The sequence below is a fragment of the Lepus europaeus genome, chromosome 18 (genome assembly GCF_033115175.1).
Source record: "Lepus europaeus isolate LE1 chromosome 18, mLepTim1.pri, whole genome shotgun sequence".
NCBI lineage: Eukaryota > Metazoa > Chordata > Mammalia > Lagomorpha > Leporidae > Lepus > Lepus europaeus.
In genome coordinates, this window is record NC_084844.1 from 56,143,110 (window position 1) to 56,265,005 (window position 121,896).

At 45.2% G+C, this 121,896-nt stretch overlaps 1 protein-coding gene across 4 annotated transcripts; it reads left to right on the forward strand.

The window, feature by feature from the left end:
- The first annotated feature begins 10,907 nt into the window (after window positions 1-10,907).
- Window positions 10,908-119,529, forward strand: MYOCD (myocardin). 4 transcript variants are annotated; one of them, XM_062216698.1, is made up of 15 exons: window positions 11,245-11,260; window positions 50,821-50,886; window positions 58,949-58,992; window positions 63,965-64,020; window positions 65,406-65,481; window positions 68,892-69,053; window positions 82,907-83,082; window positions 87,855-87,980; window positions 92,973-93,223; window positions 94,547-94,700; window positions 103,491-104,423; window positions 106,602-106,745; window positions 107,728-107,856; window positions 112,219-112,276; window positions 115,494-119,529. In XM_062216698.1, exons 5-15 carry the CDS (start codon window positions 65,466-65,468, stop codon window positions 116,063-116,065), a joined length of 2,721 nt encoding a protein of 906 aa, XP_062072682.1. In that variant the 5' UTR covers window positions 11,245-11,260; window positions 50,821-50,886; window positions 58,949-58,992; window positions 63,965-64,020; window positions 65,406-65,465; the 3' UTR covers window positions 116,066-119,529. The 4 variants fall into 4 exon arrangements, with proteins under 4 accessions (XP_062072681.1, XP_062072684.1, XP_062072683.1 ...); XM_062216697.1 differs by lacking the exon at window positions 58,949-58,992 and having other exon boundaries at window positions 10,908-11,260; XM_062216700.1 differs by lacking the exons at window positions 58,949-58,992; window positions 63,965-64,020 and adding an exon at window positions 65,982-66,060 and having other exon boundaries at window positions 11,240-11,260.
- The last annotated feature ends 2,367 nt before the right edge of the window (window positions 119,530-121,896 follow it).

Sequence of the window (121,896 nt, forward strand, 5' to 3'; positions counted from 1 at the left end):
TCTTATACATGTGTTTGTACATACAAGGGTACTTCAAAAAGTTCATGGGAAATCCAGATTAAAAGATAGGTCTGTTCTGGTGAAAAAATTTGAAGGGCTGGCATTGTGGAGTAGCAGGTTAAACTGCCACCTGCGACTCCAGCACCCTATATGGATGCCAATCTGAGACCCAGCTGCTCTACTTCTGATCCACCTCCCTGCTAATGTGCTTGGGGAAGCAGCAGAAGATGGCCCAAGTACTTGGGCCTCTGCCATTCACATGAGAGACCTAGATGAAGCTCCAGTCTCCTGGCTTTCACCTGGTCCAAGCCTGACCATGGCCATTTGGGAACTGAACCAGCAGGTGGAAGATTCTCTCTCTCTCTCTCTCTCTCTCTCTCTCTGGAAATTGCCTTTCAAATAAAATAAACACATCTTTTTTAAAAAAAATTGTGAAATACATGCATAGTGTTTTCATAATATGTTCTTTATTTTCCATGGATTTTTGAAGACCCTCCATATAAATATGTAAACACAAAATTGTATATTGTGACACAATTCATAGAATTTTTTAATGAAAGAGTTTTCTACCAGCATTTAGCACTGGCCCTGTCTAGCAGGTGCAGTGGTGTATGTATTCTCAAAATTACTGATTAGCAAATGCAAATTCATCAGAAGAAATAAAAAGAGGACAGAAAACCTTTAGAAATTATTACTTCTACTTTTACAAAGTTCTATCCAAGCAGTTATTAGTCTGTAGCTTTATTTTCTTTCAAATAGAGTAAAAACAAAACTTCAACTTCCAAAATCTAAATGCCTCAAACTGTGTATCATTGTTTCCATATTCCATTATTGTAATCAACTTGAGCATGGGTCATTTTGTATTTATAGTTTCAGTGGAGTCTTTTTTTTTTTTTTTTTTTTTTTGGACAGGCAGAGTTAGACAGTGAGAGAGAGAGACAGAGAGAAAGGTCTTCCTTCCATTGGTTCACCCCCCAAATGGCCGCTACCGCCAGCACTGTGCCGATCTAAAGCCAGGAGCCAGGTGCTTCTCCTGGTTTCCCATATAGGTGCAGGGCCCAAGAACCTGGGCCATCCTCCACTGTACTCCTGGGCCACAGCAGAGAGCTGGCCTGGAAGAGAGGCAACTGGGACAGAATCCTGCATCCCAACCAGGACTAGAACCCGGGGTGCCGGCGCCGCAGGCGTAGGATTAACCTAGTGGCTGCGGCGCCAGCCCAGTGGAGTCTTCAGATAGGCTCAGATGCCAGCCCGGTGAAGCCTACTCCTCAGAGCCCCTGACTGCTGCAACCCTGGCAACAGCCCCGCCCCCACAAAGTAGCACCACACAAGAACAGCCCTGTCAGCTGCAAATGAAAGCCCTTAAAGGACGTTGGATTTTCCACGAGTTTACACTGGCTCTGTTTTATCACAGTAAAAGAGCTACTTCCCAAAGGATCACCATTCACAGTCTCTGGATATATTTGCAGAGTGCCGGAAAATGTAAGAAGTGCTTATCTGCAGGCCAGCATTGCCTGTGAAAGCCCTGATGAATGCATTGTCACAGTTGTCACCATCGGCACCAGCATGGTCTTCTTTATGCCTCTCCTCTGTTGGGAGTTTACCCTGTGCCAGGCTCCCTCTGCAACCCATAGCTTACATATTTTTCAGATACCGTGTCACGGCTGAAGAAGCCAAGACACAAAGAAAGCCCAGAGAGATTAACCCACCCAGGGTCACACAGGCAAGACAAGGTAGAGCTAAGGAATTGCACTCAGGTTTCCAGCTTTGGAACCCACATCCTTTTGACAGAAAAATCCTTGGTGCTAGTATCAGCCATGCACACAAGATGAGGAATGGCACCCCCAATGGCATGATGTTTCAACAGCCTTTCTCCCAAAACCCACCCATCTGCAGCCGTGTACATTTCATTGGCTCATCTGGGGCCTCGCCTTTGGTCATTTTAAACAAATTTTCTGTCAAACACACTGGAAGACATCCTTGACGCGTGTCTTGAAAGCCTTACACCCACGGTGACCGTTCTTTAGTTTTAAATGATCGTGTAACAAAATCCCAGGTTTTTGTTTTTTTAATGGAATGGGTCAGTACCAAGGTCAGTTCATATGAAAGAATTTGGAGGAAAAGAAAGAAAAGGGGAATTGGCAACATACTGTAAGAAAAGACTGTGTGAGCCAGGAAGCAACTTAGAGATGTTTAAATTTTCCCTGACATGAATACTGACCACCCAGGGGAATTAAAATAAAAACACCTGTCCTAGGGAGGCAGGCAGCAATTCCTGAGGGCACCACACACCAGAAACCTGGGCAGTATTTCAGTCACCTGGCAAAGAACAGTCACACAAGATGCCTTGAGAAGGAAGCCCCAGTCTTATCTCTGCTCTGTCTAGAGGGGACACTGGGATGAGTCAGCAGTCCTCTCTCCTACGTCAAGGTCTCGGATCAGACAGAGCGCATCTTAAATCCCTCCCTGGTATGCCGTGAGGATCCCAGAGGAAGCTATGCACAGAAGTGCTTTACGATGTAAACATGCACCTGACCCTGGGGAAAAGAGACTAGTGCGATTGTAGAACAGGAAGCTCCTAAGGGAGAGATCAGGACCACTGCTTGAGCACCGTGTGGGTTCAAGTCCGAAGGATGCCCGAGTCTGTTTCTGAACAGCCAGGCTGTAGGTTAAGTCACAGCCAACAAAAGGAAGCTTGCTGCCGAAACACTCAGTGGCTGTTTTCCTGAACTGAACGATTTCTCTTTTTTTTTTTTTTTTTTTTTTTTTGATGCCTTCTTGCGCTGGGTCCCCAAGACCAGTTCCTGAGGGTATGGATGGGGAACGAGCCTCCCACCACAAACTCTCTCCTCTATTATCATAGCTGGTTTTAATAGCACTTGGAATTTGTCCTTTTCAGACATTCTCACTTGGAATGCACTCACTTTCTTTAGTAGTCAGATGTCAGTTTTTAGCACATCTAACTCCCCAAAGAAGTTATGTACTCAGAGAGAGAGACAAATGTCCTCCCCAGACAGGGTCTCCTGGAGCTGCAATCTTTGCTCCCCGACTGCCAGCCCTGGCTGCGTGCAGGGCGAAGTGTAGGAGAGGCTGGGTACGCTGGTGAGGGATTGCTGTCCACTCACTTAGTCCTGCTTCCCGGCTCACAACCCTCCCCGCTCCCGCTACACACTGGGGCCGTGCCTCGTCATTCCTTAGCCATAATAGGCATCTGGGTTAATGAGCCGAGGCACGTTTGATTTGTAAGGTCACCTGAAGCAGGTCAAGGATTTATGGGCCTCCATTCTGTTTTCTGGGGAGCGGGGGAGATGGCAGGGACGGGTTTGGAAACAGAATGTGACTAGTTACAAAAAAAAAAAAAAAAAGTGGGGGGGGAGGTTGTTCAGAAGGGAAAGCAAACTGCTAGCTCACACTTTATGAACCAGAAGTGGATTCGTCATCTCTGGGAAGTGGATAATGTTGTTATCAGGCCCTGAATGGAGTCATTCAGAACAAAGCAGTCCCCCTAAACCCAGCATCACGCAACCCCGACTCCTGCGGGGAACAACTCCTGTTGTTGTTTTTTATTTTTCACGTTAACCAATTAATCTTTATTTAAAAACTTTATTTCTTTGAAAGACATATGAAAATACACAGAAACAGAGATTTCCTACCTGCTGGTTCACTCCCCCAAATGCCTGCAATAGCCAGGGCTGGGCCAGTCACGACCAGGAGCTGACAGTTCCATCCAGGTCTCCCACGTGGATGGCAGGGACCCTAGTACTGGAGCCATCACCTGTTGCCTCTCAGGGTACACATTATTGGGAAGCTGGAATTGAAAGCAGAGCTCAGACTCACTCCTGCACTTCAGGGCAGGAAACAGGTGTCCCAAGCCACCTCTTTGTGCCAAATGCTTGCCCCAGTTTTTATTTTTAACTGACAGGTAAAAATTGTATATGTTCATGGAGTACCATGTGAAGATGGATTAGATCCGGGGGATACTTAAAGGAAGATCACCCAAAAGACACTTGAAATAAATGAAGAACAAGTCAACAAGGGCTGTGGGTAAGGAAGAAGCATGTGGTTGTGGGTCCTCTCACAAGCCAGGAATTGGAGACACATTTCCTATTCTTTGGAACAAACAAGAAAGTGTTGGGAAAGAGGTGGGCTTGCAGGGAAACTTGGTAAAAGGAAGTGGTAAGTTTGGCTTTGTACCTGTTGTGTTCGAAGAGCTCTTGGGAAAGTCAAGCAAAGTAGGTATTTGGATACATAAGTTTAGGGCACAAGAGAAAAATTTCCAGCATACAAAAGATCATCAAACAGGCAATCTGTGTCACACAAAAAAACTTATGCACAGATTTCAACATTTTGGGTACCAAAATAAACTTTTCTTGTTAAAAGCTTTTTTATTTACTTCTTTACTTATTCATTTGAGAGATAGAAAGATAGACTGAGACAGAGCTCCCATTCACTGGTTTGCTCCCCAAATACCTACAACAGTTAGGGTTGGGCCAAATCCAAAGCTGGCAGCCAGAAACTGAATCCAAGTCTCCCACATGAGTGGCAGGAACTCTATTTGGGTCTCCCCCATGGATGGCAGAACCACAGCCATTTAGGTAATCACCTGATATCTCCCAGCATCCACATTGGCCAACCCAGGTACTCCAGTGTAGGGTGGGGGCAACTCACTCAACAACTCAACCACCGGGCCAAACACTCACCCCAACTTATCTTTTAATTTCATTTTCCATGAACTTCTTGAAGTACCCTCCTACAGCAATGGAAGGAGCTTTGAAAGGAAGAAAAAAAGTCAACCATGTCCAATCCCCAAGAGATCCTAGAAGACAAAGAATGTTACGTGTCTGCTGGACACCGCGGTGATCTCTAGTCATCCTGGCACCTTCCAAGAACATGAAGAAGCAAGCACAGTTGAAGAGTGTGCACCATGCACATCGTCCCTTACCCAGTACTGAGTGGCGAGTATGAGTCTCTGCAGCATACATCTCCGTCTTCCTCCCTCTCTACGGCCAGCAAGTCCCAGCAGTGAGACCCTGCTCTCAAGTGCAGAGATGCTGCTCAGGCTGGCCTGCATTGCATTCGGGCAATGGACACTGTCATTGCCTGAATCCAGTGCAAGCTAACTTGAGCAATGTCGTTATGCCGTATAACCCAAAGGCAAGCATGGAGCTGGAACAGAGAGAGTGGTTGGTTCACATGCTGATACAATGCTCCTTGCTGGTTTCTGGTCTATACTCCTCGCCATCCCTCTCCAGTAACAGAAGCAAGGACACAGAAAAACAAAGAGGCCATATACAGGGGCCTGGCTTTTCTGCACAGTGGCCTGACCCTCTAGTATACACAGCCCGCCCCAAGGGCTGTAAATCTGAGTTAGAAAATTGTGTTCCCTTTTCCTGGGCAGGAGCTAGGTGGGGAGAAGTGCCCAAAGAGAGAAAAGGTGAAAAGCATTGCCAGCAGACAGGAAGAAGATATTTTCAGCTGAAAACTACTTTCTTTACATTTGTTTAAATTTAAGTCTTTGTTTAAATTAAGCAAAAGTGTTTTTATATTCACTTTCATGAAAGAAAGCAGGCTATATTAATAGCGTGGTTGACATGAGTTCCAGCTGACATTTTATGACATTAACTAGAACTGGACAATAAAGGCACTGGATTTCTGTGCTGGGAGCTTGTGGGTGACCCACCATTAGATTCTTGACCCGTAGGGGTCTCAGACTTTATCTGTCTCATCTTTATATCCTTTACAATGCTAGAACACAGTCTGTGCTTAATAAATATTTCTGGAATTGAAATAAATTAATAGGCTGAAGCTGCATTCCTTAAATAGGTAATTCTTCAAATAGGTTACTTGGTGATATGTAGTTCGTCTTCCCCACCAGATTCTTGATAGAACTTCTTGACAGATCAGAGGATAAATTTCATAGCAGAGGACACGATATTGGGCCAGTTGAGGTCTCACTCAGCTTGCAGACATGTACTGTTGGCCCCATGGGTGGATGGACCATGCAGTTAACCAAGCTTAATTTCCAGGCTCCTCTCCTACTCTGGCTTGCATAAACTCTGTGCGTGCAGGGAGAGGCTGGGGGTATTTGAGAGTTCCCAGTGTTAAGCGGAAGCCAGGATGTAACCAGGAAACATTTCTATGTTACCATTTCCGGTCAATTGAAGACTGCACCTTGGGATAAAGGAACTGACTCCCTCATGCTGCTGCTGGTTATGATTTCATTTCTCAATCTATTTCAGTGTCACTCTTGCACTAGACGTATTTATAATTTTGCATTTATTTGTTAAAGCACCTGGATAAGGTTCAGATCTTACAATAGGGATATGCCCCTAATTTGACTGTGTTTTAAAGCATTTACTTTCTTTTACTAACAGATGTTCATAATTTTGAAAACCAGTATGTTTGGGGCTATAATTGTGGTGCAGTGAGCTAAGCCGCTGCTTGCAATGACAGCACACCATATCAGATTGTTAATCCACTTCCTGATAATGCACCTGGGAAAGCAGCAGAAGATAACCAAAGTACTTGGGCCCCTGCCACCCATATGAAAGACCAGGATGGAGTTCTGGCTCCTGACTTCAGCCTGGCCCAAACCTGGCCGTTGTAGCCATTTGGGAGTGAGCCAACAAATAGAAGACCTCTCTCTTTCTCTCTCCCTCTGTGTGTGTGTGTATCTCCCTCTCTCTGTTGTTCTGCCTTTCAAATAAATGAATAAATGCATAAATCATAGAAAAACAGTACTTAACATTACAACCTGAATTTCCAATTTCTTTGAGCTACTGAAGGAAGATATGGCAGTAAGGATCTGTGTTCCCTCCCACATGGTTACCATGAGCCATAGTCATGAATGGGTCATGGCTGCCCCACTTGGACAAGGCACCTGCTGTCCAGTTTGTTGCATGTAACCACCTCCCTCCTCCATTTCCCTTATCAACTCATTTGAGTTTGCAAACTTGTCTGTGCACTGCATGAATACAGGGCACTTGCGAAAGTGACTTACATAGATCCCTAAAGGCTTTTTCAACAAACAGGTGAAAAGAGGAACAAATACTACCTGAACTGCTTATGCATCAGATGCACAAAAGCCAAAAGAGAAAGTAGATGGAAAGGATTGCAGTCTCTCTCTTTCTTTCTCTCTCTCTCTCTCTCTCTCTCTCTCTCTCTCTCTCTCACACACACACACACACACACACGCACACACACACAGGCTCTCCCAGCCTGCAGAGGAAAACACCTGACTCATCCATTGTTGACCAGACATGACCAAACTGCCTGTGGCTGTAATTTGTGACACAAGATAGAAAGGTAAAGCAAGGAAAGTCCTGACACAGTGAAGATACAGGATTGCTTTGCATGATCGTGACTGGCTGCAGGTGGTTGGGAAAGGGGAATTAAAGAAGAAGCAGCTGAAGAGCATACCAGGACCAGTTGTTTTGGACAGTCCACATGTATTACTTCATTTAAATATCACAGCTCTTGGGAGAGCAAGTATTTCTAGCTCCACACTACAGGTAAGCTATTGCGAATCTCAGAGGATTTCAGTAACTCACCCCTATGTCTCTCCTGTCCATAACATCAAAGGCTCATTCTAGAACCTGGGAGGGAAGGTCATGGAGTAGCAAGGCTGGGGGGAAGTGTTGCCAAGATCATCAATATTTAGGACACAAGCAGTGGCATCTTGAATGCATTAGACTGCTTCTCCCCTATTGTAGCAGCTTGGAGCATCCTCTCAAAATTCTACCAGAAAGGAAAAACAAAAAACTCAACTCACAGAGGATGACTTGACCAGAGAGGGCAGAAAATGGTCTTCTATATGAGCATAGTGCAGCCATAGATAGTCCAAGCCATCAGGGGTATAAATCCCAGGGCAGATGCCAACAGCTCCACACTGGGATGGGAAACTTGAGGAGAGATATGGTTACCAGGATTTCCTGAACTGACAAAAAAAAGGAACTACGCTCCCCCTCTAAACACACACACGCACACACACGAGCTCTCCCAGCCTGCAGAAAGAAAACAGCTTATTCCTGTCCGATTCAGCCAGGTCATGCAAACCCTTCCATTTGGCTTCAGCTGATTTCATCACCGTGTTCAGTGAACAAGTTCACCCTCCGCCAAGTTACTGTGGCTCCCTTCTCAGCCCCAAAGCCCTCTGGAGAAAAATCTGTGTAGCTCTTTCTTCTCTCTTCGAAATGTCGCTCAAAATTGTTTCCTCAGAGATTTTGTGCCATACTCCTTATCCCACCGATGTCTTTCTGGCTAGTCCTGGGGGCACTCCCATTCTCACGTGCCCCTCCGTTCTGCCAGGAGGCTGGGGCTGGACTGAGGACAAGCATGATAGATGGGTATCTCTGTGTGGCAGGTGCCTCTCACCTCCACCACATTCATGTCCCAGCACCAGCCCTCTGAATAGGTGACATCACATGACAAAGGGGAAGGAAGGTAGCAGGTGAAATTAAGGTCAGTCACCTACGGATCTAACAATAGACTCTATCCTTGCCTTAAGGCTAATGTGAACGATGAATGTGGAAGGTGAGACAGGATAAGAACGTAAGGGTCCACTTCTGCCTGGAAAGCTGGAGGAAGAAGCCCCCAGGCAAAGAACAGGGCTGCCTCTAGAAGCTGGAAAAACAGCTCATCCACTGGAGCCTCCAGAATGGAGCACAGCCTTGCACACAGCTTGATTCTAACCCAAGAAGACCCATTCTGGACTTCTGCCTTCCAGAACCATGAGAAAATAAATGTGTGTTGTGTTGTTGTTCTTAAATCACTCCCTGTGTGAAACAGGAAAGGTACACACGGGGAATGGGAGTGTGACAGAATTGCTGAGTTGCTTGTCCACACCTGCAAGCAGGTCCCCACTGCCAGGACATCATCCCCAAGATGAACAGGAATAGGATCTCTGCATCTTTTCTTGGACACATCAGCTACTATATCGTCTGCCCCTGAAGACCTTATTTACACAAACGGCCTGGTGAGATGCACAGATAGAACTCTGTGTCTTAGAATACACACTGGGACTTGGGTGTTAGTGCTTGTCCTAAGGGGCTGTTGCTCAGGTCCACCTGTCACTGACTGATACTTCAAGAGTTCAGAGCTCTAGATCATAGGCATGGATAATAGGAGAATTGAATAGATGGCATCTGGGGCCCACATTCATAGAAAGTGACAAATAACGGGGTCAGCACTGTGGCGTAGTGGACTAAGCCTCTGCCTGCAGTGCCGGCATCCCATTTGAGCACTGGTTCTAGCTCCTCTTCCCATCCAGCTCTTTGCTTAAGGCCTGGGAAAGCAGTCCTTGGACCCCTGCACCCACGCGGGAGACCTGGAAGAACTCCCTGGCTCCTGGCTTCGGATCAGCTCAGCTCTGGCTGTTGCAGCCATTTGGGGAGTGAACCAGCAGATTGGGAGATATCTCTGTCTCTCCTTCTGTCTGTAACTCTACTTCTCAAATATCTTCAAAAAAATGAAAGTGGCAAATAAATCCAAATTATGTGTGTAGATGGTTTAATGCTTATTTCCTGTGCCACCAACTATTAAGCTAGCTTCTTGGGGCTTGCGTTGTGGTGCAAGGGGCTAATCTACCACCTGTGACACCGACATCCCATGTTGGAGCCTGGGATTCAAGTCCCAGCTGCTCTGCTTCTGATCCAGCTCCCTACTAATGCTCCTGGGAAAGCAGTAGAAGATGACCCAAGTCCTTGGACCCCTGCCAATCATGTGGCAGACCAAGATGGAGTTCCAGCCTTCTGCCTTCCAGCCATTGGGGCCATTTGGGGAATGCAATTGTGGATGGAAGATCTCTTTCTCTCCGTGTGTCTCTCCCTCTCTCTCTGCACTCTGCCTTTCAAATAAATTCTCTCTCTCTCTCTCTCTCTCTCTCTCTCTCTCTCTCTCTCTCCATTAGCTGTGCAGTAGCTGTGCACTGACTTCAAGTGCACAGAATGGATTTTCCCCTAAGGAGGGATTCGCGTGCAGGAAAAGATTTTCCAAGCTAAGCTCAACCAGGACTCTGCACAGGACCCCCATTTGGATCCCCCTTCTCCTGTAGCCCCCATTTACAGCCCAGTAGAGCATCCAGCTCCTGTGTCTTCCTGGCCCCTTTCCCCAGGGGACGGCGGGAGTGCCGTGTTCCGGCTGGTTTTCTAGACGCAGTGACAGATTTGTCAAATAAATAAATAAAAACCAAAAAAACCTTCATTTCTTCATTTTCTCCATGAAAATATATCCACGTCTGTTAACGAAACTACTAACCAGGCGTCTTCAAAATGTTTGTGGAACGTGCGAATTATGCAAAACTGTGCCTGGAGTTGGAAACTTTCGGGCACCAGAATCAATTGAACTTTCCGATCGCCTCTTCTACGAACTTGGCGAGGCGCCCTCGGATAACCCGGTCTGTCTGCGCGCCGGACCCGGCTACGCGCCGAGGAGAGCGAACGCTCGGGGATTCTGCTCCGCAGGGGCGCAGCTGGCATGGGAAGCGCCTCTCACCGAGCGTGCGCGTCCGTCGCCAGCCTCTGCAGCCGGCGCCCGCGTCCCTGCTCCCGGGCTGCGGAAACTTTGGCGGGGAAGCCCCGGCTGGAGCTCCCCCGCGCCGCTGCAGCGCCGCGCAGCGCCCGAGAGCCCCACCGCGTCGCCGCCGGGCTCTCCTTCCTCCAGCGCCGGCTCCCGCCCGGCCGTCCGGTCCCCCGGGGGCCGTGCCGGCGCCCTGCGCGCCCCAGCCCGCTGCAAAGAGTTAAAAGAGCCCCGGCCCGGCCCGGACTCTCCCGGCGGCCGTGGGTCCCGGGCCCCCGGCTCGCCGCTCCTGATTGGCCGAACGCCTGTCAGTAGTAAAGAGTATCAGATAGCAAACTTGGGACCTTCTTAAAGGCGTGGCGGCGATCCTCGGCGGTCGCGGGCAGCCTATGACATCAGCCAGGAACGCCTGCGATGCCGCCGCTCCTGGCCAACCTCCGAGGAGGAGGAGGAGGAGGAGGAGGGTCCTGCCGGCTAAGAGATAATTAGCCCCGCTCAGCGAGTGGGGGGAGGCGCCAGTTTTCTGGGGGACACTGGCTGCCACTGTGCGCGCAGCTGCCCAGGGGAGCGCACGGACGCTTGCATGAGTGCTGGCGGGTTCGCAGCGGTCAGCTGGGCTCCCGGGAGCCTGTTCCAGGTGGAAAGGAGGGGACGTCGGGCGCAGGGACCAGCGGCTCGCTGCGGCTCAACATGACACTCCTGGGCTCGGAGCATTCCTTGCTGATCAGAAGCAAGTTCCGATCAGGTAGGGCGAAGGTATTGGCGCTCCTAGTTCAGCTCCCTCCTGCGCGAGTCTCTGCTCCGCATCTTCTTTCCAGCAAGCCCTGCCCGCGGCTACTTCCACTTTGTTCCCCAAAAGCACGTTGTTGTTTTTGGTTTTTTTTTTTTTTTTTTTTTTTTTGAGAAGTGAAGAACTTTACTTAGCTTGGGGGGGGGGGTGTCTCTGATGCCTTCTATTTTAAATGCTTCGAGTTTTGAGCGTGGCTTTCGTTGGTGACTCGGCCAATCCTGATTTAGTTTATTTTATATTTTCTCTCTATCTGTGAATAGATTCTGGAGGGGGTACCCTCTAAGAGAAGCATCTTTGGGTATGGAACAAATAAGGGGTTACCAGCTTGGGAGGCGTACGGTATCAGTGGTTGTGGCTGAGAAGATGAACCTGATGTTGCGTAGTAGGTACAAGGGTCGCTGAAAATGTAGCTAATCCAAACAAATCTATTTCCCAAAAAAAGTCACTTGGGGGAAGTAAAAATAGCAAATTTGGAGCACACCAAGTATTCAAAATGACATCACTTGTAGGAAAGAAGAAAAAAAAAAAAAGCCCAGTGCCACAAATATTTTTTCCCAAACCATCTGATATTTATAAATGGAGAAATTTTCCCCCAAAGTTCTGTGTTAGTGGCACACAGAGAGACGTCTCAGAGGACACCGAGTGGAGGTGAGTGGGATGGACTCACGGGAGCTGGGATGGATTTTGTGCAGGTGCCCGTGGCAGGGGCCTGGAGACACCTGACTTCTGACATTGCTTTTCAGTGGCTGTGTGTGTCATCTTTATTTTACAACACAGGGGTATCAATCCGCTCTGTCATGGCCGAACTCGTACTTTGACGGCCAATCAAGGGCGGCCAATCAAGGGCTGTTAGGCCGGGATGCGCATGTTCAACACAGCAGGTGTTTGAGGCCCCCATCTTCTGCCAGGCTGAGCTTCTTTCGTGCTTCTACCTGGGGCCACTGGACTGTGGCTGGGGGACGAGTTGGTTCAAAAAGCGTCTGTGGGGAGGCAAAAGTTTATCCTTCGCTGCTTGTGGGTTTAGATGTCTCAGGGATCGACGGGAGATTTCTTAGGCTCTGCACTATTGAGGCAAGTTGAAAACGTTTAGAGTGTATGGAGCCACGAGCGAGCTCTCGTGTCCTCGAAGCCCCCCAGGGGGTGAGGCTAGCAGCAAGCGGACACTGACCATGGATGAAGTCCTTTTCCACAACCAGGAGAGGCGGTTGGTCTGTGACTCAGCCGGAGACCTCGCCACTGCTTGGGAACGCGGTCAAAACCGCAAGGCAATGCTGCCACCTTTCTGAAGGAGAGAGGATGGAGCATTGTTTTGCGTGAAAGCTGCATTCATTTCAGATGCTCCCTTGCCTGGTTCATACAGGGAGGTGGGGAGAGGCTGGCTTGGCTCTAAAAGGATTTGGTGATGCACTTGATGGGAGGCCTGCAAAACAAGACTTGTCAAAGGAACCCTTCCTTCAGCTGAAGGGCAATGGAGGAGGAGCAGGCAGAGCATTTCTTCAAAGCCTCCCATTCCCATCTTAGCCGTTTTGTGGAGTCCCAGGGTCTCCCAGGAAGACCCCACAGGCCCAGCTCCTGTTGCTTTTGGAGAATCTCAGAGTCTCCATTTTTATTTTCTTCCTAAGCTGGTCCAGGTGTTGGTTGTAAGGAAACGTAGCTCTGGGCAAACCTGCTGTCAATGCAGAAGCAGGTGTGCTTAATCTTCAGGGCTTGATAAGCAAGGGAGCTGGAGATTGTTACTGGGCCAAGTGGTTTGGGCTTCTCAGCTCCAGGGTTGGTAGCCACCTGAAGACCGAGGAGGAAAAACAAGTCGCGTGTGGAACTTAGAAAGTTCATGATGTTGAGGATGGCGACTGTGCTGTCTGTGGGTAGAGCCCGTGAGAGTTGCAGGGGCACTGAAGTCTGACAGTGAGGCTCCCTCTAAGAGAATTCCGTGCATTTTTATGTACCTAGCCATGGGTTTGGAGCGCCTCTTCTTCATTTTGATTTCTCTAACTCCCTCTTGCCTCTCTCCTGTTTTCTTCCTCTCCCGTGAGCCACTCAAACTGTAAGCTCCCATAATGGTTTCTAGCTCATCGTATTTGCTTCCATCGTAGATCCCAGAATTACGTAGTTATTAAAAAAAAAAAAAACTATTTCCAAAAATAAATGTAACTCAAGTCTTCTCTGATTCCAGCCCCCGGGCGTTTGTGATAGCGCTTGTTTATAAGCAAGCAGATAACTGCTTTAACTCTGAAATTGACATGGGTTTCTGTAAGCTATCCTGAGCTTGTGATTAGGGGCAGAATCACGCTTATGGGCCAGTGGACTCTGAAAGCTTACACGTATGAACGTGTTTAGTGATGTGTTTGAGAATCAGAGCGTCACGGTTGAGCGAGTGGCAATGTATGTGTTGCAGGGAGGGGTTGGTCTCCGGCCAGACCAGTTGGGATGTTAGCAGTCACCTGTCAGCTGGCTGACCTTGACTCTTAGGTAAATTACGTGATTCTCTGATTCGACTCATCTTCTCTGATTCATGAGGATGATTATGGGGTTGCTGGGGGAATTAAATGCGATAATGCAAGGAGATCCCGCTTGGAACGATGTCTGGCCTTAGTAAGCCCTCATAACATAGTGTTGTATTATTAATTTTCATGGCAGTGGGGTCCTGGATTGGTTAGTTTCTCTCTTTGTGCCTTGGTTTCTTCTGTAAATGTCACAATTGCGCTAAGTGATTTCTCAGACCTCGTTGGTAATATTTTACGGTTCTCAGAGATTGGGAACAAGCAAAATTGTGCTGCATCGTGGTTGGGCATAAGTGGTAGGCCATTTACATAAATGCAATAATCATGTTATTTTTCTGCTGGCCACAGTTTGATAGCTTTTAGCTGTCTGTTATTTAGTCAATATCTGTCAACAATTTTTCTCTAGTAATCCTTCCATCCTATAGCATAAGGGCATAGGTGTTTGTACAGGCACACACAGGAGCAAAAGGAGAGAGAGCTTAATTAATGGATTTTGCTTCTAATGTTGCGTTTCCTTTCCTTCTTTCTCTGACCCTCCCTTTCAACTCAAACAGTCCTAACAAAGACAAATGCTAGTAATTGCCAGGACCCCACCCAGGTGTAGGATTGTGAATTTTAACAAATAAAACCGAAGGATGCCCAGTTCAATTTAAATGTGATGTATAACAATTCACTGGGGGGGAGGGGGTTGGGGGAGGGAGGTTGTTATATAGCTGTATTTGGGACACGCTTTTATCAGCAACCCAGATTTCATTGGGCACTCTCTATTTTACTTGGCAACCCTACCTACGATCTGAGCAGTCTCTGCTCAACATTTGCTGCCCTGTCCAAAAAGCCCAACAAGCTTTTGAGATTCTGGATCCCCAAAGACTCCTCAAAATGCAAAACTCTGGGACCAGCATTGTGGCACAGAGGGTTAAGCCAATGCCTGCGCCCCATATGAGCACCAGTGAGTCCCTGCTGCCCCACTTCCGCTCCAGCTTCCTGCTAATGCACCTGGGAAAGCAGCCAATGATGGCTCAAGAACTTTGGCCCCTGCCACCCATGTGGGAGACCCAGATGGAGTTCCTGGCTCCTGGTTTTAGCCTGGTCCAGTCCCAGCTAATGCAGACATTTGGGCAGTGAACCAGTAGACATAAGATCTCTCTCTCTCTCTTTTTCTCTCTGACTCCCTCCCTCCTCTCTCTAATCTCTTTTCAAATAAATAAATACATCTTTTCTTTAAAATGCAAAGCCCTCATTGAGCATGAAAGCAGAAGACTCAGAATGAGGAGGAGCTACCTTGAGAATGAACCCTGGGTCTCCTGGAGTAGAGCGAGCACGTGGGTTGAGCAAGAACACAGGCCTTTGTGTCTGGCTTTCTGGTGAGGAGGAAGACAAGCCCACCAGATGGGCTGGCCCTGAGACAGCAGGAGCTCCTTAAGCAGGTGCTGCAGCTACAAGTCCAGGCTCATGCCCAGCAGGTGCTGAAGAAGCAGAGGCGGAACTCAGCCGAGTGTCCGGTAGAACACGCCAGCACTGCATGCTTCCATCCCTGGCAGCACCCGGCCAGGATCAGGCCTCCAGAGTCTGCAATCGATTGCTTGTCCTTCCACGAAGAACAGGGCCCATCCCTGTAGGCCCTGAAGTCACCCTCACCTGCCCTGACTCTATTTTCCATCCACCTGCTTGCCTAATAGGACGACTGGTTCCTACTTTAAGCTAGATTTTTCATCTCAGGGCCAAAATTTTGTCTCTGAGGTTGGATGAAGAGGCTAATACCCAAGATTTTTATCATGACCGGCTCTGTTGAAGAATTTCCACTAGGAGCTCCAGTAAAGTCCAGGCCCTGGTCTCACCTTCACCAATGACTATTTCATAGCTTAGGACAAAGAATTTAACCTAGCAGAGTGCTTTTTCCATAAGACAGAAAATATGTTTGTATGTTTCTAATGACTCCTTGAGATCTCATTTTGTCATCTGCAAAAAAAAAAAAGAGGATTTTGACTGGTTAATCACTGAAGTTGCTTCCAGTCATAAGATTCTGTATTTTTCCAAGTGAATGGCCCTAAACTATTTTTGTGAAGTTTTAAATACTATAAGCTTGATTAAAAAAGCATTACCATATGGGAATACAATTAACTATAACTTAAAAGATCACTTGTTTTAATACCTACATGGAACTTTTTTTAATATTGGATGAATTTCTTTTCCTTCCTCCTTTCTTTCTCTAAGATTTATTCACTTATTTGAAAGTCAGAGAGACAGAGAGGTCTTCCATCCACTGGTTCACTCCCCAAATGCCTGGAATGGCCAGGGCTGGGTCAGGTCCAAGCCATGAACCTAGAACTCCATTCAAGTCTCCAACAAGGGTTACAGGGGCCCAAGCACTTAGATCATCTTCCGTTGCTTTCCCAAGCACATTCATAGGGAGCTAGATTGGAAGTGAAGCAGCCGAGACTCCCACTGGCGCTCACATGGGGTGCCAGCCTGGCAGGCAGGGGCTTAATCTGCTCTACCACAGCGCCTGCCCCTCTTTTTTCTTTTCTCTTCTTTTTTCTGTATTTCCTCATTTATTTCTCTCTTTATTCCCTTATTTTCAAAATTTTATTTGAAAAGCAGAAAAACAGAAAAAGAGAGAGAGATTGCATCTGCTGTTTCACACCCCTAAATGCCTGCAACAGCCAGGGTTTGGCCAGGTTGAAACCAGGAGCTTGGAACTCTGACCAGGTCTCCCCTGTGGGTGGCAGGGACCTAAACCCTTGGGTCATCAAATATCAGCAGGAAGCTGGATCAGAAGTAGAGGGGCTGGGACTTGAACCAGGCACTCTGATAAGGAATGGCTTCTTACCTGCTGTGCCAAAAGTCCCCCTCCCCAAATGGAAATTTAACATCTTTTTTAAAAGTCAAAGGGACTTTTCAGGGTCTGGGTTAGGTCACCTGCTTGAGCCTATTGCTCCAGCTCCCACTTCCCCTACCCTATTTTTGTCCATAGCTCTAATCTCTATTGAGCAGACTAAATATTTTACTTGATGACTTATTATTTGTTCATGAGGGTGGAAATTTTTACCTGCTGGTTTATTTTTCCACTGCTTTCAGTCTCTATCACCTACATCACTGCTTGCCATAGAGCAGGCATAGGGATAGGGACCAGCACTGTGGTGCAGCGGGTTAAGCCATGGCCTGCAGTGCTGGCAATACAAATGGGTACTGGTTTGAGTCCCGGCTGCTCCACTTCCACTCCAGGTCCCTGCTGATGCTCCTGGGAAAGCAGTAGAAGATGGCCCAAGTGCTTGGGCCCCTGAACCCACATGGCAGACCCAGATGAAGTCCTAGTTTCTGGTTTCTGGCTTCGGCCTACCCTAGCTCTGGCTGTTGTGGCCATTTAGAGAGTGAACCAGCAGATAGAAGATATCCTTCTCTCTCTCTCTCTCTCTCTCTCTCTTTCTCTTTCTCTCTCTCTCTCTAACTTTGCCTTTCAAATAAATAAAGCTTAAATATATATATATATATATATATATATATATGGCATAAATATGCCCTCTTCACCCAAAGATAATTCCAAAAAAAAAAGTGAATAATATGTGTTTATGTTTAGGCATATGGATATGTCTGTGTTAAATCTAGAACAAAAAGGGGATGAGTGAGTATAATGGCTCAACAGGCTAATCCTCCGCCTTGCGGCGCCGGCACACGGGGTTCTAGTCCCGGTCGGGGCACCGATCCTGTCCCGGTTGCCCCTCTTCCAGGCCAGCTCTCTGCTGTGGCCAGGGAGTGCAGTGGAGGATGGCCCAAGTGCTTGGGCCCTGCACCCCATGGGAGACCAGGAGAAGCACCTGGCTCCTGCCATCGGATCAGCGCGGTGCGCCGGCCGCAGCGCGCTACCGCGGCGGCCATTGGAGGGTGAACCAACGGCAAAAGGAAGACCTTTCTCTCTCTCTCTCACTGTCCACTCTGCCTGTCAAAAAAAAAAAAAAATGCAAAATTCAGAGCATGGAGACTTTTTAAAATTTATTTATTTATTTTGAAAGAGTTACAGAGATAGAGAGGGAGAGACACACAGATCTTTCATCTGCTTATTCACTCCCCACATGGCCACAACAGCCAGTGCTAGGGCAGGTTGAAGCCAGGAGCAACAAATAGTTCTCCCATGTGGGTGGCAGGGGTCCAAGCACGTTGGCTATCTTCCCCCTGCTTTTCCCAGGCCATTAACAAGGAGCCGGATCGGAAATGGAGCAATCAGGACACAAACTGGCACCCATGTGGGATGCTGGTGTCAGACTAAGTCTTTACCCACTATGCCACAATGCTGGCCCCAGGATGGTGAACTTTAACCTCTCTGTGTAAGCAGCATTTATATCCCCAATGGGGGTGAATCATAGAAATACAAAATTCAGAGCAGTAGCAGAGTGGGGGAGGTTAGATGAGGAGATAAGACATAGTCCAAGGGCAAGGAGCAGGTTACCAGTGTTGTTTGTAGGTTAGGCAGTAGTTGCATGCATGTTTGTTACTAAGCAAGATAGTCAAATGAGGCTTATTTGTGGACCAGTGAAAATAGTATGACAGTGTGTCAATGGACCAAGCATTATATTTGAATTCAATTCCATGTGCTTGAGCTCCTTTAAAAAGTAGCATTAAGTTCATTAAAACCAGGAAGGGTGACAATCATTTTTGTCTGCTGGAGTGTATGACAGAAACAGTAAGATTTTTGTCAAAGTGGATTGAACCAGATTAATGGGCTCTCATCAGAGATGAACAGAAGTGGGCGACCAGTAGCAAATAAGCTCAACCCCAGGGTTATACTTTATATGCTTCAAAAAAGTCAAGGGATGTTGGAGCATAATGTCTTTTTTTTAAGATTTTATTTATTTGAAAGAATTACAGAAAGAGAGAGAGAGAGAGGGAGAGAGAGAGGTGTCTTCCACCCGCAGGTTCACTCGCCAGATGGCCGCAATGGCCAGAGCTGCGCCGATCCAAAGCCAGGAGCCAGGAGCTACTTCCAGGTCTCCCACATGGGTGCAGGGACCCAAGAACTTGGGCTACCTTATGCTGCTTTCCCAAGCCACAGCAGAAAGCTGGATCGGAAGAAGAGCAGCCAGGACTACAGCCAGCGCCCATTTGGGATGTCGGCGCTTTAGGCCAGGGCTTTAACCCACTGCACCACAGCGCTGGCCCCGCATAATGTCTTTCATCTCCTTTTTTCCGTCTAATTAGCCAGACGTTGCCAGTCAACTAATGGATGATGAACAGGGATTTTGCACCTCTGTCCAGATCAGGAAGGAGGAGCTGGCAGGTGTATTATTCCTCAGGCCTCTGCCTTCCCAGTCTCAGGGGCAGAGCCACAACGAGAGCCTGTTCCATCCACTCTGACTTCACAACCTTGGGAAAATCGACTCAACTCACTAAGCCTCCATTTCCATATTAGCGAAATGGTTTATGACCTTCGGAGCCTCATGACTCAATGAAGGAAAGATCTCTGTAGAATTATTAAGGGTTTTACTTACAGAAAGAAGGAGTTACTCACCATGTGGGAGCGGATTACTTCACCTGGTGGCATGTGCATTGCACAAGAGAGAAGCACCAAGTAGTTAGAAGCTTCAGATGGTCATAAGTAGGATTAGCAACAATAACAACAGCCATTAGCCAAAGAGTAGGTTTTTTGGTTGTTTTTTTTTCTTTTTTTTTTTTTTTAGTAGGAGGTAAAATAGCAAGGTTTATTAGGGAAGGGACATCTGTAAGGACGGATGGGCACCTCTCCAGACAGAGCCTGAGAGACTGGGGAGGAGGAAGGAGTGAGGTTATATGTTGAGTGGAGAGATTATACCTGACCAAAGAGTAGTTTTTCAGCCTTACTATATTTTTTTTGACAGGCAGAATTAGAGAGAGACAGAGAGAAAGGTCTTCCTTTTCCGTTGGTTCACCCCCCAAATGGCTGCTACGGCCAATGTGCTGCACTGATCTGAAGCCAGGAGCCAGGTGCTTCCTCCTGGTCTCCCATGCAGGTGCAGGGCCCAAGCACTTGGGCCATCCTCCACTGCCTTCCCGGGCCACAACAGAGAGCTGGACTGGAAGAGGGGCAACCAGGACAGAATCCGGCGCCCCAACCAGGACTAGAACCCCGGGGTGCCAGCGCTGCAGGCGGAGGATTAGCCTAGTGAGCCACTGCACCGGCCTACAGCCTTACTATTTTAACACTCTGGTTTTCAATTTTATTTAGCAGATAATGCCCATTTTTTTCCAGAATAAATAATAAGTCAAGCTTTGCTTAATGACATTTGGATCACTCCTGTTAAAGAAAATATAGGGGCCGGCGCCGCGGCTCAATAGGCTAATCCTCTGCCTTGCAGCGCCGGCACACCGGTTCTAGTCCTGGTCTGGGCACTGGATTCTGTCCTGGTTGCCCCTCTTCCAGTCCAGCTCTCTGCTGTGGCCCGGAAGTGCAGTGGAGGATGGCCCAAGTGCTTGGGCCCTGCACCCCATGGGAGACCAGGAGAAGCATCTGGCTCCTGGCTTTGGATCAGCGCGGTGCGCCAGCTGTAGCAGCCACTTGGGGGGTGAACCAACTGCAAAGGAAGACCTTTCTCTCTGTCCTCTCTCTCATTGTCCACTCTGCCTGTCAAAGATAATTTAAAAAAAAGAAAAAGAAAAGAAAATATAGGGAAATCTCAAATGTTTGTTCAAGTAAAATGTATTACTTATTCCCAGATATTTAGAATAATGGAGACTAATTCCTGACATTTTCCGGATGCTGTCCAGTGTCCTGTGGAACCAATGCAGGGAGAGTCATGGCTTTCTTTCGTCCCCTTGGGGAGGGAAGTTGAGCTCTCATTTTCCTGCTGGGAAACCTCCCTGTTCAGGGCAGCCACCGATGGATGTTTGCTGTAGTCAGCCACCTTGGGTCACTAGAAACAAGGTAGAATTCAAAGTGAATTCGGGGCCTACGATTGTACTTGTTAGGTTTTCTCATGGATAGGAATTTAGCTCTCACTTGGTACATGTAGATACCCAAACCCTCAAATGCTTGCTTTGTCTTGACCAACACCTCCTGTCTGGTATCCCAGTTAGAACTGCCACATAAGTAACTTTTCCACCTCTAAATCTGCATCTACTTTGTCGGGACCTTTCTCATCTAGTCAGGTAGTCCCAAGGAATCTCCCCATTTCACAGATGAGGCGAAATGACGGGAAAGTGCCCTATTATAGGGCGTTCTGCTTTTTTCTATTTCCGGAAACACTCACCCTGTTAGGAACCCTGCAGACCTTACCCTGCTCATGACTGGTCAGGCTGGTTTTTCAGTCCGAGGGAAAGTCCCACATGGAACTTTCTGCTGCTCAAACTCCACACAGGGCCACAAGGCTCCAACAATAAGGTTAGCTTCAGGATAAGCTGTTCAACATTGATTGAACAGCGACCTCCTCAGTAATTTACATTTCTTTGTTACTGGTGTTCCTTCCTGTCCTTGTCCAGATCACACAGATTTTGACAGAGCTATAATCAGAGTGTATGGCTAAGTTGACACTCAGCCTTTTGATCAGTCAGGATGCTATCAGAAGTATATCCAAGCTGCTGCATAGCAGCATAATTCTTGTTTTAAAGGCTGGCATGGACCACGCTGTGGTGCAGTGAATGAATCTGCTGCTTCTATGCCACATCCCATGGTGGAGTACTGGGTTGAGTCCCAGCTGCCGAGCTTCCAATCCAGCTCCCTGCCAATGCACCTGGGAAAGCAGCAGATGATGACCTGAGTACTTGGGCCCCTGCCACCCACATGGGAGACCCAGGTGGAGTTCCAGGGTCTTGGTTTCCACCTGGCCCATCCCCAGCCCTTGCAGCCATTTGGGGGAGTGAAACAGCAGATAGATCTCTCTCTTTTACTCTGCCTTTTTAAATAGATAAATCTTAGAAACAAAAGACTATCATAGCCCATAAGGTGATTATATAGTAATTTATTAAACTTTTCCCATTTATATAGGAAAATTAGGCCAGTTAAAATTTTTATATAATAAATTACACTACTATGCATAACATGACTATGAAATTCTTTATTACTTTATAAGGTACTCATTATACATAGTAGCTATCTAAGCATGAGAACAATGGATTTGAATCTTTCTGATACACAATGGTAGCTAGGCTTACCCCTAGGCCTACTTCTTTTTTTTAACCCTAGGCCTGCTTGTATAAGTATGGTAACTGCTGGTCTCCAGAAGATAACTAACTCAGAGCAATTTTGGTTACTTACCCAATGGTGACTTGTATTCAAGGAATAGAGAATGAAAAGAAGAATGAACAACAATTACTTAAGATCTTTCTATTTGTGGACCACCTGTTACCAAATATGACTGGTCTATCACAAAGAAGAGATAAGGATAGGCATTACTGAACCTATTATCTGTTGGCAAAAATAAACTTACCTCTCAGTTCTACTTTTTCATAGGCTTCCTGAGGGATGCTTAAATACCCAATCACATTCAAGAAAATGCAAGTTGAAAGGCCAAGCTATCATTTTTTTCAAACTTCAGATTAGCAAAAATTGTATCGATAACTTCAAGTATGGAATAAGTGTGGAGACAGTGGCACACACACCCTTTTGGTTACCAACCACATCTGCAGAGTGTAAAAGAACACACTTTTACCTTCTTGATGACTGTTTAAATTTTTATTTATTTATTTTCCATTTATTTGAAATGCAAAGAAACAGATAAGGAAAGATCTTTGATTTCCTGGTCACTCCCCAGGTGCCTGCATCAGCCAGATTGAAGCCTGGAGCTCAACACTCAATCCAGGTCACCACATGGGTGGCAAAAACTTAACGAATGATCACTTCTGCTTCCTCCCAGGCTGTGCATTTGCAAGAAGTTGGACCCAAAGTGGAGGAGCCGGCACTCAAACCAGACATTCCAATATAGGATGCAGGCTTCCAAGAAGTGTCTGAACTGCTGAACCAAATGCTCACCCCTCAACTGACTATTTTATTTATTTATTTATTTATTTATTTATTTATTTTGACAGGCAGAGTTAGAGAGAGAGAGAGAGAAAGGTCTTCCTTCCGCTGGTTCACTCCCCAAATGGCCGCTATGGCCAGCGCGCTGTGCCAATCTGAAGCCGGGTGCTTCCTCCTAGTCTTCCATGCGGGTGCAGGACCCAAGGACTTGGGTCATCCTCCACTGCACTCCCGGGCCACAGCAGAGAGCTGGCCTGGAAGAGGGGCAACCGGGACAGAATCCGGCGCCCCAACCAGGACTAGAACCCGGGGTGCCGGCGCTGCAGGCAGAGGATTAGCCTAGTGAGCCTCGGCGCCGGCCTCAACTGACTATTAAATGAGCCTTATCATCAATTAAGTTACTTCAAGGTATCTAATCAGAAGAGATACTTGAGTATATCATTGTTGATAAGGCCAATCCTAAAAGGAGACAGACAACATAAACATACTTCCACAGGGGCATGGGTTAACTGCCTTGTGACACTACACATACTATGTATGTATGTAGTATTGTATACTTCAATATATCATAAAATACAATGCAAAGCAAAAAAAGGAATGAGAAAATGCTACATGAACTGACATGGAACAATCTCTAAGACACACAAGTAATTTTTTAAGAAGCAGATTATAAAGCAACACACAGGCCACATATTTTCATTCATGTTTTTAAAATTATGTATAGATATATAGAGACAAGGCTTCAAGGTTCGGTCAGCCTTCAGTATACCCAGTGATATGGTGAGGGCAGTGCCTCATATTTGCTTTGGTATTTGAACCTTTTACAACAAGAATATATTGGTATCTATGTCGTTCTTGAACAGAATTAAAAATTAAGGAAAACTGACAACCTCCTTATAGTGGTAGGAAATCATGCATTCTGTAAATCTTCAATCAAAAGGACAAAAATTCAAGTGAGAATTTAGAGAACATGAATAGTTAAGTGAATTTGATTATATATTTTAATCTTCTTACCTGACATAGATTAGATGACAGTTCTAAATTTAGCACCCTTCTCTCTCTCTCTCTCTCTCTCTCTCATACACACACACACACACAGAGAGAGAGAGAAATGCAAATAAATTCTAAATATCAGGTTCACTTTTTAAAAAAAATATTTACTTATTTGAAAAACAGGTGAGAGAGACAGAGAGAGAGAGAATCTCCCATCCACTGATTTATTCCCCAAATGGCTGCGACAGCCAGGGCTGTACCAGGCCGAAGCCAGGAGCCTGGAACTCCATCTGGATTTCCTACATAGGTGGCAGGGGCCCAACACTTGGGCCATCTCATACTGCTTTCCCAGGAGCATTAGCAGGGAGCTGGATTGGGAGCAGAGCCACTGGGACTTGAACCAGCGTCCATATGGGATGCTGACATCACAGGCAGCAGCTTAGCTCACTGTGTCACAGCACTGGCCCCTCAGGCTCATTTCTTGGCCATGAGGCTATGTAGAAAGAGGAAACTCCTTTAAACACTGAAATAGTTAAAATCCAACAAACTAGGAATCAAAACAGAAAAAACACAAGACCACTAAAAAAAATGCTAAAGCATTTGCATGGAAAAAACACAGAAGGTTTTATTCCCAAACGACATAGCTCTGGGTGGTGATATTATGTGTGACTTTTCATTTTTCTTGTGAATTATTTATTCAGTGTGTCCTGTGTCTTCTATAATAAACAGGAATAACTTTGGCAATAAATTAAGAGAGTGCAAATGGGATTTACTAGTTTAAGTCATGGAGCAAGAGTGAGGGTGTAAATACCCCCTATCAGAGGAGCAGTTAGGTCAGGGGTCCCTTGAGTACCAGGGGGAGGCAGGGTTCCATTGTTCTCCATCCCAGTGCAAGCTCACAATCCAACAGCACCCGGAACCACTCGCGCCTTGCCTGGGAGATGGAAGCCGACGTCCTCCGACAGTCATTTCCAGTAGTCAGTGTCCCCCTTGCCATGGTTTTATTCTCGGCAGTGAACAAAACACAGTCAACCGTGGTCCAAAAACAATATATGGAAAATTCCAAAAATAAACACGTCGTACGTTTGAAATAGCTTTTATTACAGCATGTTGTTAAAATTATCCTCTCTTATTAGTTATTGGTCATCTCTTTCTGTGCTTCAAATGTTTCGGTTAAACTTTATCATGGGAGGGGTATGTGTGTGTGTATTAGAAAAACATAGCGGTTGTCAGGTTTGGTGGGCTCTGGGGCTCAGGCACCCACGGGGATCCTCGTAGCCCTCTTGGCTAAGAGGGCTGCTGTAGGCTGCAAGATTTGCACTTGTGTGTTGTGGCACAGGCCCTGGCATCTGTGTGACCTGGGTTGAAATCCTGGCTCCACCCTTAGCTGGTGATGTGGACCTCAGCGTGTGCTTTAAGCTCTGGAAATTCTGCTTCTCTATTTGTAACTGTGGGAGCAAAAATGCCTCCCTCATTGGGAATTTTTGGGAGGCTTCCGTGGGGATGTGTCTTAGGGGGATATGCTTCTGTGGCTATTTTATCCGCATCACGTTTGTTTGTGTTATGTCAAAGTCCAAAGCCCTAGACTATGCTGTGTTCATTTACAGTGTTTTAAAATAATTTGCATGTTATAAAGAATCATACCAATTAGCAATGAACAACAACCAGCTTCTTGTGACTATTTCTTAAGATTGGCTGCTCAGCGATTTTCATTTCTTTTTTTCCTCATTTCTTCTTTAGAGTAATGCAGATAACTGTGGTCATTATGGAATTGATGCCGTATTTTGGAAAGTGTTTCACAGGTGTCATGGCTCGCTCTCTTCTGTTCAAAACACTGTTTGAAGAAGGCGTTATTATCGGTCTCATTCTCCAGAGAGGGGTGGCTTTTACTCCAGAGCGCCAAAGAGAATGCTGGCCTCAGAATTAGCAAAGGCGCATGGCAGTGTGTTAGGCGCTGCTTAGAGTCAAAGCCTTTTCTCTTATCATTGCAAATACTGTTCCTTCTAAAAATAAAAGCAAAGGGAAAGCTCTCTCCCCAGAGAACAAAGTTTTGTGCTAAAATGTAACACTTTGTATTTCTATGGTGCACTAAACTCCTCTGTCCTCAAATCACATTCATGGATAGATATTTTTTTTAATCTCCTTATCAACTCGGTGAGGGTATAAAATTGGTTGCATGGTACAGATCAGGAGGGTGAGGTTCAGAGACTTTAAGACATTGCCCCCAAGGTCTCCCAGTAGATGAAGAGCTAGGAGTCAGGGCTTCGTGGTCCCTGCAGAGAAATGTGCCACAGTACAGCGGGCAGCTGCCTGGCATTTAACACCATTTCTCTCCCAATAAAACGGTCCCTCTGCCTAATGTTTGCTTCTCACATGGTAGCCGTCTGCACTGGCTTCAAGACTGGAAAGAACTGGGTTAGGAGAGGTGGCAATTGGGCAAGTCTAACTCAGTGCAGCTGAGAGCAGAGTCCTGGGGCCAAGACAGCAAGGGAGCCCTATGCTTAGTGAAAACACCAGCCTTCGCAGGGGGTGCTGTTCTTAACACAGGGACCAGAAACCTGACAACACACAGCGTCCTAGAGACAGAAAATGTTCTCCTGAGGAGTGCTTGGTGGCCTGAGAACCCAGTGGCTAATTGCAGGGACAAGGTTATTTTCTGTATAAAAATAGCATCCTATATGATAACTAGAATATGAGAAACATTCTGTAATTTTACATTTTAATTTTTTTGTTGTTGGTCAAACTGGTTAGTGGTGGACAAAGAAACCTTTTTTATTTCATTAATTAATTTTCTCTGTTCTATAATTAACTTAGTTCTTTTCCTATAATTTTCATTTTTTTCCTCCTTGATCCTTAATTTGAGTTTAGCCTGAATTTATTTTGTAACTTCTTTTTGTTTGTTTGTTTGTTTGTGTGTTTTTAAAGACTTACTTATTTACTTGAAAGAGTTACACCAAGAAAGAAGGAGAGGCAGAGAGAGAGAGAGAGAGAGAGAGAGAGAGGTCTTCCATCTGATGGTTCACTCCCCAGATGGCCGCAGCTGCTGGAGCTGTGCCAATCTGAAGCCAGGAGCCTCTTCGGGGTCTCCCACATGGGTGCAGGGACCCAAGAACTTGGGCCATATTCTACTGCTTTCCCAGGCCATAGCAGAGAGCTGGATCAGAAGTGGAGCAGCCGAGACTCGAACCAGCACCTATATGGGATGCCGGCACTGCAGGCAGTGGCTTTACCTGCTATGCCACAGTGCCGGCCCCTACACTTTAATTTTTATAAAACATATCTATGAGAACACCTCAAAAAGTTCTTGAAAAAATTCAAAAATGTTTTTTCTGGTGCAGAAAATTTTTGAAATCCATGCACATGAGGGGTCTTCAGTAAGTTCATAGAAAATGTGCAGTTATGAAAAAAAGTGTGAGTGAATTTCAACTTTACCCCAAAATAAGCTTATCTTCAGTCTATTTTCTATAAGTTTTTGGAAGTACCCTCACATGTGCATGTATATCTGTGTATATATAAATAGGCATATTATACACATAAATACATAGTAGGGATTAAAGATTAAGGATTAAAAATTAAAAATTTCTGCTTCAAGATCTGTGGAGTGTTGTATATACCACAGAAAATTGGGGGTGGGGACTGAAATCTCCAATAGAAGGAAAATGTTTAAACTCATTGAAAATAGAGTATAATATGTACATTAAATTTGATGTTTTCAAAGAATAATCACATGCAAGACTATCTGTATTATGTAGTAAGTTTTCAAAATTACATGTATAATGTATTCCCAATTCTTGAGAAACTGTAGGGTAGATTCCCCTTTATATATATATATATATATATATATATATATATATATATATGCCTGTGAATCAGAAGAAAGCAAGCAAAGTATTAATATTAGACAAAATGTTGTGAATCACTACAGAGGAGAATCACTCCTAATTTTGATTTCTAACCTGAGACTTTCTATAATGAACATGCATTTGTTGTATAATCACAAAAGGCAAGATAGGTGCTAAATGCCAGTGTACTGTCATATACCAACTTAACATAGGGTCTCAAAAGAACTATAAAGACCACTGGAATGAGGAATTTCATCTTGACAGGGGGAGACTGTCACTCAGCCATTCAGTGAGTACCTAGGTTAGCATCATTAATATTGATGTTGTGATTTATCACTGTTAAAGGTAGACAAAACATCTTCCTTAAAGAGGTGGGAGACAGAGGTACACAAAAGGTTAATGACCTGCCCAAATTCATACACACACAGAACATGGGGGGAACTGCTCTTGAACTCAGACCTCCCTGCACCTGATCTTATGCCTTCTGTCAAAGAAAGCCTGCACACAAGAAGGCATGAGACAGAGTCCCTTCCTCTTGAGACCTTCCCCAGCGTTCACTTTCAAGGAAAGCAGACCCGATGGTCCAGTGCTTTCCCCTGCAGGCCCCTCCCACCCAGCGGTCCTACCCCAGCATCCCCTGGCGTGTGCACGCTGTCTGCTTAATTCACTCGTGGCTCCCGGCCATGGAACACATAAACAAATGGGGAAAGCCTTGGAGAGGAATCTTGGTGCCCAAATGGAACAATTTGTCTTCTGAAATTATTGTTTGAAATTGTTTATGTCAGTTGCTGAGTTTCTGTTATGTACTTTAGGGACCTGTTTGTGATGGAAGAAAATACTCCTTGCTCCTGGACTCCTGGGTGGACAGTCCTGGTGACAGGGGGGACCTGTTTGCTTGCATGTCCTCCCCAACATGGACAGGGATTTGATGAGGTTCATTGCGGCCCCAAGACTTACCCCGAGCTCACTCTGTTGGATGTGTAGCGTGTGCTCAGTAATTAATCCTTGGAACAGTCTCAGAAGGGGGTCTGTGGTTTACCCCTCAATTCGTAGATGAAGAAATGGAAGCACCCAACATTTAAGGAACCATCTCAAGAACCCACAAGCAGTAAATGGAAAAGCTGGGACTCGAACCCATGCATCTCTGGCTACAGAGCCCATGTTTGTGGCTGCTACACCATACTTCTTCCCGCAGGCATCACTGGGGCTGAACCGCCTTGAACCATAGGGCTTTCCCATCCCATCCCCCCAGGGTGCATGCACATGTTGGATGCCGCCCCCTTGAGTGACATCGTAAGTCCCAAGGCATTTCCACTTGAGGCTCTCCTTTCTCCTCCCTCTCATGCCTGGAGATATTTTAACATGAAAGCCTTCAGCTCACAAACCTAGCAGCTTTGTGAGTGAGAGAGAATTCCTTTTGAGGCATGAATTAGTCTTCTTCAAATGTTTTGACAAACTGAGAGTGTGGTGCTTAGGGAAAGAATAGCTTCGCAGTGTTTGTGTGAACAGACATGGCTCTAAAACAACCCCGCGGGCCAGTGCGTGAGGCCAGATCATTGAAATAATCGCATGACAATTCGAGTCCCTTTAGCTTGCCGTATTCTCTTCATTTTTGACTCTGATATGCCCTGGATTCATGTTCCCCAATCCTCTTAAGGGAAGCAGAGTCAAGACATCTCTTGGGGTGAAGACAGAACAGGGTGTGTTGGTCTCAGCTTCTTCCCGTGAGAATGCTTGTCTGCGAGAGCTACTACAGCCAGACCCATACCCCCGACTTGCCTTGGCCCTTCCGACCACCAAGGCTGTGTCAGTGACCTGGCCATCTTCTTCACCTCCAACTCTCTACAACTTCCGGCAGTAAAGGAGTGGCCAGTCAGGCCGAGGTCACCCTTGCTCAGTGCGACCCTTTGGTCGTACACTATCACACAGGGCGATGTTTGGCCAGGGCGCAGTTATTATTGGTACCTGGAATCAGAAGGCAAGCAGCAAAGTGTGCTCAGGCATTAGTGCCTCACATAAAAATAATCCCTGGCTCTCAGCCTTGTTTGGGAACCACAGCCAGGGTTGGCACAGGAGCAGCACACATAACCTGTTTTGTCATTTCACGTCCTCCCAGCTTTATGTTAGCCACCCCGGCTTCTCTTTACGAGGTGGTTCAATGCCTCCATGCCCCATGTCAGACCCACAAGTGACCCAGGACGCTAGTGTGGACTGGTGACTTTGTCCAGCATCCAGATAATGCCACACATAGGCAAGATTTGATGGGCCATCCATACGATGAGGAGAGGAGAGTTCCATTTGTGACATGTGTCCCACAGTACCGGCTTACAGTTCTGGGTAGCCTTAAAACCTCCAATGAGGGGATCTCATCCACCCAGCAACAAGTAACTCTGCTGAGACTGGGCCAGACAGTGTCATCGAAGGCGATTTTGCCAAGATCAAGGATGGTATATGAAGATGCATCCAGCTCAACCCATGATAGGACTTGGGCTGCATGTCACATGGGAAACCCTGGGTTCTAATGCTAGTTCTTGCTCCTGATTGCAGTTCCCTACTAATGCAGTCCCCAGGAAGCAGTAGTGATGGCTCAGGTAAAAGGGTTCCTGCCTCCCAGATGAGAGACCTGGATTGAGTTCTTGGTCCTGGCTTCAGCCTCCTGCTAAAGTTGTTGTGGGCATTTGAGGAGTGAACCAGCAGATGGGAGCTAGCATGCTCTCTTTCTCTTTGTCTATGCCTCACAAATACATAAATAAATTTAAATTTTGAATGAGTATTATTGTCATTTCCAAGGGTTAGGACCCCTGTCACCCATGTGGGAGACCTGAATGAACTTCTGGCTCCTGGCTTCAGCCTGGCCCAGCGCTGGCCACTGTGGCCGTCTGGGGAGTGAGCCATCAGATGGAAGATTGATATTCCTCTCTCTCTCCCTCCTTCCCTCTCTTTTCTCTTTAACTTTGACTTTCAAATAAATAAATACATTTTTTAGAAAGAAAATGTCCTTTATTGTCTTACCCATTAGATTCTCACTTGAAAATTTTAAGGTCTGGTTATTCTGCCCTTGGTAGCCTGCTATGGGTATGTGTTCTTTAATGAGGTGTGTCCTAGTGTTTTGCCTATCTAATTTAGGTGTGTGTACATGTGTCTTCTCTTCCACTGGAGTATCTATGCCTTAAATTATTTTGCTTCATCCTCAGTGCCTAGGGGAGCCTCAAGCAAGTAGAAAGGAGTTGTAAATACTTTTTTTTAAAAAAAAAAAAAGATTTACTTATTTATTTGAAAGGCAGAGTGACACACACACACACAGACAGAGAGAGAGAAAGAGAGAGAGAGAGAGAGAGGAAAGGAGGGAAAGATCTTTGATCCACTGGTTCACTTCCCAAATGGCAGCAACAGCCAGGGTGGCCAAGCCAAAGCCCAGAGCCAGGAACTCCTTCAGGTCTCCCACATGGGTGACAGGAGCTCAAGCATTTGGGCCATCTTCCACTTCCTTCCCAAGGACATTATCTGGAAGCTGGATCAGAAACAGAGCGGCCAGGGCTTGAACTGGCACTCTGATATGGGACGTGGTCATACAAGCAGCAGTTCAACCTGCTGAGCCACGGTGCCAGCCTTGTTAAATACATTGTGAAAGGCTGAACTGGTAAATGGGTGAAGGCCATTTGATCCACAAATCGAACCGACGATCCTATAAATTTTTCTGTCATTCATAAAAGTAGGAGCATTCTAGTTCCCATGTTCCTCTCCAAGGAGTCTTTGGGAGCTTGCATTTCATACTGCACTTCTTAGTGAGGTGTTGCTTTACAATCCCATAGCCCCCTTTACTGCACTCAGAACATAACACTAAGGACTGTTACAAGAAGAGTTACCATCTCATGGGAGAAAATACTGGAGATGAAGATCGATCTCAAAGCCCTGAATTAGGGGACTCATAAGGCAAGATCCTGGTCAAAAATGAAGCCGAGTGTTGTGAAATGTTAGCCTTCCAAGGAGCCCTGGTGATTGGCAGGCCCTCTCTCTTGCTTTATGGAGGAGGAAACTGAAGCTGGAGAGACAAAGTGTCTTGACCAAGGTCGCATCGCTATCGAGTGGGTGGAATCTGCATGATTTACCAGACACACCCCACTGATAACATTGGGGCGCACAGAACTTTCAGAGGAAGTCTAATCTCAGATGACAGATGTTTTGCCCATGTGCATCACAGAAACTGAAGGTACATGCAGATGACTATTTTGTTTTATTTTGTGTTATTTTAAGACAGAGTGACAGAGAGAGAGGGAAAGATGGAGACAGATCTTCCATCCTCTGGTTCATTCCCTAAATGGTTGCAATGGCCAGGGCAAAGCCATGCCAAACCCAAGAGTCAGGAACTTCATCCTCATCTCCCACATGGGTGTCAGGGCCCCAGGCACTTGGGCCATCTCCCACTACCTTCCCTGATGCAATAGCAAGAAGCTGCATCAGAAGTGGAGAAGCCAGGACGTTGAATGGGGATGCCAGTGTCACTCGCAGCAGCTTAACACACTGTACCACAACAGTGGCCCCTGCTTACCTTTGAAAGGAAATGTAAAATTCATTTTGATTTTCTACAAAATCTTGGAATTTGGCATCTTGGCACTCAACATGCAAATTATAAAAAAAGGCTTGCTATTAGAGGGCTTCTGGCATGTGCAGAACTTGTAGATATACGGTGCAATGAGAGTGCATGTGGCTGAGGGAATGATGACTTTGTGGTTGCCAAGGCTGCTGGTTGTCAGGCTGGCTAACGAGACCCTAACGAGTCCATTGAGGAAGGTGCTGCAGAAGTGGAGTTCCCCCCACCATTGGCTGATGTGAATGGGAAGCTGCCCTCTGCTGCTATTGCTATTCCTGAATCGAGGAGTCTTTGCTTCTTACAATTAAGGCTCAAAAGATTGAATGGGTTGGAGGGAAAGGGTCCTGCTGGAGCAATGGCACCATCATCTACCTCACTCTTCACTTCTGGATCAATTCGCTCATCTATTCCTGAGCGATATCTCTAGAGGCGTGAAGTTTTTAGAACCAAACAACACAAATCACATACTTGTTGGAAGGGACTTGGCTCATCCAATGCAATGGTTTCTACTTTTCTCCATAGAGTCAGGAATATCTTGAGAAGTTCTGCTTGTATTGTTCACCTCTGTGCTGTCTTTCCCTTCCCTATAAGGTTTAGCTAAAAAAAATGAATATTCAGTCCTTTAAAAACAAATATGGAAGTACACAGCTTCAACCTAGCCCTTCTCTTCATGCCTAATAGACAGGAGCCCAGAGAGGTGTGTTTTTGTATTATTATTTTGGAGTCTTGTTGGAAGAACGCATGTGGCTTTACTCAGTGGAATGCAGGGAGTTGCTTTCACCTTCCCACATACTCAAGGAGGAATGACTCCTAGAGAGACTAGAATCCGTGGGACATGTAGAAGAAATTGAAAAAGATGGCTTTGTGGATGATGGATCTATGCTTGGTGCAGTGAGTACATATCATTTTTCCTTATCAGTCACTTTTTTGGTAAGTTTACATTTTATCTTTCCAAAAATGATTGTTAAATATACAATAACTGCAACTTGTTTTGTGACTTCGGTAAGGTTTAAGTACAAATTTGTAAGTCAGAAAAACAAATCTTGTCAGACCGTGCATTCTGGTGATCCTTTGGAAAATATGACTATTGTCAGAGGCTGTAGAGATTGTGACAAGTAGACTTGTGTAGGCCTGGCGAGGCCAAGGGGAATTTACTTATCATAAGTGGAGGAGTTAGGTGGGAAGAAAATTGTTGCATTGGGAAACATTAGAAAGAAAATCAACCAGGTATGAGAAATATGATGGTGTTAAGAGAACAATCTAAGGATGAGCATTAGGTACAGTGATTAAGATATTGCTTAGGGGCCGGCACCGTGGCTCTCTAGGCTAATCTTCCGCCTGCGGTGCCAGCACCCTGGGTTCTAGTCCTGGTTGGGGCGCTGGGTTCTAGTCCTGGTTGGGGTGCCAGATTATGTCCCGGTTGCTCCTCTTCCAGTCCAGCTCTCTGTTGTGACCCGGGAAGGCAGTGGAGGATGGCCCAGGTCCTTGGACCCTGCACCTGCATGGGAGATCAGGAGGAAGCACCTGGCTCCTGGCTTCAGATCAGTGCAGTGCGCCAGCCGCAGCGGCCATTTTGGGGGTAAATCAATGGAAGGAAGACCTTTCTGTCTCTCTCTCTCTCATTGTCTAACTCTGCCTGTCAAAAAAAAAAAAAAAAAAGGATATTGCTTGGGATGGCATATTGATATGCTTGGGTTTGAACACAGCCGCCACTCCCTATCAGCTTCCTGCTAATTCAGACCATGGGAGGCATCAAGTGATGGCTCAAGTAATTAGTTCCCTGCCACCCACATGGGAAACCCAGATTGAGTTCCTGGCTCCTAGCTCCTAGCTCCAGTTTCACCCAACCCCAGTTACTGTGGGCATTGAGGGGGTGAACCAGTAGATGGCAGATCTCTATCCCTGTCTCTCTGCCTTTTAAATAAAATACAAATAAATTTAAAGCATTTTAAAAGAAAACAAAGTATCCATGGCAACATGGGAGGAGAAATGGGTAAAGAGCATATTCTTAGCAATGGCGATTTATCTAGGTGGGTGAAGTAGAAAATACAGATATTGCAATAACTTCTTGGTGATTCTGTGAATGATATAACTTCAGGGGCCCATCTAGTATACCTGATGGAAACATGAAGAAGAACCACCGATTGCTCAAGGGTTGGGAGATGCTAAGATACCTGGTATTGTTGTCGGGGACAATAATATTGCTGAAAGAACTAGGTGCTCTCCTACACCCAATGGAGGAGAAGGCAAGTGTTTCTGCCTTGACTGACAACAGGGGAGACTTCTAGATCTCACAAGTCTCAACTTTGTCAGTTCAGCCCAAACTGAAGTATGGGTGGGTAACAATGCTGCTTATTCAAGCAAACTTACATGAATAACTAATGATAAATAGCCTGGCTTGCTACCTCCAGATTATCTGAACAGTTGAGTTAATAGCCACGCTCATGCTGAAATTTCTACAGCAACTCTTGCATGGGAAAGTAGGCTGCATTTCCTTTTTTGTTTCCTTCTTTATCTTTTAAGAATCAGAAGCACTTCTCTGATGGGCCCAGGGGGACAGTTCATGATGTGGGCAAAGTGAAGTGCTGCAAGGGACAGCGCTGTGGCATTGTAGGCTAAGCCTCTGCCTGCAGCATTGGCATACCATGCAGGCCCTGGTCCTTTATGTTCCTGCTGCTCCTCTCCTATCCAGCTCCTGCTTATGGCTTGGGAGGGCAGTGGAGGATGACCCAAGTGCCTGGGCCCCTGCACCCGTCTGGGAGACCCAGAGGAGGCTCCTGGCTCCTGGCTTCAGATTGCCTCAGCTCTGGCTATTGTGGCCATTTGGGGAGTGAACCTGTGGTTGGAAAACCTTTCTCTCTGTCTCTCCCTCTGTCTGTAACTCTACTTTTCAAATAAATAAAATCTTTTTTTTTAAGTGATGCTGTGCAAGTCCAGAGTTCTACCAGACACCAGCTCTTTTTCCTCCCCTCCTGGGGCAGGACCTGGTGTGCCCCTGCTTTCACATATCCTTATTTTCTATTAAATGCACATGAGCTAATAGCTATCACTGGAATAATCACACATGTGCGCACACACACACAATTCAGAAGTAAATATCAGTTTCCTTATTCCCATTCTTTTAACCTCCCACCTTTCAATATCCTTGCCTTGCCTCTGTCTACTCTTTTCCCCAAGCTCCTCAGAACACTAAGAACTGATTCACACTCAAACATAATCAGATCAAAGTTTCCCTACCTATTGCACATAAATATTTGGCTGAATACATAGCACTACTGTCATTGTCGGATACATTGCCTTTTTTTTTTTTTTTTCTGCTCTGAGTATAAGCTAGTCATCATGACTTCTTGGAACTGTCTGGAAATTATCATGAAATCTTGGTCTGGGAAATCTAAACTAGGATTATGTGACTGGAGAATTCAGGCTATCCCAAACTAGATTCCCACATTAACCCAAGTATACATTTAAGGCAAGTATATAAAGCCAACCTTCCACCAAACAAAACAAAATATTGAGATCAGAATATAAAGAGCAAAGATAGAGTCAAAGTTATATAAGTATATGCTATAAGTATACAGGCTATGCAAAATATTTGGAGACCCAGACACTGAGGGATCTTCAAAAAGTTCATGGAAAATATATATTTAAGGCCGGCGCCATGGCTCAATAGGTTAATCCTCTGCCTGCGGCACCGGCACATCGGGTTCTGGTTCTGGTCCTGGTCGGGGTGCCAGATTCTGTCCCGGTTGCTCCTCTTCCAGTTCAGCTCTCTGCTGTGGCCTGGGAGTGCAGTGGAGGATGGCCCAAGTCCTTGGGCCCTGCACTTGCATGGGAGACCAGGAGAGGCACCTGGCTCCTGGCTTTGGATTGGCGTGGTGTGCCGGCCACAGCAGCCATTGAGGGGTGAACCAATGGAAAAGGAGGACCTTTCTCTCTGTCTCTCTCTCTCTCACTGTCCACTCTGCCTGTCAAAAATATTTTTTTTAAAAAAACTATGCGTAGATTTCAAAAATTTTTGCAACAAAACACACTTCTCTTTTCATTCAATTTTTTCATGGAATTTTTGAAGTACCTTTGCATGGCAAACATGATATCGTTAAAATCCATTTGATATAGAAATGAATTATATTAAGGCAGTTAGACTACCATTTTTTAAAATAATTGGAGCCTTTCCTAACACTACATGCTAAAATTGATTCTAAATGCATTGCAAAGGCAAATGTAAAAACCAAACATGTAAAAATATAAGAACATTTAAGTGATTTATAATTTGGAGATAGGCAGAATTTCTTCAAGTCTGCACCAAAGATAGAAATCATAAGAAAAAATTTCTGAAGAATTGCGTATAAGAATGTTAAATGCCAAGAATGATCACAAGCCAAGTTAAGAGGTAAACTAAAAACCCAGAAAAATTTTCTACATAAAAATGTTTAATGTGCTTCAAATATAAATAGATTTCCCCAATCTGTAAGAAAGTAATTCCCAATGGAAAAATGCCCAAGAATGTTATCAGGCAATTTGCCAAAAAAAAAAAAAAAAATACTAATGACCATCAAATCTTTGACTCATTAGAAAGTACTCTAAGATATAACAATTATTAATTATCAAATCAGCATAGATGGGGACAGCCCTGTGGTGTAGTAGGCTAAGCCTCTACCTGCAAATACCAGCATCCCATATGGGCGCTGGTTTGTGCCCCAGGTGCTCCTCTTCTGATCCAGCTCTTTGTTTATGGCCTGGGAAAGCAGTGGACGAAGGCACAAGTCCTTGAGCCCCTGCACCCATGTGGGAGACCCAGAAGACGCTCCTGGATCCTGGCTTTAGATAGGTTCAGCTCCAGCTATTGCAGCCATTTGGGGAGTGAACCAGCAGATGAAAGACCTTTCTGTCTGCCTCTCCCTCTAACTCCACCTCTCACATAAATAAATAAAATCTAAAAGAAAATCAGCATAGGCTTTTTTTTTTCTTTACCAGCATCAAGAATTTAAAATAATTTTAGAATTCTTCATTGTTAATTATAGTATAGTGAAATGTGGACACTTATAGTCCTAGTACAAAATAATATACATTTATGGCAGGAAAAGAATCTGCAACAAAAATAGTTTAGTTAAATAGGTCTTGGAACATAACAAAATAATATATAGTCAATAAGATGAGAGCCTACATACACACACCACACAAAGCATAACAATATATGCAAGTGAAAAGCAAAGTAAAAAACAGTTTTAAAGCATGGTCTCATCTATATGCTTATTTTCTTATTTTTTTTTTTTCTCAAATCTACCTTTTCCTACAAATTTCCTGAAAGTTTGTTCAATTGTTTTCCCATCCAAGCCCAAACCTCCTAGACTAGAATCTCCAGGAAGGAGCCCAGGGAAATGTGTGTGTTTTTCAATCAAGGCACCAGGTGATTCTTCTGTCAGGTAAATGGGGGATGTTCTGATCTGATCTAATCTCCTCCTTCAATTTGTATTGAAGCTGAGATCCAGCCAAGCACTGGAACAGCAGCATGGAGTGCAAGACACCTGTGTTGCACTCCAAATGAGCAGTCCCTCTGAGAACAACACGCTTATGTAGAGATTCCTTTTCTCCGTGAATTTCACTTATCTAATTGAGAGGCGGAGAGGCAGGGAGCTCCCACGCACTCATTCACTCCTCAAATGTCTTCTACTGCCAGGGACGAGAGCCAGGAGCCAGGAATGCAATCCAGGTCTCACATGCGGGTGGCAGGAACCCAACTGCTTGGGCCATCACCATTGCCTCCCAGGGTGCACATTAGCAGGAAACCAGATTCCGGAGCCAGAGCCAGGTGTTGAACCCAGCCACTCGGATGTGGGATGTGGACATCTTAACCACTCTGTTAAAGACCCACTTCCAGACCGATACTCTTTAATGAAACTCCCAACAACCTGCTATTCTGTTGCCAGGTAACAGAACCTGTCAACTCCATTGTTCTGCATTCAGTAATGATCTGCACTCGTTGATAGTGGAAAGTTTTCCATTTCCACCGTTCCCTAGCAATGTGACATTTTCAAACAGTAGCACAAACCTCTTTAAATAGAAAAGATCCAATTTCCACTCTATCGTGACTCAGTAACAGCCACAGGATTCTTCTCAAACTTTCCTAAAAATGTCATCTTTGGGCTGGACTCAGAGGCACATTTCAGCCAAGGAGGCACATTTTCCACTGTGTCAGGAATGAGCGAGCATGGGGCTGGAACAGAAAGTGTTTTGCAATCCTCAGAAAAGCAACACTTCTCACCAAAACCATGGCAACAGCTCAGTGTGATGCCGTCACAGCCTGGGATCACTTGGGAACCTCCTTCTAATCTGAGACTGGGCTGGGACTATCACCTGTGTCTGCGAGAACTGCCATCCAGCTGCCTGTTGGCTCCAGAAAGAGAATGGTACCCTACATGACTGTTGCCATGGAGACACTGTGGAAGAGGATTCAGAGCTGAGAGTTCTTGGTATTGAACTAGTTCAGGGCAGGTAGCATGCGATGTGCTTCATGTTCTAGTGGCTCTTGATTCTTCCTTTGAAAAGAACCCCCCACCCCCGTGGAGGAAACACATTAAAACGCAAGGTCTAAATGGTGGCAGTTACTTTTTTCTCTCCCAAATAGTTCCTTTGGGAACTGGCACCCATGAAGCAGAACTGAAGAACCCAAAATCATGGGTTGGAAATTTGCTTCACTCCCTTCATAGCTCCCATGGCCTTGGTTTAGCCTTCTCTGCCCTCTGAGCATGAGCAGCTAAAATGTGGGGACAACAGCATATATTAGTGGGAGATTTCAGTGAAATGGTTTACATAGAAGCTCCCATGCCTGAGACTGGCAATTCTCAATTCTTAGTAACAATTAGTTCTTCCTGAAACCTCCTTATCCGGAATTAACAGTGCCAGAGAGATGGGGAAGAGAAATGAAAGAACAAGAAGAGACAAGAACTGATCTGTGATGAGTTAATGACTCAAAACTGACCATTCACCCCCATTTTCTGTCCTTCCCACCTCATTCCCTGTGCCTTCTGTCCCTTGTGCTACAAATGGTGTTCTCTCCCCTCCAGGGACCAGATGCTCCGAGCACGGCCAAGGTTTAAGCCAACAATGACTTTCTAGAAGACACACAACAGTGTTCTCTTTGCTTCTTTAGATTCTGTAAGGAGAAACAAACCAGTGGGTCTTCTCCTAAAGAAGCCAGCATCCACACAAAACATACAGGGACTTGAGATTAGAAGGTGGTTCACTCATGAATCACCAATAATCTTTCAGTGTTGCAGGACTGATTATCAACGGTGCCACTCCCTGCAAATGAGAAGCCTAGGATTCAGAGACACAGTGACTTACCTAGGGCAGCACAGCTTGGCAGAGTCAAAGTTGAATCCCTGTTTTCCTTCCCCAGTGCCCTTGCTCTATCCTGTGGCCTCCTTTTGGCAACAAAAAAAGGGCTTGTGGCAGAAGTGATTGTCTATGTGATGAGAGAAATGTCACAATGTCCATCAACCCCGATGATCTCCTTCCCCTTCAAACTAAAACTCTAAGGCGCCCTGTACAGTTGCACCTGCTCCCTCCTCTCCTGGTGGCTCTGCTTCCTCTCCTGAGCACAGGCAGGTAACATCTCACTGGATGCATCCCCAGTGGAGGGCAGAGATAATTCTCTGTCCATTCTTGAGTTGAGTACCCAGTAGCAGCCCCCAGCTACATGCAGGGAATCTAGTCCTTGTCCTCCATTCAATTTGACCCATAAATCTATAAACATTCTTCCACTTCTCTGGCCACATAGGATTTCTACCTATTATTCTATGATCATGGAATATCAGAGGAACTTATTCTCCCTTGGAGGGGAAGCAGATGCTTAGAGCAGTGGTAGAACTTGCCACACGGTTCTCAAAGTTCACTTTGGGAAAATGGAATTGTCAAGAAACATGTATTTGTTTACAAAAAGGTAATATAGGGTTCACCCTACCAGACATGAAAATATGTATCACTGTTCTAGAATAGCTTAAATAGGGTAGTGCCAGGACAAGAATAGCCACGGAGATGAGGAAATCAGAATGGAGAGCCCTAGTCCAGTGAGTAAAGAAACCACTTGGGAACAAACGTTCAACTTGCAACTCTTATGGCAATGGTCAAAAGAATGAAAAAAAGGAAAAAAATGTATTTGGTTCTGGAGACTAAGAAAGAACAACACCCAAATGTCAGAATGGTAAGAGATTTCTGCTGTTGATAACACATGTTGGGATGACATGGAAAAGACACCAAGATCTCACTTCCCTTCTTGTCCCAGAGATGCCAAAGGATGGGAAGAGAGAACTCCAAGAATGCCTGCAATTTGTCGGTTGTTAGAACTGGCAGTGGAAAGAAAGTGTGGACCAACACATAGCCCTCTTTCTCCTCTGAGTATTTTTAGCGACTATAGATCCGTGGAGGTTGGCCAGGAGCTCTGGGGATGCAAGTGGTCACGGCAAGCTGAGAGTGGGGAGATGATATTACTCAGCAAAGCATCAAAAGGCGTCTGAGGCAATGACTGAGGACAGCTATGCCAGAGGTGATGGCAGCTTTACAAAGCACAAGGGTAGATTTCTGCTCCAAGCTCTGCTGTAGGCTGTGGGCTAGAGCAGTGGAGAGGGAGGTAGTCACTCAAGCATGAATCCTTGGGTTGGAGCTTTGCCAAACCTGGAAAGGAAGCCACCTAGAGACAAATTCCACTGCCACGATTATCCTGGACCTGGCTCTCTGGCACTCCCATGAGGCTTGGAGCACTGAGCCAGGGGCCAGGAACCAGCTTCAGAGGTTACAGCTGCCTCCCTATGATGAGAGCAGCAAGGCCAAGAGAAATGGAGAGCCCAAGCGTGCCTTGGTGGTGGAGAGAGGATCAGATCTGCCCTTTAGGAGAGCTACTGGTCATGTCCCCCAAGCCTTCAACTTGGGCATTTCCCATGCCCTAGTCATTCTGCTTCTAGGAGTTATCTTAAAGCAATACCAAAGATGTGGCCAAAACTTAACTGCAAAGAATGCTCTCTGATGTTTTTCATGCTGAGAAACTTGGAAACAAACTGAACACCCAAGAATGGCTATTTAGTTCAATGGCTTATGGAATAACCAAAATAAATAAGCAAATGATAAAAATCCCAGGTATCTTTGGGGAGGTTTTAAATGAAAGGAGAATGTATCTATCCGTGCTGGTGGAGGACATGATACCACATGCACACCTGAGACTTCATGCATCCTACAGAAGTAGAGTTCTCCCTAGTTCAGTTACTGTCCAAATCCATTTGGGCTGCTGTGACAAAAAAGAACCTGAATGACTTACAAGCCATAGGGATGTGTTCCTTGTGGTACTGAAGGCAGCAAGTCCAAGATCAAGGCACAGGCAGGCAGTGTCTGGGGAAGGCTTCCTTCTGAGTTCATAGCTCGCGCCTTCTCCCTGTCCCCTTGTGATCTCTTCCTACTCATGAGGGCTCCCCCTTCAGGACCTAATTAATCCCAAATGCCCCACCACAGGGTTAAGTTTTCAACACTTGAACTTGGGAGAGGACAGGTACATTTGTGCCCCAGGAAGTGAGTACTTTTATTCGTGGATGCCTTTCCACATTTCTGTATCCCTTTGCACTAAGAGGACGTGTCAGCCCAACCTTCTAGCTTTCTGACCCGTGTTGAGCTATATCCAGCCATCTACTTGAGTTTGTTTATTTTGATGGACTAAATTTTACTTTGAGCTTTAGTTTATTATTTTTTGGATTTTTTTATTTTTAAAAAATTGTGATACTTACATGCAACATGAAACTTAACTAGTTTTTAAATATTTATTTGAAGGCAGACTTACAGAGAGGCAGAAGTGGGGTTGGGGGAGTCTTCCATCTGCTGGTTCACTCTCCAGATGGCCACAACATTTGGAAGCCAGGAGCTAGGAGCTTCTTCCAGGTCTCCCATGTGGATGCGGGGGCCCGAACACTTGAACCATCTTCCACTGCTTTCCCAGGCCATAGCAGAGAGCTGGATTGGAAGTGGAGCAGCCAGGACTCGAACCGGTGCCCATGTGGAATGCCAGCCAACACTGCAGGCGGCAACCTTACCTGCTTCGCCACAGTGCAGGCCCCAGTGTTGTACTTTTATAACTGGCTTATTTCATTTTCTTCCTGAAACTCAAAGGCCACCTGTGTTGCATCTGGCATCAGAATTCATGTCCTAGGTGAGGCTGAATAATGTGCTGTTGCATGTGTATATTACATTCCGATTATCCACTCATCCATGGGTGGACACTTGATATTGCTTCGCCTTCTGACTATTGTGAATAACGCTGCTGTGGGCAGGGGGGTACAAGTATCTCTTCGAGTCCATGCCTTCAGTTCTTTAGAATATATACCTAGAAGTGAAAGCGTTGGGTTATTTGGTAATTCCAGGTCATAGTTAATGCCTTGAGCAGCCACCATACTGTTTTTCACATAAGTGCATCATTTTCTACTCCTACTAACAGTGCATAAGGGCTCCAATTTTCCCAACATGTGTATTCCGTTTTATTGACAGTAGCTTCCCTACTGGGTGCAAGGTGGTTAGTTTATTATTTTTTTCTCTCATGAAAAATGCCCTTGCCTGTCTCTGAGAAGATCCTCTCATAGAGAACCCAGAGAAAAGCCCATGCAGTTCTCCTGATTCTGTGTCCTTTTCTTTGGGTAGATCAGAGTCTCTCGTGATGCTGATGTTTCTCCTTGGTGATTCTTTTTTTTTTTTTTTTTTTTTTTTTTTTTTACAGGCAGAGTAGATAGTGAGAGAGAGGGAGAGAGAGACAGAGAGAAAGGTCTTCCTTTTTGCCATTGGTTCACCCTCCAATGGCCGCTGTGGCCGGTGCATCTCGCTGATCCGAAGCCAGGAGCCAGGTGCCTCTCCTACTCTCCCATGCGGGTGCAGGGCCCATCCTCCACTGCCTTCCCTGGGCCATAGCAGAGAGCTGGCCTGGAAGAGGGGCAACCTGGACAGAATCCGGTGCCCCAACCAGGACTAGAACCCGGTGTGCTGGCGCCGCAAGGCGGAGGATTAGCCTGTTAAGCCATGGCGCCGGCCCCTTGGCGATTTTTTATTGTACCATCGCATTGTGCCCTGTGGATGGTCCTCTGTTAGCCACTCTGACACACAGGTCATCACAGCATGCAGAGAGAAGACACTGGTGTTTTCATGATTTCAGGGATTGTGAAGGAGACACAGGATGAGCCAGAGGCTAGATCTAGATGATGAAAGATTCCTTTTTTTTTTTTTTCATTTTTAAAGAAAAGTTTAATTTTATCTTTGGAGAGCAGAAAGGCAGAGACAGAGATAGATAGAACAGAGAGAGAACATACTCCCATTCGCTGGTTATGACCTTGAATGCTTGCAACAGCCAAGGTTGGGCCAGGACCAAAGGTAGGAGCTGGAAACTCAAGCCAAGACTGACACAGGTGGCAGGAACCCAATTACTTTGTTTTTTTAAAGATTTTTTTATTTATTTGAAAGTCAGAGAGGGGGGGGGAGGAGGGTGGGAGGGGTCTCCCATCCACTGGTTCACTCCCCAACTGGCTGCAATGGCCGGAGCTGCGCTGATCTGAAGCCAGGAGCCAGGAGCTTCTTCCGGGTCTTCCATGCGGGTGCAGAGGCCCACGGACTTGGGCCATCCTCCACTGCCTTCCCAGGCCATAGCAGAGAGCTGGATTAGAAGAGGAGCAGCTGGGACTAGAACCGGTGCCCATATGGGATGCGGGCGCTTCAGGCCAGGGCTTTAACCCGCTGCACCACAGCACCGGCCCCTGGTTTTAAACCTTTCTCATTTTCTAATATAAGCACTTATAATGTAATGACTGCTGGCCGGCGCTGTGGCTTAACAGGCTAATCCTCCACCTTGCGGCGCCGGCACACCAGGTTCTAGTCCCGGTTGGGGCGCCGGATTCTATTCCAGTTGCCCCTCTTCCAGGCCAGCTCTCTGCTATGGCCCGGGAAGGCAGTGGAGGATGGCCCAAGTCCTTGGGCCCTGTACCCGCATGGGAGACCAGGAGAAGCACCTGACTCCTGGCTTCGGATCAGCGAGATGCGCTGGCCACAGTAGCCATTGGAGGGTGAACCAACGGCAAAAAGGAAGACCTTTCTCTCTGTCTCTCTCTCTCTCTCTCTCTCTTACTATCCACTGTCCCTGTCAAAAAATAAATAAATAAATAATGTAATGACTGCTATAGCAATGCCTATAATTTACAGTATGGAATATGGAAAATTATGGTGTGGAATAATTGTAATATGGTATAAATTGTAATATGTTATATATCATTAAACTTAAATGACTAAGTGATTTCTTAGTTTCTTAAATAATTCTTTGAAATGCATTGTCAGATATTTTCCTCAGTACTATATTGGTTTTGATTTCTGGCTAACTCCAGTATGACAGAGGATCTACTTAAATGAGTTCACTCCTGCTGAATTCATTGAAACTTGCTTTATGGCTTAGTACATCCTGGTGAATGGATCCTGTGCACTTGAAAAGAATGTTTATTCTGTGCTTGTTGATTGTATTGTTTTACAAATTTCAGTTAAAGCAGGTGTTTGATATTGTTGTTTGAATCCTGTATGCTAGTAGTGATTTTTTAAATCTAATTCTATCAAAAATTGAGAAGAGTCTTGGAATTCCCTAGCGTGATTTCAAAATCGTCTCTTTGTTCCTCCAATTCTGTCCATTTTTGCTTTATGTACTTGAATGCTCTGTTACCAGGTGCATAGCCATATGAAAACCGCTGGAGAGCTACTGATGAATTCTCCCCTAAAAATAAATAAAAATGTATTTATTTTTATTTTTGAGGCAGAGACAGGCAGAGTGAACTCTGAGCCTCTGGATCACTCTCCAACTGCCCACAACAGAAAGACTGTGTTGGGCCACAACCAGGAGCCAGGAATGCAATCCAGGTCTCCATGAGTGGCAGGAACCCCATGGTCTGGGCTGTCCCTGCTGTCTCTCAGGGTCTGCACTGGTGGGAAAATAGAGTCACGATGGAAGCCAGATGCTGATCTCGGGTACTTGATGTGTGCAACAGTCATCGTAACCCACATCTGCCATGTTGACTGCTTGACCCCAGAGTGCCCCTTCTTTTCCTCTTACTCTCACCAGACACCTGTTGTTTGTGTTGATACAGTTAGTTATTCCAATTTTCTTACGCTTACTGTTTTCCATCTATTTATCTTTTTAAGATTTTATTTATTTATTTGAGAGGTAGAGTTACAGAGAGGCAGAAGCAGAGTGAGAGTGAGAGTGAGAGAGAGAGAGAGAGAGAGAGAGAGAGGTCTTCCATCTGCTGGTTCACTCCCCAAATGGCCACAATGGCCGGAGCTGGGCCGATCCAAAGAAGCCAGGAGCCAGAAGCTTCTTCTGGGTCTCCCACGCAGGTGCAGGGGCCCAACAACTTGGGCCATCTTCCACTGCTTTCCCAGGCCATAGCAGAGAGCTGGATCAGAAGTAGAGCAGCCAGGACTAGAACCGGTGGGCATATGGAATGCCAGCACTGAAGATGGAGGCTTTACCCACTATGCCACAGCCTGGGCCCTCCATCTATTTATTTTTAACCAATCCATCTTTATATATGAAGTGTATTTGTCTCTTACAGTCAACTTTTGATCGAATATCATTTTTTAAAATCTTATAATCTGTCTCATGTCAGCATTTTGACCATTAAAATTTGGTGTAATTGAGGATGCACTTGGGTTTAGAGAGACCATTTTATTGTTTTCTGTTTGCCCCTCTACTTCCTGTTCCTATGTTCTACCTTTCTTGCCTTCATATGGACTATTTGAATATTCCTTAGAATTTTGTTTTAATGTATTGCTTTTTCAAAAATTCTATAGGTTTGTGTTCTTATTTATTAGTTGCTCTAGGGGTTACAGGATAATCATTAATCTTGCTCAGCCCATTTATACCTAATATTGTAGCACTACATGTAGCATGCAGGAACTTGCCAGTCATAAGGGGACTATTTTGTGCTTGCTGTCATGTGTGTTACACCCATGTCCCTTAAGAACGTCACAAGACAATGAAAGAATTTTTTCTAAAATGTCACATGTATTTTTTAATCTGTAAAATGCGGGACTCTTGTCATGGTGCAGCGTGTTAAACCACTGCCTGCCACACTAACCTCCCATATGGGCTCCAGTTTGTGTCCCAGCCGCTTCCACTTCTGACCCAGCTCCCTGCAAACGCTTCTGGGTGTTGAAAAAGACGATGGCTCAAGTGCCTGGACCCCTGCCACCCATAAAGGAGACCCAGATGGAGCTCCAGACTCCTGGCTTAGGTCTGGCCTAAGGCCTGGTTGTTGCAGGCATTTGGGGAATGAACTAGTAGATGGAGGATCTCTCTCTCTCTCTCTCTCTCTCTCTCTCTCTCTCTTTCTCTATCTCTTATTCACTGTCTCCCACTGTCCTTCTCTCTCCTCTTTTCATTCTCCCCCCTTCTCTCTCTCTCTCTTTGCCTTTAAAATAAATAAGAATAAACATTTTAAAATGTTCCTGGAAAATGCATATTAAGAAAAAATGTATGGATTTCAAATTTATGCACTAAAATAAACTTCTCTTTAAACTGCATTTCCCACAAACTTTTGGAAGTACCCTCATATTCACAGAAAATCACACTTAGATACATAATAAGCCATTGACTGAAAACCAAAAACATAATCATGAAAATCAGTGGGGGAAAAAAACAGCACATTGTTTAAAGGGATACACTGATTTTAATAACCACAGATTTCTAATGAGAATCGGAAAGGGTAACTGAGACTGGTGTTGGGGTGCAGTGGATTTAAGCTGCCCACATCCCATACTGCAGTGCTAGCTCAAGTCCCAGCCACTCTGCTTCTGACCCGGATTCCTGCTGATGCCCCCTGAGAGGTAGGCTTGAGCCCCCGTCACCCATATGGGAGACCCGGATGACGGAGCTCCTGGCTTCCGGCTTCCGAATGGTCTAGCCCTGGCTGGGAGTAAACCAGCAAATAGCGTATCTCTGTCTCTCCTCTCTCTGTCATTCACCTCCCAAGTAAATGAAAAATCAATAAAGGTTTTAAACCTACCTTAATAACTACTTGCTCAATAATTACCAACCTGGTAATTCCAATTCTGATCTTCTGGTTAGCATCTGCTGATTCTCTTTGCATTCACAGTGGGTTGCAGTTCCCCACTTTATGTAAAGAGTGATTTCAGATTATATCCTGCACGTTGTAAGTGTCATGTTACACAGCCTCTGAACTGTCATAATCCCCTGGAGAATGTTGCTTTGTTGGGTTTTTTGTTTGTTTTAGCATACAATTAATACAGGTAGATTTAAGCTTTAAGTTCTCTTTGGCCTTAACGTGTATGTAGGTTCAAATATGAGTTTAATTTTTTTTCCCGTGAAACTGATTTCCTTTGAAACCTCCAGAAACATGCCAGAAAAATCTCAAGACAGGGTTTGGGGAGGGGAGAGGTAGGAAGAAGACAATAGAAAATAAAAAAATAAAAATGAAATGCATCAACATTTAAAGAAATGCTGTCTTCAGCCATCAGATAGAACAACCTCAAATTGAATAGATTTATTTTGCAAAAATTCTTTGCCATGTTCCATGGAAAGCCTGTTCCATGGAAAAATCTCAAAGGGATGAACCTGACACTTGTGGGGTTCATACACAGGATTGGGGGCTCCTCTCTCTCTGGCTCCCCCTGCTGGCCAATTTTCCTGCCACTTGCTGTCAAGCCATAGTTATCTGGTCACCTTTCCCTGCCCCTTGGGCTAGAAAAACAAGCAGTTCTTTGGTTATTTTTTTTAATCTGTATTTTAAATTTTTGTTTAAAATTTGTATTTATTTGAAATGCAAAGACACAGGAAGAGAGAAGTCTTCCATCCACTGGTTCACTTCCCAAATGGCCACCATAGTCAGGGGTGAGCCAGGCTGAAGCCAAGAGCCAGGAACTCTAAACAGGTCTCCTACGTCAGTGGCAGGGACCCAAGCACTTGGGCCATCTTCTACTGCTTTCCCAGGTGCAGTAGCAGAGAGCTGGATCAGTTGTTTAATCCACTCACCATAGCTCCAACCCCTGATTTTGGGGTTTGGTTTTGGGCTTCTCTTGAGTTTTAGTTGCCTGTGACTGCTATTTCATCACTATAGGCCATCCTCAGGCATCCTCAGGGGTCCCCCCAGCCCTCATGGGAAATTCTCCTTCATGCAAGTCATTTCTCCATGTTTTGGCTTTCCTCCGGCACCTGTCTGATTTTCTTTATGAATCCTCAGGTCATTCTTTTTCATAGTGCGTTGGGAGCTTATAGCTTTGATTAGTGGGAGGGTTGTTGTGGAAGGGGCCTCAATAACGAAACTCTCCTATCATTGTCATCTGTGCACTACACAAGCAATTCAGTCCTCTTTGTGGTCTAGTCTTATTAACAGGAGGTGCAATGAGGCTTCTTTAGTGAAACCAGTCAAGCAACCAAAATTAATTTGTAGTGATTCGAGCAGTATTCATCTCTTCCAAAGAAGGCAGATGAGACCCACTCATATCGTAGGATTGCTCTGGAGCCTCGCCCTGAAAGACTAAACAAACTTGAAATTCAGCCCGCGCAGCCTTTTCACATTTGCTCCTATTCTCCTCATTCGAATGCTGTCTTCATAAAAGCAGTACTTGCTCTCCCCTTTCACTTGGGCTCCTTAAATTAACCCTTCTCTTTGCAAACTACAGTTCTTTGCATCCTTATCCTTATGCTGCCAACTTAAACCTGGGGACCAAGATGGCAAACTCCAGATATCCCTAGGGAGATGGGATATTCAGAGGGAGAGGTATACCGTCCAAAATAAAATGTGCTGGGGGTTGGAGGGTGGGCAGTTCTGTGGTGTAGTGGGTTAAACTGTGGCCTACAATACTGGCATCCCATATGGGCACTGGTTCAAATCCCAGCTGCTCCACTTCCTACCTAGTTCCCTGCTAGTGAGGCTGGGAAAGCAGCAGAGGATGGACCAAGTGCTTGGGTCCTTGCACCCCTATGGGAGACCCAGAAGAAGTTCCTGGCTTTTGGCTTCAATCTGGCCCAAGCCTGGTTGTTGCAGCCATCTGGAGAGTGAACCAGCAGATGGAAGATTGTTCTCTTTCTCTGTCTCTCTCCTTCTCTATCTCTGTAACTCTGCCTTTTAAATAAAATAAACAAATTTGAAAAAAATGTATGGGGGGGGGGGAGCGGCCAGCACTGTGGCTCAGTGAGTTAACCCTCCACCTGCAGTGCCGGCATCCCATATGGGTGCTGGTTCTAGTCCCTGCTGCCCCTCTTCCAGTCCAGCTCTCTGCTGTGGCCTGGGGAGAGGGCAGTGAGGGATGATCCAGGCACTTGGGGCCCTGTACCCGCATGGGAGACCAGGAGGAAGCTTCTGGTTCCTGGCTTCAGATCAGCCCAGCTCCAACCGTTGTGGCCATTTGGGGAGTGGGCCTGAGGATGGAAGACGTTTCTCACTATCTCTCCCGCTCACTGTCTGTGACTCTGCCTCTCAAATAAATAGATAAAAATTTTTAAATATATATGTATTGGGGGGAGAGGTGAGAATCAGGAGAGAACTGCAAATACTACATTCACAATATATATTACAATGATTATGCCTATAAGATATAAATCTGTTATGAATGTATAGCATATATGGCATGTGTATACACATATCTACACCTAGAATATAGATTATAGTTTATACAGTTTTATCATATTTTTTTTTTGACAGGCAGAGTGGACAGTGAGAGAGAGAGACAGAAAGAAAGGTCTTCCTTTTGCCGTTGGTTCACCCTCCAATGGCCGCTGTGCCTGGCGTGCTGCGACTGGCGCACCGCGCTGATCTGATGGCAGGAGCCAGGTGCTTCTCCTGGTCTCCCATGGGGTGCAGGGCCCAAGCACTTGGGCCATCCTCCACTGCACTCCCGGGCCATAGCAGAGAGCTGGCCTGGAAGAGGAGCAACCGGGACAGAATCGGTGCCCCGACCAGGACTAGAACCCGGTGTGCCGGCGCCGCAAGGCGGAGGATTAGCCTATTGAGCCGCAGCGCCGGCCAGTTTTATCATATTTTAAGTTTTCTATATAAAGCATAAATTCAATAGCTTTTTTTAAATTCTCCAAAGAATTCCAGATTCTCATCACACTAGCATTTACTGATGACATAAAATGTGTCGACCACTATGCTAAGCAAGGTGCACGCATTTGCTTTATCATATGTTGTTGTAAAACCACGATGTGGACACTGTTCCCATGTACAACTTCCCCAGGGTCCCATGTCTCATAAGGAGGTAGGGGTTGGATTTGAACCCAGGTGGGGCACCAAAGCCCATGTTGCTTTCTCTCTGTCTCCCGTGATAAAGTCAGAGGCTGCCACCCAAGCAGAATTTGATGATAGCCATCTCGCAAACGGTAGAGCAGGGAGAGCTGCATTCACAGACGGCATTCACTGCACAGAGTAGGCAAGGGTTGGAATCCCAGCGTGTTACCAAATTGCGACAAACCCTGCAACCTCTCAACTCTTCTCTCTCTCTCTTCTGTTATCCTCCTCTATGTCTACAACAGAAATAAAAAGGCACTTCATGGTAGTGTCCAGAGCTAGGCTAGCAATAAGATGATGAAAACATGTGATGGAAGTTGCACTTAGTCCAACTTACAAACGAATGCTTCCTTTTCTAAGTTTTACAGTTACGACTTCAACAGAGAAGGACCCAGGAACAACTGGCTAACCAAGGCATAATACCACGTGAGTACCTGCATCTCTTATGCACTCGTCAAGGACCATGGGGCTGTGGGGAGCATGAGGGAGCTGGACAGTGCCTCAGAGGCTGTTTAGTGTAAGCCTCATAGAATTGGTGTCAGCAGAAATTCCAAACCCGGGTTGCTTTGCCCCAGTCTCTACTCACCTACCAGGTACTTTCCTTTAATAGCGTTAACTATGCCTAAAATTCCAATGTGATTCATTTGTTCTTGGGGTAAATACAATTCACTATAGGTATCCCTAACCCTCTGCCTACTTTTAATGTTGGATACAATTGCTATTTGTTGCAGAAGCATCTATCGGGTAATCTTTTTCTCACTTCCTTGGTTATGGTTCTATTTGGTGTATTTGAGCCCACAATTAATTGAATATTGTCAGCTGTTCCCTTTCTGGAAAATTGGTTAGCAATATCATTTTAGCACAAATGGTGTAATACTGAATTATTGGTGACAATCTGAGGCAAAGAAGAAGGGTTAGCCCATCTTTTAAAATAGATGTATTTGAAATTTCCTTCCAAGTCAGCAATTCAAGCTCATTCTTGGTTATCTATGGAAATAAGGGGGCAAAGGGTGCCTTGAATGAATGAAATCACAGGTGTAAAATATTCTGGGTCATACCTTCTAGTCTCTTTCTCGATAAAGTTTTGAAATCAGGAGCCACAATAACTCTTGCAGAAGTTCGGGTCTCTGCATAAAAGCATCACACCTATGACTTCATATTTGGTAAGAAACAAGTGCAAGTTTGACCTTGACCGTGTCCTGCGGGCAGAGATACTGGAGCCCCATGGCCCAAGCTCAAAAAAAAAAAAATGTTAGGTGCAGAGCCAGGGCAGAAGGAAGAATTTTTGTAAATCAAAAGTCACCCTTTGTTCTCAGCTAAGCCCTATCAACAGTAAACAGTAGGTGATCTGACAGTGGAAGGACTTGCTAATTTAGAGATTTGCCAAACACTGAAGAAAGCTGATGCTGCATCCTCAAGGGTGTTAAATCAACATTTACAGCTAAGGGGAGGAACCAAAAGAAGTCTCTGGGGAGCCTGTCCTCTTAGCCTTCCTGCCCAGGTGCTAAAGACAGAAACCCAGGGTCCGCAGAGATCGGATCAAAAAAACACGAATCCACTCAAAGCTGCTCATCTGTCCCCTTGCGAAGATTTCTTTGCCCTAAATTCAGCAAGAAACGTGGAGCAGGTACACTCAGGACTTTTTAGTCTACCCAAGGTGTTTCACAACTGATTTAAAATTCAACCCAAGTGGTTAGATGCCCTTAGCCTGGGTCTGACAGAAGGCATTTGGATAGAAATCAACATTTTTTTTAGGTGTAAGAGTTTAATTTGAGGATCATTAAAACACTCACTAAAGGTAACAGTGTACCCTATGATAAATGTTACAAAAAGCTTCTCGCATAAGTTGTATAAATCAAACATGCATTTGGGTAGTAAGAGTCCAGTGGAGATATCAAATCTTGTTTGTTGGGGTTTCCAGAATCAAATAGCATAAATATTAATAAAATATTACAAAATCAGCATTTTGCATCTGAAGTTGATGGCATCATTAAGATAATTTCCCAGAGAAAAACGTCCTACAGAGAATAAATTTCACAAAATGGTGAAGGTTTTCCCTCGTCGGCAGCTGTCTCTTCTCCACCTGACTTTGCAAGGACAGAGATTCTACCGGGGCAACATGTGCACGGCACAGAGGGCACACACCACAGGCCCTGCCTGGACAGACCTTTTCTTTGCTTAGCTCTTCCTGGAAAGCAAGACCCACAGTGCATCTCCTCACCTGCTGGGAGTTGGCCTCTTCAACCCAAGCAGAGACAAAAATACGAAACTCACAATCCCTGTGTGGTGCAGAGCAGTGTGTTCCTTCAGGCTGCTAAGGGCACCTGTGGAAATGCAATGGGGACAAGCAAAGAGGAGCTGAGAGTCTCAGGATCATCTCCAGTTGGTCTAATTCGACAAATTTTATCCCAAACAAGAATTCTGTACGGGCACTGTGCCGGATACTAGAGGGACAACAATAATGAACAAGATGGCCCTTCTGAGAGACAGTTCAAGGTTTTAAGTGAGAAAGTATTTTGCCCAGGTGTTAGGATTCCAGTTAGAATGCCCATGTCCCAGGGGTTATTGTTGTGGCATAGTGGGTAAAGCCTCCGCCTGCAATGCCAGCATCCCATATGGGTAGCTTTTCAGGTCTTAGCTATCAGCTCCATGCTAATGTACCTGGGAAAGCAGCAGAGGATGGCCCAAGTGCTTGGGCCCCTGCACCCACATGGGAGACCCAGATGAAGTTGCTGGCTCTTGGTTTCAGCCTTGTCCATCCCCAGCCATTGCTGCCATCTGGGGAGTAAATCAACAGATGGGCAATTCTCTCTCTCCCCCTGTCTCCCTCTCTCCCTCTCCCTCCCTCTCTCCCTCTCTCTCCCTCTCCCTTCCTCTCTCCCTCTCCCTCCCTCTCTCCCTCTCCCTCTCTCTTTAATTCTGCCTTTCAAATAAATAAAATAAATCTTAAAAAAAAGGATACCCACATCCCATATTAGAATACCTGGGGTTCAATGCCTGACTTTGGCTCCTGACTCTAGCATTCTGCAAATGTAGTCCTTGGGTGGCAGCAGGTGGGCTCCAGCGACTGGGTTCCTGCTGCTGTTGGAGACCTGGTCTGAGTTCCTGGCTCTCACCTTCAGCCTCAGGCAGAGGCTACCGTGGGTATTGGGGGTAGTAAACCAGTGGATGGGAACGCTCTCTATATATCTGTCAAATAAAGGTAATAAGAAACATAAGTATGTGTAATTGAATATTTAACTCATGACATTCCACAAGAAGACTTTTTGTTTCCTCATTATATTATTTGGAATTTTTGAAACAAAGAAGAGGAAAGGAGGAAGGAAGGGGAGAGAAAGGAAGAAAGAAAATCTAATAGTCTTCAGAGATTATCTAGTTCTGTGATCTTCCTGCTTTTGTACTTGTTAAAGAAGTTTTATAAATGCAGAGTCTTCGAAAAGTTCATAGGAAATTTATGAAAAAAAAACATGCATGGTTGGCACTGTGGCTCACTTGGTTAATCTTCCGCCTGCGGCGCTGGCATCCCATATGGACACCGGGTTCTAGTCCCAGTTGCTCCTCTTCCAGTCCAGCTCTCTGCTGTGGCCCGGGAGGGCAGTGGAGGATGGCCCCAGTGCTTGGGCCCTGCACCCACGTGGGAGACCAGAAAGAAATACCTGGTTCCTGGCTTTGGAGCTACACCGGTAGCTCCAACCGTAGCGGCATTTGGGGGGTGAACCAATGGAAGGAAGACGTTTCTCTCTGTCTCTCTCTCTCACTGTCTAATTCTATCTATCTGTCAAATTAAAAAAAAAATGCATGGGCTTCAAAATTTTTTACATCGAAATAAACTTATCTTTTAATTCTATTTTTCACAAACTTGTTGAAATCCCTCTGTATCATTGTCTGAAATGACAATGATGGCCTCTGCCCTGGCTTCTCCCCCTCATTGTTTCCAGAAGATTCTCCCCTCATCGTTCCATGAGAATCTCCTCTGACAGGTTGGTTCTCTTCAGAACAGAGTCCAAAGACCTGTGACCTCATTCAATGCCCATTTGTCCTTGACATACACAAAGCTGCGGTTGAATAGATGGAAGAGAGTTTTCAGAGGTCCCAAAGCCAAGTCTGATGTTGTTTCATTTTCTACAGATTCAACTTATGAGAACTTAAATGCATGCAAGAGAAAAGTATTGATAAAATCTCAAATAATTGCCATCCTCCCCAGATTCTAAAGCTTATCATAAATTGCTTAAATCCAAAGCTGATAGCCATGTGACTTGTCAGTTGAGTTCAGGTTATTATCATGCTAGAAGTACTGTTATTAACCAGTCAACAAAAATACCTGCTGCTCTTTAGGAGAACCCATCTTGATTTTTACAATAGATTAAATCTCTAGAACTTGTCCCTTGCCCCCCCCAAAAAAAAAAAAATGCAGCTCCCTCCTTTGGTGGCAGAGCTGAGGGCAGAGTCTGTGTCTCTTGACCTCTAACTTCTCAAATGTTCAAAAGCAATCACTTGGCCTTTCAAAGCACTTACGTAGGTTTCCATCAGAAAGCATCTGGTAGCCCAGAAATTCAGCTGGAATTGGAAAAAAGTAAAAATGAATGTGTGAAAATGCCAAGGATAAACTAACAAGTCTGTGTCACACAATGACCAATATTGAGTGGAAAACTCCCTAGATTTAGCCATATTGCAGAGCTCACTTCAATTGCACTCCAAATTGATGATTAAATTCTAAGATTTCTCCTCTGCTGACTCTAAGGAACTGAAAATAAGTGTAAGGGATTGACATTGTGGCGTAGTGGGTTAAGGAGCTATCTGTGATGTAAGCATCCCATATGGGCACTGGATTGAGAGCCAGCTTCTCTACTTCCAATCCAGCTCCTTGCTAATGTGCCTGGTAAATCAACAGAAGCTGGCCCAAGTGCTTGGGCCCCTGCACCCACATGGGAGACCCAGAAGAAGCTCCTGACTCCTGGCTTCAGCCTTGCCCAGCCCTGGCTGTTGCAACTATTTGGGGAGTGAACCAGCAGATAATAGATCTCTCTCTCTCTCTCTCTCTCTCTCTCTTTCTCTTTCTCTTTCCTTCTCTCTCTCTCTCTCTCTCTCTCTCTCTGTGTGTGTATGTAACTCTACCTTTCCAATAAATTTTAAGAAAAGAAAAGGAACAGAAAACAATTCTCAGTTGACTAGTGAAACTAGTCCAAATAGATTGAGTTTTCTTCCATCCCTCTTTCTGGACATGCATCCTACAGCTTTTGAACTCACTGAATAACCAACAGTCCACAGCAACAAATTAAAAAAAAAATTGTTAAATTTGGTGTAAGAGGCAGAGAAACAGAGTTCCTAACCAACCACTTGTTTACTCCTCAAATGCCTACAATGATTGGGGCTGGACCAGGGCCAAAGTCAAGAGCCAGGAATACAGTGTAGGTATCCCACATGGCTAACCGGAACCCAGCTACCTGAACCATCACTACTGCTCCCAGAATCTGCTTTGGCAAGAAGGTAGAGTCAGGCATAGGAATAAGGAATTGAACCCAGAAACTCAGATGCAGGTATCTTAACTGCTGAGCTAACTACCCAGCCCAAATTATTTTTTTAATTCTTTATGTATTTAAAGAGAGAGAGATTCCATCCACTGGTTTACTTTATTTTTTTTTCAGTCTTTTTTTAAAAGATTTATTATTTATTTATTTGAAAGTAAGAGTTACACAGAGAGAGGAGAGGCAGAGAGAGAGAGAAAGGTCTTCCATCCGCTGGTTCACTCCCCAGCTGGCCACAACAGCCAGAGCTGCACCAATCTGAAGCCGGGAGCCAGGAGCTTCCTCCAGGTCTCCCATGTGGATGCAGGGGTTCGAGGACTTGGGCCATCTTCTACTGCTTTCCCAGGCCATAGCATAGCAGAGAGCTGGATCGGAAGTAGAGCAGCCAGGATATGAACCAGCGCCCATATGGGATGCCGGCAACGCAGGCTGCAGTTTAACCCACTACGCCACAGTGCCGGCCCCTGGGTTTACTTTCAAAACGCCCACAGCAGCCAGAGCTGGACTAGGCTGAAGCTGGGAACCAAGAATTCAATCCCCACATGAGGGGCTGGTACTGTGGTACAGTAGGCTAAGCCTTCCACCTGTGAGGCCAGTATCCCATATGGGTACCTATTCAAGTCCCGGCTGCTCCACTTCCAATCCAGCTCTCTGCTTTGGGCTGGGAAAGCAGTAGAAGATGGCCCAAGTCCTTGGGCCCCTGCACCCACATGGGAGACCTGGAAGAAGCTCCTGGCTCCTGACTTTGGATCAGTCCAGCTCTGGCTGTTTTGGCCATTTAGGGCATGAACCAGTAGATGGAAGATCTTTCTCTCTGTCTTTCCCTCTCTCTGTATGTAACTCTACTTTTCAAATAAATAAATAAAATCTTAAAAAAAAGATCTCCACGTAGGTAAAAGGGACCCAACTAGTTAAGCCATCACTGCTGCTCCCCGTGGTGTGCGTTATCAGGAAACTGGAATCAGAAGCAGAACTGGGATTTGAACTCAGGCACTTTGATATGAGATGCAGGAATCCCAAGTGGCATTTTAGCCACTGTACCAAACTCCTGCCCCCAAATCCTTTTTCATTATGGCTTCTCATAAACATTTACTTTGTTCTTAATTGTGTGTATCATGAGTTTATGAATTGAATGAATTGAAAGATGTCATATCTTGATTTTCATTCAAGAAGGGTAGCCAGGGTTCTCAGATCAGTATAGAATCCCCAGAACAACTCTAAATGTCGAGGGAAAGGGTTCTTGGGCCAAGAATGTGGACCCCAAGCCTTATCTCAAATCGCTTTTACATTTTACATTGTGAAATTCCCACTTTGAAAACGCCTGTGAAATAGCGTCTCAACGTAAATGTAGAAATATCGAAGTCTTCCTGTTGGAACTTTTCTCCAAAACTCTACCTCTGAATCTCAAAGTGGAGGTTTCAAATTGCTTACTTTGACATCAAATCTAGTGTTCAAAAGAGAATGGCTTCCTTATCCCTTCCTTTTGAGCCCAAGGGTACATGAAGACATACAGGATCTTCACATTCTCTTGGCCTTAGGGCAGCTCCAACCTTTGCCCCTTATAGGCCTGCAGTGTTGGGGTCTAGCTGTCATTTCTAGTGCACTTTTCACCTGCAGAGTTCTTTTTCCCTGGCATCACTCTCCTAGGTAGACTCTTTTTATTTTTTTAAGCTATACTATGAAGTGATGAAATTTGGGTCCTAGTCTTTTTTTTCCAAAGATTTATTTATTTATTTGAAAGAGTTACACAGAGAGAGAAGGAGATGCAGAGAGAGAAAGGTCTTCCATCCTCTGGATCACTCCCCAGTTGGCTGCAATGGCCAGAGCTGTGCTGATCTGAAGCCAGGAGCCAGGAGCTTCTTCTTGGTCTCCCTCACAGGTGCAGGGGCCCTTGGGCTTGGACCATCTTCTGCTTTCCCAGGCCACATCAGAGAGCTGAATCAGAAGTGGAGCAGCTGAGACTCAAACCAGTGCCCATATGAGATGCCGGCACTGCAGACGGCAGCTTTACCCCCTAGGCCACAGTGCTGGCCCCCTAGGTAGACTCTAAATGACATCATGTGATTCCAACCACTTCTGAGGCCTTAGTGTTAGATGAGTAACTATGTGAATTGGACTCACTCAAATGATCATAGAGCGATTGAGTAAGTATGTATTGACTAGTCTGAGGAAGACTCTGGGGACTACACACAGCAATCAGACGTGACTTCTGTTTCAAAATGCTTACAGTCTAGAAGGGGCCCATGTCAGTCCCATTTGTTACCTGGAAGATTCTGGACATTAAGCCAGTATGAGAGAGTAAGTATTAGAAACCATGAAGGAGACCGGCGCCGCGGCTCACTAAGCTAATCCTCCACCTGCAGCGCCAGCACCCCGGGTTCTAGTTCCAGTTGGGGTGCCGGATTCTGTCCCGGTTGCTCCTCTTCCAGTCCAGCTCTCTGCTGTGGCCCGGGAAGGCAGTGGAGGATGGCCCAGGTGCTTGGGCCCTGCACCTGCATGGGAGACTAGGAGAAGCACCTGGCTCCTGGCTTTGGATCAGTGTAGTTCCTGCTATAGTGGCCACTTGGGGGGTGAACCAACAGAAGGAAGACCTTTCTCTCTGTCTCTCTCTCTCTCTCACTATCTAACTCTGCCTGTCAAAAAAAACAGAAACCATGAAGGAAAGACATGACTTTTTCTCTCCTTCTGCTACTAACAGTCTATTGTGATTGAACACACGGGAGATAGGAGGAAATGTGAGCTCATTCTCCTGGAATACAGAAGACGTGATTGGAAAACTAAAATGGATTTCAGAGGACCTGGGGCCCAGAGAGGCTGCCGTTTGTCCTGAGAATCTAGAGAAAGCCACTGCTGTCCCAGAAGGAAATGTCTGGGTAGCTTGGTCCCAAGATCTGATCAATGTCGATGAGTTTCAAGATGCAATGAGTTGTCTATGAATGGTGCTGCCTTTATTTTTTTTGCAGACTAATCCAAGCTACAGCAGCCACATACTTACTGCAAAGCCTGGGTAAATCCCTGAATTGTGTGATGCTTCTGAATAGCACGAAGAATGGCCGGGCCATTTCCTGCACCCACACTCCACGCAGCCTCTCGATAGTTTTGAGAAGTTGACTGGACAAAGTCTCTCTTCCTTTCCTCAGTGCATCCATTTGACTTGGCTTTTCCCTACCACACTCTGTTGGCTGTTTGAGCAGAACACAGCACAAGAGGATTAATCTATCTGCCTCTGCCCTTCTTTCTAACATCTCAAATTCAGAGAGAGAAAAAGGAACCCTGGATTTTCATGCCAAGCCCATTTGCGTCAACAGTCCTAACTTTCTTCTTTTCTCTCACCTCTTTCGTTTTTCCAGTGCCCTGTTCCTTATCAAGTAGAAAACGAGCAATTACAAACATGCTTTTAATTTATCTTCCAAGCTAAAATTTATCTTCCCAGCTTCCAAGAAATTTCTAAGTATTCATATAGGTTGCAACAAATGCTCAACTGCTCAAGCCAAGTCTTACCTATCACAAGGTTGCTTGGGAATAGCACTGTTTTCTTGCTCCTAATACTGTTGTTTGGGTATTGAATAAGCAATTTATGAACAACCTAAAGAAAGACCATAACTTGCAAAGCACTATCCCTTGTAACTAGCATGTATCTCATTTGTTCCAAAGAAAAGTGCTCATTGTCCAATTTGTCTTTAAAAGACAAGCATCACTAAGCCCACTTTGTTAAGTGGAAAACAGCACAGGAAGACTACCAGACTATTCAAGATTACACCCCACCCCCCCCCAAAAAAATGACAAAGCAAGAACAGAACTCAATGGGCAATTCCTCAATTTTTGATCATCCAAGTCTTCTTGAATTATACCCATGTACCACAGATCTTACATTTGAAATTTTTTGTCTTTCCCCTTCAGTATTAATTATTAATCCAGGCATTAAGTATTCATCCAGATACCTGTTTTAATTTAATCAATGGCATGCAGGTTTACCAGTCAGTACTTTCTCTTGAGACAACCATTATTAAACCATATTGCTGTGAATCCAAGCAGGAGGAATGGAAAAATAAGTTTCATTAGCCTAAGCAACCTTTCTCTGTGCCAATATAGCCTTCATCTTCAGTTTGTTGAAATACTGAAAATCAGTCCTGGAATTCCAGGGCTCCCTTCTTGAACTCCCAGATTCCCAAGGACCCCAGGTCAGGACTCAGTGGCCTTATTAACTCCACAGCAGTGGTTCTCAAACGTACAGAGCAAAACCACCTGGAAGGCTTTTTATGACACACATCCCCAAGTCCTACCCTCAGAGTTCCTGATTCTGTAGGTCAGGGTAGGACCCAGGAATTGGAGTTTCCAACACATATCCAGTCATCATGATGGTCGCTGGTCCAGGGCCCACACTTTGAGAACCACTGCATGATTGCTGCTCCAAGTCTCTTGCTCTTCGGCTCTACCTCTTGATCCTCATCCTTGGTACCAGCGGGACTGGATGCTCGGCAGCCTGGTAGTGAAGAGTCCTCTTACTAGAAGCCAGGTCCTGTTCTGCTGCCAGGGCTGCTGCCCTACTCCAGACACTTCCCTGTGCTGAAGGCTCAGGCCCCTGAGCTCCCAACGCCTGGGCTTCCACCCTCCCCCACCCCTTTCCTCCTTTGTCTGGGATCTCCTTGGAGGCATGAGGTTAGAGTGGAGAGAAGGGAGCTGCAGGAGGCCTGTTCTTATCTCCGGATCTTTCTCTGAGCTCTAAGTAAGCAAATGTTTATATACACAGCTGACCCAAATTAGCCAGAGCTGTGGGGACAGAAATAGGAATAGCCCACAACTAAACTCTGAGGCGAGAACGTTGAATTCCCCTGTGAGGAGCCATTAATCTTCTTCCAAGGGGAACGAGTTCGATGTGTGGCTGACTGAATTTATGACCGTATTTTAATTTGAAATCGCACGGACTTATTTTTTTAATTTAAAAGTCCAAATTCCTTTTCCATCTTAAATGTCAATGTCCTTTAAATACAAAAGTTTGCCATTTGATACTCCCAAGGCTGCCAGCAAAAGTGATCCTCTGTGTATTTTCCAAAAAAAGTCGACTAGGGGAAGGGGGCACCGTGGCTTTTGTGGGCCCTCAAGGGAAGTGGCTAAAACCCACATTCTCCAGAGTCACGGAAAACACGAACCTCAGACCTCAGCCCAGGGCCGTGGCAGGGTAGTTTTCCACGGTGTGACCTCAAACCAGTACCCCGAATAACACTCTGTGAGCCCCGAGGAGAAGAGCATGTGGTATTCGCAGTGTGTGGACCTCCTTGGCATTCCTCTTGAATCCTTCTTAAAGAGACGTAACTCCTCCCACTCCTGGAGTAGAAGGTTCCAGAAGACCTCTGTGCTCCTGGCATTTGAGAACTGGACTGTGAGAATCATTTCACAGGGGAGTAGTTAACACTAAGAAGTGATGAACTGTAGCTCTATAAAGCTAAGAAACAGGGAAGGCAACGTGTCTTAGAATAATTAATAAGCTCCACTAATAGGAATTGAAGAGCCTTGGGGACAAGAAAATCAGACAAATTCCTTGTAAGCCCCAAGTCTTATTAAAACCAATTGTGTTTGCAATGGAAGAGCTTGATCAAATTTATCCACACCATTCCCATGGGGGAGCCCCTTGAGGAAAAGGGTGCATTATTCTTGTTAACCACTTAGGAAAGCCACACAAAGACTATTTCTTATTGGGATTATGGGAGTAATTAAGCCATGCCTAGATATAAAACTAATTAAGAGACAAGTAGACCATAGAGACAAGTAGACCATAGGTGAGAGCCCAAGACCTATTGGTGCAGATTGTCCAGGCTCAGAAGGGCATAGAGGACTTTGGATAATCAGATTTCCCCAGAGGAAATAGGGTAGCTTTTCAGAACACCCTCAACATAAATTGCCACCATGCTCAAATGCAAGAAAATGCAAAACTTTTCTTTGGTGGCAGATCCCAAATCAAAAACAATGCCTGGGCCCCACAGGAAAGCTCCCATTTATTTCTCAGTGAGTGCGGAGAAATGGTGGGAGTGAGGGAAGGGCCATCTACAGGGACAGATTGGGCAGACAAGCTCATTTTTAAGAATAAAACACAGGCCGGTGCTGTGGCTCACTTGGCTAATCCTCTGCCTGTGGCGCCGGCACCCCAGGTTCTAGTCCCGGTTGGGGTGCCAGCTCTGTCCCAATTGCTCCTCTTCCAGGCCAGCTCTCTGCTGTGGCCAGGGAGTGCAGTGGAGGATGGCCCAAGTGCTTGGGCCCTGCACCTGCATGGGAGACCAGGAAGAAGCACCTGGCTCCTGGCTTCATATCGGCGCAGCACGCCAGCCATAGCAGCCATTTGTGGGGTGAACCAACAGAAGGACGACCTTTCTCTCTGTGTGTCTCTCTCTCTCTCACTGTCTAACTCTGCCTGTCAAAAATAAATAAATAAATAAAACACAGAAGCCAAAGAGAAACTGGTGCTAGATCAGTGGTAAGTGGGGCACTCAAGCCTCATATTCTTTTTTTGAGTTTTATCCCCCCCCCCCATAAGAAGAGAAACCTTCACCTCTGGTCACAGTAAGAAGGGTACCTACCAACTATATTTGGCACAAGGCAATCAGCTGGTATTATTTCGCATGTTCCTTTGGTCAACACTGTTAATGCTGGGGTGAGGCAGAGGAATTTATAGCGATCACTGCCTTATGAGCATCCCAAGTAGCCACCAGAATACAAGATAATATGTTTGGCCACCATTATGGTTGCCACCAAGACCACAGCTGTGTCCTGCTGAAAACTATGCTCAGATTTAGCACATCTTTAAGGACTGAATAAGGAACCCACCCCTACCTCCCACCCTATACTCAAATGGTTCCAAACGATCTGGCCAGAAATCTAATTTTTATGCCAGCCCAGATACGGAAGAACACTTCCTCACCTGCAGTTTAACATCTGTTAAAGTAACCTTAGAACTATAGATCGTGTGATCCATCAACTTGTCCAAACGTACAAGGCAGGGTTAGGGGGAAATATCAGTGTAATTCTGTAACCTCTGACCAACCTCAACACTTGCCATGAAAAGCAGCTGTGGCTACTGCTAGAGATTGTTCCAGGGGAACAGGAAAACCTAGAAACTTGGGAATTTTTCTGAGTGGTGTCCTACTCCTTTGCTTAGTCAAGAGAGTTCACTAAATGGAAAGATGCCCGGAGTAAAGCAAGGGTATGGTGGGAAGAGGGAGACTGGCAGGTGGTGCAGGTGGTTTATGGCTATTCACCTGTGCCTGTGTCTACTGATTGTTAAATTCTGAACCTACTGCTCTGAAAGAAATTACAGTGGTTAGAAGACCTAGGCTCCTAGCCCTAACTGTGTGACCCTAGGTAGGTCAGTCCGTTTCTGTGGACCTCAATTTCTCCATTCTGTTCAGAGCTGGATTTGAACTTCTCTATCTCCAAGATCCCTCCCAGCCCCCTCAAAGTCTGATTCTCTGCTTCTCACTCAATGCCCTTAAGTTGCATGCTCATAACCCAGTAGACTTGTACTTTATGCCAAATACAGTCCCTTCCTGCAGTATGCCCGCCACCCACCCCAGACCACAACTATCCATGCAGCCTTTTGCACTCCAGAGCAAAGAAAGTGGAAGAGAGTGTTAGTTAGCCTGACTACCCCTCTCTCTCAAACAAAAGGGTCACTTCCATCATCAGTCTTCCACCAGCCTCTCTATTTTCTCAAGCACTTGGAAGGCCCTAACTCCACCACTTCTCTTGTTTCAAGCTCCACCTCTACTGCTCGTCCTGGCTTAGACTTGATGTCCACCTTCCTCTGTCTCATCTGGCTTCAGGGCAGCTGGCACCCTCAAGGCCTTTCCTCTTTCATTGCTTATAGCCTAATAAAAGGCAATCACTTCCATACTATGCATAGCTCTGCAAGCCCACCGACAAACCCTGCAAGACTGACCCGCACCCTTCACACAGCCTCTGCTCATGTCTTTGTCTTTCTGTTTCAGCATTGAAAAGTCCAACTGAATTCCATGAGCAAAGAAAAAATTTGGATAGTGACAAGGTAATTTTTGCAGACTACCTTTCCTGAACTTGGACTGTAGGCTATAGGACCTCTGAATGCTAAACTTTGCAGTAACATTTCTGCATCAAACTCTACCCATTGACGGATTCCTGCCCTCACACCATTTGGAATTTTATTCCTATTAACTGAAAACTGTAGAAATAGGACCAACCATATTAGCTTTGAAACTCTTATTGTTTAACTTAAAAAAAAAAAAGTCACAGCAAGGAGGCACTAAAGGTCAAAAAGACTTTAATAAGGGAAATAGATTTGGTTTGCAAACTATCCCTCCCCTTATTGCAATGTTCTCTCTAAGCAACAGTTAGATTTTCTTAAATCCGATTGAATGATAAGGCAGGATCTATATAGAGTTTATTTGCAGCTTCATACAGGCCAAAAGAATGCTTATTTACCTTTCTGTTTTCTGTGTTTGTTTTTAGCATTTGAGGGCAGATATTGGGTTATATCCTCTGCCTTCATAGCAAATCTCTGCCACCTGAATTTATCAATAACATAAATACTGTTTAACAAGCTCCAGCACTTTGAGGGAGGAGGGGAGGCCCAAGGTTGGGGATAGGCCTGCTGGATTTCTTTGCCTGAGAATTCCAGCCTTGCAACTTGTCTACAAGTCGACAGGAAGAGCAGAGCTCTGCAACTCTTCAAAACTGCTCACGGGTAGCTATTTTCCTACCTCCTAAAGAACAGCAGAGAACAGCAGAGCATCTTCTATCAGAACTGGAGTGATTCCTCAGGCCTCACTTGGGGTAGAACCCAGAACTGGAAATCAGGGGCCTGGGGTTCCATGTTGGCCCCAGCTTACTCTTGACATCCCTCCAAGCAGCTCCACCATCAAGAAGAGGCAGAGACTCGGGAAATGACCTATCCCCAAATGTCCCTCCAGCTCTGAGTAGGTCTGAGTCTAAAGGCTTTCCATTCTCACAAGTCCTAAGAGAGATGTCAGGCAAATAACAGGAGAAGGACATACAGTGTCATGCCCTTTCAGATGGAGTCAGGCAATGTTTTATCTGTGACCTGAGTTAATCTCGTGGCTATTATAAGAGGCAGTAGACTAAGATTGGTTCTAATACAAGCAGCCCAAGTATCACAGCGGTCACAGTGATATTTTATTAATCTGTACATGCCTGACCCTTGAAGGACTTTTCAATTTGTAGCCCTGGTGTGGACCTAAACCCATTCCTCTTCGCCTTATCCTCTCATCATAAAATTACAACAGAGGCCTGTGTAAGAGTTCCTTGTGGAAGACCAAGGAGATGTGCAGGTTCCTTCCATTGTAGATAGAGCACTTTTCTCCTTGAGAAGAACTGAGATTTTTTTTTTTTTCCTTGAAGTTAAAACTGGGTGACCCCCATGCTTGTGTTCTACAGACTGAAGATTCCCTGAAGCGCAAGGCCAGAAACAGGTCCGACCGTGCCGACTCGGTTAATATGCACATTCTCCAAGGTAAGCCTGCACAGAGTGATGAACTAGGAGATGCCCGTCAGACCGTGGGCCCCTTGTCCCCAAGGTTTTTGTGGCTGTGCAGTTACTAAGCCCTCTTAAAAGGTGTCCCCTGCCCTTCCAAAGGGGATCATTTCGGTCAGTCTTCTATGTACTCTAAGCCAAGTAGAAAAATCAGAGTTACAAGCCGTCTCATGGTTAAGGAGGTCTCAGGCTTGGGTTCCAGTCTCAGCTGTGCCACTCCCTGTCTCAGGCAGATCACATAGGAAGTGCCCACGTATGGTGCCAATTATGAGGGTCTTTCAAAAAGTTCATGGAAAATTGGGATTAAAAGAAATGTATTTGGGTGCAAAATAAATTTCGAAACCCAAGCAATAATGTTTTCATAATAGTTTTTTATGAGCTTTTTGAAGACCCATCATAAGCATGGGTTTGAAGTTCTTTTTTTCCAAAATAAACCTATCTTTTAATTCCATCTCCACAAACTTCTTAACTTTTTGCAGTGCCCTCGTATTGTTAATCTGGATCATCACTCACTTTGGAATGTGATTGGGACTCCTTACCTGGTTCCATACCCTCTAGGTAACTGCTTGATTCTGCTTTGCTGCTGACGCCTGGCATGCAGGGATTGCCAAGATGAGAAAACCAGTGCCGGTCCAAGCAGGCTCAGTTGCAGTGCCTTAGGCTACCGCCTCTATGATGGGGAGTGCATGACAGGACAAATACGTAATTGGCCTCCATATCTGGACCCTTGGATGAGGGAGTAGAGGTTTCTGGTCTTTCTTCAGGAGCTGCTGTTCCTGGGATGGGAATCCCACAGAACACTGGTGTCTGCCTCCTTTGACAGTTGAGCTATGGAGTATTTACTTGTTGAACAAACACTGTGTTGGATGCATGCTAGGGGCTGGCTGCTCTGTGAGAGCCTCTGAGTGCAATGATGAGGATGACAGAGGTTCCTGCCCTCCATGGATAACAGAGTAGGCAGACATGAGAATCAGCGTTTATAATCCAGCATGACAAGAGAGGGAATGTATGTTGCTGTGGATGCATGGGAGAGGAACTGAGAGGCATTTTAATCAGAAAGCATGGGGAGGAGTGAGAAAAAGAACTGCAATATGGGCCAGGTAGAGAAAGTCGGAAGGGCACGGCAGGTTGAAGAAACAGCATGTACGAGACGCAGGCACTATTTGTCTAAGACTTGGACTTCCTTGCAAGACTGCACTAGCTTTAAGTAGTATGAATGATCCTGGAATATCATGAAAACTGTGAATTTTGGCTCTGTGATCAGCATCAGTTCTAATTTCATCCTGGCTTCCCGCTATCTTCCCGCTCTAGGTGCAGAACTATTTCCAATGTAAGGAAAAGAGAAAAAGAAGACAATGTAGAATTCAAGGGAAGGGGTTACATGGAATGTGAGACTTTGACCTGGATGAGGCATCCCAGGGATGCCATGTGCCTTAGGCAAAGAGGAGAGAGGATCTTAGGGGACAGTGACAAAATGCTTACCTCCTCTGCGGTGGTGTCTAAGAACTTAGAAACAGCTACTGTGTCAGCACAAACTCACAGCTGCACAAATAATCCAAGAAATGCCATTTCAAATGAGACACAGACTTGTCGGTGATCAAGTAGCAAATAAAAGCAAAAATATGCACAAGGGTAGGAATAGAACACACATTCTTATACACTGCCGGTGGGAGTGCAACCAGGTCAACATTTCTGGAGGGTAATTTTAACAATGTGCATAAAATCCTTCAAAGCGTACCCACCTTTTAGCCCTGTAATATAATTTCTAGTATTTTACCCAAGAAAATAATAAGGCACACAAAGATTTATGAACAACGATTTTTTTAAAGGCAGAGAAATAGACATATCTCTCACCCACTGCTTTACACCCTAAATTTCCCCAGCAGTCCCCAAATTTCCCCAATAGAGTCTCATGGAATCCTCTTCTTATCCCCAACAGAAATTGGGAACTAGCTCCCTAGTGCACCAAAGATCTGCTAGACACAAAGTGGCCTCTGCCATCCAGGAGTTCATTGATCAAAGGGCCAGAGCTTTTAATTGCCAGAGGCAGTCAAAGCAAAGGTGATGTGTAAGAACAGGGAGAGTTAAGAGGGCCTCGGGCTGGGACCTAAAAGGCAAGGAGAATGAAGGTGGAAGGGGAGTAGACAGGAAGCTTTTCAGGGTAGGGAAAGGAACTTGGTAAGGCATGGGGGATAGAGGAGAAATGACCAGGATCATTGGAGTGGTGGGTTTGGGATGCAGAGTCACCGTCATAAAGGGAAGTGAATTTCGTTTGTAAACTTGTAGTGAGTGGAGCAAAGTGCAGCAGGATGCAAGAGGAAAGGATGATCAGTCCTCTGTGGCAGGTGGCATGGATCAGCAAGATCTCTGAAGCAGGGTTTAACCGGGAGCCCTTGGAATGACCTCCGGGGTGGTTTGGAGAGGATTTAAACCCAGGCTTCTTTGATCTAAACAAATGTTCCCTCCTTCCTGTGTGAAGGGCTTTACACCTGCAGCTTCTAGATAAGTTCAATGTGCTGCAACCAATGAGATAGCCCTAGAGCTTCCCTGTGTGGACAGTTCGGGATCAGCCACCAGGTGCAAGGTCTGGATGGTGAGGATAAAAATGACAGAATAGTGGCATTGGCACACTTTACCACATTCTAAATTTGTCGGAGAGTCTGTGGACTCTCCTAGAATGTTCACTTATGGTTCTCCACTGGGAAAATGGGTTGCACAGATTCTCCTTTGAGCTCTGCTTCCAATCAAGTCAAGACCCAACTTAGAGGGGAAGTTGGTGTCATATGGGAACAGAGTTAGGGCTCTGAAGGTGTGACCTTTCTCACCTCCTAAATGAGGAGAAATGCCTGTTGGGTGTATTGATTTGTAAAAATCTCTCAGTCTAACTAGATAACTGTTTTGAAGAGATTTTTTTTTTCTCTTTTGCAACTGACCTGGATGTTTGGCACAGTGGGTGTCACAGCATTGAAAATCTAAAGCCTTTAACAAGTCATGCTCCCCCTCTAATTATGACAATAGATCACACTGACTGCAGGCTTAGCTTGTGCCAGTCACTATGCAAATCCTGTAGCTTAGGGTCAGGCAAGCAACGTGGGCCCCCGTGGACGGCTTGCTTACAAAATTGCCAAATTGCACATTTTTTCACAAATCCTCGCAAAGCAAGTTTCTCTAGCTTTCCTCTGTGCCTCTCTATTTGCCTTTATTTGGAAGTGTCTGGTCTTTTGTGCTAATCCCTGCAAAGTGATGATGATTGCATTGAAAAATTATTAGGATGGTAGAGCACGACGTGACACAATGTTTTGTAATCACAAGCCAAAAACAAAAAAACAAAAAAAAAAAAAGAAGGCATCAAATTCGAGAACTGATCCTTTTCATTTCAACCCCCTTAGCCTCTGCTGCAGAGAGGTCCCTCCCATCTGCTCAGATGAAGCTGAAAAGAGCTCGACTTGCGGATGATCTCAATGAGAAGATTGCTCTCCGGCCAGGGCCCCTGGAGCTGGTGGAGAAGAACATTCTTCCTGTGGATTCTGCAGTGAAAGAAGCCATAAAAGGTAGTGAGAGCAAATGACGCGCCTCTCCCTGGTACTCATGGGATCAGAGGGCTGCCAGAGTACTGACATTCTAGGGGTCTTGGGGGTGAGAGACTGTCACTAGACAAGAGCCATGCCAGTATGTTACATGTAACCAGAGACCCTCAGGGTGAGGAAGGAACTCCTATTCACTCAACTATGGAGTCAAGGTCAACATAGGTCAAGTTTGCTCTACTCAGCCAGGCTGGGAACCTAACCAGGCTTAATCCTCAAATCATCTCTCCTATAAGATCTCATTTCTTAGGAGTCATGGTCATGACCTCCTTTAGCTTCCTCTTTTAAACAGGGGTGGGCTGGTACAGTGGAAAGACAATTGACTTTCAACCCGAAGACCTGGGCTTCATGCCCAGCTTGGCTGCTTTGTGCTGGGCCTTGCCCAAATAACTTTTTTATTCACTGAGGTGAAGGTGACAATGCCTGCTTTGCCCAGCTCTTGGGAGTGAAATTCATGTCATATGATGCATGGAAAACTCTGACAACTCCCACTGCTCTTTGACATTGAAGTACAGACAGTCAAGGAGGAGTTACCAACATTGATTCTGCCACCCACCATTAAAATAATTTCATAGACTTTTTCAAATGACTTGAATTCATCTCTAGAAGGGTTGAGGTGGCATCTGGGAAAACCATGATAGAAGATGAAAGGGGAAGCTTACTGCTTCCATATGCAAACTGTTTTTCTTCCAACCTGGCCCGCAAATAGTGCTGAGAACCATTGATGAGAAGCGGCACTTTCAAAACGTTATGGAGCATGAAGTTAAAGATAAGTTCATTTGTGTCCATGAGATTTTTAAAATCCATGCTCGACTCCTCTTTGGAGGGGTCTCCCAAGAGTTCATAGAAATGTGTATTATAAAAAAAATTATTCACGAATCTCAATAAAATCTTTTGTCCCAAAATAAACTTACCTTTTAATTCTATTGTTTCACAAACCTTTTAAAATCCTCTCATATATTTCCATGTTAGGGCATTTAATTCCCCTCACCTAGTACCCATCCTGGCTCAGGAATTCCACCTGCTGTGTAGCATGCTTGCTACCCTTCATGACCATGGGCTGATTGCAAGCCGGAGCATCCCCAGAAGGGGTTGGACAACCTAGCACAGGCCCAGGAAAAAGATCCAAGTTCAAAATCCCAAGTACAGTTTCTACTGAGTATATACCATTTTTGCACCCTTGTAAAGTAGGGGAAAAAATAAGTTGAACCATGATAAACTGTAAACCATCTTTATATACTTCACAAGTAAAGTTAACATTACATTTTCACATTTTCCCATGTGCTGGAAACAAATGTGATCACATTGGTCCATTACTTGAAAACACTGCTTATTGAAATCATAGGAACCCAGTGACATTCTTAGGTGGTAGATCTTTTCCACTATTTTTGTCATAGTTATTTATGCGCTTAAATTTTCCCCTGAAGTTAATTTATATAATCTACCTCTTTCTAAGAATTCTCATTATACTCCTGAATTTCAAAGGTATTAGCCTTAAGTAGTATATAGTATCAGCTCATGGTTGTTCTAAATTTCTCTGAACCTAGAATTATACCCCATTTGTAATTCCAAAGCCATTTATACAAGGGTACTTCAAAAAGTTCATGGAAAATGTGTTATGGAAAAACTGTGCACAGACTTCAAATTTTTACATCAAAATATACTTAGTTTTTTTTCTTTTTTAAGGTTTTATTTATTTATTTGAGAGGTAGAATTACAGAGAGAGAGAGAGACAAAGAGAAAGGTCTTCCATCTGCTGGTTCCCTCCCCAAGGGCAGCAATGGCTGGGATAGGGCTAGACCAAAGCCAGGAGTCAGGAACTTCCTCCAGGTCTCCCACATTGGTACAGGTGTCCAAACATTGGGCCATCCTTTACTGCTTTCCCAGGCCACAGCAGAGAGCTGGATCGGAAGTGGAGCAACTGGGACTCGAACCGGTGTCCTTATGGGATTCTGGTCCCGCAGGTGGAAGTTTAGCCTACTACACCACAGTGCCGTCCCAATAAACTTAGCTTTTAATCCTATTTTCCACAAGCATTTTAATTGTCTTGAAATCTGAGTTGTAGAGAAAGACCACAAGAGAGACAGAAAGAGAGCTTTCATATACTGATTCATTCCTCATATACCACCAACAGCCAGGGGGTCATGTCTAGGAGGCGGGAACTCACTCTAGGTCTCTCATATGAGTGGCAGGGACCCATCGACTTGATCGCAGTCAATCCCAGTGATGTGGGAAACAGGCACTTTAACCCATCTCCTAAATGCTAGGCCAAAGACCTGCCCCTACTTTCCACTAATTCAAGAAGCATTCTTGAATTTTGTATATTTTTTCTCTTCCTTCTTTTTCACTATACTAACCAAAAATCTTTCTTTACAATAGGTTAGTAGGGGGAGGAAGCAATACACGATTCTATTTATGAATTGTATTGGTTTTCTATCTTTTCTCAAATTCAGCATTGCTCTCAGTCAGGTTTTTGTGCAGGAAAGTCTATACGAGGAGAGCTGAGATTCGGGAGAATTCATCTGGCTGCAGGTGCAGAGGGAGAGAATGGAGGCAGAGAGAATGGTTGAGAAATAAGCCCCCATGCAGGTGAGGAGGCAGACATGTGTCAGCAGCAGCACATCAGTTGAAAAGGAGAGAAAGCAGTAAATACAAAGGGATTAAGAAGTAATGATAATCCACAGGATGCGAGGCTGCCTGAAGATAATAAAACAGGAGCTGCAGTCTGTTGGCCAGGTTTTCAAACCTAAACTTCGGTCTCTGTGGCATAGCAATGTTACTTAACCTCATTGTACCCCCAACTCCCTCATCTGTAAATCCTATAATGACTGTCTTGTGGAGCTTTTTTTTTTTTTTTTTTCAGGGTAGAGCACTTAAATAATTTATGTAAAGATTTAGCTAGGCACTGAAGACGCACCCGCAATTTAGTCTCTGTTTCTGAACTCAAGGAATTTGCACTTGGGCCAGAAAAGGGCGTGGAAGGAGAGAATTATCACTTCTTGTGTTAATTTCTGTGAAGGAAATAGTCAAAAGTCACAGTGGGTGTACATCTGTGTGTACCTACTCAAGACATCCCAGAAAGACTGAACTCTGATTTGGGCCCTCATGGGAGAGGGGTAGAGGAGGGTGATATGGATGGAGATGTATGTACTGGTTGGATTATAAAGTTAAGTTGTATATGGAAAAGAGTAGACAGTTCAAACTTCAGAGAGGCTGTTACCACTCAAGGGAATAAATAGAAGCGCTTTTCTCATTCTCCAACAAGGGGAAACATGCTTTAAAATGAGAGCAAAAATGAGAGTCATGGAGAAGAATTGGGAGCCATGATTATTGGAGGTGAGGGGAACGGATTTTGTATGTAGGAAAGTGATGTGTGAGGTGGACTCAAGAAAGTCCAAATAGTCAGAGACCTCCATTGGGAAGTTGTTCCTTTTGTTTGATGAGAGCCTGCTCCAGAGTACTTGGTTGCAAATACAGAAAAAAAAAGAGGATCTGAGAGGTAGTTGAGTTTGTATGATTGGATGACAGACCAATGGAATACACCAGCATATCGAAGTAGCCCCCAAAGTTTCTCTCTTGAATAATGGAGTAAATAGTGCTGCATTTATCTTTCTTTTTAAAAGATGTATTTATTCACTTGAAAGTCAGAGTTACACAGAGAAAGAAGGAGAGGCAGAGAGAGAGAGAGAGAGAGAGAGAGAGAGAGAGAGAGAGGTCTTCCATCTGCTGGTTCACTCCCCGCAATGGCCAGAACTGTAACGATCCAAAACCAGGAGCTGGGAGCTTCTTCTGGGTCTTTCACGTGGGTGCAGGGGCCCAAGCACTTGGGCCTTCTTCTACTGCTTTCCCAGGCCACAGCAAAGAGCTGAATCGGAAGGGGAGCAGCCAGGGCTCGAACCAGTGCCCATATAGGATGCCAAAACTGCAGGCTGCGGTCTTACCTGCTACACAACAGCACTGGCCTCAAGTGCTGCATTTATCAAGAGATCGTGGTGGCAAAGGAGATTTGGGGAAAGATGATGAATTCTTGTTTTTTGTTTTTGTTTTGTTTTTTAAAGATTTGTTGATTTATTTGAAAGGCAGAGTTACAGAGAGAGAGAGAGAGACAGAGACAGAGACAGAGATCTTTCATCTGCTGGTTCACTTCCCAAATGCACACAGTGGCCCGGACTAGGCCAATCCTAATCTAAGCCAGGAGCCAGGAGCTTCTTCCAGTTCTCTCATGTAGGTGCAGGGGCCCAAACACTTGGGCCATCCTTCGCTGTTTTCCCAGGCCATGAGTAGGGAGCTGGATCAGAAGTGGAGTGGCCAGGACACAAACCAGCACCCATATGGGATGCTGGTGCCACATACGGTGGCTTTACCTGCTCCGTCACAGCGCCTGCCCCAAATGCATGTTTTGTTTTGTTTTGTTTTGTTTTGTTTTGTTTTGTTTTTTACAGATAGAGCTAGACAGTGAGAGAGAGAGACAGAGAGAAAGGTCTTCCTTCCATTGGTTCACCTCCCAAACGGCCACTATGGCTGGAGCTACGCCAATCCGAAGCCAGGAGCCAGGTGCTTCCTCCTGCTCTCCCATGCGGGTGCAGGGCCCAAGCACTTGGGCCATCCTCCACTGCCTTCCCGGGCCATAGCAGAGAGCTGGACTGGAAGAGGAGCAACCAGGACTAGAACCCGGTGCCCATATGGGATGCTGGCACCACAGGCAGAGGATTAGCCAAGTAAGCTACAGCACCGGCCCCTCATGTTTTGAACTATGGAATTTGAGGGACCTATTAAAAATGCAAGGGTGAAGTCTAAATAGGCAGGGAGTTCTATGGAGCTAAAGTTCAGAAAAGAAGATTGGTCTGGAGCTACAGACTTGGAAACCCCCTGTATATGTGGCAAAGTATGCTGATGGACTAGATACAGTTTCCCTTTCATTCATTTGTTCATCTAATATCTGTTGACTGCCTCTAGATGACAGATAGTCTGAACTCCTAGGATATATTAATGATCCACACAAACAAAGATTTCTCCTCTAGCAAAACTGACATTATAGTAGGAGAGACAAAACACAATAAGCAAGTAAATTATACATCATAATAAGAGTTAATAACTATTTTGAAAATTACAGTAGTATAGGATGCAAAGAATCACGAACACCCAGTACAGAGGTTGGAGAGCACAGGAAGGAATAAAAAGAGAAATAGTGTTAACACGAAGCTCTCGCACAATAGAATTTAATTTAGAGAAAGGGAATCTGTGGAGAATAAACAGAAGGATTGCTTAGAGCAAGAGCTGGAGGACCTAAGTTTACCTACTCCAAGAAAAATGCAGAGGAACATTCCACTTGTGGAGAATTGAGCACCTGTTACTCCATCCATGCATCCTTCTTGAGCTGTGAGCTTTCAAATGTGCACAGGAGTTTTTAATGGGCAAGGTGACTGTACCATATGAAATGTCACAAAGACAGAAGGTATTGCTTACAGAGCAGCATGGCCCCTCCAGGAGAGGAGCTGACCCAACCCATTCTTCTGCCTGGCACTTCTTGTGATCATATCTCCTCCCTTGGAGAGGCTGTGGCTGTACTGTGTATCATTCCCCCAGCCTCTGTGTATTTTTCCCTCCTCCATCCACGTGCCTGTCCAGATGTGTTTACATTTCCCAGCTGTCCCTGCAGCTGTGTCTCTGTGTCTCTGCCAAGCTCTGAGAGGGCCACTCGGTCATTGTCTCCCGCTCTCCAAAATCCAGTAAAGTCTAACTCTTAAGACAGGATCATCTAGAACCACTCCCAGGAGCGGCCGTTTAGTCTGACAGTGAAGACATCAGTGTCTGGCCTCAGAGTGCCTGGGTTCAATTCCTGGCTCTATCTCCTGATTCCAGCTTACTGCCAGTGTAGACTCTGGGAGGCAGTGCTGATGGCTCATGTGTTGGGTTCCTGCCACCCATGCAAGAGAACCGGATTGCGTTCCTGGCTGATGGCTTTGCCTCGACCCAGCCCTGCTGTCATTTGGAGAGCGAACCTGCAGATGGGAACTCCTCTCTCCCTCTGTCTCTCTCTGCCTCTCTCTCCATCTATCTCTACCAAATAAAAATAAAAACATAAATAAAACAGAACTGCTCCCAACTCAGGGGAGGACATTACTGATGGAGAGTGTCTTCCACAATAGGATTTTTCTCCTTCCCAGACATCATTCCCTCACAGTCAGCTGAATGACCAAACTCAGTCTTTTCTCTCCAAATTTTTCCACACCAAACTGTCCACTCTTTGCCTTCCTGTAGCTTAGATTCCAAAGGTCTTTTTGTACCCCCTCAAAATAAGCTTTTCTTTGAATCCTGTATTCCGCGGGCTTTTTGAAGTGCCCTCGTGTTTTCCGAGCCAGTGGAGTTGGATAGATCCCAGCCGGTCTCCTCACATGAGACTGACATCCTGTGGAGCTCTGCTGATCACTACAGATCCACACAGGCATGCACCTGACTGCCTCTCTCCCCGTCACGGAAAACCATTCACGAGGCTGGCATTGCTGAATACAGCACACATGGAGTTCTAGGGAGAGATGATTAATGAGAGCAGGAATGATGTTGATGTCCTGGAGCTTTGCATGCTTTTGTGCAGCTTAGGAGTGGTCGTTATTGTAACACACCCTTCAACTCTCTGACCCTTTGGGGCCTTACTCCCAGCTTGTTGATTCTCTTGCTGGGTCCTAGGAGGATTTTCTTCCCTTGACAGGAATATCCCTTAGCTTCCAAGGAAGCTGTATATTGTCCAGATGCCTGACCTCCGGCTTGAGGAAAACAGAACCCAGGCTGGATTTCCCAACTCTTCAAACAGTTGAAGGAGCCTGGGTTTTCAACTCCAACAGACAAGCGACTTCTCCAAAAGGGTTCTCACCTTGTCTTTGGACTGGGCCAGATTTCTTACCTGAGTCAACACATCAGCTGCTTTTTCAACCAGTTAATCTATGATACAGAACACAGAGTTCTAGTGCCAAAGAAAAATGGGTTCTTCTTTGCCCCCATGACCCTTTAATATAGAAAGGAACATTTCTGACGCGCCAGAGCTGGTCTAGAGATCATCCATCTCCAGGTGGTACTTACATTTCTAGAAGATTCTACCCTAATCTTCACTCACCGATGTGCTCTAGGCTTCAACTCCTGACCTCCTACTCACTAAGATCCTACTGATTCTTCCAAGACTCTCAAAGTCTTAACACTCTCTCATCCTTCATTTTCAGGGCAGATGGACAATAACCATGGCCATGTGCCAGATGGTGGGATTGTTTGCTTTGGCATGAAAGAGAAAAAGTTTGCTTTGGCATAACTTTCTCATGGACAAACTCTATCACCCTAGGATGAGAAATAACTTTCCAAAGTACAAATGATCCTTGGGGGAAAGAAACACACTAAGGCATATGTGACAAATGCTTTTCTGAGGAAAAGTTCTGGGAAAGGAGCCTGGTGGGGGGAGAGAATCGAGGAGCTGGTGGCTTTGGAGGGGTGAGAGTGCCCTGGCAGCCTTCGGAGCTTCCCTCCTATTGAAGTTGCCCCAGGCGTGAGAGGTGGGTGGGGCCTGCCCAAGTGGGAGCTGGAGTTGGGGAGGGGTCCTGGAAACCTGAGGGGCAGCTTGAGGCACAAGGGAGGAGCTGAGTGGGTTCCTCTAAGGCCCTCCCACTTGGGGGGACTCATTGTCGTTAGAGAAGTCACCCCAAGAGCTGAATGGGGACAAAACATTTGTGTTAAAACGGACTTAAAAGATAAGCTTATTTTGGTGCCAAAAAAAAAAAAATCTGAAATCCACACGTACAAGGAGCCTTCAGAAAGCTTATGGACCTGCATACTATAGAAAAACTACGTGTGGATTTCAACATCTTTTAGCTTGTAATTCCACTTTCCACGAACTTTTTTGGAGCCCCCTGGTGGTTACATGGGTCGATGGCAAAATGCAAAGCAAATTCGAGAGTGTCAGGGAGCTGTGGAAAAGCCATCTTTCTTTAGGCAAACACCCACTTGCACCCATTTCCATAATACAGGCATCTGATCCCCTGCAAAAGCACCGAGTTCTGTGGTTAGACAGTCCAGTCACTCTGTAGGGTGTAGACTGTGACGTGCTAAGTCGATTCAAAGCTCTCTGGGCAGGGGCCACATTTAAAGTCTTCGACTTCAACACCTATGACTTTCTCCCTTAGGAAATGGACTTGACTTCATGCTCTTGCAAGAGGGATGCTGGGAAAGGATCTGTCCAGGAACTAAAATAGCTCTCACGCAGTGCACTGAGCAAACTCACCAGTAGATAAGCAAGGAGGTGCATTTTCACATTCCACCCTTTGCAGCCCTTGCTGTGGGTCCTAGCAGAAAGGTAACTGGGACTCCAATTATCTCACTTTAATCTAGGAATTTTAAATGTTTGTGCAGAGGAAAGTACAACTGACTCATTCATCTAATCACTTCCAAGAGAGAGAGGGAAAGCTGAGAGTCGCCAGCCCAGGATCTCGCAGGGGCCAGTGCCCAGAGCCAGTCCTGTGGGCATAGCTGGAGAATGATGTCAGGGCTTCCCAAAGCAGGTCCTTGTCATCACACTGCCTGACGTGCCTGCAGGGACAATAGCCAGTGCACTACACTCCAACAACTCCCAGCCAGCCTCGCGCCCGCCGTGGAAGATTGCAGCAGGGGCTCAGGGTCACCACGCAAAGCCTGGAGACTTGGTTTTTCCAGAGGCACACAGATAAGGTGACCTTTGTCCCCATGTGCAGGAGGCTGGATTGAACCAGGAAAGAGCGAGAGTCACTTTCCTCCTTTGCTGGGGCAGCTCTGTCATTACTTTCCCCAGAATGAACCTCTCAGCACAACCCAGTTTTTCTGGCTCTGGAGTTGGGCTGACCTTTGCTAAGCTGACCACAGGATAAACTGCCTCCCGGGTGGTCTTTTTCATTTTGATAATGCTAAGCTTGGGACAAACAGATGCTCCTAATAAAAACAATAACAACAATAATAGCAGCTAGAAATTACTGGATACTTACACATCTGGGACTGGCTCAATGCTTCATGCATGTGACATGATCCTTGGAACCCTAAGAGGCAGCTATCATCATCATTGTTATCCAATTTTATAGATGGGGAAATGGAGGTTAATAACTTACCAACAGTCACCCTACCGCAGGAGCAGTAGAACCAAGAAAGAGACCCAAGTGTATCCGCTCGCAGAACCCATGAAACTCCACATCCATCACGTCAAAAAGAAGTCACTGCTATTTGCTCCTCGGAGTCCCTCTGCCCTTGCAGTTCTTGTTTGCAACAGGGACTGAGCCATGTAGCTATGTAGCTGTGTGTGGGCTCTCTGCCTTTGCCATTGTCTCTTTTCTGGCAGTGACTTATTCAAACCAGCCCTGAGAGAGTAGTGATTGGCAGGTGCCTCTGATGGGGACTCCTGACCAGGACTGCCCATAAGTGGTCCTCAACTCATCTGTCTGTGGCTGCCTTCTGATCTGGCTCAGGGGGCTTTGGGGATTGATGCTTACCCTGTTTGTTTGTTCAGATGTTAACAATAACCCTATCTCTGGCTGCCTGTACTCACAGCTTCCTCCTCTCACTTCCACAAGGAAGCCCCTTTCCATGGTTGATGTTCCTTGATGGCCTTCTAGAGGTTGCATCTCTCCAGGGCTTGCTCCTACCATGACATAGTCCACTGGCTGAGACAATGTCTTGTTCACCCTCCTTCTTCTATCTCTGAGAATTGCCACATTGAAATTTCTTTCCCACTCTCACCATCCTTGCCAAATGCCCCCTTCCCTTTCTGTTGTCCCATCCTCAGCTGACCCTCATTCAACCACCATCCAATCCCTCCACCTCCACGAGCCTTCATGGACAATTCCTCATCGCAGTCTTCTCCATCTGACCATCAGCCGCACTCACCAGCACTTGACAGCCCTTGGCAGATTCTCTGATTGTGTCCCATGGAGATCCACAGATAGCCTGTTTCTCATGGCCTTCTGTCTCTCCTCTTTGCTCTATCTTATCTGGTTCTACTTCAGTGTGTCTTTACTCTGCTTCAAGTGAAGGTTGCAAATAAATGAAATAATTGAGGAATTCTCCCACCAGCTCTGGGGGAAATGGGACTGGGTACAATCATCCCTAGGTATCCTCTGGGGATTGCTTCCAGAGCTCCTGTAGGTGCCAAAACCCACTGATGTTCAATCTCTTCTATAAAATGGTATACTATTTGAATGTAATCTACTATATCTAGCCTTCCATAGACTTTCAATCATATCTGGATTACTTATTATATCTAATACACTGTGAACGCTGTGGAAGTAGTTGTCACACTGTATTGTGTAGAGAATGGTGACAAGAAACCGAAGTCTGTACCTGTCCAGGGTCATTTGCTGTCTCTCCGCTTGAAACAATACAAATGGGATTGTTGGAAAATAAGAGGAGAGAGTTCTCTCTCTCTCTCTCTCTCTCTCTCTCTCCTCCCTTCTTAGAGACATGGGCCACTTTGCAGTTTGGTTAACTGGCCTTAACTTGGCCCCATTTGGGATGTGGCGATGGGTGGATGTCTTTGTCACCTGAACTTATCAGACCACACAGAGAAGATCCTTAGCCATGCAGACTGAAGGAAGTGGGGAGGGGAGCCCTGATAATGAAGCTGTCAGATGGAGCTTGAGTAGGGCTAGGGAGCCTGGCTGTCGCTAGGAGCTGACAAGATCACATATAGGATTCTCTGAGAAAGTCAATGAGATTGGCTTTGATTGCCTGGTAGAGACCAAAGAAATGCTGTGATTTCTGGGGTGGGGGATGCTTAACATTCACCCACCCACTCACTCCCCTGCCTAGCTGGTCTTCAATATTACGTGCATTCCTTTGAATGGGGCAAAATCTTCAGTTTCACAAATAAAGTAACACATGGAAGGCAAACATAATTTCTTTTTTTAAAAAAAAATCATTTTATTTTATTTTATTTTAAACGGAGAGTTACAGAGAGAGGGGGGGAAAGATAGAGAGATCTTCCATCCACTGGTTCACTCCCTAAATGACTTTAACAGCTGGGGCTTCTCGAGGTTGAAGTCAAGAGATAGGAAGCTTCTTCCAGGTCTCCCATGTGGGTGCAAGGGGCCAAGCAATTAGGCCATGTTCCATTGCTTTCCCAGGTGCCTTAGCAGGGAGCTGGATTGGAAATGGAGCAACCATGACTCGAACCAGTGCCGATATGGGATGCAGGTGTTGCAGGCAACAGCTTTATCTGCTATGCCACAACACTGGCCCCCAAATATAATTTCTAAAGGAAAGAAACCTATGGATTGAATTGACAATGAGGTTATATTCATGGAGTCAACTGGAAGGACATTCCCTGGAAGATCTCAGGCAAGAGATCACCCTGAGAAAGCAAATATGTTTTCTGAATTCGTTTGCGGGGCCAGGGCTGTGGTATAGTGGGTAAAGCCACCACCTGCAGTGCTGGCATCCCATATGTGCACCCATTCTGTTCCTGGCTGCTTCACTTCTGATCCAGCTCTCTGCTATGGTCTTGGATAGCAGTAGAAGATGCTCCTGGCTCCTGACTTCGGATTGGTGCAACTCCAGTCATTGTGGCCAATTGGGGAGTGAACCAGCGAATAGAAGACCTCTCTCTCTCTGTGCCTTTCCTTCTCTCTCTGTATAACTCTGACTTTCAAGTAAATTAATAAATCCTTAATAAATAAATAAATTCATTTGCATGATGTGAAAATGACACATGGGGGTACTTGCAGAGAAAAAAGGAAGAGAATATGCTAATAGACTCTTAAAATAGAGAGAGTAGCACTTGGGATCAGAGGTAAGGAGAAGTAGACCCTGATATCAAAGAAAAAGTTGGCAAAAACCCATTGAAACCATCCCATTAGAAAAAAAAAAAAGTTTACTATGACACAACTATGAGAAACTGTTAACAGGTTTTAGGTAAATAGCTATTTTATATTACTCTCTATACTCTTCTATTATTTTGATTTTTTATAGTTAAAACTGTGCAAGGAGAAATTTAAAACAAAGTTCCCATCCATAGAATGGGATACGTGCAGCTGTTAAAAAAATGATCTCTAACCTGTCACCTGGAAAGATCTCCAGTAAACACTGCGGAGTGAAGAGAAACAGAAAGCAAGTTTCAGAACAGTGCATGTCTCATTATATGCAGAGAGTTACATCTGGAAGAGACCACAAAGCATTAGGAGGAGGTGGATGTTGTATGTTAAGTGTTTTCGTTGGTATGATTATTTATGAGGAGCCTTTAGTGCATTTATAATCATAGCAAAGCAGCGATGACTTTGACCAATGACCTGTGGAGCAGAAGTGCTGATTTCCAAGCCGGTCCAGGTTAGTGGGCCGCCCCTTGGGCCAGCAACTGGAGTTTCCACTTACTCTGTCCTTGCCTGGCCCCTTTCCTGATTTGACACTTGGATGTCTGCGTGAGGGGTCTGTGACAGATGCCAGCAGGCATGGTGATGACAAGCCCAAAGCTGCGTTTGTTCCATTACTTCCAGCTCCTCGTGGCCCTCCCATTCTCCACACCGAGCGCTCCTTTCTCTTATCTCCACGAAGCAAGAGTTAACAGTGCTTGTCAGTGTGATTGCAGAATACCGGACTGGAAAACTTCCTGATAATACCTACATTCCTTTCAAAGAGCAGTGCTTGAAATTGGGTCAGGAGCGCTCTGTGGCTTAGAACATTGTGTACTGTGCAGCTGGATAATAAACCAGAAGAAATTTGGCAATAAAAAAAAATGTAAGGGACATACAAGGATGTCGTGATAGTCCTATCTGGTCTGACAATCCTTGTCCCCAAGCTAATTTAAATCTGCACCCTTACAAATACCATACTGTCCACATGTGTGAGCCATTGAGGATTTCCAAGACAGACACAAAGATAGGAGGACTCAGAAGAAAATCCAAACAATAAAACAATAAGGATCAAGTTAAAGTTTCCAAGACGCATTTATGGCTTTCATAAACAGTTATGCATTAGTTGAATTGCTCAGTGGGACACTGGGGTGACATTAGCTAATTTAAACTGAGAAGCTGTCCTAACTTATCCTTATGAGCGAAGTTTGCTAAACAGTTTGTGATGTGTGCTCTGCTTTCTGTTTGGAGATGCTGCAAATGGCGTGTTGTCATCTCGGCTCTCTCTAGCTGTTAGAACTAAGAGAGATGGGGCGTTCTCCTTTGATCTCATTGTCCCTCCTCATCCTTTTTTTTTTTTTTTTTTTTTTGACAAGCAGAGTGGACAGTGAGAGAGACAGAAAGGTCTTCCTTTTGCCGTTGGTTTACCCTCCAGTGGCTGCCGCGGCCGGCACGCTGATCCAAAGCCAGGAGCCAGGTGCTTCTCCTGGTCTCCCATGCGGGTGCAGGGCCCAATCACTTGGGCCATCCTCCACTGCACTCCTGGGCCATGGCAGAGAGCTGGCCTGGAAGAGGGGCAACCGGGACAGAATCCGGCGTCCTGACCGGGACTAGAACCCAGGGTGCCGGTGCCGCAGGTGGAGGATTAGCCTATTGAGCCGCGGTGCCGGCCTTCAACCCTTTTTCTTTCCCCACCTCCCCGTTCCATTTCCCAGAAGTATGGGTTCCTGTAAGAAATGCATAAAACTGATAGCAAAGTTTAACAAATAATGATGGGCCTACAGCCCGCTTCTGTAAGCACACATTCCCATTTGGGAAACCCAATGATTTAAAATGGATCTTCCCTCTTACCTGAACTCAGAGAAAATCGGGGCAGAGAGAGGTGTGCTTCTCACAGCAATAGTGCACCAAAGCATCCTAAGAGCCCTTGGGTGCTCCACAGCCGCTGACCCGAATGTCGGGGTTTCCCTCCCGCAGGTAACCAGGTGAGCTTCTCCACATCAGCAGATGCGTTTGCCTTTGAAGAGGACAGCAGCAGTGATGGGCTTTCTCCGGATCAGACTCGAAGTGAAGATGCCCAGGGCTCAGCAGGGTCCCCACCTGACACTAAGACCTCAGAGACCCCTTTGGCCGGCCCTCCGGGGGCGATCCAGGTAAGCCAACTGCACCTGCAGGTGTCCTGTCTTCAGTCTTGAAATCAACATGGCACGGCCAGTTTCCTGGGAGACCCCTGAAGTGTCCCTGATGGTAGGGGCTTCACTGTGGGACCCTCTGTCACCCTGTTCAGCTGAGGACCCAAAGCGAGTGACCAAGGCCTCCAGAAAACACAGTCAGAGAATCCCCAGGACTGTACCTTGGGATTTTCTTTAGAGCATCTATTATGCAGACTAAACAACTTCGCTCTCCACGTTCACGGGCAAGGTCACTGAGGCTCAATGAGATTCAATGACTCACCAACAATCTCCCAGCTAGAAAGTCCCGGAGCAGGACTGATTTCAAAGTCCACACAATGAGGAGTCCCTGTGGAGACTCAGGTGGAATGTAGCACTTGCAGGTTTCTACCTGCTGAGCCACACAACAAAGCCAAATTGCAGCCCCAGCTCAACCATGGCACTCACCTGGGTCAAGATCAAGCTACAGACCCACAAGAATGAGATTATGTGTGTGTGTATGTATTGAAAACATACTTAAAACACATTTGCAAAGAATAGTGAGAGGCCACACTTGAGACACTAATTAGGTCACCCTCGTTTGAGTCCCAGCTCTGGCTCCTGGCTTCAGCATCCAGCCCTGGGAGGCAGCAGATTCAACTTCTTGAGTCTCTACTACCCATGTGGGAGACCTGGTTTGAGTTCCTGGCCCTTGGCTTTGTCCTGGCCCAGCCCTGTCCATCACAGGCATTTGAGAAGCTAACCAGTGGATGGAAGATTCTCTCTCTCTCTCTTTCTCTCTCTCTCTCTCTCTCATCAGTACATAAAAAGAATAATGATTATTATTAACAGTAGCTACTTCTAGGATGCACACTCTGGGCCAGGGGTAGTCCTGGGCACTTGACAACCTTGACATTTGAGGTCAACGTCCACTCCAGGTGGAATCGATGTCGATTCCAGCAGAGGCTGAGTAAAAGAGTGACCTCAGGGATCACCGTCCATGTAAGCAACCCTGGAGAGTCCACCTTTAAAAGCCCCATGCAGGCTTGATGGGGATTACCTTTGGCCTCATGTGATGGTGATCATGTAGGCCCCAGGAGGATGTGTGCATGGTGGTCCACACAGGAGGGAGAAGGAGCTGTCCTAGTGTGGGAGTGAGATGCACCTGGCTCTGCTGTGGACCATCTCTGGAAAAACCAGCCAATCTTACCCTTCCTGTTAGAAGGAGTCTCTGGGGCCAGAACAGTGGTGCAGCAGGTTAAAGCCCCAGCCTGCAGCATGGGCATCTCATATGAGTGCCGGTTCTAGTCCCATCCACTCCACCTCCAATCCAGCTCCCTGCTGTGGTCTGGGAAAGCAGGAGAAGATGGCCCAAGTGCTTGGGCCCCTGCACCCACATGGGAGACCCAGAAGAAGCTCCTGGCTTCTGATCGGCCCAGCTCTGGCCGTTGCGGCCATCTGGGGAATGAACCAGCAGAAAGAAGGAAGATCTTTCTGTCTGTGACTCTCTCAAATAAGTAAATAAAATCGCTCAAAAAAAAAAAAAAAAAAAAAGAATCTCCTCCTCTCAGACCTTCAGGGACTATGCACCAGACTGAAATTAGACACAGAGGTTGAGCATCTTTCCTTCAAAATGCGTGGGACTGGACGTGTGTCCCAATTTCACACTTTGGAAGATTTTGCGTGTGAATACACACAATGAGACATCTTGGGGAGGAGACCCAAACCTGCGCACAAAATTCATCCATGTTTCATCCACACCTTACACACATGGCCTGGAGGTAATACTTATTGGACAGTATCTTTTAACAACTTTGTGCAAAGTTTCATGGTGTGAAATTTTCCACTCTTGCCATCCCATTGGCACTCAGGAAGTTTCTGATTTTGGATTCTGGAGTTTTGCATACAGATGCCCAATCTGCATTTAAAAACTGCATCGCACATACAACAGGGACAGGTCGCCTACATTATCATCCAGGGCCCTGTTTCCCAAGACCGTGGTAATGACCGGTCCTTGTCACTTCGTCTTTACTCCATCAGAGCAAACCTAAAGCTACCAAGGAAAACATGTGGAAGGAGAGGGAAGAGGGAGGAGGGGAAAAAAAAGAGCAAAAAAATACACCCATTTATTGGGCAAGAGTTCATAATCAAAGCATTCTTCCTACCCTGCACGCCCGCTGCTCGCCTTGACTGCCAAGCTGCCCTGATAACATCAAACGGTATCTCAGACCATTTGTACGGATTATTCTGACAGTAAATTCCTCAGCTGCTGATTTAAGAATGGCTGGAGAAGAAGACAAGTTCTTTTCTGTTAACCCCAGGAGAGGGGACGGAGGGAAGCAGCACTGAGCAGTGCGGGGCGCCACGCAGACATTGTTTATGTCGTTTTCTCTCCACAGTGATGTTGGGCAGAGGAGGGTGCTGAGTCTCTGAGAGTCCCACGGGTCTTCAGCTCAGGGAAGAACTGAGCAGAGCCGTCAGTTCTGATCCCCTAGTGACCGATCTTAAGCAGCCCTATCTTTTTTTTTTTTTTTTTGAAAGACAAAGAGACAGAGATCTTCCATCCACTGGTTTCACTCCCCAAATGCCCATAACAGCAGCAGTTAAGCCTCCACCTTTTTGACTTTGTGTCAAAAGTCCCAGCATAAAGGCCGGCGCCGCGGCTCAACAGGCTAATCCTCCGCTTTGCAGCGCCGGCACACCAGGTTCTAGTCCCGGTCAGGGCGCCGGATTCTGTCCCGGTTGCCCCTCTTCCAGGCCAGCTCTCTGCTATGGCCCGGGAAGGCAGTGGAGGATGGCCCAAGTGCTTGGGCCCTGCACCAGCATGGGAGACCAGGAGAAGCTCCTGGCTCCTGCCATCGGATCAGCGCGGTGTGCTGGCCACAGCGCGCCGGCCACAGCGGCCATTGGAGGGTGAACCAACAGCAAAGGAAGACCTTTCTCTCTGTCTCTCTCTCTCACTGTCCACTCTGCCTGTCAAAAAAAAAAAAAAAAATTCCCAGCATAAGATAATAGGAGAGGGGACTGCCCGTTTGTGGAGCAGTGGGTTAAGCCACCACCTGCGACACCAGCAGCCTGTATGAGCACGGTGTCAATCCTGGCTGCTCTGCTTCCAGCAGTATCCTGGGAAGGCAGCTTAAAATGGCCCCTGCAAAACATTGGGGCCCCTGCACCCATGTAGCGGACCAGGATGGAATTTCTGGCTCCTGCCTGAGGCCTGGCCCAGCCCAGACTGTAGCAGCAATTTGGAGAGTGAAAAGCAGTAGAGAGAAGATCTCTTTCTGCCTCTCCTTCTGTCTCTGTCACTCTGCCTTTCAAATAAATAAAAATGAAATCTTTTTTTAAATTTTTTAAAGATTTTATTTATTTATTTAGAGATAGAGTTACAGACAGTGAGAAGGAGAGACAGAGAAAGGTCTCCCATCCATTGGTTCACTCCCCAAATGGCAGCAACGGCCAGAGCTGGGCCAATCCCAAGCCAGGAGCCAAGTGCTTCTTCCCAATCCCCCATGTGGTTGCAGGGATCCAAGGACTTGGGCCATCTTGTACTGCTTTCCCAGGCCATAGCAGAGAACTGGATTGGAAGAGGGGCAGCCAGGACTAGAACCGGCACCCATATGGGATGCCGGCGATGCAGGCGGAGGATTAACCTACTGCGCCACAGTGCCAGCCCCATAAAAATTAAATCTTTAAAAATGAAGAATGTAGGAGAGGAAGAGAACATAATTATCCCTTTTGTTGAGTCCTGTGCTGACAGAAACATGCCTCTCATAAAAATTTGTCATGACTGCACGCACACACACACGCCACATGTGTATACACACACATACACACACATATGCACAGAGACATGCATACATCTATATATACACATACTTATATATCCTGCACACATACACATGCATGTACACACTTAGACATATTCACACACACATATATATACACACATGTACTTACTCATCCATATATACACAATACACATACATATTTAGACATACATATATTCACACATAACCTTCATGAGTGTGCACACATACACATACAGTTTCCCTCCATCTGCTGGCATCTTTTTCTTCTGCCTTGTTGTCCTACTGTCCACCAAATTCCGACATTCACTCTTCCTTTCTTGTTCAATCCCATTATCAAGCGTAGCAGGTGTACCTTGCCACAGATGGGGAGCCCTCACATGGGCTGATCAGATGCCCCAGTTGGATTAGAACCTGTCAGTTTCACACCTACATTCTGGAATCATTATTAAGAAGATCTCCTTTCTCTCTCAGAAGTATCCCTAATTGGATGCCCAATTATATATGAACATATAACCCCTACTTCTCGGGGGAGGGTAAAATTTGATATTTGCTTGGATACGGAGCAGCAGAGTGTAGGGGGCTCTGCTTTGACATTAATAAGTCACTCAACTATTATTTAAATGTTTGTTTACGTATTTTATTTATTTGAAAGGCAGAGTCAGAGATCTTCCATCTGCTGGTTCACTCCCCAAAATGGCTGCAACAGCCAGGGCTAAGCCAGGCAGAAGCCAGAGGGAGCCAGGAATTCCTTCGGGGTCTCCCATATGTGTGGTACTGTCCAAGACTTGAGCCATCATCTGCTACCTCCAGGATGCATTTGCAGGAAGCTGGATTGGAAGTGGAGTGGAGTAGCCAGGACTCTTATAGGGGACGCAGGCATCCCAAGCAATGGCTTAACCCACTGCACCGCAATGCCTGCCACACTTTCATTCTTATATCCTAATAATGTGAAAATTTGGATTTCAGGATCTTGCTTCTGGCTCAGACAATGACAAGAATGACTCCACCTCGCAGCCCAGCAACCACTCAGACCCGGGGAAGCAGGGCCTTGGCTCCCTCAGCGCTCCCATCCCTGTACACACTGCTGTAAAGGTATGGACCGTGCCCGGGCACAGCTCAGAACCAGCTCACAGCAGAGGGCTCTGAGTTAGGTCTGGTGACATGGGGAGAGACACCTGGATACACACATGGCTTCACTCCCTGGGAAAAGTTGCAAAACAGGGGTGGGGAATCACCATGGGTGTACATCTTCTCTAAGTGGGAAAGTCTGAAGGTTTGGATGTCTTTGGGATCGTGATTCAGCCTGCATGTTCTTGACTTAACAAATTCCAAGAGTGCACCCTCAAGGCAGACACAGCTGACTGAAAGGCACACAGGACTTGTAAGTGGTATAAGATAGGTATGGGGCAATTGGACTGTATGCCAGGGAAGCTCACTGAAGACCTTGCATAATGTAAAATCCAAGTTAAATCTACAGGAAGGAGGTTCATTCATAGTAGACAGACAACTGTAATGATTGCAGTATAATTTTATGTAATTTTATCAGTTCAGGGTACTTTCTTCTCACTTAGCTCCTTGGTAGGCATTTGGTCTTCTTCATAACAATTTTTTTAAAGATTTATTTATTTACTTGAAAGGCAGAGTTACAGAAAGGCAGAGGCAGAGAGAGAGGTCTTTCATCTGCTAGTTCACTCCCCAGATGGCCGCAACAGCCAGAGCTGTGCTGATCCTAAGCCAGGAGCCAGGAGCTTCTTCTGGGTCTCCAACACAGGTGCAGGTGCCCAAGGTCTAGGACTTGAGCCATCTTCTACTGCCTTCCCAGGCCATGGTAGAGAGCTGGATCAGAAATGGAGCAGCTGGGACTTGAACCGGCGCTCACATGGGATGCCAGCACTACAGGCAGCAACACTTTGCCACAGCGCCAACCCCCTTCATAACAATTTAATCCTCCCTAACTTGTAATTGGTTTGGGAGCATGTTTTCTCAGCTCTAGTTCAACCACCTAATGGACACCGGGATGACTCTTAAGGGATTGAAAAATAAATATATAAAAGGAGTGCAAGTCAAATTAAGAATCAATGATAAAATAGCAGCCGCATGTCTAAATGAATGCTAAACATTTCAGTTTCCTAGTAAAGCTCCCTACCCCTCCGCCCCCCACCCCCACAAACCACAATAGCTTAAACCCAGATAGTACACTCAACTCAACAGCTTTGAGATCAGATGACTACTGATGAATGTTGGGTGTGGCCAGGGAAGGAGACAGGGATGACTTTCCATTGCTTCCAGTGTTAGATAGATATAAAGAGACATCTTATTAATATTCCCATCACACAGTATTTAAATTTTTGCAGAACTCAAATTGGCCAAATCATCAACCTTACTGTACTAAGGAAGTGTGACAGGATCCCCGAGAAACAACAGATCGTGTTCAGTGAAGAGTGAGACTGATTGTGAGGCTGATTCCAGTACCTGCATGTAGAAGAGTCATCATGCCTTCTGACAGATTGGCCAGTGCCTGTGCATCTCAGTTGTTAAATATCCATCGCCTCTCAGTTAAGAGCCTGATAGAGGACTCCTCAAAGAAGGAGGCCACAGAGCTAGGGGAGAGCAACTTGCCTGGCTTTGTAAGATTCTCCTGAGACCAGTGAGAGAATGCATAAGCACACCCTGTGAGACAGCGAACATGCCTTGTCCGCATGGGAGACCAGGAGAAGCACCTGGCTCCTGGCTTTGGATCAGCGCGATGCGCCGGCCGCAGCGGCCATTGGAGGGTGAACCAACGGCAAAAAGGAAGACCTTTCTCTCTGTCTCTCTCTCTCTCTCTCACTATCCACTCTGCCTGTCAAAGAAAGAAAGAAAGAAAGAAAGAAAGAAAGAAAGAAAGAAAGAAAGAAGAAAAGAAAGGCACTGTGCCATCTCTGATAGGGTGTCTGTAAGGGCAGAATAAGACATGATCCTGCCCTCAAGGAGGCTATAGTCCAGTTGGTTTATCAGGCTCAAATGTTGTCTTCTGCAGGTCAGAACAATCTGCCCCCAAAGGGTTTGCTTATCCCCCAAAATACACACATGTTGCCTGGCACACAAAAAGATTCTCAGGGTCGTCAGTTATCATTGGGGAAATGCAAACCAAAACCACAGGGCAACGCCCTTTCACATCCAGTAGGGTGACTTCCATCACAAATAGGGAAAACAGCAAGCATTGCTGAGAGTGTGGGGAAACTGGAAGCTTCTTACCCTGCTGATGGCAATGTAGCATCGTGGGAAACAGTTTGGCAGTTCCTCAATAATCTCCATAGAAAATTACCACGTGACCCAGTGGTTCTACTCCCAGTGTACAAATGAGGGGACTTCAAAAATGTGTGGGGAAATGGAATTCAAAGAGAAGCTTGTTTGGGTGCAAGAACTTTTGAAACCCATGCATGGTTTTTCATAATATGCATTTTTACATGAACTTTCGGAAGACCCCTTGTATATATGAATTTCAAAATTGGGGACACCCAAATAATCTGACTTCGTTTCCATGGTTTCAGTGGTCTTTGTCTCATCGTATCTAGAGAAAATGGTCTGATTCCAGTACCATCTGGAACCTCGTGGTACCTGTGCAAAGGTAACACAGAAAGAAAAACCCCTCAAACCTCTCCACTCTGACTGAGCTGGGAGACCCAAGACGGCATCTCCCATCCTCTCAGACAAGGCAAACCCTGGGACGAGGTGCAAACAGCAGCAGAGCCCAGCAAGGCAGGAGCTGAGCCCTGCAGAAGCTCTGCATGTAGAAGAGGCTGATGCGTTAACCAACAGGTCAATGAGCGGGGAGAAATAGAGCATTGAGCTCACAGAAATACTTGTGCTCATTATTCATAGTCTCCAGGAACAAGTCTCGTTGAAAACAAAAGAGCATTCGACAGTGGGATGCGCTGAGTCAGAGAAAGGCAGGCTGTAGACTCCTTTGGATAAGGTTGTACTCAGATGCATATTTTGTGGGGAGAATGGATAAACGGCCAAGTCAGGAGATGCCTGCCAGCTATTCAGGAGCCCCCTCTCCTGGACACTGCTGGTAACACAGTTTCCCTCCAATTTTCCCGCTGTGTCCTCAAGAATAACCCGGTCATGATATCCATATTCCAACTTTCAGCCTTCTAAAATCAAGGTGTAAAAATGCATTTTTAAAACTGATACCAATATAGACATATTTTTCCTAAAATTTAAAGGCCTTTTTATTTCAGAAGCAGATTGTAGACATAATTACACATGTTACTGAGCATACATGATATTAAGGTTATCTTTTATAGTCTTTATATTAATCACCGAGATGGAAAGTAGAGAATATTTCCCCCAGCTTGAAGGTGATGTAACTAGATATAGCATGTCTAAGTGACTACACCATGTTCAAAAATTTGTCTTAACTTCTGAGTACATACCTCTACATCTCTTCAATGTGTCCAAATCGTGCTCTCCAGTTTCTTTAAATAAGTCAAGTGTCATTACTTCAGAGGATGCCACTTTCTAATCTTTTTTTAAATATTTATTTATTTATTTATTTGAAAGTCAGTTACACCAAGAGAGGAGAGGCAGAGAGAGAGAGAGAGAGAAAGAGAGAGAGAGAGGTCTTCCATCCGCTGGTTCACTCCCCAGATGGCCGCAACGGCCGGAACTGCGCCGATCCAAAGCCAGGAGCCAGGAGCTTCCTCCAAGTCTCCCATGTGGGTGCAGGGGCCCGAGGACTTGGGCCATCTTCTACTGCTTTCCCAGGCCACAGCAGAGAGCTGGGTTGGAAGTGGAGCAGCAGGGACTAGAACCAGCGGCGCCCGTATGGGATGCCGGCACTTCAGGGCAGGGCATTAACCCACTGTGCCACAGCACCGGCCCCCACTTTCTAATCTTAAAATAGCAACTGGCAGAGGGAGGGAGGTACCTGGACAGGTAGTGAGGAATTCACCTTACTTTTGGCCAAAAGTAACAAAGGCACATATTCTAAGTGTTTTTTTTTTAATAGTTATTTATTTTATTTGAGAGGCAGAGAGACAGAAAGACATCTGCTATTTCACTCCACAAATGCTCACATGGCTGAGTGTGGCCTGGGGTTAAAGCCGAGAATCAAAAACTCAACCCAGATCACCCATATGGGTATCAGGAACCCAATGACTTGAGCCATCACCATTGCTTCTCACGGTCTGTATTAGCAGGAAACTGAAGTCCAGAGCCAGACCCAGGGATCAAATCCAGGTGTTCTGATATGGGACTGGGGTATCTTTCTAAAAATTATTTGTTTATTTATTTATTTACTTGAAAGGCAGAGTGATGGGGCAGGGAGTAGAGAGAGGAAAAGACAGACAGAGAAAGAGATCTTCTATACACTGGCTCACCCCCTAAATGGCTGCAATGGCCCAGGCTTAACAAGGCCAAAGCCAGGAGCCTGCACTTCATCCAAGTCTCCCACATGGATGCAGAGGCCCAAGCATTGGGCCATCTTTCACTGCTTTCCCCAGTGCATTAGCAGGATGCTGGATTGAAAGTGGTATCTCTGGGACTTGAAACGGTGCTGCTCAGTAGCGGATGCTGCCAATGTAAGTGGCAGCTTAACCACCCCCTGTGCCGTAATGCCAGCCCTAACAGGGACATCTTAACTGCTGGACCATACACCTGCTTCCCATGTTCTGGATTTTCAAAGACAATGATAAGGTGATGTCTTTAATAAGTCAAGGTATAAAGTGCTTAAGTAAAGATAACAGCATGAATCTATATGAAAGACCTTTTTTAGGAATAATTTTAAAGACCGGAATGCACCCTTTGTTTGGGCAATCAGTTGGTTTTAAGTTAAAACACTACGTTCACTGGAATTCAGACTTACTCGTAGAACTACTTCCAAGAATCAAGATCCTCCACTAAGGAGCATCCTTCCAGGGTCATGTGCTTGCAGTGTATTGGTTCACGAGATGCGTTCTTGACCTTAGAACTCTTTGCGCATTGTACCTTTGCTATATTGTATTTGTGGGATTCCAGAATGTCCATCTTCACCATTTGATGCCAAGCCATCATCATCCACCACCTAACGCACGTGCTGTTTCCCCATCCTCTTTGCAGTCCAAGTCCTTGGGAGATAGTAAGAACCGCCACAAAAAGCCTAAGGACCCCAAGCCAAAGGTGAAGAAGCTCAAATACCACCAGTACATCCCCCCAGACCAGAAGGCGGAGAAGTCCCCTCCCCCCATGGACTCGGCCTACGCGAGGCTGCTCCAGCAACAGCAGCTGTTCCTACAGTTGCAGATCCTCAGCCAGCAGCAGCAGCAGCAACACCGATTCAGCTACCCTGGACTGCACCAAGGCCAGCTCAAGTAAGTGGGTGAGCCTGGGAGGGTGACTGTGGGCAGAGGTTGGCATGACTTCTCTCTGTCTAAGGCACACAGACCCAGCCCCTAGGAACCCAGCAAATCCTGTATTGCTGAGTTTGAGATCTGAGTCCATTTAGAGATCACGCATATGCCTCTTTAGGACCATAAGGCTGGGAGGAAGGAAGTCAATCCATGCCTTGTGGGGAAAAGGAGAGTATTAGCACTTCCAAAAGGAACTGTGAAACACCTAGGGAGGAATTAGTTCTCACATTCTGTAGCACAAGTAAGATAACTACAACCATTTCTGATATATCAAAGCTAGAGGAGGCTAGAGGTTTTCAACATGTAAGAGGAGTCTTCAGAATTCAGAGAATGCATATTATGAAAAAGATTGTGTATGGAATTCAAATTTTTGCCCCAAAAGAAACTCATCTCTTGAATTCCACTTTCCCATGTACCTGATGAAGTGCCCTCATAGAGATAAGTGTTTAGGTAGATGAAAATATTAGCAATCCTGAGTAGTAGATCACCACACATTGTATACGTGTGTGAAATTAGCATTCGGTACCCTGCAAATATTATGTGTCAACTAAAAGTAAAAATAGGGAAATATTGGAATTGTGAGCAATTCCAGGACACTTCTGCTTTGGGAAGTCACAGAGTTAAACAGCCGAATGACAGCCTCCAAAATTGACCACTGAGCCAGGGTTGTATGACCACAGTGCTGGGTCACCTTCTCAGTGGTCAACAACCTGACCTGTGAAGTTGGGATGTGGGTTTCTTTGCCTGTCTCTTGCTCATCCTAAGGCTACGCTGGCAATCAGGTTGAGCGCTGAAGGCAATTGAGCTCCAGCCCCTATAGGACAAAGTCATGCTCCAATATTCCCAGGATAGAACATGCTCCAGCTCCACACCCCCACCCCTAGGACAAAAGCACGCTCAAGTGTCCTCAGGTCAGGGTGTGCCCTCAGCTCCCCCCTCTAGGAAAATGGCACACTCAAGTGCCCCTAGCCCAGGACAAGGGTATGATCCAGTTCCCCCCCTCTCCCACCTCCACCCCCAGACAATGTTTTGGCTCAGTCATAGGGGATGAGCACTCTCCCATATGCCAAAGTCTCCACCACTCCCTGTTGGTTCCCCACGAAGAAGCTCCAGGTTCACCTGCCGTTCACCACGTAGCCTGTCCCGTTGTGTTTCCTTCCCCGACCTCTTCTGCTGACTTACTACAGGCCTGATCCTTATAGGCAGTTACTCTGTGCTCTGATATAAATGCAGGTTACCCCATACATATTTGATTGTATCTTAAGCGCTTCTTTGTTTTTTTAGAGAACCAAGCGAACAGATGGTCAGAAATCCAAGCTCTTCTTCAACACCAATGAGCAATACCCCTCTGTCCCCTGTCAAGAACAGCTTTTCTGGACAAACTGGTGTCTCTTCTCTCAAACCAGGCCCACTGCCACCTAACCTGGATGACCTGAAGGTAGAGGATATGACATGATTTTTCTCTTGTGTACAAATTGAGCAGTATATCGTTAACAGCATCTTTGCCATCTGAGTGCAAGAATGAGAAGGGGGAGAAGGGGAGGATTCCAAAGGGTGACAGAATTTACGCAACCGTGGTTGAAGACCCCACAGAGCAAACAAACCCCATCAGCCTCATGCACAGCTTTCCCAGGCTGTGGAAGCTTGGGCTGCTTTGGATACTTTTCCACGTCTCTGATTCCTTGTTTCCATAAATGAAGTATTGTGACAGTGGAATAGAATAGCAGGCAGGATAATGACACACTTTACCCCTGAGAGTAGGTGTGAGATTGATGGAAGCCTCCAGAACATTTTAACCCTTCCAGAATGTTTTAAACCTTAGCTCAGCATAAAGTGTAGGCATGAGATTGATATTAGCTTCTAGAATGTTCTAAACCATAGTGATCACCTCCATGATGAACTTTATCAATCTCTGGCAGAATGAGAAAGGTAGGAATGACAGAAGGGGATTTCCCTATGTTGAAGCACATTCCACATTTCTTTTTTTTTTTTTAAGATTGTATTTATTTATTTGAGAGCTAGAGTTACAGACAATGAGAGGAAGAGAGAGAGAGAAAGGTCTTCCATCCATTGGTTCACTCCCCAAATGGCCGCAACGGCCAGAGCTGCGCCGATCCAAAGCCAGGAGCCAGGTGCTTCTTCCTGGTCTCCCACTTGGGTGCAGGGGCCCAAGGACTTGGGCCTTCTTCTACTGCTTTCCCAGGCCATAGCAGAGAGCTGGATCAGAAGAGGAGCAACCAGGACTAGAACCGGTGCCCATATGGGATGCCAACACTGCAGGCGGAGGATTAACCAAGTGAGCCACAGCGCCGGCCCCTCCACATTTCTGAGTACATATTCATTCAGAGTATATATGCCCTTCTAATATTTTGAATTTTGAAATATCCTTACCATGAGAAGATGATGATGGTAGTAGATGAAAATTGAGTTTTTTTCATAAGCTTTTTTTTTTTTTTTGACAGATAGAGTTAGACAGTGAAAGAGACAGAGAGAAAGGTCTTCCTTCCGTTGGTTCACCCCCCTCAAATGGCCGCTATGGCCAGTGCTGCACTAATCCAAAGCCAGGAGCCAGGGGCTTCTTCCTGGTCTCCCATGTAGGTGCAGGGCTCAAGCACTTAGGCCATCTTCCACTGCCTTCCCCGGCCACAGCAGAGTGCTGGACTGGAAGAGGAGCAATCGGGACTAGAACCCAGCGCCCATATGGGATGGCAGCACCGCAGTCAGAGGATTAACCAAGTGAGCCACGGCGCCGGCCCCCAGAAGCTTTTATTCATTCCTTTTTTATTAAATAAGGGTATTATTTAATAAGGATCTTAGTACTTATTGAACGAGATAAAATGTTGATAACCCAATGTTATTCATACATTATACAATGTATTGTTTTTTACTGTGGAATTCCCAGATTAGGAAGCTTCTGCCATGAAGCATCTCCTTGTTAAATAAGTGTGTGCTGGTAGCTCACTCCACATCACAGACCACAGGGATCTCAGCTCACTGAAATGATGTTGAACTTTACGTTGAACCTGGTGTGCTTCAAAGAAGTCCTCAGAATTGGCACGTTTGTGCATCCTGTATCACCACAAAACCATAAAGAAGAGTACCAGGCCCTTCAGCTTTCTCTAACATGTGAATACAATTCCTCACCCCATTTTTAGCAATTCCGCTTGTTTACCTGGTTTCTGCCCTACCCATTCTTTGCCCCAAAAGATCTTATCATTTTCCCCCAAATAAACCAAATTCCTATAACCAATCTGATGGCCCTCCCTCAGTCCTCGCTCTCACCTCATTCTCATTCATCATTGGTGGGAGAAGGTAGGACTGGGGCTATTTGAAGGGCTCTTTATCACTGCCAGCTGTCAACACCAGTAAATAAAATGTTTTCTGGGTCCTGATACCAAAGGTTCCTCTAGTCTTTCCACTTGGATTAAAAAAGGCTTAGATTTCATTGAGCTTGTTTCAATTTGGCATCCATACACCTAGAAGAAGATGCCAAGCTCAGGATAATGCTCTCCAGAGCTGTGGGTCACCCACCCTCCACTCCCCAAATCATAAATCCATGGAGATAAAAGGAGGCAACCTCACCTTGAAAACATTATGCTAAGTGAGACAAGCCAGACACGAAGGGACATATATTGTATGAGTCAACGTATTGGAGGCACCTGGACGATGGCAGATTCATAGAAACAAAAAGTAGACTGGTGGCCACCAGTGGATGGTGAAGAGGGAGACACTGGGGAGCTACTATCCAATGCATACAGGATTTCAGTGTGGGAAGATGGAAAAGTTCTAGAGACAGGTAGAGGTGATGACTGTAGTATACTGTCAATGTTCTTACCATACACTTACAAATAGTTAAATGGTAAATTTCATGTTTACTTTACCTCAATAAAAAAATTTAAGGTAGACTCTCTTGGTGGTGGGGGAGGGGAGAGAACCCTGGGTCAAGATGCTTGGTCCTCAGAGTGAACATAGTCCAGATATGCTGGTGCCATTGTTCAGAATGCCCAAAGGTGATTCCCCCCATATGAGCAGAGTCATTGACTGGGGGCAATTATAATAACTAGTATCATATAAGAGAATAGTGGTGATGGTGATGGTGATGGTAGCTATGAGTTTTTGAATATAAACTATCAGTCAGCAACTCTATAAGATTTGATTTCATTTTTATCCTGTAAGATTTCACTTTGAAAAGTGATAATAAAAATCAGAATCTTAAAGAGGCTAACAATAGACAAGTTGACCGACTTACAAGTGACCATCTTAGAAAAATTGGGCTTGAACTTAAATGACTGATCTCAAGGGAGTTCCATCATCATCAGAGAGGAGATTGAAAAGGGAAGGATGAAATTAATGACTCACTGTTTGTATGGAGAAGTTGTCAGCTGAGTCCTGGGGTGGTTACAACAATGGCAGAAACAGGGAGCCCAGAATAGGAAACTGAGTTGAAGAGTTTATGGCAAGTTCATTCACTTTGAGAAAGTCCAATGTCAGATAACAGCAGGACAATCAAGAGAAACATCTAGTCAGTTTGTATCAGTAAGAACTATGCCCACTTGTGGCATGTGGCAGACTTTTGGCACAGTGGTTAAGACACCACTTCGGGTTCCTGCATCCCATATTGCAGTGCCTGGGTTCGAGTCCTCGCTTCTCTCCTAATTTCAGTTTCTTGTTAATGTACACCCAGAGAGGCAATAGACTCCAGAAACTTGAGTCCCTGTCACCAACATCAAAGACCTAGATTGAGTTCCCAGCTCCTGGCTTCAAGTTTCAAGTCTCAGCTATTGCAGGATTTGGGGAGTGAACCAGCAGATGGGAAACCTCTCTCTCTCTCTCTCTCTCATTAATTAATTAATTAATTAAAAGTGATATGCCAACCTAGGTCAGCCTAGCTGTATTGTCAAGGATTGAAATAGCAATTTTAGAATTATGTGCAACATGGGGAGAGTTGGCATAAGAGTGAATGACATGGAGGGAGAACAAAATGGAAAGAGTAGAAGGGGAGGAAGGAAAGGAAAAAGAATGCCCATGAGGCAACCACACTGGGGGAAGGAAGAAATGAAAGGATCTCCCCAAAGGTGATCAGGGAGGTAAAACAATGAAGGTGATGTTTTCAGGAGATGTTTATGTTTTGCTACATGACAGAAAAATGAAAAGAGCACTGAGAAAATAATTTTATTTCTCATTAAAAAGTTACTGATAGCTTTATCACACTTGGGGGTATTACAGAGTATTCATGGAAATGGATTTAAAAGCTAAAATTTTGGTGAAAAAAAATTTCAAAATCTATATATACCATTTTCATAATATGCATTTTCATGGACTATTTGAAGACTCCTCATATGCATGGATTGCAAATTTTATGCTCCAAAATAAGCTTATCTTTTGATTCATTTTCCATGAACCTTTTGAAGTACTCTCATATATGGATTTTTTTGCACCCTTTTTCTAAAAAATTATAAAGTGAAAGAGAGCTTTCAAGGGCAGCAGGGTCTGTGATGTGTGAAAACTGGGAGAATATTTGATGGTTACTAGGAAATAATTGTTCCTTTTTAAGATGTGATAATGATGTTGCATCTGTGTTTTTTTTTTTTAATGAGTATAGAGCTAGGTACCAAAATATTTGCAGATGAAATTACATGATTTTCTTTCCAAATAACTGAGGGAAAGGAGTAGAAGAAGTGAGTAGAGTTATAATAGAATGAACATTGGGAATATATTGATAACAGTGGAAGTGGGTTGATGAGTATGTAGATTTTGTTATATTTTTCTGTCTACTTCATCATATGCATTTAGTACTTTCTATAATAAATGGCCTAAAATGAACAATGATGAAAACACTAATGAATGTAGAAAAGAGGTGTACACAAACCTTTGTCCCAAACTAGCCCATATAGCTTAATATTCTGAAATTTAAGGTAAAATGAACTCAACACATATCCATTTTATTTTAGAATATGAACTACATTATTTAATAACATAGTTTAAATTATTCAGTACCAGAATAGACTCTAAAAATAAACGTAGAACTCATTAATTTTAAGTAATTCAAAATTAAAACAGTAATGAGCTCCCATCTTGTACTTTTCAAACCAGTAAATCTTTTAAAAAAAAAAAAAGGTAAAATAATAGCAAAAAGATTGTGGGGGAAATAGCATATTTATTGCAAATGTAAGTCGATGAGATCTCATTTTTGATGTATTTTAGCAGATTCTAAGCTAACATACATTCACTGTTGAAACATGACAGTTTCAGGTATAGAAAAATAGTATTTTAAAAGATAACTAAGACTCACAAAAACCATGACAGATTATATTTCCTCCTGACCTTAAAATGCCCTTGAACATATTTTATTTTAAAATAATTATGTGTAAATACTCACATATTTCTGGCATGCTTCTTTCTTGAACATAGCATGAATATTTTTCATAACTTTTCATATCCAATAAAGTTTTTATTTTTAATAGCAGCATATCATTCCACCATCTAGTTAACATTCCACTGTTGGACTTAAACTAGCTGCCAAAATTTTGTTATTCAAACTATGGTCTCTCTGACCTTGGCACAGCTGTTGGCTAATTTTTCTGACTATTTCCCCAGGCTAAATACATAGAAGTGAAATTCCTGAACTAGAATATACTAATATTTTTTAAAGCTCTTGATATACATGTATTGCCAAATCTGTGTTCTGAATAATTGTGCAGAGGGAATGTGTTATAGAGACACTTCTCAAACAGTGATGTATGCTGTGAAAATACAGATTCTGAGTTAGTCTGTCTGGGGAGGGCCTGAGACTCTACATTTCTACGAGGCTCCCATATATTGTATCAGCAGTATGGAGTAGCAAGGTAAAAGAAAGGCTTTAAAAATCTTTTTTATGCAGTTTTTTTTGCTGCTGCTTCACTGACAAAGTGTTATCATTGATTTCTTTGTCAATCTGATAAATACAGACATGCGTATATTCATTTTATTTGCATTTCTTGGATTGCTAATGGTGGTACACATACATTCTTGGCCATTTTTATTTTTTAAAAAAAAGGAGTTTATTTCTTTTGTATTGTTGAGTAGTTTTCTATTTTATAGACATTCTTCTATTAAAAAGAAAAGATTTATGAAGTTATTTGAAAGGCAGAGGTACAGAGAGAAAGAAGAGTGTGTGTATTCATTCCACTGGTTCACTCTCCAAATGGCTGCAATAGAGGGGCTGGTCCAGGCTGAAGCTACCAGGAGCCAGGAACTCCATTCAAGTATCCAATGGGAGTGGCAGGGGCCCAAGCAGTTGGGACCTCTTGCTCTAGTTTCCCAGGCACATTAACAGGGAGCTGGATTGGAAGCTAAACAACCAGGACTTGAACCAGAACTCTAACGTGGGGTATTAGTATTGCAAGCAGCTGCCTAACCAATTAGGCCAAGCCAGTCCCACACTAAACTTTTTAAGACTGTTATTGGTGCTATAATTTTTTTCCAAGATCACTACTTCTGTTTGCATTTTGTTTATTGTTTTCTTACTTAGAGATGTTTTCAATTTTTGCTTTCCGTATGTTTACAATTCCTTCCTTTGCTTTTATGTTTAGAGTATTAAAAGACTGTTTCCCTGTGCATTTTTTATAAAAGTTTTGAAAGTGGGATACTTAATATACTTCCTGATTTAATTACAAAAGTGATCTGTTAATGTGAGAATATGAGCAAGAACCATTGTTAGCATTTTACCATAAATTTATCTAGATATATTCATTTGTAAACATTTCAATCTACATGCTTATGTACACATTATTTATATAATTCTTAGAAAAATAAAATGGCCGGCACCGTGGCTTAACATTATTTATATAATTCTTAGAAAAATAAAATGGCTGGCACTGTGGCTTAACAGGCTAATCCTCCGCCTTGCGGCGCCGGCACCCTGGGTTCTAGTCCCGGTTGGGGCGCCGGATTCTATCCCGGTTGCCCCTCTTCCAGGCCAGCTCTGTGCTATGGCCCGGGAAGGCAGTGGAGGATGGCCTAAGTCCTTGGGCCCTGCACCCACATGGGAGACCAGGAGAAGCACCTGGCTCCTGCCATCGGATCAGCGCGATGCGCCGGCCACAGCGGCCATTGGAGGGTGAACCAACGGCAAAAAGGAAGACCTTTCTCTCTGTCTCTCTCTCACTATCCACTCTGCCTATCAAAAAAAAAAAAATTTAAAAAAAAAGAAAAATAGAATGATTTCCAACTTTTTCACTTCGTAATATTCCATAAACAATTGTTCATTATTCAATGCCTATAGTATTCATGACACCAGCTTTAAGGGGCAACAGTATTCCATCATCTGCATGCACTCTCATTTCTTTGACAAGTTCTCATATTCGTGAATATTCATAGTTTCCAATTTATGAACACGATTTAAAATACAGGGATAAAATAATCACACATGAATCAACATAATAATAATAAATCCTTACACTGCACAACCTTTTCTAGGCACAATTAAAAATGCTTTGCAAATTTTAGCCTTCATAAAAATATATAGGCAGGGGGTCAGAAAGTGGCATCCTATTTTGAAGCCCCGGTTCAAGTCCTGGCTGCTCTGCTTCTGACCCAGCTCCTTGCTAACATGCCTGGGAGAGCAGCAAAGGATGGCTCAAGTACTTGGACCCCTGCAATCCATGTGGGACACCCAGATGGAATTCCTGGCTCCTGGTTTCAGCCTGGTCCAGCCCTGTCCATTGTGGCTATTGGAGGAGTGAACCAATGGGTGGAAGATATCTCTCTCTCCAACTCTTTTGTTACTCTGCCTTTTGAAGAAAATAAATAAATGTCTTTAAAAAAAAAAAAGTATAAGGCAGGTATTGCTATTTCCAGCTCAGAAGGGAAACTGAGACACACGATGATCTCCAACCTAATAACAGGCAGGACCAGAATTTGAATTAATGGCATTATCACCACAATGCCCTCTCAATATATGATGATCATTCATCCACTCATTAAAATTAGGACATCAATGTTCATGTGACGCCATGGTTTTCAGTCTGGTCTGGGGACCAGAAGTGCACTCTGTCTGACTCCACTCAGACTTACTGCACCAGGAGCTCATTGGTGGGGCCCAGCAGACTGTGTTGTCACATGCCCTCCTGTTGTTCTGGGAGACAACTGAGATTTGAAGAAGCCAATTGGTTGAAACAGCCTTCATCTAAGAAGCCAGAGAACCTGCAGACGCAGGATGTCTTGGGATGATTGTTTGAGAGCCCAGAGATATAACAGTCTTCTGTTATATGGGATGGGATGGGAACCATGGTGTGGGTTGGAGGGCAGTAGATTCAGGCATTTCTGTAGTTCATTTGAGCTCTGCATGTCTATAAGGTCATGAAAACATGGTACAGTCGTCCCGAAACGTGACGGTTCAGTTTAAGATATTTCCACTTCCCAATCGGGTACGAGCCATAGCGATGCGGTAGAATCCTTACTAGGAATTTTGATGATTCCTGACCTAGTGATATCTCCAATCCTGTCTGGAAGATGCTGGGCAGCCTCCTTGCAGCCCAGCAGTCATGAAGAGAAGCCTCCCATGCTGCACAGGGGGCTGCATCCCTGAGCCAGGATGTGCGGGAAGTCGGGTGGATTCAATGCATTTTAGACTTATGATCAATGGTTTCATCAGGATTTTTTTTATTTTTATTTTTGACAGGCAGAGTGGACAGTGAGAGAGAGACAGAGACAAAGGTCTTCCTTTTGCCGTTGGTTCACCCTCCAATGGCCGCCGCGGTAGGCGCACTGCGGCCGGCGCACCGCGCTGATCCGATGGCAGGAGCCAGGTGCTTCTCCTGGTCTCCCATGGGGTGCAGGGCCCAAGCACTTGGGCCATCCTCCACTGCACTCCCTGACCACAGCAGAGAGCTGGCCTGGAAGAGGGGCAACCGGGACAGGATCGGTGCCCCGACCGGGACTAGAACCCGGTGTGCCGGCGCCGCAAGGCGGAGGATTAGCCTAGTGAGCTGCGGCGATGGCCTTCATCAGGATTTAACCCCATTGTAAGTCAAGGAGCATCTGTACCTGATAAAGGCAAAAGTGTTAAAATTGTGCAAAACTGATTTGTATCAGGGATAGGAGAGGAAATTGAAAGGATGCATAAAAATAGAGACGCAGATATTGTTAACATTCTACCTGTGATGCTTTAAAGCTCATGTTTGAATCAATTCATTATTTTAAAATGCTGTCATTGGGTAGCACACTAACCCCGCCCTGGTTTCCTTAGGTCTCTGAATTAAGACAACAGCTTCGAATACGGGGCTTGCCCGTGTCAGGCACCAAAACAGCCCTCATGGACAGGCTTCGCCCCTTCCAGGACTGCTCTGGCAACCCTGTGCCCAACTTCGGGGACATAACGACTGTCACTTTCCCTGTCACACCCAACACGTTGCCCAATTACCAATCCTCCCCTTCCACCAGTGCCTTGTCCAATGGCTTCTACCACTTCGGCAGCACCAGCTCCAGCCCCCCCATCTCGCCTGCCTCCTCCGACCTGTCGGTGGCGGGGTCCCTACCCGACGCCTTTAACGACGCCTCCCCCTCCTTCCTGCACCCGTCCCCAGTCCATGTCTGCACGGAGGAAAGTCTTATGAGCAGCCTCAATGGGGGCTCTGGACCTCCGGAGCTGGACGGGCTGGATTCTGAGAAGGACAAGATGCTGGTGGAGAAGCAGAAGGTGATCAACGAGCTCACCTGGAAACTGCAGCAGGAGCAAAGGCAGGTGGAGGAGCTGCGGATGCAACTGCAGAAGCAGAAGAGGAACAACTGTTCTGAGAAGAAGCCGCTGCCTTTCTTGGCTGCCCCCATCAAGCAGGAAGATGCCGTCTCCAGCTGCCCTTTTGCATCCCAACCAGTATCTGTGAAAAGACAAAACAACGGATCAGAGAGTCAACCGCCACCTTGCGAGACTGCCCAGCTCCTGCCCCTTGGAAATGCCCATTGTGTGGAGTCCTCAGGTCAAACCAATGTACTTTCTTCCACGTTTCTCAGCCCCCAGTGCTCCCCTCAGCATTCGCCACTGGGAGTGGTGAAGAGCCCCCAGCACATCAGCCTGCCCCCGTCCCCCAACAACCATTACTTCCTCCCCTCATCTTCCGGGGCTCAGGGAGAAGGACACAGGGTCTCCTCGCCCATCAGCAGCCAGGTGTGTTCTGCCCAGGTAAGAATGGCTTGCACCAGGCCCATTGCTCTCTTCGTTCAGGGAATGTGAAATGGATTCCCTTGGAGATTTCAATGCTAAGGGTTTACCAAAAGCCCAGCAGGAAATCCAAACACTCCAAGTCATCACAGCCGACCAAACTCACCTGTCCTCCAAGACAGGGCTTGGCAGGCTTGTTCTGTGAAGGTCCAGATAGTAAATACTTTGGATGTTGTGGGTTATACCATCTGTGTCACAACTACTCCACTTTGCTCTTGCATCATGATAGCAGCCATGGACATCTTGTAAATGATACACGTGGCTGTGTTCCAATAAATCTTTATTTTCAGAACCAGGCAATGAGCAGGAATTGACTTGTGGGCTATAATTTACTGACCTAACTCTCAGAACTCTTGGTATCAAACCTTACCATGGGCCAAACCAATTCATCATGATGGCCAAGGGAAAAGTACCAAACCATACTCTTCCCCATGTAATAGTCTACATAGTGTATTAGCTGAGCACCTACTATGTGCTGGGTCCTGTCTCTAGAGATTAGGTTTGAACTAGCTAAACAAATTGTAAGCAAAAATAAAATGCAAATCATACATTGTGTTAAGCAGAGAGGTGTATATGAGGGGTTTGGAAGTGCAACTTTAAATAGAGGAGCCAGGGACATTTTAGCGAAATGTTGCAAGAGATAAAAGAGAAAACTTCATGAATATTGGGATGAAGGCATTGAAGGCAAAGAAGGAACATCAAGTGTGAGGGCCCCGAAGTTAGAGTGTTTGGAAAGTTGGAATCAGAAACATGGCCAGTACGGCTGGGACAGAATGAGAGGAGTTGTAGAGATGGCTTAGAAGAATTACTAATTCAAAGACCAGACAAGGGGCTCAGCAAAGACTCCTTGTGTTCATGAAGGTGGAAAATTATGAGGAAAGTCTGTCAGAAGTCAATTTGAGAAAGAAAATTAATCAAGGGGTCTTCTAAAAGTTTATGGAAAATGTGTATTATGGACAAACTATGCATGGGTTTCAAAATATTTGCATTAAGAGAAATGTATCTTTTAATTCCATTTTCCACAATCTTTTTGAACTATGCTTATGTTATCAAAACCTTCTGAAAGCTACATTACCCAGAAAAAAAATTCCTGCCAAATTTCAGTAGCAATGAGATATAAGTATCTCATTAACGTCACAATGATCCTGTGTGCTCCAATCTGTTGTTCTTTATTTGTCATTGAGGAAAAGGAGGCTCATAGAGGTTAGACCACTTGCCCAGGACCACAGGAACCCAGGATCTGTTGAGTCTAAAGAACTTGCCCTGTTCACATTGGATATCTCTACCCTGGCAGTATGCACTCTGCTCAAGGTAAAGAAAATGAATGTTAGCAAACCTAGCAGAATAACACATTAAATCAGTGATGCCCAGTCCTCTGAGGGTACTCTGGGAAGAGTTGAGACTTAAAGGGGCTATCATCATTGTTAACAAACATGTGTTCAGTGCATAGTATCCTAGGCACCAAAGACAAAAACAAAAACAAAAGGGCTTGAGACAAAGTTCTGGGCCATAACTTTCCATTCTGATGATATTGGTGCTATCAAAAAGACCAGCATGTCTATAGTGATTTATGATTTACAAAGATTCTCTGAAGACATTAACAATTCGATGATGGCAAGATGCAGATCAAGATAGGATAACACAACTGCTCTGTACTTAGGACATCAATGCTGCACAAAGTAGGTGGTGGTGAGTCAGGGCACAGATTGATCATAAAGGGCTAGAAAACTCCAGGGGGGAGTTTGTGAAGGAGACGGACTGTCCAGGAAGCGCAGCATTAAAAAGGAAAGAGAAGGCAGGAAAGGACATTCCATGTGGACAGATTTAGGGGATAGAATGCTGAGGGATGCTCATGGTGGGAAGAGTGGAATTTAGGTTTGCAGAAGTGATGGCGCCAGCACCCAGGTTACAAATGAAGACTGCATGCTGTGGATACCCCAGAGCCCTTGGAAGTTGGTGAGTAGTAGGTGATTTGTCCAAACTCAGGTTTAGGCAAGTTCATCTGGTAATGGACTTCAGGAAGGTTTGCAAAGGTAAAGCACCAGGCACACAGGCCAGAACCAGCTTTTTCCACAGAGACCACACACAAGGAAGGGTTCTGCTGCTGGCCATTTAATTTGTCACTTCTGCCTTTCACAGAACCCGGGAGCACACGATGGCCACCCTCCAAGCTTCTCTCCTCAATCTTCCAGCCTTCACCCCCCTTTCCCTGGAGCCCAGGCAGACAGCAGTCACGGTGCTGGGGGCAATGCTTGTCCCAAAAGCCCAGGTGTTCCGCAAAAGGTGGGTACCAGGAATAAGGGTTAAATCTGGGCTCCACTTACCCTCCAAAGGGGATGATGAGACTCAGAGACAGCAGTAAATTTCAGAAAGAATCAAGTCCACTCAAGCTACATTGAAACAGATGTATCCCTAGGGAGTTATCTTCTGGGGTCAACTCAGAAATCATGATTAAAATGGCTATGGTTTGTTTGCAAACCACCGTGGACAACCAGGCAAGTTTTGTGTTGAAGTTTGGAATAGGGGCACAGGGGAAAATAGTTTTGGAGAAAAAAAGAAGCATGGAGTTCCAGGAAAAGGACTGGAGAGGTGCATAAAGATAGGGTCATAGTGCAGTATCTTTGAGAAAAAAGAAGAGATGACATAAATTGATCGGTAGAAGGAGTCATGGGTGTGAAGGGTCCAGAGATCCCTCCTCTTTGGGGAATTCCAAGGAGCAGTGGAGATGTGGCAGGAAAGAGACAGATATAAGCTAGCATAGCAGGAAAGTGCCACTTGCCACAAGTCACAGAAGGGACAGAGACCTGGACATGGGTAGGGCGCACTCCACACAACACAGTGACAGCAGGCAAAGCTGGTTCACAAAGAGATCCCAGTGATGCCTCCACTCACAGATACAGCCACTTCAGACCAAAATGTCCAGAGGATAAATGACTCTGGAAATTCCTGGATGAATGATCTTCTTTGCATTGGATTGGGCTCTATTTCCTTTGCTCACCTCATTTTCTCCAAACTGCAAAGAGTATACCTTAGAGGGGGATGTAATTCTCCAAGGTGCCCATTAAAAGATGCCTCCAGCAATAAGTTCACAGGATATGCACTATTGTTAATATATCAGAGCTATTTTTTAAGCCCTGACCTTTTATTTATTTATTTGGTATTAGATCAATTTTTCCAAAACCTAGCCTCTAGTTTCTAGAACAGAAGCAGTTAACCATTTCTGATCCACTAATTGAATGCCTCTCTGAATTTTACCCACATACAGATGGCTGGTTTACACTCTTCTGATAAGACGGGGCCAAAGTTTCCAATTCCATCCCCAACTTTTTCTAAGTCAAGTTCAGCAGTTTCAGACATAACACAGCCTCCATCCTATGAAGACGCGGTTAAACAGGTAACCACTTGATTTACTGTATATAAAATAGAAGGATTCAATGTATACTGTTTTATATGAGAGCACTTTGAAAAGCCCACTGAAATGGAATTAAAAGATAAGTTCACAGATAGGCATTTGGCACAATGGGTACGATGCCCGCATCTCATAGCCAAATGCCTTGGGTTTGAGTCCTGGCTCAATTCCCAATTCTAGCTTCTTGCTAATGGGCACCCTGACAGGCAGTGGTGATGGCTCAAATTCCTCAGACCCTGCCACCCACATGGGAGGCCCAGATGGAGTTCTGATGTCCTAGCTTTGAGCTGGCTCACCCTTGGCAGTTCTGAGCGTTTGGAGGAATGAGCCAATAGATGGGAGATATCTGCCAGTCTGTCTGTCTGTCTGTCTGTCTCTCTCCCTCCCTCCCTCCTTCCCTCCCTCCCCCCCACCTCTCTCTCTCTGCCTTTGAAATAAAATAAAAATAAATTTTTAAATGTAGAGAAATTGAAAATTTGTAAAGATAAGTTTATTTTGGTGCAAAAAGTTTTTAAAATCCATGCATATGAGGGCTTTTCAAAAAGTTCATAAAGTGGCCGGCGCCGCAGCTCAACAGGCTAATCCTCCACCTTGCGGCACCGGCACACCAGGTTCTAGCCCCGGTCGGGGCACCGGATTCTGTCCCGGTTGCCCCTCTTCCAGGCCAGCTCTCTGCTGTGGCCAGGGAGTGCAGTGGAGGATGGCCCAAGTGCTTGGGCCCTGCACCCCATGGGAGACCAGGAGAAGCACCTGGCTCCTGGTTTCGGATCAGCACGGTGTGCGGGCTGCAGTGCGGCAGCCATTGGAAGGTGAACCAACGGTAAAGGAGGACCTTTCTCTCTGTTTCTCTCTCTCACTGTCCACTCTGCCTGTCAAAAAAAAAAAAATTCATAAAGTGGCAATTGTATTATTACAATATAAGATGTTAATGATGGGAAAAACTGGGTATGGGATATATAGGAACTCTTTATACTATTTCACAGTTTCTGTCTGGTAAATTTAAAGCTATTCTGAAATTAAAAGTTTATGTAAAACAAAAAATGTGTATTATGATATGGATGTCAAAAATGTGTCACCAAAGAAAACTTTTAGTACCATTTTCCATGATTTTTCATATTATTAAACTTCATGCGGTTTGTAAATCCTGATACTGAGTGTGCCTGGTGTCTATATCGAGCACTGTCTAGATACTAGTTGCTGAAATGTGTTGCAGGTGAATAGAGGCTTTGTGAAACAGGAAGACTGGGTTGGGGGGTTGGGCTGGCATTTAGTTTCCTGGTCTTAGTGCCAGCTCTGCCAACCACCTACAGTCATTGCCACTAAACAGAGCAAGAACTGAAGTTCTTTGCCATAAAATAGGAACTGTACTTACTTTGTTGGCATTCTAGATAACCTAACACTCTGTTATACAGGCACACAATAGGTACTCAAATACATGAGAGTGATTATCAAGGGAATATTCTCAATAGTTTTCCCTAGCTTTAAAAACGGAAGCGCCAGCATCCCATAGAGGCACTGTTTCTAATCCTGGCTGCTCCTCTTCTGATCCAGCTCTCTGCTGTGGCCTGGGAAAGCAGTAGAAGATGGCCCAAGTCTTTGGGCCCCTGCACCCACGTGGGAGACCCGGAAGAAGCTCCTGGCTCCTGGCTTCTGATTGGCACAGCTCCAGCCATTGTGGCCAATTGGGGAGTGAACCATCAGATGGAATGAACCATCTGCCTCTCCTCTCTCCGTGTAACTCTGACTTTCAAATAAATAAATAAATCTTAAAAAAAAAAATTCAGTGACAGAGATTGAGGGTGATTGAAGTTGAGTAACAAAAGCACAGGGGTTCATTTGTATCTTTTTCTTTGCTTTGTGTTTGCATACTTCAAAATGAGAAAGCAAGAAAGAGAAAAACAATGAATGAGCTTACATTGCAAAGGGTCTGAGCTTGGATAAGGTATCAGTGAATACTTCAAATGTGCTCAACCCAAAAAAGAACATCGAAGTTGGTTGTTGCCTACTGGCATCCCACAGACCACAATCCACCTGCAGCTAGGTTTCATTTGGAATAGAGGTTTTTGTTTTTGTTTTTGTTTTTAAGATTTGATTTATCTGAGAGGTAGAGTTAGAGAGAGAGAGAGATAGAGAGAGAGATCTGCCATCTGCTGGTTCACTCCCCAAATGACCGCAAAAGCTGGAGCTGAGCCAATCCAAAGCCAGGAGCTTCTTCCGGGTCTCCAACTTCGGTGCAGGGGCCCAAGCATTTGGGCCATCTTCTACTGCTCTCCTAGGCCATAGCAGAGAGCTGGATTGGAAGCGGAGCAGCCTGGACTCAAAGTGGCACACATGTGGGATACCACCAGCACCATAGGCAGTGGCTTAGCCTACTACGCCACAGTGCCAGTCCCTAGAGTAGAGTCTTAAGGATCAGGCGATGTTTTGCAAAGTGGCTTTCTCATGTCTAAAAACTCAGGGGATCTGCCCAACTCGGGAGCTACTTTTCCGCCAAGCAACGATTGCCTGGAGCGAGGTATCTGCTGCTGCTTTGAGCCCCAGCTACACTCTGCACTCCACCTCTGTTTCCTAGTCTGTACTGGGCTCATTAACAATCCCTGCCAGATCCTGCAGGTAGATGGCACCTTCTAGACTGCTCCATGACTCACTCTCTGAGCAGTGCTCTCATCCATATTGATTGTTGATCCCTGTAAACACATGGGAATCAATGTCTTTCTTCCCCCCACTCCCTTCCCTTTTGTGTCTGAAAATATCAGCCAGTTCTTTAATTTCTTTCTTTCTTTTTTTTTTTTTTTTAAACAGGCAGAGTGGATAGTGAGAGAGAGAGACAGAGAGAAAGGTCTTCCTTTTTGCCGTTGGTTCACCCTCCAATGGCCGCTGCGGCAGGCGCATCTCGCTGATCCGAAGCCAGGAGCCAGGAGCCAGGAGCCAGGTGCTTCTCCTGGTCTCCCATACAGGTGCAGGGCCCAAGGACTTGGGCCATCCTCCACTGCCTTCCCGGGCCATAGCAGAGAGCTGGCCTGGAAGAGGGGCAACCGGGACAGAATCCGGCGCCCCAACCGGGACTAGAACCCGGTGTGCTGGTGCCGCAAGGTGGAGGATTAGCCTGTTAAGCCACGGCGCCGGCCTCCAGTTCTTTAATTTCAAAAGAAAAAGGAAAAGGCCCAGGTAAAGGGGACTTCCCAAAGTAAGACTTTACTCAACAACTTAGATTAAACTCAGAGGAAAGGGGTGAGCCCTACGAGTGTCTCCAGGTCCCTGAAGTGGTTGCAAGGAGGAACCAAGGAAATAGAAGCAAAAATATGGGACTGTACCCACAGCAGCCAAACGAGAGGTAGATCCAATTTTCTGTGTGGTAAGATGCCCTGTATCTGGGTGGAAACCTTGCACCTGAACTTAAGCTTAGGTACTCTGGGCTAGTGAGTATTCTACCTTCTTTTACCTTTTCTTGTTGGAGTAGATTGTTTCATTCAGTAGTTTACCTGCCTAACTTAATTCAAATTGATTGATTGGTCAATCAAATTGATCACAATGTATATCAGATGTGGTGGTTCCTCCTGGTCTCCCATGCGGGTGCAGGGCCCAAGCACTTGGGCCACCCTCCACTGCCTTCCCGGGCCACAGCAGAGAGCTGGACTGGAAGAGGAGCAACTGGGACAGAATCTGGTGCCCCAACCGGGACTAGAACCCGTTGTGCCAGCGCCACAGGCGGAGGATTAGCCAAGTGAGCCACGGCGCTGGCCGGTTCTAAAATCTTTAACCAGGACACCCATTGTGTTCCAGAGCAACATTATTCACTGTGGCCAAAAGGTGGAAAATACCCAAATGTCTATTAGCAGATGAATGGATATACAAAATATACTGCATCCGTATAATGGAATATTATTCAGCCTTAAAAAGGAAGGAAATTCTGACAGATGCTACCGTATGAATCAACCTTGAGGACATAATGCTTAGAGAAATAAGCCAATCACAAAAGGACAAATACCATTATTTCACTTCAACGTGGTTCCTAGAACAGTCAGATTCATAGAGCGAGAAAGGAGAATGCTGGTTGCCAGGGGTGGGACACAGATTGGGAAGTTATTGTTTAAAGGGTATATCATTTTAGCTTTGCAAGATGAAGCGTTCTGGAGATGGATGGTGGTGAGGGTTGACAACAATGCCACAGAACTGTGCACTTTAAAATTGTTAATACAGTAAAGTTCATATTATGTGTATCATCCCACAACCTGAACAAAAGAACCTTTAACTGAGCCCAGTTCAAACACTTGCGGTCCTGCTACTGCTGACGTAGAATTAACCATCTTCTCACTTCTTTGTTCTCTTTGGGTTAATTCCCAATAGCAACTGACTCGGAGTCAGCAGATGGATGAACTTCTGGATGTCCTCATTGAAAGTGGAGGTAAGACTGCCTGGACCTGTCCGGCAGACTCCTTTGCCCTTGCACATACCCTTGGGATGCACTTGTCGACCAAGGTCAGGTGCACATTGTCAGTCAGATGCCCAGGTGGTCTGCAGGGAAGCAGTCATTTCCCCTGAGCTTCCTGTGCACTTCTGGAGCAGATGGAAGAAACGTGGTGGAGGAATCCTCACTGCCTTCTCCTTAGAAACATTTTTTACCGATTTATCTTAGCAGTTTTCATTTTTCAGCTCAATATCTGTTTTCCTAAATTTTTTTCTCTTCCCATATCATTTTTTCCCAACTCTCTAATCACAACGTCCCTGTCTTCTTGATAACAAGAAAAAGAGCAAAGCAGATAGTGAAAGATGTGTGCTACCTACTCAAAAGGAAGCTCTATTAGTCATCTTCCACTGGATGGTCCATTCGTGCTTAAATGTTATTCAAACTATCAATACAAAATAATCAGCATGTTCTTTTTGCCTTGTAATCCATTCGTGCATTTATTTAAAAGAACATTATTGAGTGTGTGCCTAGAATTTTAAAACACACAAAAGAATAAGAAGACCTGAGAAAGAAAAGTAGGTAAAAAGAAAAGAGCCCAGGGCTACATTCTTAAGCAACAACATTTAAAGTTTCAGGAAAGAAGGCAACAAAAAACTTGGCCAGGTATTATACTGCACCAGGCAAATAATATTCCCATCCTTAAGGTCTGGTGAGGGAAATGGACAATGGCAAGTGAACAGACGTTTTTTTCCGTTGTTAACAAGATGATAGGAAAAAAGAGATGGGTACAGGGACTTCAAAAATTCCATATGAAATGAAATTTAAAGATGAGTTTAGGGTCCAGCATGGTGGTGCATTGGATTAAGCCATCGCTTTCAACACTGGCATCCCATTACCAGAATGCTGGTTTGAGTCTCAGCTACTCTGCTTCTTTTTTTTTTTAAGATTTATTTTATTTATTTGAAAGACAGAATTACAGAGAAAGAGAGGGAGACATAGAGATCTTCCATATGCCGGTTTGCTCCCCAAACACTTGCAACAGCAGGGGCTGGGCCAGGCTGAAGCCAGAGGCCAGGGAATTCATCTGGGTCTCCCACATGGGTGCAGAGGCCCAAGCACTTGGGCCATCCTCCACTGCTTTCCCTGGTGCATTAGCAGAGAGCTGGATTGGAAGTGGAGCAGCCAGAACACAAACCAGCACCCATATGGGATTCCAGTGTTACAGGCTGCAGCTTAACCCATTATACTACAACAAGATACCCTACTCTGCTTCCAATCCAGCTTCCTGTTAATGCACCTGGGAAAGCAACAGATGACGGCCCAAGTACTTGGGCCCCTGTCACCCATGTGAGAAACAGGGATGGAGTTCCTGACTCCCGCCTTCAACTAGCCTTGATTGTTGAGGCTATTTGGAGAGTGAAATGGCAGATGGAAAATCTCTTGCCCCTCTCTTTCTCTCTCTCTTTCCCTCTCTCTCTCTCTCTCTCTCTCTCTAGTGAGCTTCTGATATGACTACCACTCACATTTTTAAAGATATATTTTTGTGTAAAGGAGTTAGAAATCCATGCAGAGTTTTTTCATAATAGGTGCTTTCCTTAAACTGCTTGCAGACTCCTCTTGTGTGTGATTTCTAATTTCTTTACACCAAAACAAACTTATCTTTTAACTACATTTTCCATGAACTTTTTGATGCACTCTTGCATGTGACAAGGCCAACCAAGGATGGTGAGAGGTTCAAGGAAAGATGACCAGTTATGACTTAATCATAAATGAATTTAGTTTTCTGGAGGAATATAGTAAGGATTTCTAGGTAGTATTAAATGTCAGTTTTAGACTTGACATCATGTATTTAAAGTGAAACCAGGCAGTTGACTTGTGTAATTTTTCCCTCTGGTCACTCCCAGCTGATCTAGTAATGGTTCAGAGAAAGCAGTCGATGAGGTTCATCTAGCACAAAGTCTTGCCACGGGCATCCAGTGAAAATAGAGAACAGCAAGAGGATGGCAGGTATTTGTAGGAGAGTCACTAGGTGGTAGGTTAGAGATTACAGCTAGGAATGGGGAGAAGTGAAAATCAGAGGGGCTGGTAGTAGAAATTGAGAAAATTGTAGCTTTGGTGGATTGGAATGACTCTTTTTTTAAAAAAAATGATTTTATTTATTTATTTGAGAGGTAGAGTTACAGACAGAGAGAGGTAGAAACAGAGAGAAAGGTCTTCCATCCGCTGGTTCACTCCCTAAGTGGCCACAATGGCTAGAGCTGAGTTGATCTGAAACCAGGAGCCAGGAGCTTCTTCCAGGTCTCCCACGTGGGTGCAGGGGCCCATGGACTTGGGCCATCTTCTACTGCTTTCCCAAGCCATAGCAAAGAGCTGGATCGGAAGAGGAGCAGCTGGGACACAAACTAGCACCCATTTGGGATGCTGGCACTGCAGGCGGAGGTTTAGCTCATTATGCCACAGAGCCAGCCCCTGGAATGACTTAAGTGGCTGAGAAATTATTGCCCTGCAGTACTTCATCAGAGAGCTAGAGAGCAGGGAGATGATGGACCAGGAGAGGAGCTCATGCTTGACACTGAGGTTCCAGGGGGTGCAGCAGCTCTGGGATATGACCAGGTCGAGGGTATGTGCCATAGCATGGAGACAGAGGCGTCACTGAAATTGAGGAAGAGGCCAAGAAGCCAAGAGGCCAGCACAGATTTCTGAGGATGCAAAGATTGCCCAGGATGAGCATTGAGGTAGAAAAGAGGCAATGAACCAGGGAAGAGTCATCAGCAAATGAGCAGAAGTGACCAGGAGGCTGGGGGTGAGGAGAGCAGCTTGCCCCTCAAAACCAGTGGGGAATTGGGAAAAGAATAGAGTAACAATCAGCAGGTGGCAGCAGGCTGGCACTCGATCACTCATCTTCTGCCCCTGAAGTAAATGGGCCCCCGCCGAGGGCAACATGGAGGATGCAATATCCTCAGGGGCCAGCGAAAGAATGGGGAAAGGAACGATCATGACAGTGGGAGCTCCGGAGTGAAGTGGTTTTGGAAAAGACCAAAGGGAGAAGAATGAGGGGTACCTAAAGCAGACCAGGGAATAGAATGGGTGATGAACAATGACCAGGGGAGCAGGTCCATCTCCATGCCTAAGTGTAACTCATGCCAAAGACTCCTTGTGTATGGCGTGCTGCTTTTGAAGCGATTTCACAAGGGAGCTTGTGTTTTACCAACAGAAATGCCAGCTGATGCCAGGGAGGACCATTCATGTCTTCAGAAAGTCCCAAAGATCCCTGGGCCTTCCCGGAGCCCTACTGCTGTCCTCCCCAAGCCCTCAGCTTCCTTCGACCAAGCGTCTTCAGGAGGCCAGCTTGCCTTCGACCACTATGCCACCGACAGCGATGAGCACCTTGAAGTCTTACTCAATTCCCAGAGCCCCTTAGGAAAGGTGAGCGATGTGGCACTTCTGAAAATCGGGGGTGAGGAAGCTCCTTTTGATGGCATCATGGATGGATTCTCTGGGAAGGCTGCCGAAGACCTCTTCAATGCCCACGAGATCTTGCCAGGCCCCCTCTCCCCAATGCAGACACAATTTTCACCCTCTTCTGTGGACAGTAATGGGCTGCAGTTAAGTTTCACTGAATCTCCTTGGGAAACCATGGAGTGGCTGGACCTGACTCCACCCAGTTCCACACCGGGTTATAGCTCCCTTGCCACCAGCGGCCCCAGCATCTTTAACATCGACTTCCTGGATGTCACAGATCTCAACCTGAATTCCCCTATGGACCTTCACTTACAGCAGTGGTAGATGGCCTGATGCAGCCATGCTCAGGAAAACCCATTCCGTGGGGAAAAAGCACACTACCATAAATTCTCATATTACCCCCGCCCCCAGATACAAAGAAGAAGAAGGGAATTAAAAAGAAGCACGGAGACTTCTATGACAAGCAACAAGAACACACAGGGGTCATTTTTCCAAGAAAAAAAAAATATATATATATATAAAATGTCATATTTACCAGCATTCAGTAACTGTCAATGATGTCAATAATGCATTCAACAATGAGCTTTCTCAGATTATGGATGCCAAAAAGTAATTATTTCACTGCCTTTTCAAATATCAATATTTTTTCTAGCCCATAATTTTTATCAGGCACTGTTGGGGCATAAACTCATACTGTAAGCTTTCCTCATTAATTTACTAGACATACTGTGGAAAGAAAACAAAGTCTTTTGGGAGAAAAAGGAAGGACATGCTCATGACTGAGGCAGTGTCCTTTGTCTCCATTTTCTGTCTTTCAGAAGAGAAGCCAGGTTCAACTTCAGTGAGGGAGTTCTTCAGGAAGAATAGGAGGACAGAATCTATCCATTCCCAGGAAATCAAAAATCAACTCGATGTCCCTCTACCCACAACTGCCCCCATTGGAGTAGTTCCCATCCTGTACTAGGATTCTTTGTGGTCACTTGGCACAACTCATCTGCGTTTGGTCTGGAGAGTTTCACCCAAAACTTTCCTCCATTTCAACCAGTAGCCCAGTCATTCCCGCCTTCTCTTTGCTGATAATCCTTGTGTATTAGGTGAGAACCTTGAAGCAAGAAAACCTCTTGCCTGGAAGGGGCTCCTCAGGTTCTCCACACAATTGGCTTTTGATCCAAAAACCAAAGATGACCACACGAGCGGGAAGCCTTAACAGAGATGATTCAGACAACCATAGAGAGCAATGTTGCTTCCCATGCCCCAGGGATAAACACCAAGGGTTACCATATCAGGACTATTACTTATGGAGGTCCAACTTCTTTTTTTGCTTTGTTATGGAAGGAAGGGTCCACCTTCATTTATCTCTCTCCTATTCCACTTTTATTTCCTTTTTTCCAAGATGCTAATCATTTTTCTCCTCTTTTGTCAGTCCCTCCTTTTCTGTCCCAACACTGGGAGGGGATGACTTCTCAACTTTAGTGAGCTGCCTTACTCCTAACTAAGCCATTTTTTAAAAAGCTAAAAGTCCGGGTTGTCCTGCAGAACTCATTCTGCATATGCATAGTTGAAAGAGTTTCCTTAGGAAGAAATGGATGACTTGGCCCAGCAAGTCATCAAGCTCATTCTACTCCCATTGGATGTATGAGTAATCACTGATTGGTGTTCCTCTGGGCAAATTGGAAATCTTATATTGCAAGGATAAATATGGGTGACATTTACCGGAGAGAGTATTTCAGGTCCGGGGTTCTGAAAGAAAGCACAACTGCCCACTGAAAAACAATGGCAGGCAAAAAGACATGGTCCAACGTGCATTCCTTATCATCTCTCATGCTTTGGCTGGGAGTTTAAGAAACTCAATATGCAAGACAGTCTCCATAGGGCTCACTGTGGCTCCAATTCACCATTTTATAGTGTTACATGCTGTAGAAAGTAGCTGTTGCTGTTGTTGTTGTTGTTGTTGTTTTAATTTAAATCACTGAGGCACTGTTTTCTTTTGTAAAAAAAAAAAGTGTTCACTGTGCACTTATAGAGAAAAGTAATCAAAAATGTTGTGATTTTAGAAGCTGTCGTTTTGATAAACCAAAGATTTAGAAGTCATTCCATTGTTAACTTGTAAAAATGTGTGAACACAAAGTGTTTTTGGTGACTGCTACTCTGAAAGCTGCCAGAAGTTGGCGGGAGGGAGATAAATATACACATAGACACATGTGTATAGTTATATACGTATGTGTATATTATATGTGTGTATACACATGTACATATATGTGTATACATACATACACACACAACGTGTGGGTGCAAGTATCTTGCAAAGCAGTGTTGCAGAGTTCTATACCAAAAGCCTTTAACCCTTAACATGCTGTGAATGATACCTGGCCTTTCTCACTACAACTTCCTGATTAATCTACCAGACCACACGTTGCCTCTCTGTGTATGACTCATGGCTCCAGCCCGATGACTCACAGCCACTTGCTTCCCATGAACAAGCTCATCTTGGCAATGAATATGGATGTGAAAAGACAGAAAGTCTTCACCATTAGTAGCTGGAAATGGTAATGTGTTGTAATGGTGTTGAAGAGCACAAAAGGAACATGAAAATCATTTTACATTCCTTGATCTGCATTGTGCTTTGAAAGATCCACATGGCAAATATCCTACTTTGCTTTTTATGTCAGCTATCAGAACCAAAAACCTAGAGGGAAAAATTACAGGCATTTTCTTTGCAGATGAAGCTATGGTGAAAGAAAACCTTAACACATTCCACACGTTGGTTTATTCTGCCGATGTTGATATGTTTTTTGGGTGTTGACAAAGCTTGTGATCAGTATGCTTTTCAGGTGCCATGTTTTGTTATTTGTATGTTATTCTCCCCCCTCCCCTTACTTCCTGTGGAAAACAAATTCACCTCCTACCCTATGTCTCAGAATTAATCTTCTGAGGTCCTGGTCTGAGTATTAATTGTTTTCTCCTTTGAGTATTTCTATCTGAAGGACTAGACCTGGTTAGGAGGCATCTGTATTGGCTAGATTGTGCCTTTTTGTTGGGATTTTAAGAAGATGTTACCTAGGACTGATGTATCTGCCTCACAGTAGACAAAAGACAAGCTGGCTCCTACTTCTATTGCAACCCAGCACAGTTCAAAGAGCAGATCCCAGAATAACTGGGCTCAGTCTCCCCCCACAGTCTTCATTCCCCTCATTCACCCTGTCTCTTTGTAGGTCATTTGTGACACTAGGGGTAGGGGTGGGGGGACTGTAGACAATTAAGAGAAAATTGATGAAGCTGGCCTCTCCTAGTGGATCAGATATGTTAACTCATCAGTTTCCTATTGGAGATATTTATGTCAAGTTCTTTTAAACTCAGTTATGTTCTCTTGTTGGATGAGTGTAACTAACAGTTGTATGGAGATGGATGAAGAAGATGGCCACATTCAAGTTTCGTAAAGTTCTTAGAACCTGAAGGCAACCACATGTATTTTTCTTAACACTGCTCAAGCACCCAGGGTGATGCAAATCTGCAGACATTTGCAACCATTCCAATGTTGCTGCAACCCAGTAAATCCATACTTAGCCAATGGAGTCAGAAAATTCATTTGCGAAGGCACTTTCAGTAACCCAATGCTCATTATTACTGTCTCTGCTTCTAAGGATGTTGTTGAGACAACACACATTCTATTATAAGGAAGAGCAAGCGAGAAAGAGAGGGAGGAAGAGAAGAAGGGGGAAAGAGGGATGAAAGGAAAGATAGAAGGAAGAGAGGAAGGAAGGAAGGAAGAGGAAGGAAGGAAGGAAGGAAGGAAGGAAGGAAGGAAGGAAAGAGGGAGGGAGGGAAGGGTGGAAGGAAGGGAGGGAGGAAGGGAAGGAGGAAAGGGACCTCTCGGTTTAGCTAAGTTGTCACATTATGAAAAGTGAATCACATCTTTGTGAAGAATAAGTTTATGAAGATACCCATTCTTCTTAACAATACAGTGATTGCACCAGTAAGTGAGGAAACAGACAGCCCTCACCTGAATAGCCAATAGTCTGTGAACTAATAGCCTTCTGCCTTTCAAACATATTTATTTCTAGTCAGGGGGGAAAAATAGGATCAGTAAAACATATCCCAGTCATTTGAGACAACCCTTTTAAATCCCATCAGCTCTTGCAGAAACTGATTCTGGCCTGGCTGAAAACTCCCACATCAGATGTACTCATCCAGTGGGTAATTATTTGAAGCCTGCCATGTGCACAGCATGCAAATCTTCAGCTATCCAATACTGAATGGATTCAGCACAGACTGTTCAGATTTTGAATGATTGGGGAGTTGTAGTTCCCATAAGCAAGAACATTAGGAATCGCCCAGTTCTCAAACTAGAAACCTTTCAGCTGTGATTAAAAGGGATCTTGGTTGTTTGCAAAGAGATTGGAGGACTCTTTCTAGCTAAAAGCCATCTCCTACACTGATTTGTGTCTCCTTATCTGGGGTCCAGTGGCAGTATCACTTGGAGATTGTCTGTCATCATGCAAAATGATTGTGACTTGTAGAATTTGTCTTGGTGGATGGACACAGAAGTCCCTTGAAAATGGAAAAAGGGTAGAGGAAAGCATCTTTTGATCCTACCCTATTCTCAGTCATCATAACAAGCTCTCTAGGGGAGAACAGGGTGTCCCTAGTGGGCCTCCATCCCCTGAGAGAAAAATAACAAGGGTTATGAAGGCAATTTGGTCTCTGCAACATTCCTCGCAGTGGGAAACCCACAGTGTGCTAGTAGATACAAGAAAACTTAGAGCAGAAAGTCCCAGGTCTTCATTTTCCCATAAATCCAATATAAGGTGGCTCAGATGCTGAAAGCGCTTGTGCTCTATTAGGTAGATGAAATTAACAGACACGGATTCTTGTGTCCAGGTTTGGAACAAGATGGTCTTACTGTGCTGAGGGCTGGTCAGTTGTGTTAAGGAGCTGAATTTGATCCTAGAGTCCACATTTTTAGAGCAGCCCTGGCTGGGTTGAGATTGTCCATTGGGAGATAAGTGAGAAGAATTTGCTTGTAATGTGCCAAGGAAATTCTAATAAGACTCATTGGATTCAACAATGCTGAAGTTCCCTTCTGATTCTAGGATTTGGTGGTTTTTCTCTATGGGTTAAGACAAGCCAACCCCTGAATGACTCCTGTGCTCATTTTCATCACCTGCTCCCAACATGGACACTGGTAGCATGCATTTCCTATCAATGCTTTAGCAGCTCCTGATCATTTATGGAAAGAGGGAGGATTGGGGGGAGGGGATCCTGGAATCAAATGTAATGTTTTCCAAAGGAACAGAGCCCACACTGCTCCCCAGAGTTCCTTTCCAATGACCCTGCAATGAGGAAGGAGGGCAGTGGATCGCTGCTGGATGTTTAAAATCCTCCCTTCGTGAAACACAAAGAGGCACCTTGTAAAGGACAAAAGACCAAGCACTCATTCTCTGTGGGCACAGCATGGCGGTGTTTTCACCTTGGTCTCCTTGCTCAACTCTACGTAATCAGAAAGAAATGTGGGTTATAAGGAAGAAAAAAGAAGCAATGGCTAAAATACCAAAGTTGGCATGTGTTCTTTTTTTTTTTTAAAAAAAGCATATATTTTTAAATAAAATGTTTATTTTAAAAAGAGATGCAAGCCTTTTTTCTTGACCCTATGAGGGACTCAGGCCTGTGCCTTTCCATGTATTCTCTCCCTGAATCCTCCCAACAGCCCTGGGAAGTTGTACCATTATTATCCCCAGAGTAATTTTTTTTTCAATTATACAGTGAAAAAAATGACAGGACCAAGAATGAAACCCCACCTTGAAACCCAGCATATGTGCTGCCTTGCATACTAATAAAATTAGACCTTTTGTAAAACCTTCTCTAATTACATATATGTCCATGAAAATACACATGTGCACACACACCCCACTTAGCCAATCCAGTGACTTCGTAATTTTGTTAACTTTAGAGCCAACTGAAAAATAATGTAGAATAAATTTGGCATCAAGTTGGCCTGCACATATGTCTCATATGTCTCAAGGTGCTTGTATGTCTAACCCTCTTGAGGAAGTCATAACTTTTATCTGATTTTCTCCTAGATTTTTTTACACCCATCATTTTCTCATCAGTGAATATATAATCCACATAGAAGCATGATGGTCTTAGATAAGAAATAG

Coding starts and splice junctions, on each gene's coding strand:
- MYOCD (XM_062216697.1), top strand. CDS start 11,206: ATGACACTCCTGGGCTCGGAGCATTCCTTGCTGATCAGAAGCAAGTTC. Junction 69,054..82,906: donor AGTGAAAGAAGCCATAAAAG/GTAGTGAGAGCA, acceptor TCCCTCCCGCAG/GTAACCAGGTGAGCTTCTCC. Junction 83,083..87,854: donor GCCCTCCGGGGGCGATCCAG/GTAAGCCAACTG, acceptor TTTGGATTTCAG/GATCTTGCTTCTGGCTCAGA.